At 45.5% G+C, this 127,704-nt stretch overlaps 2 protein-coding genes and 1 long non-coding RNA gene across 5 annotated transcripts; 2 read left to right on the top strand and 1 right to left on the bottom strand.

Annotated features, from left to right (window-relative positions):
• The first annotated feature begins 38,783 nt into the window (after window positions 1-38,783).
• Window positions 38,784-43,066, top strand: LOC143776880 (E3 ubiquitin/ISG15 ligase TRIM25-like). Its single transcript, XM_077266698.1, has one exon. It carries the CDS (start codon window positions 38,949-38,951, stop codon window positions 40,581-40,583), a length of 1,635 nt encoding a protein of 544 aa, XP_077122813.1. The 5' UTR covers window positions 38,784-38,948; the 3' UTR covers window positions 40,584-43,066.
• Window positions 43,067-47,023: 3,957 nt separating this feature from the next.
• LOC143776884 (uncharacterized) lies at window positions 47,024-91,849 on the bottom strand. Of its 3 annotated transcripts, none has more exons than XR_013215945.1 (3): window positions 91,809-91,849; window positions 66,719-66,848; window positions 47,024-47,595 (listed from the first exon to the last, which is right to left on the bottom strand). It is a non-coding gene; the product is annotated as an uncharacterized LOC143776884 (long non-coding RNA). The 3 variants fall into 3 exon arrangements; XR_013215943.1 differs by lacking the exons at window positions 66,719-66,848; window positions 91,809-91,849 and adding exons at window positions 47,751-47,880; window positions 48,215-48,784; XR_013215944.1 differs by lacking the exon at window positions 91,809-91,849 and having other exon boundaries at window positions 66,719-66,960.
• On the top strand, window positions 62,484-65,369 carry LOC143776882 (E3 ubiquitin/ISG15 ligase TRIM25-like). The gene has a single exon (XM_077266700.1). The coding sequence runs from the start codon at window positions 62,569-62,571 to the stop codon at window positions 64,180-64,182; it is 1,614 nt and encodes a 537-aa protein (XP_077122815.1). The 5' UTR covers window positions 62,484-62,568; the 3' UTR covers window positions 64,183-65,369.
• Window positions 91,850-127,704: the final 35,855 nt, after the last annotated feature.

A 127,704-nucleotide genomic window follows, 5' to 3' on the forward strand; every position in this document is an offset into this window, starting at 1 on the left:
AATCCCCACATGTAATCAAGCTGTCTAGTAGCCGCAAATCATCCAGCTGCGGCAAGGAAAACTAAATCTCCGAGTAGTCATAAATACTCGGAGATCACCCGAGCGTGCTCTGGAAAACCCGAGTATATTCGCTCATCACTATTTATCATCATTAGGCATTTAAGACAACATTGGATCATTCAGAGATCCACAATGAACTTCTGGAGTGAGTTTGTTGCTCTGAAAGTAATGGAGCCGAAGAATATTGCACGCCCCACTTTTCAGTTTTTGAATTTCCACAGGAATTTAAAATAACCAATAAATTTCGTTCAACATCACACTTGTGTTCCACTTGTTGTTGATTCTTCACCAAAAATTTTCATTTGGTATCTTTATGTTTGAAGCATGAAATGTGGGAAAAGGTTGAAAAGTTCCAGGGGGCCGAATACTTTCGCAAGGCACTGTATATCACTGCCAAACCACACTGACACATCACTCACCACGTGGGTTTGTTATTTCCAAATTCAAAGTGAAATCACCTGTTGGAATGATAATAACCCATGACACACGGAAAGATAAGGACAAGTTCATTAAAAACAATAGAGAGTGAATAAGACAAGTTGTATATACAATAATAATTTACACATTTCTAAACAAATGGACATAAATTCCTACACAGTTTCAGTTCGCAAATAAGGAAAAGTCCCTGAACAGACGACGAAATTTAAGAATATTGTAATTTGTCATCCTGAATAAGCATAGGGATGTATTTTTTGATGATCCATATCACAACCTAGTATTGTGTACAGGAATGATCCTTAAAGGGAACCTGTCACCCCCAAAATCGATGGTGAGGTAAGCTCACCGTCATCAGGGGCTTATCTACAGCATTCTGTAATGCTATAGATAACCCCGATGTATCCTAAAAGATGAGAAAAAGAGGTTAGATTATACTCAGCCACGGGCGGTCCCGCTGCGGTCCGGGTCCGATGGGTGTCTCAGGTCCGGCCGCCGCCTCCTATCTTCTTTCCATGACGTCCTCTTCTGGTCTTCACACCGTGGCTCTGGCGCAGGCATACCTGTTGAGGGCAGAGCAAAGTACTGCAGTGTGCAGGTGCCGGGAAAGGTCAGAGAGGCCCAGCGCCTGCGCATTGCAGTACTTTGCTCTGCCCTCAACAGAGCAGATAAAGTACCCCTGCGCCGGAGCCGCGGCGTGAAGACCAGAAGAGGTCTTAAGAAGATAGGAGGAGCCGGACCCGGATCTGAAACACCCATCGGACCCGGACCGCAGCGGGACCGCCCCTGGATGAGTATATTCTAACCTCTTTTTCTCCTCTTTCAGGTAACATCGGGGGCTTATCTACAGCATTACAGAATGCTGTAGATAAGCCCCTGATGATGGTGAGCTTACCTCACCATCGATTTTGGGGGTGACAGGTTCTCTTTAATAAAGTCTAAGGTGCTGCAAAAAAGTGTGCATCACAATAAAGGAAACAAAGTAGTAGTAAGGACTGGCGCATAGCAAAGTAGTAGTAAGGACTGGCGCATAGCAAATGTGGTGCCAATATTCAAAAAGGGCTCTAAAAGTGAACCTGGAAATTATAGGCCAGTAAGTCTAACCTCTACTGTTGGTAAAATATTTGAAGGGTTTCTGAAGGATGTTATTCTGGATTATCTCAATGAGAATAACTGTTTAACTCCATATCAGCATGGGTTTATGAGAAATCGCTCCTGTCAAACCAATCTAATCAGTTTTTATGAAGAGGTAAGCTATAGGCTGGACCACGGTGAGTCATTGGACGTGGTATATCTCGATTTTTCCAAAGCATTTGATACCGTGCCGCACAAGAGGTTGGTACACAAAATGAGAATGCTTGGTCTGGGGGAAAATGTGTGTAAATGGGTTAGTAACTGGCTTAGTGATAGAAAGCAGAGGGTGGTTATAAATGGTATAGTCTCTAACTGGGTCGCTGTGACCAGTGGGGTACCGCAGGGGTCGGTATTGGGACCTGTTCTCTTCAACATATTCATTAATGATCTGGTAGAAGGTTTACACAGTAAAATATTGATATTTGCAGATGATACAAAACTATGTAAAGCAGTTAATACAAGAGAAGATAGTATTCTGCTACAGATGGATCTGGATAAGTTGGAAACTTGGGCTGAAAGGTGGCAGATGAGGTTTAACAATGATAAATGTAAGGTTATACACATGGGAAGAAGGAATCATTATCACCATTACACACTGAATGGGAAACCACTGGGTAAATCTGACAGGGAGAAGGACTTGGGGATCCTAGTTAATGATAAACTTACCTGGAGCAGCCAGTGCCAGGCAGCAGCTGCCAAGGCAAACAGGATCATGGGGTGCATTAAAAGAGGTCTGGATACACATGATGAGAGCATTATACTGCCTCTGTACAAATCCCTAGTTAGACCGCACATGGAGTACTGTGTCCAGTTTTGGGCACCGGTGCTCAAGAAGGATATAATGGAACTAGAGAGAGTACAAAGGAGGGCAACAAAATTAATAAAGGGGATGGGAGAACTACAATACCCAGATAGATTAGCGAAATTAGGATTATTTAGTCTAGAAAAAAGACGACTGAGGGGCGATCAAATAACCATGTATAAGTATATAAGGGGACAATACAAATATCTCGCTGAGGATCTGTTTATACCAAGGAAGGTGACGGGCACAAGGGGGCATTCTTTGCGTCTGGAGGAGAGAAGGTTTTTCCACCAAAATAGAAGAGGATTCTTTACTGTTAGGGCAGTGAGAATCTGGAATTGCTTGCCTGAGGAGGTGGTGATGGCGAACTCAGTTGAGGGGTTCAAGAGAGGCCTGGATGTCTTCCTGGAGCAGAACAATATTGTATCATACAATTATTAGGTTCTGTAGAAGGACATAGATCTGGGGATTTATTATGATGGAATATAGGCTGAACTGGATGGACAAATGTCTTTTTTCGGCCTTACTAGCTATGTAACTATGTAACTATGTAATTGCATCATAAATATATAAAGTAATTTATATTTATCACAAAGGGAATGGCTGAAAAACAAATCCCCCTGAAGATGAGGAATTGGTATTTGCTGTTGTATTTCTATTGTTGTCCAAAAAATTAATTTAAAAAATGTATTACTTAACCTAATCTCCAAAATAATGATGTTAAAAAATAGACTCATGCCATAAAAACAAACTTTTATTTGGCTAAATTGATTAAAAAAAAAAAACGAAAAAAATATGGTTTTCAGAAATTTAAAAAAGTCTTCCTGCACAGAGATAAGCGAATCTTTTAAAATTTGACTTTGAATTTAACAAAAAATTCGATTTGGGGTCAATAAATTCACACAAATTTCCATACTTGAAAGCCTTTAATTGCTTATAAAACACACATGGAGAAAGAAGAGAGAAAGATAAGAGCTCACACTCTACAGGAGAGAGAGGACCCCACTGACCATAAGAGCTTACACTCTACAGGAGAGAGAGGACCCCACTTACCATAAGAGTTTACACTCTACAGGAGAGAGAGGACCCCACTGACCATAAGAGCTTACACTCTACAGGAGAGAGAGGACCCCGCTGATCATAAGAGTTTACACTGTACAGGAGAGAGAGGACCCCACTGACCATTAGAGCTTACACTCTACAGGAGAAAGAGGACCCCACTGACCATAAGAGCTTACACTCTACAGGAGAGAGAGGACCCCACTGACCATAAGAGCTTACACTCTACAGGAGAGAGAGGACCCCGCTGATCATAAGAGTTTACACTGTACAGGAGAGAGAGGACCCCACTGACCATAAGAGCTTACACTCTACAGGAGACAGAGGACTGTTATGGACCTGGTGGTTAGAAGCACCCGGAATGACCTGATGAGTAAACTAGAAATCGGGACAAGCTCTGGGGAAGTGGGAACTCTGCTGACCGCAAACCCTACTCCTATCATACACGCAAGAAATAGCCGTGGAGCGTACCTAACTCTCCCTAGACGCCTCTTCACAGCCTAAGAGCTAACTACCCCTAAAGATAGAAATAAAAGCCTTACCTTGCCTCAGAGAAATTCCCCAAAGGAAAAGGCAGCCCCCCACATATATTGACTGTGAGTTAAGAGGAAAGTCACAAACACAGGAATGAAACAGGTTTTAGAAAAGGAGGCCAGACTTCACTAAATAGTCAGAGGATAGAAAAGGGAACTATGCGGTCAGCACAAAAAACTACAAAAACCACGCAGAGTATGCAAGAAGACCCCCACACCGACTCACGGTGTGGAGGTGCAACTCTGCACCCCCAGAGCTTCCAGCTAGCAAGGGAATATCATGACAGCAAGCTGGACTAGAATTTAGCAGTACTAAGAAATATATTCAGGAAGCAGTAACAACAAACCAACCTCAGTGACCAGCAGTTCCGCTCAAAGCCACCAGAGGGAGTCCAAGAGCAGAATTAACCAAAGTACCATTCATGACCACAGGAGGGAGTCCGAGAACGGAATTCACAACAGTACCCCCCCTTGAGGAGGGGTCACCGAACCCTCACCAGGGCCCCCAGGCCAATCAGGACGAGCCAAATGAAAGGCACGAACTAAATCGTCAGCATGGACATCGGAGGCAACAACCCAGGAATTATCCTCCTGACCATAGCCCTTCCACTTAACCAGGTACTGAAGCTTCCGTCTCGAAATACGAGAATCCAAAATTTTTTCCACCACATACTCCAACTCCCCCTCAACCAACACCGGAGCAGGAGGATCAACGGAGGGAATCATAGGCGCCACGTACCTCCGCAACAACGACCTATGGAACACATTATGGATGGCAAAAGAAGCTGGAAGGACCAAACGAAATGACACAGGGTTGAGAATTTCAGAAATCTTATAAGGACCAATGAAACGAGGCTTAAACTTAGAAGAAGAAACCTTCATAGGAACATAACGAGAAGACAACCAAACCAAATCCCCAACACGAAGTCGGGGACCAACACAACGACGGCGGTTAGCGAAACGTTGAGCCTTCTCCTGGGACAATGTCAGATTGTCCACTACGTGAGTCCAAATTTGCTGCAACCTGTCCACCACAGAATCCACACCAGGACAGTCAGAAGGCTCAACCTGCCCTGAAGAAAAACGAGGATGAAAACCAGAATTGCAAAAAAAAGGCGAAACCAAAGTAGCCGAACTAGCCCGATTATTAAGGGCGAACTCAGCCAATGGCAAGAAGGTCACCCAATCATCCTGATCAGCAGAAACAAAGCATCTCAGATATTTTTCCAAAGTCTGGTTGGTTCGTTCGGTTTGGCCATTTGTCTGAGGATGGAAAGCCGAAGAAAAAGACAAATCAATGCCCATCTTAGCATAAATGGACCGCCAAAACCTAGAGACAAACTGGGAACCTCTGTCCGACACAATGTTCTCCGGAATGCCATGCAAACGAACCACATGCTGAAAAAATAATGGCACCAAATCAGAGGAGGAAGGTAATTTAGGCAAGGGTACCAAATGGACCATCTTAGAAAAGCGATCACAAACCACCCAGATGACAGACATCCTTTGAGAGACAGGAAGATCTGAAATAAAATCCATGGAAATATGCGTCCAAGGCCTTTTCGGGACCGGCAAGGGCAAAAGCAACCCACTGGCACGAGAACAGCAGGGCTTAGCCCGAGCACAAGTCCCACAGGACTGCACAAAAGAACGCACATCCCGTGACAAGGAAGGCCACCAAAAGGACCTAGCCACCAAATCTCTGGTACCAAAAATCCCAGGATGACCAGCCAACACCGAACAATGAACCTCAGAAATAACTCTGCTAGTCCATCTATCAGGGACAAACAGTTTCTCCGCTGGACAACGGTCAGGTCTATCAGCCTGAAACTCCTGCAGCACCCACCGCAAATCAGGGGAGATGGCAGACAGAATTACCCCCTCTTTGAGAATACCAACCGGCTCAGGGACACCCGGAGAATCAGGCACAAAACTCCTAGAAAAGGCATCTGCCTTCACATTCTTAGAACCTGGAAGGTATGAGACCACAAAATCGAAACGGGAGAAAAACAGCGACCATCTAGCCTGTCTAGGATTCAATCGCTTGGCAGACTCGAGATAAGTCAGATTCTTGTGATCCGTCAAGACCACCACGCGGTGCTTGGCTCCCTCAAGCCAATGTCGCCACTCCTCGAATGCCCACTTCATAGCCAGCAGCTCCCGATTGCCAACATCATAATTACACTCAGCAGGCGAAAACTTTCTAGAAAAGAAGGCACAAGGCTTCATCACAGAGCCATCAGAACTTCTTTGAGACAAAACAGCCCCTGCTCCAATCTCAGAAGCATCAACCTCGACCTGAAAAGGGAGCGAAACATCTGGCTGACGCAACACAGGTGCCGAAGAAAAATGACGTTTCAGCTCCTGAAAAGCCTCAACGGCCACAGAGGACCAATTCACCACATCAGCACCTTTCTTTGTCAAATCAGTCAAAGGTTTAACCACACTAGAAAAATTAGCGATGAAGCGACGGTAAAAATTAGCAAAGCCCAGGAATTTCTGAAGACTCTTCACAGATGTAGGTTGAGTCCAATCATAAATGGCCTGAACTTTAACAGGATCCATCTCGATAGTAGAAGGGGAAAAAATGAAGCCCAAAAAGGAAACCTTCTGAACTCCGAAGAGACATTTAGACCCCTTCACAAACAAGGAATTAGCACGAAGGGCCTGGAATACCATTCTGACCTGCTTCACATGAGACTCCCAATCAACCGAAAAGACCAAAATATCATCCAAATATACAATCATGAATCTATCCAGATACTTTCGGAAGATGTCATGCATAAAGGACTGAAACACAGATGGAGCATTAGAAAGCCCGAATGGCATCACCAGGTACTCAAAATGGCCCTCAGGCGTATTAAATGCTGTTTTCCATTCATCGCCCTGTTTAATACGCACAAGGTTATACGCCCCTTGAAGATCTATCTTGGTGAACCAACTAGCCCCCTTAATCCGAGCAAACAAATCAGACAGCAGAGGCAAAGGGTACTGAAATTTGACCGTGATTTTATTGAGAAGGCGGTAATCTATACAGGGTCTCAGAGAACCATCCTTCTTGGCCACAAAAAAGAACCCTGCTCCCAACGGTGATGAAGACGGGCGAATATGCCCTTTCTCCAAGGACTCCTTTATATAACTCCGCATAGCGGCGTGTTCTGGCACAGATAAATTGAAAAGTCGGCCCTTAGGAAACTTACTACCAGGAATCAAATTTATAGCACAATCACAATCCCTATGAGGGGGTAGGACACTGGATTTGGGCTCATCAAATACATCCTGGTAATCCGACAGAAACTCAGGGACTTCAGAAGGAGTGGAAGAAGAAATTGACACCAACGGAACATCGAGAAAAAAAACCATAAGAGGACAAAAAAACTCCACTATTCAAGACAAAAAAAAACAATGCACAGGCAGAGATGTTTACCTGTCTGAGGCCTCCAACTAATTACACTAACCAAAGTGCAGCAGACCCAAGTTAAGATGGTGGATGACAGATGCACAGGTGCAATAATACCGATACTGCAGCCAGCCTACAATCAGGATTTGGCCGCCTGGCACACCTGTGCAAAAATGATCTGTATGTGGCATGTTCACACAGAAATACAAAGCATATGGCTCTGGCCTATTATTAACGCCATATAGCGGGCCAGCCATTGCTATCATGCATCCTGTGTGAACAGAGGCCACAGTATACAGAGCCATCTAGGGTCCAGCTGCACCCTGAAAAAATGACGTGTCCAAAAACATAACAATGTATGTAAGGTATTAGTTGGTATTATGGCCACAATACTGTAAGCCGGCAACCCGCGTCAAGGGTCCTCACATATTGCCGGTCCTAACGCTAACAACAAGAATAAAAACCATAAGAGGACAAAAAAACTCCACTATTCAAGACAAAAAAACCAATGCACAGGCAGAGATGTTTACCTGTCTGAGGCCTCCAACTAATTACACTAACCAAAGTGCAGCAGACCCAAGTTAAGATGGTGGATGACAGATGCACAGGTGCAATAATACCGATACACCAACGGAACATCGCCATGTACCCCTTGACAACCCCAACTAGACACTGACATTGATTTCCAATCCAATACTGGATTATGAACCTGTAGCCATGGCAAACCCAACACGACCACATCATGCAAATTATGCAACACCAAAAAGCGAATATCCTCCTGATGTGCAGGAGCCATGCACATGGTCAACTGAGTCCAGTACTGAGGTTTATTCTTGGCCAAAGCCGTAGCATCAATTCCCCTTAGTGGAATAGGATACTGCAAAGGCTCCAAGAAAAAACCACAGCGCCTGGCAAACTCCAAGTCCATCAAATTCAGGGCAGCGCCCGAATCCACAAATGCCATAACCGAGTAGGACGACAAAGAGCAAATCAGAGTAACAGACAAAAGAAATTTAGACTGTACAGTACCAATGGTGACAGACCTAGCGAACCGCTTAGTGCGCTTAGGACAATCAGAGATAGCATGAGTGGGGTCACCACAGTAAAAACACAGCCCATTCTGACGTCTGTGTTCTTGCCGTTCAGTTCTGGTCAAAGTTCTATCACATTGCATAAGCTTAGGCCTCTGCTCAGAGGACACCGCCAAATGGTGCACAACCTTGCGCTCGCACAAACGCCGATCAATTTGAATGGCCAAGGACATTGATTCATTCAGACCAGCAGGCGTGGGGAACCACCATAACATCCTTAAGGGCTTCAGAAAGACCCTTTCTAAAAATTGCTGCAAGGGCACACTCATTCCATTGAGTAAGCACAGACCATTTTCTAAACTTCTGACAATATACCTCCGCTTCATCCTGACCCTGACACAAAGCCAGCAAGATTTTCTCTGCCTGATCCACTGAATTCGGTTCGTCATAAAGCAATCCAAGTGCCAGAAAAAACGCATGTACATTTAGCAATGCAGGATCTCCTGGCGCAAGGGAGAATGCCCAGTCTTGAGGGTCGCCCCGCAACAAAGAAATAATAATTTTTACTTGCTGAATGGGGTCACCAGAGGAGCGGGGTTTCAAAGCAAGAAACAGTCTACAATTATTTTTGAAATTCAGAAACTTAGATCTATCCCCAGAAAACAAGTCAGGAATTGGAATTCTAGGCTCTAACATTGGATTCTGAACTACATAATCTTGAATGCTTTGTACCCTTGCAGTGAGTTGATCCACACAAGAGGACAGACCTTGAATATCCATATCTACACCTGAGTCCTGAACCACCCAGAGGTTAAGGGGAAAAGAGAGACAAAACACACTGCAAAAGAAAAAAAAATGGGTTCAGAACTTCTCTTATCCCTCTTTTGAGATGCATTAACACTTTGTGGGCCAGCTGTACTGTTATGGACCTGGTGGTTAGGAGCACCCGGAATGACCTGATGAGTAAACTAGAAATCGGGACAAGCTCTAGGGAAGTGGGAACTCTGCTGACCACAAACCCTGCTCCTATCATACACACTAGAAATAGCCGTGGAGCGTACCTAACTCTCCCTAGACGCCTCTTCACAGCCTAAGAGCTAACTACCCCTAAAGATAGAAATAAAAGCCTTACCTTGCCTCAGAGAAATTCCCCAAAGGAAAAGGCAGCCCCCCACATATATTGACTGTGAGTTAAGAGGAAAGTCACAAACACAGGAATGAAACAGGTTTTAGCAAAGGAGGCCAGACTTCACTAAATAGTCAGAGGATAGAAAAGGGAACTATGCAGTCAGCACAAAAAACTACAAAAACCACGCATAGTATGCAAAAAGACCCCCACACCGACTCACGGTGTGGAGGTGCAACTCTGCACCCCCAGAGCTTCCAGCTAGCAAGGGAATATCATGACAGCAAGCTGGACTAGAATTTAGCAGTACTAAGAAATATATTCAGGAAGCAGTAACAACAAATTAATTAGCAAGGACTTAGCTTCTGCTGGAGTAGACAGGTCCTCAGAGAAGTCCAAGAGAGATCTGAATCAATACTGAGACATTGACAGCTGGCATGAAGTAACGATCTGAGTGGAGTTAAATAGGGAAGCCAGCATAGCAATAAACGAGGGCAGCTGAGAAAGCCAACCTCAGTGACCAGCAGTTCCACTCAAAGCCACCAGAGGGAGTCCAAGAGCAGAATTAACCAAAGTACCATTCATGACCACAGGAGGGAGTCCGAGAACGGAATTCACAACAGAGGACCCCACTGACCATAAGAGCTTACACTCTACAGGAGAGAGAGGACCCACTGATTATAAGAGCTTACACTCTACGGGAGACAGAGGACCCCGCTGACCATAAGAGCTTACACTCTACAGGAGAAAGAGGACCCCGCTGACCATAAGAGCTTACACTCTACAGGAGAGAGAGGACCCCACTGTCACGGGGATACAAGGAGGGCGAGAGCTAATAACCCGGGCCCCTGCAATTTCCCTCAGACTAGGGAAACCCTGTCTGACCCTCTACCTGAAGTTTACACTGAAGGTGTGCATGTTCAGGCCTCCACCCTCACCCTGACTCCTGATTCAGCCCTAGACTGAACACCCACCACCCAGTGAATGCAATAGACCAATACCCACAGTTATAACAAACAAGGATAAAGGAAAATATACACCACGCCGCAGTCAATCAGGAATACACTATAAAGGTGCAGGTCAAAATAAATACAAATATAGGAAGGAGTAAATAAGACAAAGGAAAATACACCACCAGCAATGATTCTCCAACAACCAGCTCTCCACTCCGGACCAACATAACTATGGATAAGACAGAAGCTATAATCGACGACGCCCAAAGATCAGGAGAACCATTTAAAGGAAATGGGCATGGCCCAGCTTCCAATCCGAGGATCAGATAAATTAACCCCGGAGCAGCCAGACGAAAACTTGCCAATGAGCAAACAGTGGTCAAACGCGGAATTACCGCTGTCTGTCAGACGACCTGGTCTGAACAGCGTCCGACATGACAGTACCCCGCCTTCTACGAGGGACCCCAGGGCCCTCACGGCTTATAGGACCCGGCTTGTCTGGATGGCGACGATGAAAACACCTGACCAGCCGATCCGCATGAATGTCCGAGGCTGGTACTCAGGACCTCTCCTCAGGCCCATAACCACGCCAGTGTACCAAATATTGTAAAGTGCGGCGCACCACACGAGAGTCAACCACCCTGGAGACTTCAAATTCTAGGTTACCATCCACCAAGACTGGAGGTAGCATAGGCGCCGCGTCCACAGAACCCACCACCTTCTTAAGAAGAGACCTGTGGAACACGTTGTGTATTTTATACACCGTAGGGAGCTCTAGTCGGTACGCTACTGGGTTAATGACGGCGGTGACCCTAAATGGACCAATAAACCGTGGACCCAATTTAAGGGATGGTATCTTGAGTCTTATGTTTTTTGTGGATAACCACACCCAGTCATCCATACTCAGGTCCGGACCTGGCACACGCCTACTGTCAGCCACACGTTTGTACCTAGCACCCACACTCAACAGGCGCTGTTTCACTCTCCTCCAGACTGATGACAATTGTGTTCCTACCTAGTCTTCCTCCGGAACGCAGGAAGAGCCTCTCTGACTCAACGTACAAAACTGAGGATGATGTAGCCCGTAAACACAAAAAAACGGAGACTCCCCAGACGACTCCTGGCAGTGATTATTGATGGCAAACTCAGCCAAAGGAAGAAAGGTAGACCACTCCTCCTGGTTATCAGACAAAGCAGCGCAAGTACTGCTCCAAATTTTGGTTCATACGCTCGGTCTGACCATTTGACTGGGGATGAAACGCAGACGAATGAGACAACTTGATCCCCAGCCGTGAGCAAAATGCTTTCCAAAATTTTGCTACAAACTGAGTACCCCTATCTGACACGATGTCAGACGGAACTCCATGAAGCCTGACCACCTCCTGCACAAACACCTGAGCAAGAGTCTTAGCGTTAGGTAAAGAAGGAAAAGACACAAAGTGCGACATTTTTGAAAACCGATCCACAATCACCAAAATGACCATGTTCCCAGCTGAGGGAGGCAAATCAGTGATGAAATCCATGGAGATTTCCATCCATGGCTTAATAGGTACCTCTAGAGGAAGTAGTGTGCCAACAGGACGGGAGCGGGGCGTCTTCGCCCTAGCGCACGTGGTGCAAGCTGACACATATGAGACCATGTCCGGTCGGATTTTGGGCCACCAAAACCGACGTGACACCAACTCCAAAGTACCTCTAACCCCTGGGTGGCCAGCCAGGACAGTATCTAAAGATTTGTTGATGGGAAGCTCAGATGGTACCTCCTCCTGAGCCTCGGCAATCTCAGCCTCAACCTCGGTAGTGAGGGCTGAAACCACAACACCCTTTTGGAGAATGGGTACTGGGTCTTCCCGAGGTTCTCCCCCCGGAAAACACCTGGACAGAGCATCCGCCTTAGTGTTTTTAGACCCTTGATCTGTAAGTGACAACAAAGTTGAACCGCGTGAAAAACAATGCCCAGCGAGCCTGCCTGGGAGACAGACGCTTGGCAGACTCCAAATACAGCAGATTCTTCGGTAATAACAGTGACCTGATGTACCGACCCCTCCAAGAAGTGTCGCCATTCCTCAAAGGCCAACTTAATAGCCAACAACTCCCTGTTGCCGATATCGTAGTTACGTTCAGCGGACAACAGTTTTTTGTAGAAATAGTCGCACAGACGCAAACCACTCAAGGATGAGCCTTGAGATAGTACCGCCCCCACACCAACCTCAGACGCATTGACTTCCACGACAAAGGGTTTAGATACGTCTGGCTGCACAAGAATGGGGGCTGAAACAAAACTGTTCTTGAGAAATTCAAATGTGCGAACAGCAGCCTCAGGCCAAACGGAGAAATTGGTACCCTTTTTAGTCATGTCAGTTAGCGGTTTAGCAATGATGGAAAAATCCTTGATAAATTTACTATAGTAGTTAGAAAACCCAAGGAACCGCTGAAGTGCTTTCAGGTTATCAGGATGTTCCCAATGCAGCACCGCTTGCACCTTAGCGGCGTCCATTTTAAAACCAGAAGCAGACACAATATAACCCAAGAACGGCAACTCTTGAGCAAAAAATACACTTTTCTCAAGTTTAGCATACAGCTTATTCTCTCTGAGAAGCTGTAACACCTGCCTGACATGATCTAAATGAGCATCACGGTCGCAAGAATATATGAGGATGTCATATAGGTACACGATAACGAATTTCCCCAAAACATGCGAGAACACATCATTGATGAAATGTTGGAACACTGCAGGTGCGTTAGTTAACCCAAAAGGCATCACCAAATTTTCAAAATGACCCTCAGGGGTATTAAAAGCCATCTTCCACTCATCACCTTGATGGACTCTTATGAGGTTGTACGCCCCCTGAGGTCAAGCTTGGTAAACCACTTAGCACCTGCCACCTGGTTGAACAAGTCAGGTATCAGTGGCATAGGGTATGGATCACGAACCGTAATCTGGTTCAACTCCCTGAAATCCAAACACGGGCGTAATCCGCCATCTTTCTTCTTCACGAAGAAGAACCCTGCTGCCACCGGCGAGGATGATGGCCTGATGTGCCCTTTGCTCAAACTTTCAGAAATGTACTCCTTGAGCGCTTGTCTCTCCGGACCGGAGATGTTGAACATCCTTGCTTTAGGCAACTTGGCCCCTGGTTTAAACCTGATAGAACAGTCATAGGAGCGGTGTGGCGGCAACTCTGAATAACCCTTCTCAGGGAACACATCCGCATAATCCTGAAGTGACTCAGGAACGCTTGAAGTCACAGCGGACACACATGTGGCCAGGCAATTCTCCTGACAGAAATCACTCCACTGGATTATGTCCTGAGTTTTCCAGTCAATCACCGGGTTGTGTGTAGACAACCATGGAAAACCCAGAACCAATTGTGCCGGAAGACTCTTGAGCACCTTACATGTGACCTGCTCGAAATGAAGAACCCCAATGTGGAGTTTAACCTCAGCCACGAACTCAGTAATCTCCCCCTGTGGAAGAGGAGCAGAATTGATGGTGACCACACGGATAGGATGAGGCAGTTTTTCAATCTTAAGACCAGCAGTGCGCACAAACTCCTCATCAATGAGATTTGTGGCGGAACCACTATCCACAAAAATAGTGACTGGTATCTCTCTGCCAGCGACAACAACTTTGGCAGGGAGCATGCACTGAGAAATCATCATGGAGGATATACATAAGCTCAGATTGGACTCCTCCACACCCTCTGAGCTCAGAAGTTTTCCGCCGTTGCGTTTTTCTTTAACAGCAGAGGACAGATATTAATAAAATGACCAGTTTTACCGCAGAAAAAACAGGCTCCCTGCTTCCTGAGTACAGGGGTATGATTCTTAACATGTGACACCCCTGCGATTTGCATAGATTCCGTGGGCTCACCTGCAGCAACCTCACGTGAACCTAAACCTTCACCCACAGGCGGCATCTCATGATTCCCTTTACGCAAACGGCGATCAATGCGGACAACAAGACTCATAGCGGAATCTAGTGAAGCAGGAGTCTCGTACATCAGGAGGGCTTTTTTAACCCTATTAGAAACTCCATGAATAAAGTGACTCCGCAATGCTGGCTCATTCCACTGAGTGTCAACCGCCCAGCGGCGAAATTCAGAGCAGTAATCCTCTGCAACACGCTCCCCCTGGCAAATAGTGCGTAACTTAGATTCTGCTAGAGCCATTCTGTCTGGATCGTCGTAAATGTGTCCTAGAGCAGAAAAGAAACTCTCCACTGAGTTAAGTACAGAAGAATCAGACGGCAACGAAAATGCCCATGCTTGGGGATCCCCGCTTAATAAAGACAACACCAGGCCCACACGTTGAGCCTCATTACCAGAGGAGATCGGGCGCATACGGAAATACAGTTTGCAAACTTCACGAAAAGAAACAAATTTACTGCGTTCCCCAGGAAATTTTTCAGGCAAAGGAAACTTGGGCTCATTAACTCCTGTCGCTCCAGCCTGTATATTAGATACTGCTAGTCCCTGTTGCTGCACTGCTTCCCTCAACTCAGTGACCTGTAGGGACAGCGCCTCCAACTGGCGGGTTATGGAAGTCATGGGATCCATGACAAAACACAGAGAAGAAAAAAAAAAGGAACCCCCTTTTTTTTTTTGTTTTGTTTGGCCGATTATAATGTCACGGGGATACAAGGAGGGCGAGAGCTAATAACCCGGGCCCCTGCAATTTCCCTCAGACTAGGGAAACCCTGTCTGACCCTCTACCTGAAGTTTACACTGAAGGTGTGCATGTTCAGGCCTCCACCCTCACCCTGACTCCTGATTCAGCCCTAGACTGAACACCACCACCCACCACCCAGTGAATGCAATAGACCAATACCCACAGTTATAACAAACAAGGATAAAAGAAAAATATACACCACGCCGCAGTCAATCAGGAATACACTATAAAGGTGCAGGGCAAAATAAATACAAATATAGGAAGGAGTAAATAAGACAAAGGAAAATACACCACCAGCAACGATTCTCCAACAACCAGCTCTCCACTCCGGACCGAGATAACTACGGATAAGACAGAAGCTATAATCGGCGACGCCCAAAGATCAGGAGAACCATTTAAAGGAAATGGGCATGGCCCAGCTTCCAATCCGAGGATCAGATAAATTAACCCCGGAGCAGCCAGACGAAAACTAGCCGACGCCAATGAGCAAACAGTGGTCAAACGCGGAATTATCGCTGTCTGTCAGACGACCTGGTCTGAACAGTGTCCGACATGACACCCACTGACTATAAGAGCTTACACTCTACAGGAGAGAGAGGACCCCACTGACCATAAGAGCTTACACTCTACAGGAGAGAGAGGACCCCACTGACCATAAGAGCTTACACTCTACAGGAGAGAGAGGACCCCACTGACCATAAGAGCTTACACTCTACAGGAGAGAAAGGACCCCACTGACCATAAGAGCTTACACTCTACAGGAGAGACAGGACCCCGCTGACCATAAGAGCTTACACTCTACAGGAGAGACAGGACCCCGCTGACCATAAGAGCTTACACTCTACAGGAGAGAGAGGACCCCGCTGACCATAAGAGCCTACACTCTACAGGAGAGAGGACCCCTCTGACCATAAGAGCTTACACTCTACAGGAGAGAGAGTGGACCCTGCTGACCATAAGAGCTAACACTCCACAGGAGAGAGAGAGGACCCCACTGACCATAAGAGCTTACATTCTACAGGAGAGGACCCCGCTGACCATAAGACCTTACACTCTACAGGAGAGAGAAGACCCCACTGATCATAAGAGCTTACACTGTACAGGAGAGAGAGGACCCCTCTGACCATAAGAGCTTACACTCTACAGGAGAGAGGACCCCACTGACCATAAGAGCTTACACTCTACAGGAGAGAGAAGACCCCGCTGACCATGAGATCTTACAATCTACAGGAGAGGAAAGACCCCGCTCACCATAAGAGCTTACACTCCACAAGAGAGAGATAGCGGACCCCTCTGACCATAAGAGCTTAAACTCTACAGTAGAGAGAGGACCCCACTGACCATAATAGCTTACACTCTACAGGAGACAGAGAGAGGATGCCTCTGACCATAAGAGCTTATCCTCTACAGGAGAGAGAGGACTTCACTGACCATAAGAACTTACATTCTACAGGAGAGAGAGGACCCAGCTGACCATAAGAGCTTATGAGTCGCCCGCCAGGGCAGTGGGGAAACTCGGTACCGGGTCTGGTCGCAATTAAAGGAGTGGTCACGGTGGCAGTGATCCAGTCCGTGGCCTTGGGCGCTCAAGTAAAAGGGGAAAGGTCTTTTAAGGGAGTTTGTAATAAAGTTTCTGTTCATGACGACACCTGTGGTTCTCGGTCAGTAGGGACTGATGCTGCTTAAAAGGGTCCTCTGGGGTGATGTTACTGCAGCATAGATGGTGACGCTTCCTACAGGTAAAACGGAGTCCCCAGGGCTCCTGGTGTGCTGGGCAAGGATGGTGTATGCTGGCAAATAAATGGAGGACACAGAGTTGTCACGTCTTTACCTGGTTTACTGATGGTAGCAGTCCAGGGTACCAGGAACAGGTGATGATATGGTCCGGCCAGCCTGGAGGCAAAGGTAGATCCCTCTGCCAGGTGAGGTCCGTAAGCCCTCCTACTCGCGCTCATATGCGAGGTTCCTGCTGCCTGTAGCTCACTGGCAAAGTCCTCTCTCTCCTGTCCTGGGACAGTTACCCGAATGGTGGGCAGTGTGAGCCTTTTTATAGGGTCTCTATCACGACCCGGGCTCCTAGTATACTGCTTCACCTCCAGGTGTGGGTGCAGGCAAATTACATAAAGTCCTATGCCCTTCAGTTCTGCTGTGACCTAGAGTGCAACACAACCTCGGGCTCCCGGTACTCGATTCCTACGCTTCGGCTCTGAGGATGCCCGGTCACAGTTCCCCTCTGAGCCTCTTTCCTTCTCCTGTGCTTCTTTCCTCTGATGCTCACTGACATTCAACCCTTCGGGTTATCATTCTTTCCTGGAGCTGCAGCACAGTCCTGGCTGCACGGCTCCGCTCTCTGCTCCCTTCCTCCCTCCTCACTGTCTGCTCCAGACTAAATTCACTCCTCCTCCAGACCAGAACACTTAAAGCCAGGGAAGCTCCCCTGAATCCAGGTTCAAATCTCCTCCTTTTGGCCTGGATTCAGAACGTGTTGAATGTAGGTGCTTACCTGATAAAGGGAATCCCCCTTGCCTCCAAGCATGATATCGCCCTCCCCGAAAGGAAGGGAACATCACTGTAAGAACCGGTTACCTGGGGTGTTACACTTACACTCTACAGGAGAGAGAAGACCCCACTGCCCATAACAGCTTACACTCTACAGGAGTGAGAAGACCCGAGTGACCATAAGAGCTTACACTCTACAGGAGAAAGAGGACCCCGCTGACCATAAGAGCTTACACTCTACAGGAGAGAGAGAGGACCCCTCTGACCATAGGAGCTTACACTCTACAGGAGAGAGAGGACCCCACTGACCATAAGAGCGTACACTCTACAGGAGAGAGAAGACCCCACTGACCATAAGAGCTTACAATCTACAGGAGAAAGAGGACCCCACTGACCATAAGAGCTTACACTCCACAGGAGAGAGAGAGGACCCCGCTGACCATAAGAGCTTACACTCTACAGGAGAGAGAGGACTCCAATGACCATAAGAGCTTACACTCTACAGGAGAGAGAGGACTCCTCTGACCGTAAGAGCTTACACTCTACAGGAGAGAGAGGACCCAGCTGATCTTAAGAGCTTACACTGTACAGGAGAGAGAGGATCCCGCTGACCATGAGATCTTACACTCTACCAGAGAGAGAGAGGACCATCTGACCATAAGAGCTTACACTCTATAGGAGAGAGAGGATCCCACTGACCATAAGAGCTTATGGAGCGCCCCCAGCAGGGCTAGGGGTACTCGGAGCCCGGCCCTTCGGTTCTCAAGGGGGATGTCATGGTGGCTGACCCGGTCCGTGGCCCTAGGCACGTCCGTTGAGAATGGGGAAAGGTCTTTAAAGGGATAATGTTCGTGACGCCACCTGTGGTTTTCGGTCAGTGTGACTGATGCTGTGCAGCGCCCCAGAGTCCTGGTCGTGCAGTATTGTCACTCTCCCACCAGGGGGAATGATGGTACGTCTGATTGTACTAAAGGAGTTCACCTGACCAGGTATCACAGTCACACACTACACTTCCCACTCCGGCCACCAGGGGAGCAAAGGGTTCTATCTATTAGGCCACTCCTCACACTCGGGTAAAACTGGGGGTCGGATAGGAAGTTAGGACAGAAAGCTGACTGGGGAGACCCAGGGAGGACTTGTCAGGGGTGGGATCCTGACAGCGGCCTAGCATGAGATAGAGCGTTACGGAGCTGCGCCTGCACTTCATTGCGGCAGCATCCTAAGAAAGGACAAGAAGCGAAGTATATTGTGGAGAAGTGAGAAACGAGATCACAGCACTAGGAGATAACATCAGGAGGAGTCCTGCCTTAAGATCGGCAACATCCTTCTGAGGCGCGTAGCCGGCAGCCGGAACGCCGAGGGAGTGATTGGCTCTACGCATTTCTCTGAACTACGGCAGGGCAGTTAATTCCAAGTTGGCTGTCCAACCTTTACACCTAATGAAGACAACGGAGGCAATTGTGGGAGAGGGGCGTCGCTAGGGTCCCTATAAAATAGCTCCAGGCCTACCCCGTCAGACGGGTGCGTCCTATCCATACCATCTGGGGGACGGAGAGAAACAGAAACATACACGACAGTTGTGAGGACTATCCCGTGGTAATCAGCAGGGAGGTACTACAACACACAGGCACTAGTAGGAAGGCTACTGATTTCCACCTGCAAAGGGAACTCTGGATGTGCCTTCGGACTGGCCGGATTCAGCCAGCCCTGTTAGCAGTGCTCTGGATTGTGGATGCTGAAGTCTACAGTAAAAGGTAAAGAGACTGCAACCCTGTGTCCTCGTTATTTACTGCGACCTACACCATTACCATCCACTCATCAAGGGAAGCCCTGGGGACATACTTCACCTGTGGGAAGGTATATCATCTAGCTGCCATTCCATCACCCCAGCGGACCCCTAGCAGCGTCGGTCACCCTGACCGAACACCACAGGTGGCGTCACGAACACTTGACAAACTTCCATCACCTTTTGATTGGGCGCCCCTTAGCAGGGCCACGGACCGGGTCGGGCCACCGTGTCATCCCCAGAACCGAGACAGAGGGACCTGGGACCGAGTGCCACACTGCCCTGCGCCTGGGGGCGCTCCAGCTGCTTTGGGGTCCCCTGGGGTGATGTTATGGCAGCCGGATGGTATACCTTCCCACAGGTGAAGTATGTCCCCAGGGCTTCCCAGAGTGTAGATGGTGGATGGTATGAGGCGCAGTTAAGAACGAGGACACAAGGGTGCAGTCTCTTTACCTTTTTACTGAAGGCTTCAGCATCCACAGTTCAGAGCACCAGATCACAGGGCAGGCAGAGTCCGGCCGGTCTGAAGGCAAATCCAGAGTCCCCCCATCCAGGTGGAAATCAGCAGCCCTCCTCCAGCGCCTGAGTGTTGTAGCACCTCTGATGGATAGGATAGGACAAACCCGTATGACTGATGGCCTGAGGCTTTTCACAGGGACACTATCATGCCCCGGCCCCCACAGTTGCCACCGTGCCTCCTGGGCATAAGGTCGGGCAACCAATATGGAACCAGCTGTCCTGCCGGTCTCTGGAGCCAGGCACGGAGACGATGACTGCCTCGGTGTTCCGGCCACCGGCTTCCGTGCCCCAGAAAGGAGGCAGCCTTTTACAGGGCAGAACTCCTTCTGATTTCCTCTCCCTCTGGCATGACCTCGCCTCTCACTCTCAGCAATGCAATTCCCTTCAATGTCTCCCTCTTTGGATGCCGCTGCACTGGTAAGCAGGCGCAGCTCCATGTCCCCCCCCCGTCCAGGCCTCTGACAGGATCCCACCCCTGTCAGGGACCCACTACCCGAGCGGAGCTCAGATAGCAGCTTACTGAGTGTAGCCCAGCCAGGGTCCGCCAGACTGGTGCTGCCTGGGTGAAACCCAGCTCGCTTCTCCCTACTTCCTGTCCAAGCCACCAGTTTTACCTAACTGGAGTGTGAAGTGTGTTGTGTGGTATGTGATACCTGGTAAAGAGATCTCCTTTATTGCCTTCAGATGTAACATCATTCCCCCTGGTGGAAGAACGACATTACTGCAACAACCAGGACCCTGGGGCACTGCTCTTACACTCTACAGGAGAGAGAGAGGACACCGCTGATCTTAACAGCTTACACTCTACAGGAGACAGAGAGGACCACCTGACCATGAGAGCTTACACTCTACAGGAGACAGAGGACCCCGCTAACCATAAGAGCTTACACTCTACAGGAGACAGAGAGGACCACCTGACCATAAGAGCTTATACTCTACAGGAGAGAGAGGACCCCTCTGACCATAAGACCTTACACTCTACAGGAGACAGAGAGGACCACCTGACCATAAGAGCTTACACTCTACAGGAGAGAGGATCCCACTGACCATAAGAGCTTTTTTTATGCATAATATTTTACCTATTTTGATGCATTTTTACCCATTTTTTGCATAAGTTTTTCATATTTCATTCCTGGGTGAAATCTGCAGCAAAAACACTGAACGAATGAACAAGCTGTTGCAATTTTGGAAGTTAAAAATAAGCAAGATGTGCGTGAGACTTCAGGAATCTCATTCACTTTGCTGGTGCAGCGCCCCAGAGTCCTGGTCGTTGCAGTAACGTCGCTCTGCCACTAAGGGGAGTGATGTTACGTCTGATTGCACTCAAGGAGTTTCTCTGACCAGGTAACACTCGCACTACACTTCACACTCCGGCCACCAGGGGGGGGTGGTTCTATCTAATAGGCCACTCCTCACACTCTGGTAAAACTGGGGGTTGGACAGGAAGACAGGGAGAAGTAACTGGGAAGAGCGAGCGAGAGGACCTGTCAGGGATGGGATCCTGGCAGACTCCTAAGAGCAGAACTAACCAGTGAACTACGGGAATACAGTAAAGAGGAATTAGGACCAGAAGGAGTCGTGCTGTTAGACTGAGGCAACATCCTTCTGAGGCGCAAACAGTCGGTGGCCGGAACGCCGAGCAAGTAAGAGACTTTAAGTACTACTGTAAACCACGGCCGGACAGCCAATTCTAGGTTGGCTGTCCCACACAAATCACCTAAGCAGACACCGGAGGCAGCTGTGGGAGAGGGGCGACTCTAGGGTCCCGGAAGAGCTCCAGGCCTACCCCGTCATACGGGTGCGTCCTACCATATCACCTGGGGGGACGGAGAGAACGAACATTTGAGACAAACAGAATCAGTTGTGAGGACTGTCCCAGGAGCTCAGCAGGGAAGGACTACAATACACAGCGCTAGAAGGTAGACACTGATTCCCACCTGTAAAGAGAACTCCTGATGTGCCTTTGGACCGGCCGGTCTCAGACAGCCCTGTTGACAGCGCTCTGGACTGAGGATTCTAAAACCTTCAGTAAAGAGGTAAAGAAACTGCAACCTGGTGTCCTTGTTATTACTACGACCTACGCGGCACCGCAACATCACCACCATTTACATCCATTATTTACTGTACGCCCCTCAGCAGGGTCACGGACCGGGCCTAGCCACCGTGACAACCCCAGAGCAGAGACTCAGAAGCCCAGTACCGGGTACCCCTCGGCGCTGCGGCAGTGGGGGCGCTACAATTTGGTGTCACGAACAGGATCTACTTAAGCCTGAAGAATCAGGTCATGTGTGCCTTGGAACTGTGATTTATTGTGCTTAGACTGTGTATTGCCATTTAACGCCAAAAATTCGCCATTGCCGCGCACGGAGGGAGGAGCCTTAGCTTCGTGGGCGGAACCGGCCAAAAGAAGCACGGAACGGAAAGTGCGGTAAGGCCCCAATCCCGGAAGAGGAACTCCGACCTCCAGCAGGTTAGTGGGAGGAAGGGACAGCCATGTCCGAGTCGGGAGGAGAGGAGAACCCGCTGTTCCCCTCAGCCAGTCGGACGCTGCCGCTAACACAAAAGCCATAATGCCCTTCTCTATGCCGTACCTGCCCGGAGCGGCCTGGCTCCCACGATACTCTGGGGAGTCGCATACATTCACTGACTTTAAGGAAGGGCTCTGCAGCCTGCTCGAGTTCTATCCCCTGACAGAGCCTCAGAAGGTCCAGATGATAACCGGCCAACTCTTTGGGGCGGCTCTGAGAGAAAGTCCTGGCCCGCCGAGGATAAGGGAACTGCACAGCAGATTTTTGCAAAGCTTAAAGCCACCTTTGATACTCGCACTGCTACAGAAATTAAACTGACTTTCTATGGATGCAAACAGAGACCGCAGGATAGCTTACGGGACTATGCCCTTAATCTCCAGGAGGCGATGCGGGCCATTAAGCAGAGTGACCCCGGCAGCATGCAGGATGAGGATAAACTCCTGAAAGAGCGGTTCATTGAGGGGCTCCTGTGCAGTCACCAGCGGGGCCAATTGCACTTCCTGGCCATGCAAAATCCAGACTTGACTTTTGCGCAATTCAAAGATAAAGCTATCCAGGCATTGCAGGAGCGACAGCCCAGCCGCGCAATACCACCCAGGCGCCCCGCTCTCACATACCACCAGGAGGTGGCATCGGATACCCCAGTTGCCGCGGAGGCCGACGCCCAGAGCTTCGAGGACGACTCCCCTGCAGGACTCCGTCTTCAGATGCAGGAGCTGACCAAGAGCGTTGCTGCCCTAGCCCGGACGGTGCAGTCCCTACAGGAGGCCCCCAAGGAAAAGATCCAGCTAGCCTCCAGACCAGAAGATGTCCCCTGGACGCGACCGAAGAGGGCCCCACCGACCAGAGGCCGGGACAGCGATCGCTTCCATCAGGATGGACGACCCATCTGCCGCCGCTGTCACCAGGTGGGCCACCTTGCAAGGTACTGTCCTTTAAACGAGCAACCCCTGGGGCAAAGGGCCAACCCCCAGGAGTAGGACGGTCAGGCCCGCAGCATTGGAGAACCAAATACATTGGAGGACGACCAGTTCTCCCTGTAGTGGTTGATGGAATCCCCTTGAACGCTTTGCTGGACACCGGTTCTCAGGTGACGACTATACCTTACGTGCTTTATAAACGGTATTGGGAGGACACCGATATTACTCGTGGCCCTGATGATGATTTCACCATAATAGCCAGTAATGGTCAGCCGTTACCACAAGTAGGGTATAAGGAGGTCACCATCAAAGTGGGGCGGGTGGAATTGAAAGCCCAAGGGATTGTGATTGTTGATATTGATCGTCGAGAATGTAATCCCATGATGACTCTTGGTACTAATGTTATAGAAAATTGTCTTGCAGAAGTTATTGTTTTGTTGCAACAGGTGGCAGAAACTGCTGGCCACAGTGAGCAACGTGCCCTGCAGAAGGAAATCAGAGCTCTGATGCAGAGACAGCAGGTAGAGCTGACTGGTGGTGAGATTGGTCGTGTCACTGTGAGTGATTCAAACCCCATCGCGATACCCCCCAGGAGTGAGATGTTAATATGGTGTCGGGCAGCCATAGGCCTCAGGGGTAAGGACTACCAGGCCTTGGTAGAACCCGTATATTCAGACAATAGGCCTACTGTTCTGACAGCCCGGGGGGTGGTCGACGTCCGCCAGGGGAGAGTGCCCGTACGTGTCCTCAATTGTGGGGAGGAAGAGGTTCATCTCACCAAATATGCCACACTCGCCAAACTGTACACTGTCAATAATAGTGTGATACGGACACCTGAACCCTTGGTCCCGTCAGACGTGGCGGAGGGCAATGGTTCTGCAGGGCACTCGAAAGATTGGTGTCGAGAATTGCATGTGGGCACTGACTCCACCCCATCCCATCAGAAACAGGGGGCCTACAGGGTGGTACACGAGTACGAGCAGGCATTCAGCAAACACCCCTTAGATTTTGGGCAGGTGAAAGGGATCCAACATCATATCCCCACGGGAGATCACCGACCCATAAAAGAGAGATATCGTCCTGTACCCCCAGCTCATTACCAGTGTGCCAAAGACATGTTGCGGGAAATGAAGGAGGCTGGGGTGGTGAGAGACAGCTGTAGTCCCTGGGCAGCTCCGTTGGTCCTTGTTAAAAAGAAAGATGGTACAATGAGGATGTGTGTTGATTACAGGCAGTTGAATCGCATTACACATAAGGACGCATACCCACTGCCCAGGATAGAGGAGTCTCTGGCTGCTTTAAAATCTGCTAACTACTTCTCTACCTTAGATCTCACCAGTGGGTACTGGCAGGTTCCTGTGGCGGAGGCGGACAAAGAGAAGACGGCCTTCACGACGCCAATAGGTCTCTGCGAATTCAATTACATGCCCTTCGTATTGTGCAATGCTCCCGGGACGTTCCAGAGGATGATGGAGTGCTGCCTGGGGCACATGAACTTTGAAACCGTGCTGCTGTATTTGGATGATGTCATTATCTTCTCTAAGACCTACGAAGACCATCTGAAGCACCTGGCCGAGGTGTTTGAAGCTCTGTCCAACTTTGGCTTAAAGGTGAAACCGTCCAAGTGTCATCTGCTGAAGCCTAAAGTGCAGTACCTGGGCCATGTGGTGAGCGCTGAAGGAGTGGCCCCAGACCCAGACAAGGTCACGGTGATCAAGGACTGGCCAAAGCCCAGTGACCTCCACGAAGTCCGGCAGTTCCTCGGGCTGGTAGGCTATTACCGGAGGTTCATTAAGGACTTCACCAAGAAGGCCGCGCCCTTGCAAAACCTGTTGGTGGGACAACCAAAGAAGACCAAGGGGAGGAACACCCCATTTGATTGGAATGAGGAGCTGGAGGGATCCTTTACTTGTTTAAAGTCGGCGCTGACGGGCGAAGAGGTACTGGCCTACCCCGAATACGACCAGCCGTTTGTGCTGTACACGGATGCCAGCAATGTGGGATTGGGAGCCGTGCTGTCCCAGGTCCAGAAAGGCAAAGAGAGGGTGATCGCTTACGCCAGCAGGAAACTCCGTCCCACGGAAAGAAACCCTGACAACTACAGTTCCTTTAAGTTGGAATTCCTTGCCATCGTCTGGGCAGTGACAGAGAGGTTTAAACACTACCTGGCCTCCGCGAAATTCACCGTCTTCACGGACAACAATCCGCTAATGCATCTGGATACTGGCAAACTTGGGGCCTTGGAACAGCGGTAGATGGCCCGGCTGTCCAACTATGATTTCACCATCAAGTACCGGGCAGGACACAAGAATGCTAATGCCGATGCCTTGTCCTGAATGCCCAATTTGCCAGAAACGGGAGAAGACCCGGAGGCACTTGAAGAGGTGGAGCTGCCTGCATTCCATCGCCCCAAAGCCACTCAGAACTCTCATCATGTGAAGAACAGGCACAAGAACCAACCGGATGCCACGCTGAATCCCCTGCCCCATCACGGATGGGCAGAAACCCAGGATGGTGACCCCGCGGTCCGTCGGGTGAAAGAGCTCTTGACGCAGGCAGGGTTGCACCCCGGCCCAGATGATCCACAGGAGACCCAACCGCTGTGGAAGGGGAGAAGCAAATTGTTTATCCATGATGGCAAGCTGTGCCGGAGGAGCATCGACCCACGTACTCATGAATTGGTGTGGCAGATAGTGGTGCCAAGGCGAGATGCGCCCATGGTTCTGGGAGCCTACCACGATGGAGCCGGATACTTCGGATGGAGGAAGCTAGAGAGGCTACTCCGAGGGAGGTTCTATTGGATTGGCATGAAGAGAGCCATTGATAAGTGGTGTCGGGAGTGTGGTCCATGTAGTCTACACAGGAAGGACCGTGGTAGTCAACGGGCTCCCCTGCGGCCTATCATCACCAAACGGCCGCTCGAACTGGTCGCACTGGATCATGTGAAACTGACACCTAGCCGGTCAGGCTATATCTACGCCCTTACCATCGTAGATCACTACTCCAGATTTTTGGTGGTCGTACCCGTTAAGGATCTAACGGCTAGGACTGCCGCCAAAGCCTTCCAGCAGTACTTTTGTCGGCCCCACGGCTACCCAGAGAAGGTACTGACCGATCAGGGACCAGCATTCGAAGCAGAAGTGTTCCAAGAGTTCTGCCAACTGTACGGGTGTAAGAAGATCAGAACCACCCCGTACCATCCTCAAACCAATGGGATGTGCGAAAAGATGAACCAAGTGGTGATCGACTTATTGAAGACCTTACCCGTAGAGGAACAGAACATGTGGCCGACCAAGTTGCCTGACTTGGTGGATATGTACAACCACATCCCAGTAAACTCCACCAACTGCACTCCAGCGTACCTGATGCGAGGAAGGTCTAGCCAGTTACATGTTGATCTGGACATGGGGGTCCTAGTCCCCGAAGATACCTCGTCGGATGCAGATTGGGATGCAGAAAGGCAGCGAAGGTACCGCCAAGTACAGGAGTGCGTGGAAAGAAGTCTCGCCCAGGCTAGGCAAAAACAAGAAAGGGACTACAACCAGCATGCTCCTGCGATTCCCCTGTCACCTGGTGAGCAAGTACTCAAGCGAAAGAGGAGGCTACACAAGCTCGATGACCAATGGGAAGCAGAACCGTATACCATCCTGCCATCCGATTTTGACAACATGAAGGTCTGTCTCATCAGCAAGGACGGAGGGGAGACCTCGACAGCGATATCCAGGGATCACCTTAAGGTCTGCCCCGATAAGTTGAGAGAGAGGGACGCGGCCCCAGAAATCTCCCCACCGGTGGAAAAGGAGAAGATGATCCACACCGTCCTTGGAGACTTTCCCCAGTCCTGGACTCAGATAAATCACGCCATCGTGGTACCTATTCTAACGTTCCAACAGCCGGACCCACCAGAAACAATGGTAGTACCAGATCATCCGGCCCCGCAACCTCAACAAGCCCTACCTGAAGATGCCATGCCATAGAAGCTCAGCATTCAGAGAGCTGCTACAGTTTTTAACCCCTTCACCCCCCAGTCTGTTTTCAATTCTGATCAGTGTGGTAATAACTCTGTAATGTATACAATACAATATAAAATACAAATTTTACTTTTCCCACAAAAATGTTAATTTGGCTCAAAGTTTTGCATATTCACAAGGGTTACAGGAGAAAATGGACCATAATATTTCTTATGCAATTGCTTCTGAGTTCGCCGATACCCCATATGTGGGGGAAAACTACTGTTTGGGCGTATGACAGGGCTTGAAAGGGAAGGAGCACCATTTGACTTGCGGAACGCAAAATTGGTTGGAATAGATTGGAGACACCATGAGTTTGAAGAGCCCCTGATGTGTCTATACAGTGGAAACCCCCACAAGTGACACCATTTTTAAACTATACCCCTCAGGGAACTTATCTAGATGTGTGTTGAGCACCTTGAAACCCCAGGTACTTCACAGAAGTTTATAACATTGAGCCGTGAAAATAAAAAAACTACTTTTTTTCCACAAAAAATGGTTTTTAGCTCCAAATTTTGCATTTTCATAAGGATAAATTGCACCCCACAAGTGACCAATTTTTAGAAACTACACTTTCAAGGAACATATCTAGATGTGTGGTGAGCACCTAGAATCCACAGGTGCTTCACAGAATGTTATAAAGTTAAGCCGTAAAAATTAAAAAATACATTTTTCCCACAAAAATTTTGATTTTGTCAAAAAAATGTATTTTCACATTGGTAACAGGAGAAAATGGATCATACAATTTCTTTTGCAATTTCTCCTGAGTAGACCGAGACCCCATATAAGGTGGAAAATTACTGTATGGACACACGGCAAGGCTCGGAAAGGGGAGGAGCACCAATTGAATTCTGGAGCTCAATTTTGGCTGGAATAGATTGTGAATGCCGTGTTACATTTGAAGAGACCCTGACATGCCAAAACAGCAGAAACCCCCACAAGTGACCCCAATTTGGAAACTACACCTCTCAAGGAATTCATCTAGCATTGTAATAAGCATTTTTAATCTACAAAATTGTATAACATTAGGCTGAGTAAAAGGAAAATTACCGTTTTTTCCACTGAAATACAGGTCCTTCTCAAAAAATTAGCATATAGTGTTAAATTTCATTATTTACCATAATGTAATGATTACAATTAAACTTTCATATATTATAGATTCATTATCCACCAACTGAAATTTGTCAGGTCTTTTATTGTTTTAATACTGATGATTTTGGCCTACAACTCCTGATAACCCAAAAAACCTGTCTCAATAAATTAGCATATTTCAACCGTCCAATCAAATAAAAGTGTTTTTTAATAACAAACAAAAAAACCATCAAATAATAATGTTCATTTATGCACTCAATACTTGGTCGGGAATCCTTTGGCAGAAATGACTGCTTCAATGCGGCGTGGCATGGAGGCAATCAGCCTGTGACACTGCTGAGATGTTATGGAGGCCCAGGATGCTTCAATAGCGGCCTTAAGCTCATCCAGAGTGTTGGGTCTTGCGTCTCTCAACTTTCTCTTCACAATATCCCACAGATTCTCTATGGGGTTCAGGTCAGGAGAGTTGGCAGGCCAATTGAGCACAGTAATACCATGGTCAGTAAACCATTTACCAGTGGTTTTGGCACTGTGAGCAGGTGCCAGGAAGCATGAAGTGCTCCAAAATCTCCTGATAGCTAGCTGCATTGACCCTGCCCTTGATGAAACACAGTGGACCAACACCAGCAGCTGACATGGCACCCCACACCATCACTGACTGGGTACTTGACACTGGACTTCAGGCATTTTGGCATTTCCTTCTCCCCAGTCTTCCTCCAGACTCTGGCACCTTGATTTCCGAATGACATGCAAAATTTGCTTTCATCAGAAAAAAGTACTTGGGACCACTTAGCAACAGTCCAGTGCTGCTTCTCTGTAGCCCAGGTCAGGCGCTTCTGCCGCTGTTTATGGTTCAAAAGTGGCTTTACCTGGGGAATGCGGCACCTGTAGCCCATTTCCTGCACACGCCTGTGCACGGTGGCTCTGGATGTTTCCACACCAGACTCAGTCCACTGCTTCCTCAGGTTCCCCAAGGTCTGGAATCGGTCCTTCTCCACAATCTTCCTCAGGGTCCGGTCACCTCTTCTCGTTGTACAGCGTTTTCTGCCACATTGTTTCCTTCCAACAGACTTACCATTGAGGTGCCTTGATACAGCACTCTGGGAACAGCCTATTTGTTGAGAAATTTCTTTCTGGGTCTTACCCTCTTGCTTGAGGGTGTCAATGATGGCCTTCTTGACATCTGTCAGGTCGCTAGTCTTACCCATGATGGGGGTTTTGAGTAATGAACCAGGCAGGAAGTTTTTAAAAGCCTCAGGTATCTTTTGCATGTGTTTAGAGTTAATTAGTTGATTCAGAAGATTAGGGTAATAGGTCGTTTAGAGAACCTTTTCTTGATATGCTAATTTATTGAGACAGGTTTTTTGGGTTATCAGGAGTTGTAGGCCAAAATCATCAGTATTAAAACAATAAAAGACCTGACAAATTTCAGTTGGTGGATAATGAATCTATAATATATGAAAGTTTAATTGTAATCATTACATTATGGTAAATAATGAAATTTAACACTATATGCTAATTTTTTGAGAAGGACCTGTATTATTTTGGCCCCAAGTTTTTAATTTTGAAAAGGGGTAATAGGAGAAAATGAATGGTACAATTTGTTACTCAAGTTCTTTTAAGTACACCGATACCCCATATGTGCTCGAAAGCTTTATTTGAGGCACAGTGCACAGCTCAGAAGGGAAGGAGCGCCATATTGGAGTACCTTCTGCTGCCCTGATTGGAGGGTACCATGTCACATTGGCAGAGCCCCTGAAATTCCAGTACAGCAGAACCCCTGTATATGTGACTGCATTTTACAAACTACAGCCCCAATGAATTAATCTAAGGGTGCGGTGATCATATTGACACCACATGCGCCTCACATAACTTTATACGATTGGGTGGTGAGGAAAGAATAATTACATTTTTACCACTAAAATTGTTGTTTTAGCCCCAAATTTTACAATTTCACAAGGAGACGTGGGTAACAATGGCACCAAAATTCATCACAAAAGTTCTGCTGAAAGTGGAAATACTCCATATGTGTCTGTACAGTACTGCTTAGCCACACGGCGAGACTCAGGAGGGACGGAGCTCTATTTGACTATTTGACAAATTATCGTAGAACAGTTTGCGGACTCCATATACAGAGCCCCTAAGTGCCAGAAAAGCAAAATCCCCCTCAAGTGAACTCATTTTGGAGAATTTTTCTACAGGTGTAGTGAGTGACGATCTTGACTCCATAGGTATTTTTCAGAAACAAACAGCAGTGGATGTTGCAAAATGAAAATGGCAAGCTGCCATTGCATAGATAAGTACATTGTAGTGACCAATACATTATGCCCAACTTGTGCTTCTGGAGACATGCACCCATAAATTAAGCAGGCTTTTGCTGCTACAGAAATGGCAAACATGTGGATGTTAAATGTGGTTTAGGCACACTGGGGTTCAGAAGGGAGAGGTACATTTGAATTTGGAAGAGCAGACTTCACTGGATTTCATTTGCGGGGCGAGGAGCCATAGCTCTTTTCCAGAACCTTTGTGTGGAAGCCCCTATATTTCCATTGACTCATGACGGACCTGATTGGGGACTTGTTTTTTTGTGGTTTGAGTTGAAGCATTTATTAGGAACATTTTACAAAACATTTCGGATTACATTTATCCTGTGCTCTACGCTGAGCACTTACATCTCTGTTCCCATCCAAACCTGCGAATGATGGGATTCAGATTAAACCCTGGACGTTTCCATACTATGGACTTCATCAGCCTCTGCTCAGCTGTGTCCTTTTCAGATGGACCGCTCTTTCATGCACGCTTAAAAAGACGGACACCACCGGATCAAAGGTCAGACGGCGTCCACAGCGTCTCCATCTGCCTTATAATAGGGATTCTTTGGCTGTGGATTCTGCCTGAATCACATATTTCACAGATTTACACGTAAACCCCAGTGTCAGAGCCCAGTGTAGACAGCAGGATAAATGTTAGCCGATCAGGGACAGATTAATAATAGCCATGGCCTTGGGTTTAGAATGCGTAGCTCCCCATCCCAATGTATCACGCGACATGTGACATAATCGCCTTTGATAAAACATGTGATAGGTCATGTGAGTAACGCACAGGTGCTTTGGTAGATATCCAAACATGGAAAATATCAGAGATAGCGGCATGCTACGCACACCGTGGAAATTTTTCCAGTATGTATAGCATTATACATAACATAGTGCAGCGCCCCATGGTCCTGGTCGTCGCAGTGGTATTGCTTTCCTCTCGGGGTAAGTGATGCTACGTTTGGAGGCAAAGAAGGATAACTGAATCGAGGTACCACAAACATGCAACACATTTCACACTCCAGATCACCAGGGGAAGCTCCTGACCCTATTTATTAGGTCACTCCCCATATATATATAACTGGTAGTCTGTAGGGAAAGTTAGAACGTTCCAGACCAGAATCTGAGGTGGACAGAGGGTCCAAGTAGCTGTGCATGCCCTCAGAGCTGCAGCTGCCAGAAAGAGACATTGAAAGGCAGAACTGTATTGCAGCGAGGGTGAAGGAAGTTGTAGCAAAGGAGAGGATACCAGAAGGGGACACCCCTACACAGCCTGCCTCAATCTGAGGCGCAGAAACTCGGTAGCCGGAACACCGAGGGAGTAAGGACCTTTATGCTTTGCTTCAGAGACCGGCACCCAGGAGGCACGGTGACACCTACAGATCCGGGTTATCTAAGAGATCCTATAAACAAGCTCAAGCCACCAGTCATACGGGTATTGTCCTATCCTATCTGGGGGACAGAGAAAGACAGAACATCTACAACAGTTGTGAGGACCTTATGAGAAGCATAACAGTAAGGGACTACAACACCACGGCGCTAGAGGAAGGCTTTTATTTCCACCTGGACAAGGGGACACTGGACTTGCCTCCAAACCAGCCGGACTCTGCCTGCCTTGTGATCTGGTGCTCTGGACTGTGGATGCTGAAGTCTTCAGTAAAGGTAAAGAGACTGCAACCTTGTGTCCTCGTTCTTCTCTGCACCTCTCATCATTCACCATCTACACACCGGAAAGCCCTGGGGACATACTTCACCTGTGGGAAGGTATACCATCTGGCTGCCATAACATCACCCCAGCAGACCCCTTAAAGCAGCGTCGGTCATCCTGACCGAATATCACAGGTGGCGTCACAAACATAAACTCTATATCCCTTTAAAGACCTTTTCCCCCTTTTACACAGACGTCCCAGGGCCACGGACCGGGTCAGCCACCGTGACATCCCCCTGTGAACCGCAGGCCCCGGTCCCGAGTACCCCACGGCCCCATGGGGGCGATCAACTCTGCAAAATAGTTTCATTTTTCATTTATTTTTTGTTTATTTTATTATTTTTTAAAAATATTTTTCCAATTTTTTTTTTTACTTAGTCCCTCTATGGGACTTTAACTTTCATTAGTCTGATCCCTGGTATAATACATTGCAATGCATTATACCTGTCAGTGCTGCATTGCCCAAAGCCTTTTACACCATGCTCTAAGCATGGTCTAAGAGGCTTGCGGTAGCTGGGTGAACAGGATGTGGTCAGGACGACCCCTCATTGCCATGGCAATGATAGGGTCCTTGCGATAACTTTGCAGGGGCGCCAGTCTGAAGGGACAAGGAACACCCCTCCCTATTTCAGCCTCCTAAATGCTGCGATTGATATCGATCACAGCATTTAGAGGGTTAAATGGCCCGGAGATTGTGCGGACCCTGCACCTGGCAATGACAGTGGAAGGTCAGCTACGTGTTTATGTCATAGTTTTTCAATTAATTTATGTCATTTTAAGTGAACCCTTTCCCCACCATGACGTATATTTATGTCAAATGTCGTGAAGGGGCTAATAAAAAAAAAATACAGGACCCAATAAAGGAAATGATAAATTGCTGTAATTAGGGTCTTTGCCCGTACATCATGATTCTCTCAGGAGGGGTAGAAAAAATCTGGTGCCAGATTGAGATTCCCTTCAAGAAGTTAAGTGAATGGATGTAACTTCACATTGCTAAGTATTGAGTAATAGACACTTTCAGTTTCATTTCTTGCTTCTGCGACGCCCCCGCACCGCCGCAGGGCCGAGGGGTACCCGGAGCCGGGCCTCTAGTTCTCAGTCTCGGGGTTGTCACGGTGGCTAGACCCGGTCCGTGGCCCCGTCCGTCAGTGGGGGACGTCCGGTGTAATAGGTGGTAGTAATGGTAGCGATGGAGCGGTGCGGTTGTGGGGTGTAAGTCGCGGTAAATAACGAGGACACCAGGTTGCAGTCTCTTTACCTCTTTACTGGAGATCTCTGAGTCCTCAGTCCAGAACACGGTTCACCAGGCTACGCAAGTCCGGCCGGTCCAATGGCACCTCCAGAGTTCTCCTCTCAGGTGGAAATCTGTGCCTTCCTTCTAGCGCTATGTGTTGTAGTCCTTCCCTGCTGTGCTCACGGAAAGTAACCCCACAACGGTTGTGTCTGTTTCTTAAGTTCCCTCACAACTCGATTTGATGTTCCTCTGTAATCCACCCCTTCCCTGTATTCAGGTTGGAATGGCACCCGTTTGTCAGGTAGGCCTGGAGTTCTTCCGGGACCCTAGAGTCGCCCCTCTCCCGCAATTGCCCCCCAAGACTTCATAGGTGATATGTGGTAGACAGCCCGCCTGAGACCGACTGTCCTGCCGCTGTTTGGAGTATGGCTTGAAGCTGTATTCTAATCCACTCCCTCGGCGTTCCGGCCACCGGTATTGCGCCTCAGCAGGGTGCTGCCTCTTTCAACAAAACCCCTGCTGGTATTCTCCTTCTGCTTGATCTCGTTTCTCACTCAGCACAATCTATCTCGCTTCTAGTCCTTTCTTGAGTCCCGCCGCTTCCAGGAGCCTGCGCGGACCCGTTACGTTCTTTCAATGCCAAGCCTCTGCCAGGATCCCACCCCTGGCAGAGACCCTACAGTCTCTCCCTTCACAACACCCCCTGCCACAGGGTGTTGCTCCGTTCAATCCCGTCAGCGTTCTCTTCTAACTTCCTGCCTGACCCCCAGTTTACCCACTATGGTGGGGAGTGGCCTAATGAATAGCACCCTTAGCTCCCCCCGGAGGCCCAGCTGTGAAACATATTGGTGTCTGTGATACCTGATTGGAGGAACTCCTTCGGTGCCATCGAACGTACCATGGCTCCCCTTAGCGGCGAAGCCACAGCACTGCAACGACCAGGACTCTGGGGCGCTGCACTCCCCCCTGGTTAAACACAGTACTCCGGGACTGGGAAGAAAAACAACAATACAGATTAGCAAAAAGACATACAATTTTGTTGAGTGCAAAACGATAAGTATACTTGAACAGGCTTCCCTTTATGGGAGGTGAGGACACTTTTAACGTTACAAACATGGTCAACATTATAAATTACAGGCTATGCATAACTCCTGTTACCCAACCGGGTATTCTACTTAGTGCAAATTCTGGAACAATAAATTAACATTGCCTTTAAGAAACATACACTCTTAGTTTACCAAAGGCCTTCCTATAATCACATTACAGGGTAAGGTAACTTCACATTCTCCTACTTTGAACCTGCAGGACCGCCTGTCCCTATGGCACCAGACCTACTGCCTCTCCTTTCTTTTACAGGACCGCCCCGTTCAGCCAGGGCCTACTGCCTTTCGCTACTATACATAGTATAGACATAACATTCCTTTCGTTTAAAGAACTCTGAGCCAGCTCTACTCGGCTCCTTTAAGGACTCACTCTCTAACCCCTACGGGTTCGCCTTCTGTCCTTAGTAACAAAGTAACTTTCTATGGGGACGCAGGGTTGACCTTCTATCCTCACCTTCATCATTACTTCCTTACTTTCAGCTATGCAGATCTCTATCTCTACCCCTACGGGCTCTCTGCATCTTTTCTTTCTGCAAAACATTATTTTCAGATTTCACAATTCAAACAATTTAAACACATATAACTTTTCATGTAAAACAGTTACATTTCTTTTCAAAGCATCATTATCACATTACTGTTCTGCAACAGTATCTTTCTCAAGTTCAATTTCACACATCCCCTTTAAGAGGGGACCAAGTCTTTCTGAGGTAGCTCGTCTTCTCAGCCTACCAGCCCACGCAAAGGTTCCGGTATGGTATCTTCGCAAAGTGTCTTTAACTAGAACCGGTAGGAAAGGTATCTTCACAAAGTGTCTTTGGCTCAAACCAATAGGGCAAATATCTTCGCAAAGTGTCTTTGGCTAAAACCAGTAGGGAGCACCTTTAAGAAGGTGCAACTATTTACAAGGAAGTTCGAATCATGCACAGTCCATGATTTCTGCAGTTCTTTAAACTTGTGCAAAAATTTTAGGAAAACTCAGAACAAACACAGGGATCCCGGGTCAACAAAGGGATCCATTAACCCTGGACGGGTTTTAGCAGCAAACAGGAACAGTTAAAGGAAAACTATTTACATTTTTCAGGTTTCCGAGGTTTACTCTTTTTCAGGCGGCTCGGGCTCCTGCCCCCCAGCCACCGTGGTGCCAGCGTCCGCGGTTCGAACATGAAGATGAACTCGACTGGCCAACTCGGTGGCCGCAACCAGGCGCACCGTTGCAATGGTGACAAGATCGGGTGCTCCTGGGACCAGGTCCGAGGCGGTAAGGGTCGCGGCTCCAGACATACACCGCCGAACATTCCGTGCATACCACCCGAGCGGGTTCTGGTGGCGGCTGTAGGTCACTGAATCCCCCTTTTGCAATGGTTCTCCACTTCGGCCACAGCAGGGAGCCCTCACGTTACAGTGCGCAACAAAAACGTCAGTATCCAATCCTGGCTCGTGTATGAGGCCCCAACCTCTTCTTGCATGGTAGGCCAACACAGTGCCCCGCCTTGTCACGTCTCTGTCATCCCATGCCGGAGGGAATTGTTGTATTCTCGATGGACCCATCGGCTCGGCCTCTTTCCGGCCTTTCCACTGTAGAATCATGCACTGTCTATATTGTTCCCACGTAAGCACCGCAAGAGTGGTCCCGTTCTCCTGGGATCCATCTGTCCCAACCCAGGGGCTGTCCCACCGAAGAACTACTCCATCTAGACTCACATCCACGGGCTCTCCCACTCTAGTCGACAGCGGTGGCACCATCCTCCCCAGGTCACCAGGGGATAACACCATTAACCCTGCCGAGAAGGGTCGCCCTTTACTGAGATGGAGGTGGGTCGTGGAAGCGGACTCGTGAGGGGGAACAGGGGCGTCTTCCGTACCTACGCCTGATGTGGTTCCACCGATGTCGATCCGGTCCGCTGACAAGAACGCTGGAGTCGGCTGCTGCTCGGACCGCGGCTCTTCCGATGCGGCCCCCGAACGCTGCTCCGCTCGCTGTGGTTCCTCCTCCTCTAACTCCGAGGTCGGGATTGGTGGACGTAGCTCCGCTGTCAGGTCCGCAGGCTCCTGGTCCGTCTCTGGTGAAGGAGAGCAGGCCGGGATCGCTCCTTCCTTGCTCAGGCACTCGCTGCTCATCATCGCTGCCTGATAGTCGGTGGCAGTGCATGCACCTGACTCCGCCATTTCTCCGAGGTCGGGCTTCTCCGTCCCCAGCCCCTCGCTGTTGCATATCAAGGGGTGTTTCTCTTCCGTTTTGGGGCAGGTCATTCCTCTGCAACCAGAAGTGCAGGGGGCGGTAGCCATTTCTCGCGCCACGCTGGGAGTCTCCGCCCATAACACGCCCTCCTTCCCCTTGGGTGTAGCAATGGCGGCGCCTTTTGGCGGGAACTTTTGGCGGCTAATGGCGCAGCACAGTCTTACAATAAAGTACAGTCCAAGCACAACAAATCACAGTCTCTAGGCACACATGACCTGATTCTTCAGGCTTAAGTAGATCCTGTTCGTGACGCCAAGTCTGCGACGCCCCCGCACCGCCGCAGGGCCGAGGGGTACCCGGAGCCGGGCCTCTAGTTCTCAGTCTCAGGGTTGTCACGGTGGCTAGACCCGGTCCGTGGCCCTGTCCGTCAGTGGGGGACGTCCGGTGTAATAGGTGGTAGTAATGGTAGCGATGGAGCGGTGCGGTTGTGGGGTGTAAGTCGCGGTAAATAACGAGGACACCAGGTTGCAGTCTCTTTACCTCTTTACTGGAGATCTCTGAGTCCTCAGTCCAGAACACGGTTCACCAGGCTACGCAAGTCCGGCCGGTCCAATGGCACCTCCAGAGTTCTCCTCTCAGGTGGAAATCTGTGCCTTCCTTCTAGCGCTATGTGTTGTAGTCCTTCCCTGCTGTGCTCACGGAAAGTAACCCCACAACGGTTGTGTCTGTTTCTTAAGTTCCCTCACAACTCGATTTGATGTTCCTCTGTAATCCACCCCTTCCCTGTATTCAGGTTGGAATGGCACCCGTTTGTCAGGTAGGCCTGGAGTTCTTCCGGGACCCTAGAGTCGCCCCTCTCCCGCAATTGCCCCCCAAGACTTCATAGGTGATATGTGGTAGACAGCCCGCCTGAGACCGACTGTCCTGCCGCTGTTTGGAGTATGGCTTGAAGCTGTATTCTAATCCACTCCCTCGGCGTTCCGGCCACCGGTATTGCGCCTCAGCAGGGTGCTGCCTCTTTCAACAAAACCCCTGCTGGTATTCTCCTTCTGCTTGATCTCGTTTCTCACTCAGCACAATCTATCTCGCTTCTAGTCCTTTCTTGAGTCCCGCCGCTTCCAGGAGCCTGCGCGGACCCGTTACGTTCTTTCAATGCCAAGCCTCTGCCAGGATCCCACCCCTGGCAGAGACCCTACAGTCTCTCCCTTCACAACACCCCCTGCCACAGGGTGTTGCTCCGTTCAATCCCGTCAGCGTTCTCTTCTAACTTCCTGCCTGACCCCCAGTTTACCCACTATGGTGGGGAGTGGCCTAATGAATAGCACCCTTAGCTCCCCCCGGAGGCCCAGCTGTGAAACATATTGGTGTCTGTGATACCTGATTGGAGGAACTCCTTCGGTGCCATCGAACGTACCATGGCTCCCCTTAGCGGCGAAGCCACAGCACTGCAACGACCAGGACTCTGGGGCGCTGCACTTCTGCCATGGCGTCTGCTGATCTGAGAGACGAGCTGCTCTGCTCCATCTGTTTATCTATTTTTAAAGATCCTGTAATGCTGAGATGTGGACACAACTTCTGCCGGGTCTGTATTGATCGTGTGCTGGATACACAGGACTAGTGTTTTAAGGGATTAAAACAGTTTTAATGAAAAATGCAGGATCCAATAAACGAAGTGATAAATTGCTGGAATCAGAGTCTTTGCTGCTACAGCATGTCATGATACTCTCACAATGGAGTAGCATAAGCAGGTGCCAGGTTCCCTTTAATGAGTTAAGTGAATGGGTGTAACTACAACGTTGCTAAGTATTGAGTAATAGACACTTTCAGTTTAATTTCTTCCTTCTTCTGTCAGCCATGGCGTCTGTTATTCTGAGAGAGGAGCTGCTCTGCTCCATCTGTTTATCTGTATTTAAGGACCCTGTAATGCTGAGATGTGGACACAACTTCTGCCGGGTCTGTATTGGTCGTGTGCTGGATACACAGGACGGGTCTGGAGTTTATTCCTGTCCTGACTGCAGAGAAGAGTTTCAGGTGCGTCCGGCAATGACGAGGAACATAAATCTCCATAATGTCGCAGAACGTTTCCTGATTACTCAGCAAGAACAAGAGGAGATCACCGGGATCTGCTGCACTTACTGTGTGGACTCTCCGGTACCTGCTGTTAGATCCTGTCTACTCTGTGAGGCTTCTCTGTGTGATATACATCTGAGTTCTCACAGCAAATCACCAGAACACGTCTTATCTGATCCCAGCACTTCTCTGGAGAAAAGGAAATGTTCTGTCCATAAGAAGATCCTGGAATATTACTGCACCGAGGACGAGGCTTGTATCTGTGTGTCCTGCAGTTTGATTGGGAAACATAATGGACATAAAATGGAGTCACTGGATGAGGCCTCTGGGAAGAAAAAGAAAAAATGGAGAAATGTTCTGCAGGAACTGATCACAAAGAGAGAAGAGACTGAGGAAAGAGTTCAGAGTCTGGAGGAGCAGAGGAGAAAAGCTCAGGAAAAAGCAGCTGGAGAAGCCGAGAGAGTCACTGCCCTGTGCACAGACATCAGGAGACGGGTGGACGACCTGGAGAATAAGGTCCTGAGTGAGATCTCCAGGCAGGAAAAGGAAGAGTCACTGTCACTGTCTGCTCGGATCCATCAGCTGGAAATAAAGAAGGACGAGCTGTCCAGGAAGATGAGACACATTGAGGAGCTGTGTAACATGACGGATCCACTGACTGTCTTACAGGAACCAGACACCGGTGACTTGTGTGATCCTGAGGAGGAGGGAGGTGATGGGGACACAGGGGGACATGATGAACAGCTCCATGATGGAGATGACCTGGATGTGGCTGTGATCTCACACACATTACACACATTATGTGACGTAATATCAGGTATAAGGAGCGGGATCTATGTGGAGGGTCCTGCAGACATATTACTGGATGTAAACACAGCTCATAATAATCTCCTTATATCAGACGACCTGAAAACTGCAACCTGGACAGAAGAGAAGCAGAAACGTCCAGAAACAGCAGAGAGATTCCTGGGTTATAGTCAGGTGATGAGCACGAGGGGATTTACCTCAGGACGACATTACTGGGATCTGGAGATCAGTAGATCAGGGGGTTGGATGGTGGGGATGTGTTATCCCAGTATAGACAGGAGGGGAGAGCAGTCACTGATTGGAGATAATAACAAGTCCTGGAGTTTGGGGAGATATTATAATAATCAGTATTCAGTGAGACATGACAGTAAAGTGATCCTGTTACCTGATAAGATCTCCACTTATAGAGTCAGGATATGTCTGGATTATGAGGCCGGGCAGTTGTCCTTTTATGAGCTGTGTGACCCCATCAGACACTTACACACCTTCACTGCCGCCTTCTCCGAGCCCCTCCATGCTGTATTATGTGTATTTTGGGTAAAGATTGATGGGTGCTACATAGAAAGCTCATTGAAGATAAGAACTTACAAGAAATATAACATGAGAAAGTGAAGTTTCTATAGTAAACATTTTTACCATTTTCTATGCATTGTCTAAATAAATACAAAAAATTGAGTTTACGCTTTGGCCGCGGAGCCTCAGTGAGACTGACTTACAGTTCTGTAGAAATCCCTTTTCAGCAGTCATTAAACCATCACAGACAGGATTACAATAAAGGTAACAGATGATACAGGATTCATGGTTGACAATAGGTGATGGACACAGCTGTAGACCTCTCTGCACAATGTCCCCTGCACAGGTCACAGAGCACGATCACATTGCTCCTATAAAAGTGAATACGTCACCTCCAGACCACAATTTCCTGTATTCAATGTGCATTAATATCTCGATTTAATTAGCTATAAATTATAGGCTAAAATTATACATTCACTTTAAGTAATAACACCCACGGTGGTCAACTGACTTTCTCTTAGAAAAGGGTTGTCTTCTTGGGCCGAAGAGTGTACATGAGTATTTCCTATTATAATAACACTGATTTCTGCTGATTGATTTAATTTTGATGGTTTATCGATGATATTGTTTCTGCTTTATTAAAAAAAAGTCTAAAAATAAGAAAAATTGCTATATAATTCACAATATAACTATATACACATTAAGGCTACTGGTGGAGTTTCACATCAAATTAACCCCTTCATGACCCAGCCTATTTTGACCTTAATGACCTGGCCATTTTTTGCAATTCTGACCAGTGTCCCTTTATGAGGTAATAACTCAGGAACGCTTCAACGGATCCTAGCGATTCTGAGATTGTTTTTTCGTGACATATTGGGCTTCATGTTAGTGGTAAATTTAGGTCGATAATTTCTGCGTTTATTTGTGAAAAAAATAGAAATTTGGTGAAAATTTTGAAAATTTCTCAATTTTCAAATTTTGAATTTTTATTCTGTTAAATCAGAGAGTTATGTGACACAAAATAGTTAATAAATAACATTTCCCCCATGTCTACTTTACATCAGCACAATTTTGGAAACAAAGTTTTTTTTTGCTAGGAAGTTATAAAGGTTAAAATTTGACCAGTGATTTCTCATTTTTACAACAAAATTTACAAAATCATTTTTTTTAGGGACCACCTCACATTTGAAGTCAGTTTGAGGGGTCTATATGGCGAAAATACCCAAAAGTGACACCATTCTAAAAACTGCACCCCTCAAGGTGCTCAAAACCACATTCAAGAAGTTTGTTAACCCTTCAGGTGTTTCACAGCAGCAGAAGCAACATGGAAGGAAAATATGAACATTTAACTTTTTAGTCACAAAAATGATCTTTTAGCAACAATTTTGTTATTTTCCCAAGGGTAAAAGGAGAAACTGGACCATGTACGTTGTTGTCCAATTTTTCCTGAGTACGCTGATACCTTATATGTGGGGGTAAACCACTGATTGGGCGCACGGCAGGGCTCGGAAGGGAAGGAGCGCCATTTGACTTTTTGAATGAAAATTTGGCTTCAATCTTCAGCGGATAGCATGTCACGTTTGGAGAGCCCCCGTGTGCCTAAACATTGGAGCTCCCCCACAAGTGACCCCAATTTGGAAACTAGACACCCCAATGAACTTATCTAGATGCATAGTGAGCACTTTAAACCCCCAGGTGCTTCACAAATTGATCCGTAAAAATGAAAATGTACTTTTTTTTCACAAAAAAATTCTTTTAGCCTCAATTTCTTCATTTTCACATGGGCAACAGGATAAAATGGACCCTAAAATTTGTTGGGAAATTTCTCCTGAGTACACCGATACCTCATATGTGGGGGTAAACCACTGTTTGGGCATATGGTAAGGCTCGGAAGGGAAGGAGCGCCATTTGACTTTTTGAATGAAAAATGATCTCCATCGTTAGCGGACACCATGTCGCGTTTGGAGAGCCCCTGTGTGCCTAAACATTGGAGCTCCCACACAAGTGACCCCATTTTGGAAACTAGACCCCCCAAGGAACTTATCTAGATGCATAGTGAGCACTTTAAACCACCAGGTGCTTCACAGAAGTTTATAACGCAGAGCCGTGAAAGTAAAAAATAATTTTTCTTTCCTCAAAAATGATTTTTTAGCCCAGACTTTTTTATTTTCCCAAGGGTAACAGGGGAAATTGGACCCCAATAGTTATTGTCCAGTTTCTCCTGAGTACGCTGATACCACATATGTGGGGGTAAACCACTGTTTGGGCACACGGCAGGGTTCGGAAGGGAAGGCACGCCATTTGGCTTTTTGAATGGAAAATTAGCTCCAATCATTAGCGGACACCATGTTGTGTTTGGAGAGCCCCTGTGTGCCTAAACATTGGAGCTCCCCCACAAGTGACCCCCTTTTGGAAACTAGACCTCCCAAGGAACTAATCTAGATGTGTGGTGAGCACTTTGAACCCCAAAGTGCTTCACAGAAGTTTATAACGCAGAGCCATGAAAATAAAAAATAATTTTTCTTTTCTCAAAAATGATTTTTTAGCCCTGAATTTTTTATTTTCCCAAGGGTAACAGGAGAAATTTGACCCCAAAAGTTATTGTACAGTTTCTCCTGAGTACGCTAATACCCCATATGTGGGGGTAAACCACTGTTTGGGCACATGTCGGGGCTCGGAAGTGAAGTAGTGACGTTTTGAAATGCAGACTTTGATGGAATGCTCTGCGGGCGTCACGTTGCGTTTGCAGAGCCCCTGATGTCCCTAAACAGTAACCCCCCCCACAAGTGACCCCATTTTGGAAACTAGACCCCCAAAGGAACTTATCTAGATGTGTGTTGAGCACTTTGAACCCCCAAGTGCTTCACAGAAGTTTACAACGCAGAGCTGTGAAAATAAAAAAATCATTTTTCTTTCCTCAAAAATGATGTTTTAGCAAGCAATTATTTATTTTCACAAGGCTAAAAGGAGAAATTGGACCCCAATAGTTGTTGCCCAGTTTGTCTCGAGTATGCTGGTATCCCATATGTGGGGGTAAACCACTATTTGGGCACACGCCGGGGCTCGGAAGGGAAGTAGTGACGTTTTGAAATGCAGACTTTGATGGAATGGTCTGCGGGCATCACGTTGCATTTGCAGAGACCCTGATGTGTCTAAACAGTAGAAACCCCCCACAAGTGACCCCATTTTGGAAACTAGACCCCCAAAGGAACTTATCTAGATATGTGGTGAGCACTTTGAACCCCCAAGTGCTTCACAGAAGTTTACAACGCAGAGCCGTGAAAATAAAAAATAATTTTTATTTCCTCAAAAATGATGTTTTAGCAAGCAATTTTTTATATTCACAAGGGTAACAGATGAAATTGGACCCCAATAGTTGTTGCCCAATTTGTCCCGAGTATGCTGGTACTCCGTACGTGGGGGTAAACCACTGTTTGGTTGCACGTTGGGGCTCGGAAGGGAGGGTGCACCATTTGACTTTTGGAACGCAAGATTGGCTGGAATCAATGGTGGCGCCATGTTGCGTTTGGAGACCCCTGATGTGCCTACACAGTGGAAACCTCTCAATTCTAACTCCAACACTAACCCCAACACACCCCTAACCCTAATCCCAACTCTAGCCATAACCCTAACCCCAACACACCCTTAACCACAACCCTAACCCAACACACCCCTAACCCTAATCCCAACCCTAATTTCAACCCTAACCACAACCCTAACCCCAACACACCCATAACCCTAACCACAAGCCTAATCTTAAACCCATTTCCAACCCTAGCCCTAATTCCATCCCTAACCCTAAGGCTATGTGCCCACGTTGTGGATTCGTGTGAGATTTTTCCGCACCATTTTTGAAAAATCCGCAGGTAAAAGGCACTGCGTTTTACCTGCGGATTTACCACAGATTTCCAGTGGTTTTTGTGTGGATTTCACCTGCGGATTCCTATTGATGAACAGGTGTAAAACGCTGCGGAATCCGCACAAAGAATTGATATGCTGCGTAAAATACAACGCAGCGTTTCTGCGTGGTATTTTCCGCACCATGGGCACAGCGGATTTGGTTTTCCAAAGATTTACATGGAACTGTAAACCTGTTGGAAAACTGCTACGAATCCGCAGCAGCCAATCAGCTACGGATCCGCAGCCAAATCCACACCGTGTGCACATAGCCTAATTCTAAGGCTATGTGCACACACTGCGGAAAACGCTGCGGATCCGCAGCATTTCCGCAGCTGCGGGTCCGCAGCAGTTTCCCTTGAGATTATAGTTCAATGTAAACCTATGGGAAACAAAAAACGCTGTGCACATGCTGCAGAAAAAACTGTGCGGAAACGCAGCGGTTTACATTCCGCAGCATGTCACATCTTTCTGCGGATTCCGCAGCGGTTTTACAACTGCTCCAATAAAAAACCGCAGTTGTAAAACCGCAGTGAAATCCGCAGAAAAACCACGTTGAGTCCGCAATAAGTCTGCAGCGGTTTTACGCTGCGAATTTATCAAATGCGCTGTGGAAAAATCCACAGAGGACCAGAATACCCTAACCCTAAGGAAAAATCCACAGAGGACCAGAAAACCCTAACCCTAACCCTGGTTCTGAACATAGTGGGGGAAAAAAAAAAATATATATATTTTCTTTATTTTATTGTTGTCCCTAGCTATAAGGGTGATAAAGGGGGGGGTCATTTACATTTTTTTTTATTTTGATCACTGTGATAGGTTTTCACAGTGATCAAAATGTACATTGAACGAATCTGCCGGCCGGCAGATTCGGCGGGCGTACTGTGCATGCGCCCGCCATTTTGGAAGATGGCGGCGCCCAAGGGAGGAGACGGACCGACACCGGGAGGCTTGGTAAGTGTGAGGGGGTAAAGGGGGGAGCACGGGGGGTGGATCGGAGCACAGGGGAGGTGGATCGGAGCAAGGAAGGAGCGGGCAGGAGGACGGGGGAGCGGACAGGAGGATGGAGGGGACCGGGCCACATAACGGACGACTGGGGAGGCGATCGGTGGCGGTGGGGGGGGGCAGATCAGGTTTTCCAGCCATGGCCGATGATATTGCAGCATCGGCCATGGCTGGATTGCAATATTTCACCATTTTCATAGGTGAAATATTGCAAATTGCTCTGATTGGCTGTTGCACTTTCAACAGCCAATCAGAGTGATCGTAGCCACGTGGGGGCAAAGCCACCCCCCCTGGGCTAAAGTACCACTCCCCCTGTCCCTGCAGATCGGGCGAAATAGGAGTTAACCCTTTCACCCGATCTGCAGGGACGCGATCATTCTGTGACACAGCATATGCGTCACAGGTCGGATTGGCACCGACTTTCATGACGCATACGCTGTGTCACAGGTCGGGAAGGGGTTAATATATTGGGTTTTTTTGCATTTTTTTGTACATTTCCCACTTGAATATTTGATTTTGGAAAAGCTGGTTGACCACTTGAGTGCTTTTAGAAATATGGTGTAGTTCTCCTGATGTACCTCATGTACAGGGCATTGCTTTAGCTTAGATATCCATGGTTATGACAACTAGCAACTAACTATCACTATATGAGTGGTAGTAACTGTGGATACCTAAGCTACTGCAATGCCCTGCACGTGGGGTAAGCGACATAGGTTATCAGGTGAACTATACTATATTTCAAATGGGAAGTATTTGCTAATATTGTTATTATTGCATCTACTACGTACAGGGATAGGGTCTTGGAGATGGGAATACCCCTTTAGGGCATATGCTGCTTTATACCTTGATGTTAAATTATACCTTTGTCAAATGTTTGCATACAATCATGCTAATAAAGGTGATAAAAAGCTGAATAGTGTGGAGTTAGTGGTATAATGAGTGACATCCTAATGAGAGCTGATACATGTATGATTGCTGGGACCACCCAAAAAATACTAGTATGGATGTCTAATGAGAAGGTGTAATGCGTGGACACTACTAAAAAGCCTACAGGACTCGTGAAAACAGCGGGACTGTGTTATAGTCTTCGTGGTGCCCCCGGAAGTAATGACGAAGATCGTTTAAGTTGATCCTAATCTTTAAAGGAGTTGTCCATAATGCGAAAATCTAGAAACTGCTATTACCACTCAACCCGTTACTTCAATTCTGGAAAACCCGACTGGACAAGAAAGGAGTCATTTTTTTCAAGACAAGCAGAACCTTTTCTTCAAATCTTAGACAATCCCTTTAAAGAGGACCTGTCACTTGCCATAAAAGTGTTCTTTTTTTTCACCTGGTGTGAATGCCTCTGTTCTCCTGAATCCGGCTATGTTTTTCTTTTCTTCCTGCGCCTCTCCGTTCCTGAGATATGACCCTCTCTTACCTAAATATAAATCTATGGTATTTTTTTTTTTAGCCAAATTGGCGCAATATTCAAGAATTCAAAAATGTAAAATCACACCCACTTGGATAAAAATCTATGCAAGGAAGAAGAGGCAATATCTCAGGAACGGAGAGGCACAAGAACAAAAGAAAAACATTGCCGGATTCAGGAGAACAGCGGCATTTACACTAGGTTAAAATGACATCTTTATGAAAAATAACAGGTCCTAATAAAGCTTCCCATGTTATCACACTAAGGACACTCTGTGCTCATGGTGTGAATGGCTTTCCGTAGCATTTTGTGTATTTATTATTCTGCTAGCGCCAACATATTCCGCAGCGCTTTACAGACATCATCATCACTCATAATCATCATGTCTTTGAACTGTGGGAGGAAACCAGAGAACCCATGGGAAACCCACAGAAACACGGGGAGAACATACAAACTCCTTGCAGATGTTGTCCTTGGTCGAATTTGAACCCAGGATCCCAGTGTTACAAGGCTTCAGTGCTAACCACTGAGCCACTTTGTTCCTCTTTAACAAAACACAAGCAGATGTTGTCAAAGAACCATGGCTGATCGAAGCGCCTGCAGATTCTGCTCCTTGAGACGTTGCTGTAAATCCTTGTCCCTCTGGGATTCCCGCTCAGTCAGCTGGTAGAATTTCTCCAGTCTCTTGAAGGTTCTGCTCTTGGATCCTTCTTGCCTTTGTTGGTGTCTTCTCCGGTCCTGGAGAGCAGCTTCATGTTGTTTTCGTCGTGTAATCATCTGGCTGTGGAGCAGCTCCTATGAGATTGGGAAAACAGATCACAGAATTGCTTACAATGAAATTACAAGAATTACGAATAATGCAGAAGAAATGACAAATTCTTAGTAACATATTAGATAGGCAATTATCTAATGACAAATAATTCCGCACTCGTAATATATACCGTACTCACATTATACTTCTCATCTTTCTCCTGCTGTTTATGGATCATCTCCAGATCTAGATTCTCTCTCTGCTGCCGAAGGTTCCTCCAGAACTGGACTTTCTGATCCTCCCTCTTCCACTCCACAATGTACCATCATCTAAGAAAAAGATAGACTAGAGTCATCATTTCTGATTTATTGAAGTCACTGTTCTTTTTTTGTCTTGTCGTATTCGCTGACGTTTTTTATGACCCAAAGTCTTCAAAATGCACAAAGAAAAGAATCCAGCGTGATGGCAGGAAAGTGGATACAAAGTCCAGTAGTTATTGAAGAATCAAATGAATAAAATGATGGTGATATGTGGCTCTGGCCTGTGTGAATACAACCGACGCGTTTCAGCTCAGAAGAGTCTTATTCATAGTTGTGGATCAGTGTGTATTGGCCTTACTTATGTATATATATCACTGCCAGGCCACACTGACACATCACTCACCACGTGGGTTTGTTAATTCCAAATTCAAAGTGAAATTACCTGTTGGAATGATAACCCATGACACACGGAAAGATAAAGACAAGTTCATTAAAAACAATAGTGAGTGAATAAGACAAGTTGTATATACAATAATAATTTACAAACTGCTAAACAAATGGACATAAATTCCTTCACAGTTTCAAGTCGCAAATATGCAAAAGTCCCTGAACAGATGACGAAATGTAAGAATATTGTAATTTGTCATCCTGATTAACCATAGGGGTGTATTTTTTGATGATCCGTATCACAACCTAGTATTGTGTACACAATCAGGATGACAAATTACATGATATCCTGGAAAATATGGATATTAGATATGTTGCCAGGAAAGTCACACAGAAATAGTCAGAGGTTGCAATACTACAGAGAAAATGCAGGAGATCCTGCTTAATATTAGACCACAGTAGAGCAGAGGAAAGTTAATATAGATGTAGGTAATTAAAATGAATGATCCTTAATAAAGGTGTAAGGTGCTGCAAAAAAGTGTGCATCACAATAAAGGAAACAAAGTAGTAGTAAGAACTTACATGTGCTGAGCAGAGTATGATGTGGGATCTCCCTCCACCCCAACGCACGTTTCTTGAGTTAACTTCTTCAGGAAGATGGAAAGATAGTGGCAAAGGGCCCTTAGGGTCTATTTATACAGGGTAATAATTGGGAATGTGCATGCCAATCGATGCTCGTTTCATGATTATTAAACAGGTCAGCAGTCATCAGACTAATGAGCAAAATAAGGAGAAAATGGTGTGCACTCTGGTCTAGAGTATGAGGTGCAGGTGGAACGGACTGTGATAGCCCCAAAAGTAATAGTAGAGAATCACTGCACACTCTCTTTGATAGTTTGCAAGAGTGTTTACAAAATTTATTCCAAAGATAATTTCAAAAAATTGCAAGCCACAAGCAGTGAAATAGTATAATCTAATTCAAAACCCAACATTTCGACCCTCCTGGGTCTTAGTCATGAGGTTACTTGGTTTCTGGTGCAAGAGTAGAGGGTGAAGAATATAAAGAGGGACCCTTGGTGTCTAGAATCTAGAAGCTGCTCGTGGCGTTGTGGCTGAGGCTGTTAAGTGGCGCTCCCGCACCCTGCAAGGTGTGTGGCTGCTTGCTGCTGATACCATGATGTTCTATGCACACAGAACCATCGTTCTATGCATATAGTAGTGTGGTTGGCTGCTGGCATTAAACACGATCCACAAACAACTGAGTATTGGCTTGCATGTTGCAGATTGGAGGGCATTTAATGGCCGTTGTCAGCATATCTACATGGCCCCTTAAAAGGGAAGTCTGCTGCTAAGAATCTAGACTCGGGGCTACTTGCACTACTGAAGACATTGGTGCCCCTAGCCTTTCTGGTGCCTGAGGTGAACAGTGAAGTATTACCTCATTACCAGTTTAGAGGAGATGGAATCTAGCTTCGGCCTAGGGTTACTCACAACCCAACACTGATTTACTGTCAAATGTTCTGAGGCCTAATTTTCATTACAATGTTTGGAGAAGGTAGAAGACCTCATAATAAGAGACAGATTGGCATCAAATAGGAGACTCTGCATTATGCAGCATGGCTGACTGCTCTACGGTCTTCTACTGGGGATCTTTACAGAGAACTGTTCGCCAACTAGTGACCTTGGACTGTACTTCACTGGTGTGCAATTTAATTGTTAGGTACAGACTATGCAACTGCAGCCAATAATGGTTGAGTTTCCACTCAAAATAGTGGTGTAGCATTATGACTACAACCATGTCCTCACCAACTAATAGTTGGCCAGCCTCTGAGAAATAACACATTGGCCGTTAACTGACCAACTACCATAACAACAAGACCAACTTATCAACTGTCCCCAGAGAGACTGTGCCATCCAAATTCTGTTGTGAAGATCACTTCACATCAATCTTTTTTTTCATACACATATCTTTGTCTAATTTTTTCCCCCTGCCCAAACCCATATTTTCTTTTTTCCCACCTTATGTTGTCTTTTGTCTCTAGGAAAAATTGCCTGCTAAAATGTAGGCCCTCACCCTCTGTCCACAGCACCATCTTAAGGCCCCGTCTCACATAGCGAGATCGCTAGCGAGATCGCTGCTGAGTCACAAGTTTTGTGACGCAACAGCGACCTCCATAGCGATCTCGCTATGTGTGACACGTACCAGCGATCAGGCCCCTGCTGCGAGATCGCTGGTCGTGTCGGAATGGCCTGGACCTTTTTTTGGTCGTTGAGGCCCCGCTGACATTGCTGAATCGGTGTGTGTGACACCGATCCAGCGATGTCTTCACTGGTAACCAGGGTAAACATCGGGTTACTAAGCGCAGGGCCGCGCTTAGTAACCCGATGTTTACCCTGGTTACCAGCGTAAATGTAAAAAAAAACAAACAGTACATACTCGCCTTTCGGTGTCCAGGTCCCTTGCCGTCTGCTTCCTGCTCTCACCGAGTCCCGGCCGTACAGTGAGAAGTGAGAGCACAGCAGTGACGTCACCGCTGCGCTCTGCTCTCAGTGTACGGCGGCTCAGTCAGAGCAGGAAGCAGACGGCAAGGGACCTGGACACCGAAAGGCGAGTATGTAGTGTTTGTTTTTTTTGGTAACCAGGGTAAACATCGGGTTACTAAGCGCGGCCCTGCGCTTAGTAACCCGATGTTTACCCTGGTTACCCGGGTGCTGCAGGGGGACTTCGGCATCGTTGAAGACAGTTTCAACGATGCCGAAGTCGTTCCCCTGATCGTTGGTCGCTGGGGAGAGCGGTCTGTGTGACAGCTCCCCAGCGACCACACAGCGACTTACCAACGATCACGGCCAGGTCATATCGCTGGTCGTGATCGTTGGTAAATCGCTTAGTGAGACGGGGCCTTTACTCTCTCCTAATCCATCTCAAACCTTCCAGGTCTCCACTCCATGTTCACTCCTAAACACACTCGGTCGCACTGGTTCCTCGCTCCAAGATCCTGGTCTTCATTGCTCTTTATATTGGACAGACTGGCTGAGCCGGTCGGCTAAATCAGCACCATGAAACAAAAGAGACAGAATAATCCTTTTTTCTTGCTGAACATGTGACGCATGATTATATCAACAAAGCTGGATGTAGAGAAGACAAAAATATTCTGACCCCCGGAACATTTCAAGAATTGTGAGCCATTGATATGAAGATTATTTGTATCTATCAGCTTAGAAGCTGTAACAGAGAAACCGAATGCAATAGACGACCTAGAAGGAGATATTTGTAGTTGGCTCTTCTATCGGTGTAAGGTTACTTGGATGCCAATGTTTAGGGTGTGACAGTGTAAAGAATTTTTTCAACAGTTCCTGTTAACGGCTTATTCATCTGTTGGTGGCTGTTGAGGGTCTACTCTTAGATAGTTTCAGTTTAGAGATGATCTTTGTATTTTTATACTTTGGTGTTTCCAGCACACACTACTTGCATGAGAGGTGGTGGTTATCATCTTAATTTTTTATTTTCATTCACTTCCATGCTTTGTGTTACAAAAGTTGACTGCTGTAAGTGGGACATTCCTGTCAATCTCCATAGTATTATGGCTCAGTAATGAAGAGAACAAAGGAGATGTGCCCAAAGCATCACTAGTAGGATCCAGCTGTATTTGACAGCCAATATCCCAGTGTCATGACTGGGATCATAAATAACTCTGACCCAAGATATTTAACCCTTTTGATAATAGCGATATGCATATTGTAAAGGATAACACCTGAGACTTCACACAGATCCAACTGCGGCCACCATCTTGCCAGGGAGATGCACCTCCGCTCCTCCAATCGTCAGGACAATTACGCAATTGACTGATAAGTGATGGATGAGTCCACAGCTGTTTCCACTACTAGGCCCATTATTGGGGAACCCACAGTGAGTCTATAGTATATATACCTCTGATTCCAATGCAATGAATATATATGTAGATACAGTATATATGTACGCCGGGTACAGTTACTGCCAACTCCACAATAACAAAAGAACTACCAGCTGCCACCACCAATTGTTTATAAAGGCTAACTGACCATCCATTACAGGTAGTGTATGGCTTCAGGGGTGCGGTTTACAGAGCAAAAGGATCAGGAAACAATTACATTTTATATATTTAATCCGGAAAGATAGGCAGTGTTTAAAAAAAATATACAAAGATGTTACAAAATGGGACAAAATGATACAATACATACAATTACATAAAAGAAAAGAGATAATTAAAGAGAATTACTAAGCCTGATGTTTCACAAATGGCAACGAGTATAGCGGAAGGTGGTACTCCTTAGGAAATCGGACAAAATCCACAGCAAGCTGTACTTTCCAGGACTGACAAAATACAAAACCGCAATTTCTGCTTTATATTAGGTCAAGGTTACGCCTTTGGTGAGCTCATATGGGGCTGGTCATAGGATTTAAAAACAAATAACAGGCAAGAGCAGCACTCAAAATTATTCCTTTATTGAAGTCCTAAAAATATGCGGTCAGGGAAAGGGAGCAGTTGTAATTTGTCAGGCGACGGCGGTTTCGTGTATGAAGACACTTCCATGGATCTGAATGCTGTGTCACACGAGTCTATTGTCTCTCTGTCTTTCTCTATATATCCTGACCTTGAAGACTACTCCAGACTTTAGCAGAAAGTCGGCGTTCAGCTCCCAAGTCCCAACAGTGACTGTCCGGTGCGAATGCTGAAAATTTCTGTTGTTCACTTACTGTATATCTATTAATGATCCATCTGACTTCTCAGTCTGAATTTTTTAGATGTCCATGTGGAAATCTCAGCAGGAATGATCCATGACAAGATCTTTAGGAAGGCTACAGCGACAACCTCTCTTTTGCATTACAATAGCGCTCATCCTCACTATGTAGAAAAGTCACTCCCTTATAGCCAATTTTTGTGCTTATGTAAAATTAATAGTAAGGAAGGAGATTTTAAGATCAAGACAACAGAATTAATAGATTCCACAGGAGAGGATATCTGAACCGCTTGTTGAATGAAGTCCTCATTAAGGCGTCTCAGTACAGTCAAACAGATATTTTAGATAAAAGAACCGAGGAAAAACCTTCATCAGGATTTTACAGCTGAAACGCCTATGCAATGTTTTTTTATTTACTTATCATATATAATATGGTCCATTTACATGCGGACATGCTTATTTCAGCCTGAGTGCTGGATAATAAATATAGCAAAGCAAATACCGTAGCCGGATAATTTGTCTATACCTGGATTTCCTGTTGGGATCCTCCCGTGTACGGAAGCGCCTCCAGATCTCCTTTTTTCTGCATCACTTTCCCAGTTATAATTAATCATAATGGTGGTGGTGAGCAGACTGCAATGTATGTCCTACTAAGGACTGGTTAAGGGATCTGGGAATGTTTAGCTTGCAAAGAAGAAGGCTAAAAGGGGACTTAATAGCTGTCTACAAATATCTGAAGGGATGTCACAGTGTAGAGGGATCATCATTCTCATTTGCACATGGAAAGACTAGAAGCAATGGAATGAAACTGATTAGATATTAGAAAAAACGTTTTGACGGTGAGGGTGTTCAATGAGTGGAACAGGCTGCCACGAGAGTTGGTGAGTTCTCCTTCAATGGAAGATTTCAAACAGAGGCTGGACAGACATCTGTCTGGGATGGTTTAGTGAATCCTGCATTGAGCAGGGGGTTGGATACGATCACTCTGGAGGTCCCTTCCAACTCTAACATTCTATGATTCTATGATTCTAATCCCATAGGTTCATTGTGAAGTCCTACTTCAATGGAGGTGGAAGTATCAGTTCTTTCTCACTTCCCCAGTTATAATCAATCCCATATGTTCAATATGAGGGTGATACTTCATACAACAGACTTTTTTGGTGATGTCAGCTTCAAGACGCCTCCTGTATGGAGAAAATAGTTGACTATAGCTAAACTCAGCTGTGTTTCTCCATCTTCCAAAATGACTATTGAGACCTTATATAAAAGGTGTTAGTCACCTGTTCTATTCTCCCAGCATTTTCTAAGCATGCAGGAGGTTAGACCAGGAGATCATTACATGTAACAAACTGAGAAACCTGCTCTAAGCTATGGTAGAGGAGTGTGACTGCCTTCTTATGATTGGTCAGCATTGTAGAGGGAGAAGAAGTACACGCCCCCAATGAATACTAACTGATAACACTCACTTGGACTTACAAATAATTAGCTCATTAGGTGGCAGATACTTTGGTTGCTAATAGCTCAGCCACAGAGAGGCAAGATTAAAAAAGCAACACAAAACAACATTTTGTTCTGCTCTGCATCCACCATTACATTGTGTGTTCAGTTCAACATGAAACATTTTGTGGAAGGTTCTCTTAAAACAGAAAGAAATAAGGCTGAAAAATTGGACCTGGAAATAATCATTTAGTTAATATAAGTAATCTGTGTTCAAAAATTTACCAATGATATCAACAAGTCGTCATACAAATAATACTTTATAAGGCTCCATCAATTGAAAAATAAAAATCTTATGTTACTAGTAATGTAGTGATGTGATAAATCATAGAAACTCTTTATAATGGGAACATTGCTGTAATTGTAACAAATTGCATCATAAATATATAAAGTCATTTATATTTATCACAAAGGGAATGGATGAAAAAGAAATCCCCCTGAAGATGAGGAATTGGTATTGCTGTTGTATTTCTATTGTTGTCCAAAACTTAATTTAAAAAATGTATTCCCTACCTTAATTTCCAAAATAATGATGTTAACAGATAGACTCATGCCATAAAAAACAAGCCTTCATTTGGCTAAATTTATAGAAAAAATAAACGAAAAAAATATGGTTTTCGGAAATGAAAAAAAATCTTGCTGCACAGAGATGAGCAAATCTTTAAAAATATTTTGCCTAAATTTCCCAAAAAATTCAATTTGGGGTCAATAAATTTACACAAATTTTAATACTTGAAAGCTTTTAATTGCTTATAAAATACACATGGAGAGAGAAGAGAGAAAAATAAGACCTTACACTCTACAGAAGAGAGAGGACCCCACTGACCATAAGAGCTTACACTCTACAGGAGAGAGAGGACCTCGCTGACCATAAGAGCTTACACTCTACAGGAGAGAGAGGACCCCACTGACCATAAGAGCTTACACTCTACAGGAGAGAGAGGACCCCACTGACCATAAGAGCCTACACTTTACAGGAGAGAGAGAGGACCCCACTGACCATAAGAGCTTACACTCTACAGGAGAGAGAGGACCCCACTGACCATAAGAGCTTACACTCTACAGGAGAGAGAGGACCCCACTGACCATAAGAGCTTATACTCTACAGGAGAGAGAGAGGACCCACTGACCATAAGAGCTTACACTCTACAGGAGAGAGAGGACCCCACTGACCATAAGAGCTTACACTCTACAGAAGAGAGAGAGCACCTCGCTGACCATAAGAGCTTACACTCTACAGAAGAGAGAGGACCCCACTGACCATAAGAGCTTACACTCTACAGGAGAGAGAGGACCTCGCTGACCATAAGAGCTTACACTCTACAGGAGAGAGAGGACCCCACTGACCATAAGAGCTTACACTCTACAGGAGAGAGAGGACCCCACTGACCATAAGAGCCTACACTTTACAGGAGAGAGAGAGGACCCCACTGACCATAAGAGCTTACACTCTACAGGAGAGAGAGGACCCCACTGACCATAAGAGCTTACACTCTACAGGAGAGAGAGGACCCAACTGACCATAAGAGCTTACACTCTACAGGAGAGAGAGAGGACCCACTGACCATAAGAGCTTACACTCTACAGGAGAGAGAGGACCCCACTGACCATAAGAGCTTACACTCTACAGAAGAGAGAGAGCACCTCGCTGACCATAAGAGCTTACACTCTACAGGAGAGAGAGGACCCCACTGACCATAAGAGCTTACACTCTACAGGAGAGAGAGGACCTTGCTGTCCATAAGAGCTTACACTCTACAGGAGAGAGAGGGCCCCACTGACCATAAGAGCTTACACTCTACAGGAGAGAGAGGACCCCGCTGAACATAAGAGCTTACACTCTACAGAAGAGAGAGGACCCCGCTGACCATAAGAGCTTACACTCTACAGAAGAGAGAGGACCCAACTGACCATTAGAGCTTACACTCTACAGATGAGAGAGGACCCCACTGACCATAAGAGCTTACACTCTACAGGAGAGAGAGGACCCCACAGACCATAAGAGCTTACACTCTACAGGAGAGAGAGGATCCCACTGACCATAAGAGCTTACACTCTACAGATGAGAGAGGACCCCACTGACCATAAGAGCTTACACTCTACAGGAGAGAGAGGACCCCACAGACCGTAAGAGCTTACACTCTACAGGAGAGAGAGGACCCCACAGACCGTAAGAGCTTACACTCTACAGATGAGAGAGGACCCCGCTGACCATAAGAGCTTACACTCTACAGGAGAGAGAAGACCCCACTGACCATAAGAGCTTACACTCTACAGGAGAGAGAGGATCCCACTGACCATAAGAGCTTACACTCTACAGGAGAGAGAGAGGACCTCGCTGTCCATAAGAGCTTACACTCTACAGGAGAGAGGACCTCGCTGACCATAAGAGCTTACACTCTACAGGAGAGAGAAGACCCCACTGACCATAAGAGCTTACACTCTACAGGAGAGAGAGGATCCCACTGACCATAAGAGCTTACACTCTACAGGAGAGAGAGAGGACCTCGCTGTCCATAAGAGCTTACACTCTACAGGAGAGAGGACCTCGCTGACCATAAGAGCTTACACTCTACAGGAGAGAGAAGACCCCACTGACCATAAGAGCTTACACTCTACAGGAGAGAGAGGATCCCACTGACCATAAGAGCTTACACTCTACAGGAGAGAGAGAGGACCTCGCTGACCATAAGAACTTACACTCTACAGGAGAGAGAGGATCCCACTGACCATAAGAGCTTACACTCTACAGGAGAGAGAGGACCCCGCTGACCATAAGAGCTTACACTCTACAGGAGAGAGAGGGCCCCACTGACCATAAGAGCTTACACTCTACAGGAGAGAGAGAGGACCTCGCTGTCCATAAGAGCTTACACTCTACAGGAGAGAGGACCTCGCTGTCCATAAGAGCTTACACTCTACAGGAGATCTAGGATATGTGCACACGTTCAGTATTTGCAGCATAAGATTCTGCCACAAATTTGCTCCAAGTACTGATGTGTTGGCTGGAAAAGTGCAGCATAAAAAAACATGGTTTTTTTATGCATAGTTTTTTACCTATTTTGATGCATTTTTGATCCGTTTTTTCGTATGAGTTTTTCATATGTTTTCTCATTCCTGGGTAAAATCTGCATCAAAAACACTGAACGAATTAACATGCTACAGATTTAAATCTGCTGCAAATTTGCAAGGAAAAAATAAGCAAGGTGTGCGTGAGACTTCAGGAATCTCATTCACTTTGCTGGCACTAGATAATCCTTCAGCTTGTGTGACAAATCTGAGCAGAAAAAAAAACGCAATAAAACAGCAATGTGTGTACGGAGACTTACCAGTGACTCTAGGGATGGAAACAACTTTGCCGTACAAACTGTGTCCCACTGGGAACCGGTAAACTCTAATGACCGAGGTTCTGACCACCACTGTGCAAAGTATGATAATCCAGAAGATGTAACACCTGCAGGGCATTATGGGATGGCCCGCACGGCAACGCAAAGTGACCTTTTCCTGCATTCTGATGCTTCGCTAGTGTAAGAAATGGTGCTGGTCATTTTTTTTTCGAACAGCAAATAGAATCTCAAAATGTTTGAATTCACGTGAAACCATGAAGTGTAGACAGAAAGCTGCCAATCAGTGGTGTGGGCGGGGTTATAAAAAGCTCAGCATTCAGAGAGCTGCTACAGTTTTTAACCCCTTCACCCCCCAGCCTACTTTAAATTCTGACCAGTGTCACTTTACGTGGTAATAACTCTGGAACTTTTCAACAGATCCCATTGATTCTGAGAATATTTTCTTGCGAAACATTGTACTTCATGTTAGTGGTAAATTTAGGCCGATGTTTTTTCCCTTTATGTGTGAAAATTTTGGCAAAAATTTCACAATTTTCAAACTTAATTTTTATGCCCTTAAACCAAAGAGTTATGTCCCACAAAAATAGTTAATAAATAGCATTTACCACTTATCTACTTTACATCTTCATCAGTTTTGAAACAATATTATTTTATTAGGAAGTTAGAAGGGTTAAAAGTTGATTAGCAATATCTCAATTTTCCAACAAAATTTTTTAAAAGAGCAATTTTTTTAGGGACCACATCACATTTAAAGTCACTTTGAGAGGCCTATATGACAAAAATACCCAAAAGTGACACCATTTTAAAAACTGCACATCTCAAAGAGGTCAAAACCACATCCAAGAAGTTTATTAACCCTTCAGGGGTTAATAAACAAAAATGTTAATTTGGCTGAAAGTTTTGCATTTTCACAAGGGTAACAGGAGAAAATGGACCATAATATTTATTATGCAATTGCTTCTGAGTTCGCCGATAAACCATATGTGGGGGAAAACTACTGTTTGGGCGTATGGCAGGGCTCGGAAGGGAAGGAGCACCATTTGACTTTCAGAACGCAAAATTAGTTGGAATAGATTGGAGACACCATGAGTTTGAAGAGACCCTGATGTGTCTAAACAGTGGAAACCCACACAAGTGACACCATTTTGGAAACTAGACCCCTCAGGGAACTTATCTAGATGTGTATTGAGAACCTTGAAACCCCAGGTACTTCACAGAAGTTTATAACGTTGAGCCGTGAAAATAAAAAAATTACTTTTTTTCCACAAAAATGGTTTTTAGCTCCAAATTTTGCATTTTCATAAGGATAAATTGAACCCCGCAAGTGACTAAATTTTGGAAACTACACTTTCAAGGAACTTATCTAGATGTGTGGTGAGCACCTTGAACCCACAGGTGCTTCACAGAATGTTATAAAGTTAAGCCGTAAAAATTAAAAAATACATTTTTCCCACAAAAAATTTGATTTTGTCCATAAAAATGTGTTTTCACATTGGTAACAGGAAAAAATGGATCATACAATTTCTTTTGCAATTTCTCCTGAGTAGACCGAGACCCCATATATGGTGGAAAACTACTGTATGGACACACGGCAAGGCTCGGAAAGGGAGGGAGCACCAATTGAATTCTGGAGCTCAATTTTGGCTGGAATAGATTGTGAATGCCGTGTTACATTTGAAGAGACCCTGACATGCCAAAACAGCAGAAACCCCCACAAGTGACCCCAATTTAGAAACTGCAACTTTCATAGAATTCATCTAGCGTTGTAATAAGCATTTTTAATCTACAAAATTGTATAACATTAGGCTGAGTAAATGGAAAATTACCATTTTTTCCACTGAAATATTATTTTGGCCCCAAGTTTTTAATTTTTAAAAGGGGTAATAGGAGAAAATGAATGGTACAATTTGTTACCCAATTTCTGTTGAGTACACCGATACCCCATATGTGTTCGAAAGCTATATTTGAGGCACAGTGCACAGCTCAGAAGGGAAGGAGCGCCAAATTGGAGTACCTTCTGCTGCACTGGTTTGAGGGTACCATGTCACATTGGCAGAGACCCTGAGATTCCAGTACAGCAGAACCCCTGTATATGTTATGACATTTTACAATCTACGCCCCCAATGAATTAATCTATGGGTGCGGTGATCATATTGACACCACATGCGCCTCACATAACTTTATACGATTGGGTGGTGAGGAAAGAATAATTACATTTTTACCACTAAAATTGTTGTTTTAGCACCAAATTTTACAATTTCACAAGGAGACATGGATAAAAATGGCACCAAAATTTGTCACAAGTGTTCTGCTGAAAGTGGAAATACTCCATGTGTCTGTACAGTACTGCTTAGCCACACAGCGAGATTCAGGAGGGACGGAGCCCTATTTGAATGTTTGACAAATTATCGTAGAACAGATTGCGGACTCCATATACAGAGCCCCTAAGTGCCAGAAGAGCAGAATCCCCCCTTAAGTGACCTCATTTTGGAGAATTTTCCTACAGGTGTAGTGAGTGACGATTTTGACTCCATTGGTGTTTTCCAGAAGCAAGCAGCAGGGGATGTTTCCAAGTGAAAATTGCAAGCTGCTGTTGTATTGACTGGTACGTTATAGTGACTAATTCATTATGCCCAACTCGTGCTTCTGGAGACATGCACCCATAAATTAAGCAGGCTTTCGTTGCTACAGACATGGCAAAAATGTGGTTTAGGCACACTGGGGTTCAGAAGGGAGAGGTACATTTGAATTTGGTAGAGCAGACTTCACTGGATTTCATTTGCGGGGCGAGGAGCCATAGCTCTTTTCCAGAACCTTTGTGTGGAAGCTCCTATATTTCCATTGACACATGATGGAACCGATTGGGGACTTGCTTTTTTGTGGATTGAGTTAAAGCTTTTATTGGGAACATTTTACATAATATTTTGGATCACATTTATCCTGTGCTCTACGCTGAGCACTTACATCTCGGTTCCCATCTAAACGTCCGAATTATGGGATTCAGATTAAACCCTGGACGATTCCATACTCTGAAATTCATCAGCCTCTGTTCCGCTGTGTCCTTCTTTCATGTACGCTTAAAAGATGGACACCGCCGGATTAAGGGTCAGACGGCATCTATAGTGTCTCCTTCTGCCTTATTATAGGAATCATCAGCCATGGATTCCGCCTGAATCACATATTTCAGAGATTTACACGTAAACCCCAGTGTCAGAGCTCAGTGTAGACAGCAGGATAAATGTTAGCCAATCAGGGGCAGATTAAGAATAGCCATGGCCTCGGATTTAGAATGTGTAGCTCCCCACCCCGATGTATCACGCGACATGTGACATAATCCATTTTGATAAAACCTGTGATAGGTCATGTAAGTAACACACAGGTGCTTTGGTACATATCTGTACATGGAAAACGTCAGCGATAGCGGCACGCTATGCGCACCGTGCACATTTTTCCCTTATATGCAGCACTATACATAACATAGCACTTTACAAAATAGTTTTATTTTTTTATATTTTTATTATTTTTTTTTACTTAGTCCCTCTATGGGACTTTAACTTTCATTAGTCTGATCCCTGTTTTAATGCAATAGAATGCATTATACCTGTCAGTGCTGCATTGCCACAAGCTTCTTACACAATGCTCTAAGCTGGGTGAACAGGATGTGGTCAGGACGACCCCTCATTGCCATGGCAGCTATAGGGTCCTTGCGATAACTTTACAGGGGTGCCAATCTGATGGAACAAGGAGCACCCCTCCCTCTCCCAGCGTCGTAAATGTTGTGATTGATATCGATCACAGCATTTAGAGGCTTTAAATGGTTGTGAGGGCCTCTCACCTGGCCATGATGGTGGAAGGTCAGCTATGAGATTATGTCATAGTTTTGTAATCAATTTATGTAATTTTGCGTGAACCCTTTCCCCACCATGACGTATATTTATGTCAAATGTCGTGAAGGGGCTAATAAAAAAAAATACAGGACCCAATAAAGGAAGTGATAAATTGCTGTAATTAGGGTCTTTGCCCCTACATCATGATTCTCTCAGGAGGGGTATAAAAAATCTGGTGCCAGATTCTTCGAGAAGTTAAAGGGAACCTGTCACTCCCAAAATGGCTGGTGAGGTAAGCTCACTGGCATCAGGGGCTTATCTACAGCATTCTGTAATGCTGTAGATAAGCCACCGATGTTACCTGAAAGAGGAGAAAAAGAGGTTAGATTATACTCATCCAGGGGCGGTCCCGCTGCGGTCTGGTCAGATGGGTGTCTCCGGTCTCCTCCGGCGCCTCCCATCTTCATTCCATGACGTCCTCTTCGGGTCTTTACGCCGCGTCTCCGGCGCAGGCATACTTTGTCTGCCCTGTTGAGGGCAGAGCAAAGTACTGCAGTGCGCAGCTGCCGGAAAGGTCAGAGAGGCCCGGCGCCTGCGTACTGCAGTACTTTGCTCTGCCCTCAACAGGGCAGACAAAGTACGCCTGCGTCGGAGTCGCGGCGTAAAGACCCGAAGAGAACATCATGGAATGAAGATGGGAGGCGCCGGAGCGGACTGGAGACACCCATCCGACCTGACCGCAGCAGGACCGCCCCTGGGTGAGTATAATGTAACGTCTTTTTCTCCTCTTTCAGGTAACATCGGCGGCTTATCTACAGCATTACAGAATGCTGTAGATAAGCCCCTGATGCCAGTGAGCTTACCTCACCAGCCATTTTGGGGGTGACAGGTTCCCTTTAAGTGAATGGATGTAACTTCAACATTGCTAAGTATTGAGTAACAGACACTTTCAGTTTCATTTCTTCCTTCTTCCGTCAGCCATGGCGTCTGCTGATCTGAGAGACGAGCTGCTCTGCTCCATCTGTTTATCTACATTTAAGAACCCTGTAACACTGAGATGTGGACACAACTTCTGCCGGGTCTGTATTGGTCGTGTGCTGGATACACAGGACGAGTCTGGAGTTTATTCCTGTCCTGACTGCAGAGAAGAGTTTCAGGAGCGGCCGGCACTGATGAGGAACATAAATCTCCATAATGTCGCAGAACGTTTCCTGATTACTCAGCAAGAACGAGAGGAGATCACCGGGATCTGCTGCACTTACTGTGTGGACTCTCCTGTACCTGCTGTTAGATCCTGTCTACACTGTGAGGCTTCTCTGTGTGATAAACACCTGAGATCTCACAACAAATCACCAGAACACGTCTTATCTGATCCCAGCACTTCTCTGGAGAAAAGGAAATGTTCTGTCCATAAGGAACTTTTAAAGTATTATTGTACTAGGGATGCCATCTGTATCTGTGTGTCCTGCAGTTTGATTGGGAAACATAATGGACATAAAATGGAGTCACTGGATGAGGCCTCTGGGAAGAAAAAGAAAAAATGGAGAAATGTTCTCCAGAAACTGATCATAAAGAGAGAGAAGACTGAGGAAAGAGTCCGGAGTCTGGAGAAGCGCAGGAGAAAAGCTCAAGGAAAAGCAGCTGGAGAAGCCGAGAGAGTCACTGCCCTGTGTACAGACATCAGGAGACGGGTGGACGACCTGGAGAAGAAGGTCCTGAGTGAGATCTCCAGGCAGGAAAAGGAAGAGTCACTGTCACTGTCTGCTCTGATCCATCAGCTGGAAATAAAGAAGGACGAGCTGTCCAGGAAGATGAGACACATTGAGGAGCTGTGTAACATGACGGATCCACTGACTGTCTTACAGGAACCAGACACCGGTGACTTGTGTGATCCTGAGGAGGAGGGAGGTGATGAGGACACAGGAGGACATGATAAACAGCCCCATGATGGAGATGACCTGGATGTGGCTGAGATCTCACACACATTACACACATTATGTGACGTAATATCAGGTATAAGGAGCGGGATCTATGTGGAGGGTCCTGCAGACATATTACTGGATGTAACCACCGCTGCTAATAATCTCCTTATATCAGACGACCTGAAATCTGCGACCTGGACAGAAGAGAATCAGAATCGTCCAGAAACAGTAGAGAGGTTCCAGGGTTATCAGGTGATGAGCAGGAGAGGATTTACCTCAGGACGACATTACTGGGATGTGGAGGGCAGTAGATCAGGGTATTGGAGGGTGGGGATGTGTTATCCCAGTATAGACGGGAGGAGGCTGCAGTCATACATTGGAGATAATAACAAGTCCTGGAGTTTGAGGAGATATAATAATGAGTATTCCGTAAGACATGACAGTAAAGTGATCCTGTTACCTGACAAGATCTCCAGTGATAGAGTCAGGATATGTCTGGATTATGAGGCCGGGCAGTTGTCCTTTTATGAGCTGTGTGACCCCATCAGACACTTACACACCTTCACTGCCACCTTCTCCGAGCCCCTTCATGCTGCATTATGTGTATTTGGGGTACACATTGGTGGGTGCTACATAGATAGCTCATTGAAGATAAGAACTTACAAGAAATAAAACATGTGAAAGTTAAGTTTTATAGTAAGCATTTTTACGATTTTCTATGCATTGTCTAAATACAAAAAAAAGTTTATGCTTTGGCCGCTGAGCCTCAGTGAGACTGACTTACTGTTCTGTAGAAATCCCTTTTCAGCAGTCATTAAACCATCACAGACAGGATTACAATAAAGGTAACAGATCATACAGGATTCATGGTTGACAATAGGTGATGGACACAGCTGTTGACCTCTCTGCACAATGACCCCTGCACAGGTCACAGAGCACGATCACATTGCTCCTATAAAAGTCAATACGTCACCTCCAGACCACAATTTCCTGTATCCAATGTGCATTAACATCTCGATTTAATTAGCTATAAATTATAGGCTAAAATTATACATTTACTTTAAGTAATAACACCCACGGTGATCAACTGATTGCTACATTGACTTTCTTTTAGAAAAGGGTTGTCTTAGGCCGAAGAGTGCACATGAGTATTTGCCACTATAATAACACTGATTTCTGTTGATTGATTTAATTTTGATGGTTTATCGATGATATTGTTTCTGCTTTATTAAAAAAAGTTTAAAAATAAGAAAAAACGCTACATAATTCACAATATAAATATATATACATTGATGCTACTGGTGGAGTTTCACATCAAATTAATATATTGGCGTTTTTTGCTTTTTTTTGTACATTTGCCACTTGAATATTGATTTTGAAAAAGCTGGTTGACCAATCGACTGCTTTTAAAAAGATTTTGTGGTTCTCCTGATAAGCTATGTCCCTTACCTCATATACAGGGCATTGCTTTAGCTTAGGTATCCATGGTTATGACAACTAGCAACTATCTGTCACTATATGAGTGGTAGTAACTGTGGATACCTAAGCTACTGCAATGCCCTGCACGTGGTGTAAGCGACATAGGTTATCAGGTGAACTATACTATATTTCAAATGGGAAGTATTTGCTAATATTGTTATTATTACACCTACTGCATATTGGGATAGGGTCTTGAAGATGGGAATACCCCTTTAGGGCATATGCCAGAATATATCTTGATGTTAGATTATCCCTTTGTCAAATTTTTGCATACAATCATGCTAATAAAGGTGATAAAAAGCTGAATAGTGTGGAGTTAGTGGTATAATGTGTGACATCCTAATGACAACTGATACATGTATGATTGCTGGGACCACCCAAAACAATACTAGTATGGATGTCTAATGAGGAGGTGTAATGCGTGGACACTACTAAAAAGCCTACAGGACTCGTGAAAACAGTGGGACTGTGTTATAGTCTTCGTGGTGCCCCCGGAGGTAATGAGGAAGATTGTTTGATCCTAATCTTTAAAGGAGTTGTCCATAATGCTAAAATCTAGAAACTGCTATTACCACTCAACCCCTGTTACTTCAATTCTGCAAAACCTGAGTGGACGAGAAAGGAGTCATTTTTTTTTCAAGAAAAGCAGAATCCTTTCTTTAAATTTTAGACAATCCCTGTAAAGAGGAGCTCTCACTTGCCATAAACGTGCCGATCTTTTTCACTTGGTGTGAATGCCGTTGTTCTCCTTAATCCGGCAATGTTTTTCTTTTCTTCCTGCGCCTCTCCGTTCATGAGATATGACCCTCTCTTACTTAAATATAAATCTAATTTTTTTTAGCCAAATAGGCGCAATATTCAAGAATTCAAAAATTTTAAACCACACCCACTTGTATAAAAATATATGCAGGGAAGAAGAGGTCATATCTCAGGAACGGAGAGGCGCAAGAACAAAAGAAAAACATTGTCAGACTCAGAAGAACTGCGGCAAAATTACACCTTTATGGAAAAGAACAGGTCTTATTATTAAGGCTTGCCATGTTATCGCACTAAGGACACTCTCTGCTCATGGTGTGAATGGCTGTCAGGAGAATTTTATGTATTATTTATTATGCCAGTGCCATCATATTCTGCAGCGCTTTGCAGACATCATCATCACTCATAATCATCATGTCTTTTGAGTGTGGGAGGAAACCAGAGAACCCATAGGAAACCCACAGAAACACGGGGAGAATGTACAAACTGCTTGTAGATGATGTCCTTGGTGGGATTTGAACCCAGGACCCCAGTGTTACAAGGGTTCAGTGTTAACCCCTGAGCCACTTTGTTCCTCTTTAAGAAAACACAAGCAGATGTTGTCAAAGAACCATGGCTGATCGAAGCACCTGCAGATTCTGCTCCTTGAGACGTTGCTCTAAATCCTTGTCCCTCTGGAACACCCACTCAGTCAGCTGGTAGAATTGCTCCAGTCTCTTGGAGACTCTGCTCTAGGATCCTTCTTGCCTTTGTTGGTGTCTTCTCCGGTCCTGGATAGCAGCCTCTTGTCGTGTAATCATCTGGCTGTGGAGCAGCTCCTATGAGATTGGGAAAACAGATCACAGAATTGCTTAAAATGAAATTACATGAATTACGAATAATGCAGAAGAAATTACAAATTCTTAGTAACATATTAGATAGGCAATTATCTAATCACAAATAATTCCGCACTTGTAATATATACCGTACTCACCTTATACTTCTCATCTTTCTCCTGCTGTTTATGGATCATCTCCAGATCTAGATTCTCTCTCTGCTGCCGAAGGTCCCTCCAGAACTGATCTTTCTGATCCTCCCTCTTCCACTCCACAATGTACCATCATCTAAGAAAAATATAGACTAGAGTCATCATTTCTGATTTATTGAAGTCACTATTCTTTTTTTGCCTTGTCGTATTCGCTGACGTTTTTTATGACCCAAAGTATTCAAAATGCACAAAGAAAAGAATCCAGTGTGATGGCAGGAAAGTGAATAAAAAGTCCAGTATTTATTGAAGAATGAAATGAATAAAATGATGGTGATATCCGGCTCTGCTCTGCGTGAATACACCGACGCGTTTCAGCTCAGAAGAGTCTTATTCATGGTTGTGGATCAGTGTGCATTGGCGTTACTTATATATATATATATATATATATATATATATATATATATATAAACACATATATACTAGCTGAAGAGCCCGGCGTTGCCTGGGCATAGTAAATATCTGTGGTTAGTTATAGCACCTCACTTCTCTTATTTTCCCATCACGCCTCTTATTTTCCCCCTCACATCTCTCATTTTCTCCCTTACACCTCTCATTTTCCCCCTCACTCCTCTCATTCCCCCCTAACACTTGTCATTTTGACCTCACATCTGTCATTTTCCGATCACTCCACTATTTTCCCTCACTCCTCAATTTGCACTCACACCTTTTCATTTTCACCTCACACCCCTCGTTTTCACCTCACACCTCTCATTTTCCCCTCAGTATATATATATTTGTCATCTCCCTTATATATAGTATACACCTGTATGTCATCTCCTGTATATAGTATACTAGATTGTGGCCCGATTCTAACGCATCGGGTATTCTAGAATATGCATGTCCCCGTAGTATATAGACAATGATGATTCCAGAATTCGCGGCAGACTGTGCCCGTCGCTGATTGGTCGAGGCAACCTTTATGACATAATCGTCGCCATGGCAACCATTATGACATCTACGTCGATACTGTGCCCTTCGCTGATTGGTCGAGGCCTGGCGGCCTCGACCAATCAGAGACGTGGGATTTCCATTATGACATCATCGTCGCCATGCTGTGCCCGTCGCTGATTGGTCGAGGCCTGGCTGTCTCGACCAATCAGAGACGCGGGATTTCCAGGACAGACAGACAGACAGACAGACAGACAGACAGACAGACAGACGGAAAAACCCTTAGACAATTATATATATAGATATACCTGTATGTCATCTCCCCTGTATATAGTATATACCTGCTGTATGTCATCTCCTCCTGTATATTGTATATACCTATGTGTCATCTCCTCCTGTATATAGTATATACCTGTATGTCATCTCTTCTGTATATACTATATACCTGTATGTCATCTCCTCCTATATATAGTATATATCTGTATGTCATCTCCTGTATATAGTATATACCTGTATGTCATCTCCCCTGTATATAATATGTACCTGTATGTCATCTCCTCCTGTATATAGTATATACCTGTGTGTCATCTCCTCTGTATATAGTATATACGGTACCTGTGTATCATCTCCCCTGTATATAGTATATACTTGTGTGTCATCTCCCCTGTATATAGGATACACCTGTGTCATCTCCCCTGTATATAGGATATACCTGTGTAATCTCCCCTGTATATAGTATATATGTGTGTCATCTCCCCTGTATATAGTATATACCTGTGTGCCATCTCCTCCTGTATATAGTATATACCTGTGTAATCTCCTCCTGTATATAGTATATACCTGTGTGTCATCTCCTCCTGTATATAGTATATACCTGTGTAATCTCCTCCTGTATATAGTATATACCTGTGTGTCATTTCCCCTGTATATAGTATGTACCTGTATGTCATCTCCCCTGTATATAGTATATACCAGTGTGTCATCTCCTCCTGTATATAGTATATACTGTTATGGAAATATTAGGGTTGGATAAATATATCCCTGTGTGTGCTGTGGCCGCTCCCAATTAGACTGAGTATTTTGAGCGCTCATCAAGAATGGACTGTACACAACTGTGACAGAACAACATTCCATCAATACTGATACTTTATTGTACATACATAGTTTTATATTTTCACATAGAAAGGAGTGGTTAGGGGTTGTCAGGGGTGGTTAGTTAATTACCATATTGTCTAGCTCCTCTGTCATTGGTTATCTAAACATATATGGAATATTGTGATTAATGCTCATATGACTGCTGATCAAGCAACTAAACTCGAGTTCTCTGTCTAGGACAAAGTGGAGACACCTGACACTGTTGGTCTGCCGTTTCAGCAAGATTCAGCTAGATTCTAGGCATTATCTCAGACATCTGACCCGATTTCCTGTTTTTAAGATGGAAAAACACCATATGATCTGTCTGGGTTATATCAGGCTTATATCAGTTCAGTTTGTGTCAGCCATTTTAAACCATTGATTATAATATATATATTAGCTGTGAGCATATAAGTATATATTTGATTATAGAGGAGTATACATGCAAGTGAGATCTACATGATATATATATTTCTATCACAAGCCCCCCTTAGATATCACTTGCCCTAATCCTAGCCTCCTGTCCCAAAGCGCTGCAACTCTTTTGTGCTGTTGGCGAACTGACACAAGCCTAACGCCTGTGCCCCACTCCATACAGACTTTTCGCAAATGGGCGGTCAGGAGATCTGTCCCTAACGGGGGTTCGTTGCAATCAGTCTCTTAGTCAATAGCAGGTGTAGTGAGCGATGTGCAGTCTTTATCAGGTAGGTCATCTGTTCGGTCAGGCAGGGCATCCACGACATCATTCTGGCTTGGGTGTCATCTTCTGGTAGGGGAGCTTTCTTGCCATGCGATGAGTGGATCCAAGCGAGTCTTCCCTCCAGTTTCACAGAGTTTGGTGTCATCAGCAGCACTTGAGCAGGACCATCAAATCTGGGATCGAGTGGTGTTCTCCTTACAAGCTTTTTCACCAACACCCAGTCTCCTGGCTTCTAGGAGTGCATACCGGACACTGAATCTGGATCTGGCAATGAAGAAAAAAACTCGAGAATGGATGTTAGCAAGTTTCTTGGTGAGTTCAATTACATAAGCAGACAAAGTATCATATTGCATAATCAGCTGCTAAGGGAAAGGATACCCCTAACCTGGGACTAGACACAAACAAAATTTCATATGGTGACAGCTTTTCTGGGCCTCTGGGAGTGTGCCTGAACACTGAGTAGTGTGATTGGGAGTGTGTAGGCCTAAGTCTGACCCTACTGCTGACTAGATCTCTCATGTGAGGTTTGCTGTGAATGCAGGTCCCTGGTCACTCTCTATCACTTCTGGGACCCCATAGCTGCATATCTCGTCTCTGAGAGTAGCTTCTTTGCAGTAGTCTTTGCTGACTGGTTCCTCACTGGGAAAGCTTCTGGCCATCCTAAGAACACGTCCGCGACCACAAGGGCATATTCGAATCCTCCACTTGGCGGCGTCTGGATGTGGTCTATCTGGATCCTCTGGAAGGGGGTACAGTGGTCTGGCAAGTTGATGTGTGGGAACTTTCTTCATTCTTCCAGGGTTGCATTTGCCACAGGTTAGACAGCTGTTTATGAATTTGGCTGTTAGGGTGGAGATTTCTGGAGCGAACCAGTAAGCACCAATCGGATCATTCATCTGTGTCTTTAATCTGTGTGTGGGCCCATGTGCCCACTGGACCACCATAGGGTACATGCTTCGGGGTAAACAGGGTTTGTAGTCCATTTAGTATACCCTTCCTTCTTCATGTGTTGCTCACTTCTGCATCCAGCATTCCTTCTTGTCCTTTGGGGCTTGCTCTTGCAGCTTTTTTGAGCAGATCACAGGATGTCATCTTGTCAGGTTTCCTGTCTTCAGCCGTCCTGTAGTAGCCGTCCGGCTCTACGACCTCTTCCACTTGTCCATATTGTCTTCCCTTGACTGTTTCTTTGGCTGCCATATCCGCCATGTTGTTGCCTCGTGCCCCTACTGTGTTCAGTTTTCCATGTGCTTTGACTTTTAGCATTGTCACCACTTTTGGAAGTTGAAGTGTGTTCAGCAGGTCCTTAATGGCTCCATTGATGCTTCACGGTTGTTCCGCTTGCTGTGAGGAAGTCCCTTGCAGCCCAGATGGGTCCGAAGTCGTGTGCTATGCCATGCAAGTACCTTGAATCGGTATACATTTTCTCAGTCTTGTCTTCTGCCATCTGGTAGGCCTTCATCAGCGCTATCAGTTCTGCTTCCTGGGCTGACAGACTGGGCGGCAGACTTCTGGACCACAGGATCTCTTGATTGCTGGTCGCTGCACCTCCCGTGTGGAATCTTCCTTCATCATCTGCAAATCTGGAGCCATCCACATAGAGGATCAACTCTGGGTTGGTCAGTGGCTCTTCTGCCATCTTGGGTAGTCCTGCTGTTTCCTGTTGCATGATGCTGAAGCAATCATGGTCATCCGTCCGGAGCAAATTCAGATCCCTGCAGAAGGTATCATGCAGATTTTGATCAGACTTTTTATCTGAGGATCCGTATCTGTATCCCCCCTTGGGAGTGGGAGTAGAGTGGGCGAATTGAGGACTGTGCATTTGGAGATGGTGACATTGTTGGGCAGGAGTAGAGAGCACTGGAGGCGAAGATGCCTGGCGGTGGAGAGATGTTTTAGCTGGGTTTGGTTGAGGATTGCTGAGATGTCATGCAGAGCCAGGATTTCCAATGGTTTTTCCACTGATGTCAGTAGGGTTGAGCGAAACGGGTCGATCATTTTCAAAAGTCGCCGACTTTTGGCTAAGTCGGCGTCTCATGAAACCCGATCCGACCCCTGTGCTTGTCGGCCATGCGGTACGCGACTTTCGCGCCAAAGTCGCGTTTCAATGACGCGAAAAGCGCCATTTCTCAGCCAATGAAGGTGAACGCAGAGTGTGGGCAGCGTGATGACATAGATCCTGGTCCCCACCATCTTAGAGAAGGGCATTGCAGTGATTGGCTTGCTGTCTGCGGCGTCACAGGGGCTATAAAGGGGCGTTCCCGCCGACCGCCATCTTACTGCTGCTGATCTGAGCTTAGGGACAGGTTGCTGCCGCTTCGTCAGAAGCAGGGAGAGCGTTAGGCAGGGTCCACTAACCACCAAACCGCTTGTGCTGCAGCGATTTCCACTGTCCAACACCACCTTCGGTGTGCAGGGACTGTGGAAGCTATTTTTTTTTTTTTTTCCTCAGCGCTGTAGCTCATTGGGCTGCCCTAGAAGGCTCTGTGATAGCTGTATTGCTGTGTGTACGCCACTGTGGAAACCAACTGCTTTTTTCAAAGCACATATCCTCTTGTTCCTTCCTTTCTGCACAGCTATCTTTTTTGTTTGTCCACACTTTTTATTTAATTTGTGCATCAGTCCACTCCTATTGCTGCCTGCCATACCTGGCTTACATTACTGCAGGGAGATAGTAATTGTAGGACAGTTTTTTTTTTTTTTTTGTTTTTTTTTTGTGGGAGATTAAGATTGGCATTTCTGCTACAGTGCCATCCCTGTGTGTGCCATCTCTCACTGAGTGGGCCATAGAAAGCCTATTTATTTTTTCCGTGATTTGTGTTCTAAAATCTACCTCAACACAAAAACACTACATCAATCAGTGGGAGAAAAATATTGGCCTCAGTCAGGGCTTGTGTGCCACTGCTGTGTGTGCTATCTCTCATTCAGTGGGCTATAGCAAGCCTATTTTTTTTTTTTTTTTTTTTTTTTAATATTATTTGGTTTCTAAAGTCTCCCTGAAAAAAAAACAAAACCTAAAAAAACAGTGGGAGAGTAATATTGCCCTTTCAGCTTGTGTGCCAGTCTTGACTCCTGGGTGTGCCACCTCTCTCCCTCTCATTCAGTGGGCCATAGAAAGCCTATTTATTTTTTTTTTTAAATATTATTGGGTTTCTAAAGTCTCCCTGAAAAAACAAAAAATACATAAAAAAACAGTGGGAGAGTAATATTGCCCTTTCAGCTTGTGTGCCAGTCTTGACTCCTGGGTGTGCCACCTCTCTCCCTTTCATTCAGTGGGCCATAGAAAGCCTATTTATTTTTTTTTTTTAATATTATTTGGTTTCTAATTCTCCCTGAAAAAAAAAAAAAAAACCTAAAAAAACAGTGGGAGAATAATATTGCCCTTTCAGCTTGTGTGCCAGTCTTGACTCCTGGGTGTGCCACCTCTCTCCCTCTCATTCAGTGGGCCATAGAAAGCCTATTTATTTTTTTTTTTAAATATTATTGGGTTTCTAAAGTCTCCCTGAAAAAACAAAAAATACATAAAAAAACAGTGGGAGAGTAATATTGCCCTTTCAGCTTGTGTGCCAGTCTTGACTCCTGGGTGTGCCACCTCTCTCCCTTTCATTCAGTGGGCCATAGAAAGCCTATTTATTTTTTCCGTGATTTGTGTTCTAAATTCTACCTCAACACAAAAACACTACATCAATCAGTGGGAGAAAAATATTGGCCTCAGTCAGGGCTTGTGTGCCACTGCTGTGTGTGCTATCTCTCATTCAGTGGGCTATAGCAAGCCTATTTTTTTTTTTTTTTTTTTTTTTTTTTAATATTATTTGGTTTCTAAAGTCTCCCTGAAAAAAAAAAAAAACCTAAAAAAACAGTGGGAGAGTAATATTGCCCTTTCAGCTTGTGTGCCAGTCTTGACTCCTGGGTGTGCCACCTCTCTCCCTCTCATTCAGTGGGCCATAGAAAGCCTATTTTTTTTTTTTTTTTAATATTATTTGGTTTCTAATTCTCCCTGAAAAAAAAAAAAAACCTAAAAAAACAGTGGGAGAGTAATATTGCCCTTTCAGCTTGTGTGCCAGTCTTGACTCCTGGGTGTGCCACCTCTCTCCCTCTCATTCAGTGGGCCATAGAAAGCCTATTTTTTTTTTTTTTTAATATTATTTGGTTTCTAATTCTCCCTGAAAAAAAAAAAAAAACCTAAAAAAACAGTGGGAGAGTAATATTGCCCTTTCAGCTTGTGTGCCAGTCTTGACTCCTGGGTGTGCCACCTCTCTCCCTTTCATTCAGTGGGCCATAGAAAGCCTATTTATTTTTTTTTTTTAATATTATTTGGTTTCTAATTCTCCCTGAAAAAAAAAAAAAAAAACTAAAAAAACAGTGGGAGAATAATATTGCCCTTTCAGCTTGTGTGCCAGTCTTGACTCCTGGGTGTGCCACCTCTCTCCCTCTCATTCAGTGGGCCATAGAAAGCCTATTTATTTTTTTTTTTTTAATATTATTTGGTTTCTAATTCTCCCTGAAAAAAAAAAAAAAAACCTAAAAAAACAGTGGGAGAATAATATTGCCCTTTCAGCTTGTGTGCCAGTCTTGACTCCTGGGTGTGCCACCTCTCTCCCTCTCATTCAGTGGGCCATAGAAAGCCTATTTATTTTTTTTTTTAAATATTATTGGGTTTCTAAAGTCTCCCTGAAAAAACAAAAAATACATAAAAAAACAGTGGGAGAGTAATATTGCCCTTTCAGCTTGTGTGCCAGTCTTGACTCCTGGGTGTGCCACCTCTCTCCCTTTCATTCAGTGGGCCATAGAAAGCCTATTTATTTTTTGGTTTTTTTAATATTATTTGGTTTCTAAAGTCTCCCTGAAAAAAACAAAAAAAACATAAAAAACAGTGGGAGAGTAATATTGCCCTTTCAGCTTGTGCGCCAGTCTTGACTCCTGGTTGTGCCACCTCTCTCTCTCTAATTGTGGGCCATAGAAAGCCTTTTTTTTTTTTTTTTTTTTAATATTATTTGGTTTCTAAAGTCTCCCTGAGAAAAAAAAATAAATAAATTAGGTGGGAGATTAATATTGACATTAGTGCTTGAGTGACAGTCCTGCGTGTGTGTCATCTCTGTGATTTTGTGCCACAGAAAACAGAGTGTGTAACATTGTGCCTGATTTTCCTTGTGGTCTCACCAACCTGTTAAGGGATATTGAAATCATACTGAAGTTATAGCTCACCGTGTAAGTTGTTTGACAGCAACAAATAAAGTTACTTTGGTTAAGATTTTAAAACAATGAGGAAGTCTGGTGCAAGAGGTCGTCGTGGGCGTTCATTGTCAGCTGGTAATGATGGTAGTGGTAGTGGAGCATCAGGTGGTCGTGGGGATAAAAATATTCCACCTAAGTCTGGAGCTGTGGAGCCAGTTTCGTCGTCAGGCTACACAAGGCCTCGAACGCTCTCTTTTCTGGGAGTAGGAAAACCGCTTTTAAAGGCGGAGCAGCAACAGCAAGTTTTGGCTTACATTGCAGACTCAGCCTCTAGCTCTTTTGCCTCCTCTTCCGAAACTGGTAAATGTAAAAGCAGCGCGTCGCTTGTGGATGTTCACGGTCAGGGACAAGTCGCTTCCTTGTCCTCCTCAGCAAAAACTACAACAAGAGAGAAGGATGCAGCAGGCGACACAACGGGTCACTCCATGGAGCTCTTTACACATACCGTCCCTGGCTTAGAAAGTGAAACATTTAACAGGCCATGCCCATTACAAGTATATTCTGACATGGAGTGCACTGATGCACAGCCACAGCCAGAGTACTATGCTGCTCCTTTGACTCAGACCACCACATTGCCCTCTCAGGGTACAGATCCACAATCAGACCCTGATGAGACTATGTTGCCCCGCCACGAACGCTATACCACCGACCGACACAGTGACACAGACGAAGTTGCACACGAGCTCGAAGAGGAGGTAATAGATGACCCAGTTATTGACCCCGATTGGCAGCCATTGGGGGAACAGGGTGCAGGCGGCAGTAGTTCAGAAGCGGAGGTGGAGGAGGGGCCGCAGCAGGCATCAACATCGCAACAGGTTCCATCTGCCGGGCCCGTATCTGGACCAAAACGCGTGTCAAAGCCAAAACCTGTTGGAGCACAGCGTTGCCATCCGGTTAAAGCTCAGTCTGCAATCCCTGAAAAGGGATCAGAGTCTAGGAAGAGTGCAGTCTGGCATTTTTTTAAACAACATCCAACTGATCAGCGCAAAGTCATCTGTCAAAAATGTTCAACTAGCTTAAGCAGAGGTCAGAATCTGAAAAGTCTAAATACTAGTTGCATGCATAGACACTTAACCACCATGCATTTTCAAGCCTGGACTAACTACCAAACGTCCCTCAAGGTTGTAGCACCCTCGGCCAATGAAGCTAGTCAGCAACGCAACATCCCTTCCGTCACTGTAAGGCCACCATTTTCCGCACCACCGGCAGTATCTGTGCAGGTTTCTTTGCCAGCCAAAAGCAGTCAGGGTCAGGGAATCACCAGTTTTGTAGGAGGAAATATTGCATCTAGGGCACCGGCGGAAACAATACCGTCTCCAACCGTCTCTCAGTCTGCCATGTACACCGGCACACCCGAAAGTTCCACGATCTACAGCTCTCCAGTCCAGCTCACCCTACATGAGACTCTGGTTAGAAAAAGGAAGTACTTATCCTCGCATCCGCGTACACAGGGTTTTAACGCCCACATAGCTAGACTAATCTCGTTAGAGATGATGCCCTACCGGTTAGTTGAAAGCGAAGCTTTCAAAGCCCTGATGGAGTACGCTGAACCACGATACGAGCTACCCAGTCGACACTTTTTTTCCAGAAAAGCCATCCCAGCCCTGCACCAGCATGTTAAACAGCGCATCGTCCATGCACTCAGGCAATCTGTGAGTACAAAGGTGCACCTGACTACAGATGCATGGACCAGTAGGCATGGCCAGGGACGTTATGTGTCCATCACGGCACACTGGGTGAATGTGGTGGATGCAGGGTCCACAGGCGACATCAATTTAGGGACAGTTGTGCCTAGCCCACGGTCTAGGAAACAGTTGGCTGTAGGCGTTCGCACCCCCTCCTCCTCCTCCTCGTCCTCCTGCAGAAGCTACAGCTCTTCCACAGAACGCAGTCGGCCAACCACTCCATCGGCAGATGACACTGTTGCACACCAGTTGTCCCATTATGGGCCAGCTACTGCCAAGCGTCAGCAGGCTGTATTGGCTATGAAGTGTTTGGGCGACAACAGACACACCGCGGAAGTTCTGTCCGAGTTCTTGCAACAAGAAACGCAGTCGTGGCTGGGCACAGTAGATCTTGAGGCAGGCAAGGTAGTGAGTGATAACGGAAGGAATTTCATGGCTGCCATCTCCCTTTCCCAACTGAAACACATTCCTTGCCTGGCTCACACCTTAAACCTGGTGGTGCAGTGCTTATTGAAAACTTATCCTGGGTTCTCCGACCTGCTCCTCAAAGTGCGTGCACTTTGCTCACATATCCGACGTTCGCCTGTACACGCCAGCCGTATGCAGACCTATCAGCGGTCTTTGAACCTTCCCCAGCATCGCCTAATCATAGACGTTGCAACAAGGTGGAACTCAACACTGCACATGCTTCAGAGACTGTGCGAACAGAGGCGTGCTGTTATTTATTTGTGGGAGGATACACGGGCAGGCAGTAGGATGGCAGACATGGAGTTGTCAGGTGTGCAGTGGTCGAAGATACAAGACATGTGTCAAGTCCTTCAGTGTTTTGAGGAATGCACACGGCTGGTTAGTGCAGACAACGCCGTAATAAGCATGAGCATCCCCCTAATGCGTCTGCTGATGCAAAGTTTGACGCACATAAAGGAGCAGGCGTCTGCACCAGAGGAAGAGGGAAGCCTTGATGACAGTCAGCCATTGTCTGGTCAGGGCAGTGTACAGGACGAGGTAGCGGGCGAAGAGGAGGTGGAGGATGAGGAGGATGATGGGGATGAGTATATTTTTAATGCGGAAACTTTCACGGGGGCACAGGAAATTGGTTGCGTGTCACGGCCGGGTTCTGGTTTTTTGAGGGACACAAGTGACGTAGATTTGCCTGCAACTGCCCCTCAACCAATCACAACCGGAGATTTGACAAGTGGAACTTTGGCCCACATGGCGGATTATGCCTTACGTATCCTACAAAGGGACACACGCATTACGAAAATGATGAACGATGATGATTACTGGTTGGCCTGCCTCCTTGATCCACGCTATAAAGGCAAATTGCAAAATATTATGCCACATGAGAACTTGGAACTAATATTAGCAACCAAACAATCAACTCTTGTTGACCGTTTGCTTCAGGCATTCCCAGCACACAGCGCACGTGATCGTTCTCACACGAGCTCCAGGGGGCAGCAGACTAGGAGTGTTAGGGGTGCACACATCAGAAGTGGCGTTGGACAGAGGGGTTTTCTGACCAGGTTGTGGAGTGATTTTGCTATGACCGCAGACAGGACAGGTACTGCTGCATCAATTGAAAGTGACAGGAGACAACATTTGTCCAGTATGGTTACTAACTATTTTTCATCCCTTATCGATGTTCTCCCTCAACCGTCATTCCCATTTGATTACTGGGCCTCCAAATTAGACACCTGGCCAGAATTGGCAGAATATGCATTGCAGGAGCTTGCTTGCCCGGCAGCAAGTGTCCTATCAGAAAGAGTATTCAGTGCTGCAGGTTCAATATTAACCGAAAAAAGGACTCGTCTGGCTACCCAAAATGTTGACGATCTAACATTCATTAAAATGAACCACAACTGGATTTCGAAATCTTTTGCCCCACCTTGCCCGGCCGACACCTAGCTTTCCTATGAAAAGCTCTTGCCTGTGAATTACTTTTCTAATGTCTAATTTGCTGCAGCTGATTGTACAGCATACGACATGTTTACACCTCCCTAAATGGCAAAACTCCCCACACGGGGCCGTGGTATCGCGACTTGGCGCAAGCACCCGTGAGACTGCTGTTTGTCTGAAGAGGTGGGTGTGCTCGCTTTTGGTTGACGGCATTGCTACTGGGTCCCTCATAGTACAATGTAGTGTCTCTGGCGGTGGTGGTGCGCACCCAACGTCAGACACACCGTTGTAACATGAGGGGCCCTGGGGCGGTCCCGCCGGCCTCAAGAGAGTTCCCCCCTACCCCAGCTCAAAATGTGCTCTACCACGTGCAAAATTATGTCGCACAGCTCCACCAATCTTTAGTCTATTCGCTGACATCATTCAATGTCTGGCACTGACAATACAAATTTGTAGACATCTATGATGCAACTTAAAGTAGTCTGTGTCTGTGTCCTATATTGGCACCATTAAATAGTTACTGCCAAATTACTATGTCAGAAACTCAGTAGATGAGCCCACCCCTGTACCTAAGTATGCCACCTTTTTTTTTTGTTTTGGTTGTTTTGCGAGACATTAACATCTATTTATATTTTGGGAGTACTGGGACAGACACTCCTTGCACTACTCCTCCACTCACCACCAAGCTGCCTGTGTATCCATGTAACCGCTGTAAAACTGCCATGAGCCTATTGTTTGTTATTTTAGGCCTTTGATAGCCTGTCTGCGGTCCCTACTTTAAATACTCCTCCACTGACCACCAAGCTGCCTGCCCGTGTATCCATGTAACCGCTGTGAAACTGCCATGAGCCTATTGTTTGTTATGTTAGGCCTTTGATAGCCTGTCTGCGGTCCCTACTTTAAATACTCCTCCACTGACCAGACCACTGCTGCCCGTGTACCCCTGGAACCAATTATAAAGTGCCTACAGCCAGCCCATTTTCTTATGTTAGGCCTTTGAAGCCTGTCTGCGGTCCCTACTTTAAATACTCCTCCACTGACCAGACCACTGCTGCCCGTGTACCCCTGGAACCAATTATAAAGTGCCTACAGCCAGCCCATTTTCTTATGTTAGGCCTTTGAAGCCTGTCTGCGGTCCCTACTTTAAATACTCCTCCACTCACCACCACCAAGCTGCCTGCCCGTGTATCCATGTAACCGCTGTGAAACTGCCATGAGCCTATTGTTTGTTATGTTAGGCCTTTGATAGCCTGTCTGCGGTCCCTACTTTAAATACTCCTCCACTGACCAGACCACTGCTGCCCGTGTACCCCTGGAACCAATTATAAAGTGCCTACAGCCAGCCCATTTTCTTATGTTAGGCCTTTGAAGCCTGTCTGCGGTCCCTACTTTAAATACTCCTCCACTCACCACCACCAAGCTGCCTGCCCGTGTATCCATGTAACCGCTGTGAAACTGCCATGAGCCTATTGTTTGTTATTTTAGGCCTTTGATAGCCTGTCTGCGGTCCCTACTTTAAATACTCCTCCACTGACCACCAAGCTGCCTGCCCGTGTATCCATGTAACCGCTGTGAAACTGCCATGAGCCTATTGTTTGTTATGTTAGGCCTTTGATAGCCTGTCTGCGGTCCCTACTTTAAATACTCCTCCACTCACCACCACCAAGCTGCCTGCCCGTGTATCCATGTAACCGCTGTAAAACTGCCATGAGCCTATTGTTTGTTATTTTAGGCCTTTGATAGCCTGTCTGCGGCCCCTACTTGCAATACTCCTCCACTGACCACAATGCTGCCTGGAGTGCCTGCCTGTGTATCCATGTAACCGATGTAAAACTGCCATGACTGCCTACTGTTTGTTATTTTAGGCCTTTGATAGCCTGTCTGCAGCCCCTACTTGCAATACTCCTCCACTGACCACACCAATGCTGCCCGTGTACCCCTGGAACCTATTTAAAAGTTCATAGAGCCTAGTTATATATTTTATTTACTATTAATAAGGCCATGATGGACTACGCTGTACCACGCTACAAGCTAACCAGTCGACACTTCTTTTGCGAGAAAAGCCATCCCAACCCTCCACCAGCATGTAGAAGACCGCATTGTCCATGCACTCTGGCAATCTGTGAGTACAAAGGTGCACCTGACAACAGACGCATGGACCTGTAGGCATGGCCACGGAAGATTACGTGTCCATTACGGCGCAATGGGTTAATGTGGTGGATGCATGGTCCACAGGGGACAGCCTACTAAGTCTGTCTGCAGTCCCTAATTCAAATTGTCCTCCACTGTCTAAATCGGAACTTCCACCTTCTGGCTTTCGGCCTATAGTATCAGAAATTAAACTGCATTTGGCCTTCAACTTTGGTTAGGGCCTACTAACGGCTTCTGCCCCTCCCTGGTGTTGCCCTCAACTAAATAAAGCTGAGCTTCAACCTTCTGCTCCAAATTACCATTTTGAAAAATGCAATAGGCTTTTCAGGCCTACTAAAGGAGTCTGTCTGTGTGCCCCTGCCTGGTGTTGTCCTCAACTAAATAAAGCTGAGCTTCAACCTTCCGGCTCTCATTAAGTGGTTTTAAAAAAAAAATGGTGGTTAGGGCCTACTAACGGCTTCTGCCCCTCCCTGGTGTTGCCCTCAACTAAATAAAGCTGAGCTTCAACCTTCTGCTCCAAATTACCATTTTGAAAAATGCAATAGGCTTTTCAGGCCTACTAAAGGTGTCTGTCTGTGTGCCCCTCCCTGGTGTTGTCCTCAACTAAATAAAGCTGAGCTTCAACCTTCCGGCTCTCATTAAGTGGTTTTAAAAAAAAAAAATGGTGGTTAGGGCCTACTAACGGCTTCTGCCCCTCCCTGGTGTTGCCCTCAACTAAATAAAGCTGAGCTTCAACCTTCTGCTCCAAATTACCATTTTGAAAAATGCAATAGGCTTTTCAGGCCTACAAAAGGTGTCTGTCTGTGTGCCCCTCCCTGGTGTTGTCCTCAACTAAATAAAGCTGAGCTTCAACCTTCCGGCTCTCATTATGTGGTTTTAAAAAAAAAAATGGTGGTTAGGGCCTACTAACGGCTTCTGCCCCTCCCTGGTGTTGTCCTCAACTAAATAAAGCTGAGCTTCAACCTTCCGGCTCTCATTATGTGGTTTTAAAAAAAAAAATGGTGGTTAGGGCCTACTAACGGCTTCTGCCCCTCCCTGGTGTTGTCCTCAACTAAATAAAGCTGAGCTTCAACCTTCCGGCTCTCATTATGTGGTTTTAAAAAAAAAAATGGTGGTTAGGGCCTACTAACGGCTTCTGCCCCTCCCTGGTGTTGTCCTCAACTAAATAAAGCTGAGCTTCAACCTTCCGGCTCTCATTATGTGGTTTTAAAAAAAAAAATGGTGGTTAGGGCCTACTAACGGCTTCTGCCCCTCCCTGGTGTTGCCCTCAACTAAATAAAGCTGAGCTTCAACCTTCCGGCTCTCATTAAGTGGTTTTAAAAAAAAAATGGTGGTTAGGGCCTACTAACGGCTTCTGCCCCTCCCTGGTGTTGCCCTCAACTAAATAAAGCTGAGCTTCAACCTTCTGCTCCAAATTACCATTTTAAAAAATGCAATAGGCTTTTCCGGCCTACTAAAGGTGTCTGCCCCTCCCTGGTGTTGTCCTCAACTGAACAAAGCTGAGCTTCCACATTCTGGCTTTCGCCCTATACTATCAGATATTAAACTGCATTTGGCCTACTAGTGTGGTTAGGCCCTTGAAACAGTGTCTGCTGCTCTTGGGTTTGCTACTCCACTGAACAAAGCAATGCCGCCTGTTTAGTCCTGTTACCAATTTTGAACTGCATGTAGCCTACTTTATTCTTTGGCCCTATATCTGTTTCCTCCTCATCCTGCCCATTGCCCAGCCACTGCTAAATGAGTCTGCTGGTACATTGACCTAGACCACTACATTCCCCTTGTACTCTACACAGCCAGAATCTGTCCCTGCTGAAAGTAAGGTTCCCCTTCCCGCATGTTATACCACCTTACACAGGGACAAAGAGGAAGGTGCAGATGAAAGTGCAGGTTCCTTCATCAGGTGGGGGGGCATACTCGTTGGCGACGTCACTGGCACAGGGCCCCTCAGAGTACGCAAAAGTGTCGCTGCTGGTGGGAGGCGCCCCCGCCATGCAAACACACCGCCGTACTTTGAGGGGCCCTGTGCCAGTGGCAATGCGAACGAGTGGGCCCCCCCCCTGCTTGCTCAGGATCACAGCACTTGCAACTTTTAAATACTTACCTTTCCCTGCAACACCGCCGTGACGTAGTCCGCATTTCCTGGGCCCACGAAAAACTTGAGCCAGCCCTACTCCCCCCACAACTTTCCCCCAATTCCCTATGCCCAACTATTATTATACAGTTAATTAAGATTGGCAAGCTTCAGAAACAAGAATGGATGTTTTTGGCATTAAAATGGGCACTGTAGGTGTTTTCCTGGCCTCCACTCACTGCCGACTATGCTTCCCCATTGACTTGCATTGGGTTTCGTGTTTCGGTCGATCCCCGACTTTTAGCGATAATCGGCCGACTGCACTCGACTCGACTCTGGACAAAATCGGGTTTCCCAAAACCCTACTCGATCTTAAAAAAATGAAAGTCGCTCAACCCTAGATGTCAGTAGTCCTGTCCAGGAGGGCGTGTGCTGCAACTGCTGCCTTCATGCGGGAGGAAGAGGCTTCCCTTGCAACTGGATCCAGGCAAGCTGAAAAGTAGTCCGAAAGTCTCTGCTTTCCCCCCTGAAGCTGTGTCAGGACTCCAGTAGCAAGGCCTTCTTTTCTCATCAAGTAGAGACGGAATGGCTTCTCGTAGTCAGATGGGCCTAGTGCTGGTGCTGAGACTACTGTGCCTTTTAACTTATTGAACGAGCTGAAGACTGCATCAGTCAGGAGGAACGGGGCCAAGGAAGACCTGTAGGACCATCTTCTCCACTGTGGTCTTCCGGTCATCTGTCAGGTGTTTCGCCTGGCGAGCAATACAGTGTCTCTGGAATGTAACTTGCTTCAGACACCACTGGACTTCGTTCTTTGAGATCTTGCAGTGCTGCTCCGCCAGGTAGAGTAGGAGATACAAGGAATGGGCTTTACACATGTCAAAGTCAATTGCACAAAGGAGTAGATTGTCCATGTATTGTAGCAGGGTTACTTCTGCTTGTTCTGTGACTCAGTTGGTGAGAACTGTGGACATTGCTTTGGTGAACTGTGAAGGGCTGTTCTGGGCCCACTGTGGCATCACTGTCCATGTGTGGTGTCCCCCCTGGTGCATTAAGGCAAACAGGAACTGGTCTTCCGGATGAGGGGGAACACTGAAGAAAACATTAGCCAGGTTGTTCACTGTGAACACTTTTGCTGTGGCAGGCACATTTGAGAGCAGAGTGTGCGGATTCGGCATAATTGCAGTTTCAAACACTGTGGCGTCATTCACAGCTCTCAGGTTATATACCATTCTGAACTTGGCTGGCGCTCCTTTTACAGTCTTTTTCTTGACGGGGAAAAGCGGGGTATTGCAAGGCGATTTGCGAGGAACAATGATTCCTATTTCCAGGTAGACCTTCAGTTGGTCAGAGGCAGCTTGACTCTAGGCCTGGCCTGGGCCTTACGAGGGTACGGGGTACATGGCTTGAGTGACACCCGTACTGGGGCAACTTGAGGTTTTTCTCACGTGCTGGGGTCCCTTAGACCATAGACTTTCTGGTACTACATCCAGTACCTCCTTGGGTAGGCCTCATCGATTGTTTAATGTTCTTGTAGCGCTGCCAGCATGACTCTTCTCGGGTCAGGGATGAAGAAAATGTCACTGTCCCATCTTCCTGGAACACTGTGGTTGCCTTCAGCTTCTGCAGTAGGTTCGCTCCCAGCAGGTTGAGTGGCAGGTCCTTTACACCACAAACTGGGACAGGATAGAGTGTCCTGGCTGAGTGCACACGCTCAGTGGCTTTGTAAGCTGAGAATGTCTGACTTGACCACCAATGCCCATGCGAGACACAGAGGATTCTGATAGGCAGGTGGGATCAGCGAGTTCCACAGGTGTCATCACACTTCTGGCTGCACCACTTTGGATCTGACAACGCCATCCATTTTAAGGGTAATTTGAGGTACTGGTCTTGCAGATGAAGTTTTACATGTCAGGAGCGTAGTGTCTTGCAGACCTGGCTTGCTTGCCTCTGTCCTATGGACGGGGTACTTCACTGCTTTCTGCACTTCCTCCTTGACCTGTTTCTCTGGACCAACTCTTGGATTGCATGGGTCCAGTCTCTTCGGGGGCGTGAGTGCTTTGCACTGGTTCTGGAAATGGCCAAACTTGCCACAGATGTAACACTTGACACTTTTTCTGTCTTTGTAGGGTGGTTGCGCTTTCAGGTCAGTGGTCACCATGAGAGGGGCTGTCTTCTGCACCCCTGGTTGGGACTCAATCCCTTTGGCTACTGTGGACAACGGCATGATGGGTACTGTAGCGGCAGCGGGGTCCGGCCTGCTGATTGAAGCTGCGGTGGTAAGACGGGGCCTGCAGGTGCATTCGTGGCGAGGCCCGGGGTGCCATGAGACCGGCGGCTGCATCCAACCCAAGGTCTTGGGGCGTTACAGGGGCTGTGGCTGCATCTGCCATCACTTCTTCCTCCTGCTCCGACATAGCTTCTCCCCTTTGCTAACCTTATTGAGGTCGGTGTCTCCTCTCTGGAGTCTGCAGCGGTTCTTCTGGTGGTGTGTTGGTCGGCACTTTGCAGCGTCTTCACCTCTGGCTCCCCTTCTGGTGTTCTCAGCAGCACGGCACCCTTTTCCTTCTTTGTGCTCTTTTGTGGTGCTAAAATGGTGCAATTTTGGTGACAATCGGCAATAAACAGTCTCCTAGGCGCACATAAAACATTTTTTCTGGGTCAGTCCACTGCTATTGACCTGTTCCTAGGCCTAGCCACTATCAGTGGTTTCCTGATTGGCTGTCTCAGTCCATGCCCAAAGGCCTGTGTATCTGGTCATGAATGGTGAAGCCCAAGTCTTGGAATACTTGCATTACTCTGCAATGAAACTTCTTTACAGACTGTCTTATCTTGGCTCATGTCATGGCTTGTCTTGCCAATCTGCCTTTGGCCCACTCTCTGAGCTGTTCAATTAGCTGTGGCCCTGACTCCCAAGCGTGTACATCTAATTCTGCTGGAAGTTTGAATTGTTCCTTCATGATTGGCCAGAGTGCATCACCTGCTTCTATTTTCATTCATGGCCCAGAGATCATTCCAGCTGGCTGCATATGTTTACTGCTTCTGCTACATTCTTCGGTAAAATGGCATGGGATGCATCCCTGGGTCTGGACTATTGTCACCTGACTTGAAGTGCAGTGCACATAGTGTAATGGTGGTGCCTCTATCTGCCCCTGCATTCTTGGTGCCTGTGGGCTTCTTTTCTAGTACTGGACAGCATGTATGATGTTCCCTCTTCATCTTCATCAGAAGAATAGTTGTGACAGCTTGTACTGGGGTCATACACTGACTGATTTTGGACTTAGAAGTTGCTTTTTTATGTGAGGATGTCTCCCCCCTTGCTGAAGCTATGATGGATTAGGATTATAGTTTCATGTTGGTGTGAATGTGGATGTAGGCAGCTCTGACCGGTGCTGAAGCTGTACATTATCAATACATGGTGATATCAAAGTTCATGTAAAACCTTAAGGGTTACAATATTGTTGACTGTGAAATGAGGTAACGGAGGATCTGTCAGTGAGCTCGTTCTGATATCACTCCTCCCCCCTCTGCACCCAGGGCTGAGCTGCCTGCTGCCTGATGTGTCTGGGGCTGCCCACTGTAGGGGGGGCTTTCACCTTCTCTCCCCGATATCACAACTGGCAATGGCTGGACTGTGCTAGGGACATGGAAAGGGAACCTTGTGCTGTAAGCATCATATTGTTTGAATTGGGCGTTGGCCCAGCCGGCAACACGGAGGAAAAAAAAAAAAAAGAGGAAGAAGAAGGAGGAGGGGTTGAGGAGTGAGACAAAGGAATAGTAGGAGGGGAGAGAGAATGTGGAGAGAGAGAGAAGAAAGGTGTGGTGGGGGAGTGGATAAGGAGGGAGGAGAAGATGGGAGGAGAGGAGAAGAGAGGAGTGGAGAAAGAGGGGAAGAGAGAGAAGAGAAAAAATGTGGAGGAAGAGGAAAGGAGAGAGAGAGAGAGAGAGAGAGAGAGTGCGGAGAGAAAAGACTCAGAGGAAAAAGAGGATAGATTAGAACAACAAGAATAATAGAGAGGAGCAATTATGCCTTCTCCCTGTAGGGAGAGACGGGGCGCACCACATACTGTGCAAAAATAACTACCTATACCATGGATTCTGCTAAAAGCAGACTGCGCAGATTCTCCTGTCTCATACCCACAAAAATCACTTCCTGATTTGCTCATATAACTTTCTGTTCCACCTAAACGATGTAAGCTCTGCTGCCACTTCATACCATGTATTAGTATTCAGCAATCTAACATCAGCTACTGTAACTTCCCTAATTATCCTTTCTACGTCATGCCACTCCGCAGCTTGAAGTCTGCCATTCTAATGAATTTCACGTACTTTATACCTTCCAGAATCTTCACATACTTAACACCTTCGTGTCCTGCCTCTATCTAGGGGCTGTTTTCTCATCAGGAAGTAAAAAGACTTTCCTGTTGCTCGGCCACTTTATTCCCCATAGCAAAAGCAAAAAAATGAAAATGAAAAACACACAAAAATGAGAAAAGAAAACAGTACTAAAAAAAACTTCTAAAAATGAGTATATAAAACACTAAGTAAAACTCAAAACGATAAAAAAAACCTTCAAAAACTTAGTTCACAACCAAAAACTCAAAACTTTGATACAAGAGTAAAAAAAAAAACTTTTTTCAAAAATAAATAAATAAATAAAAAATAAAAAGGTAAAGAGATTGAAGATTGAGGAAAACTTAATTAAAAAACTTTAAAATGCCGCAAAAAGAAAAAGACCCTTTAAGAGAGTAAAAAAAATTAAAAATGAAAACGGCTTTTCTCTTTTTTTTTTTTTTTTTTCCTTTAGAATCTCTTTAGGTCACATCAAAAAATTATAGATACAATTTAAATTTCACTTCTTCACAAAAAAAACTACACATACCCAGCACTGCAGCTGAAAACAGTCCGGAAAAAAAAATGTGACAGTTTGATTTACAATGCATATCTCTCTGCTAAACAGCACGGAGAAAGAGGAAGTTCGGACAAGAGAACTATTTCTGCTTCTTAAAGCGGCAATAGTACATGACACAAACAGACAGATAGACAATCCGAGAGATGCCCTTTTAAATTCTGTGACACATGCAGGTTGAGCTGGGAACAGACTACTGCCAATCGCACTGGACGCACCTGCGCCCGGGTTCTACCACCCCGGTCCGGACGTCCTGACTGGATCGCCGGCACTACGGGAATCTGCAGTAGCCCCTCTAAGTTATCACTACCCGTGCCTGGATCATGGGACCACCTGCCCCGGAACTCTGCGTGTTCCTCCTATGCACGGGAATCCTGCAATAACTTATCGAGCGATTTGAACTCCTGCGGTCTGTTTCTCAGCAACCACAAACAAAAGTCACTTTTTCCTTCCTCTCTCGGATTTTACACAAACACATACACGGTCCACAGCAGACACCTCCCAGGGTGGATTCGTGGCTACGGATTTTTTACACTACCTGGGAATTTGTGACCACATCTTACCGGCAAGAAGCATAGACAAGGACTGGGCACAGGGGACTTTCAGGTAAGATGATAACATTTTCTTACCTTACTTATGGAGCTGCGCAGTCTCCTGCCCCTGTGCCAAAGCCACGGCCATAACTTCGGTTCCGGTCAGTAGTGGGTCCACGTGTGCGTTTCATCCGAGCCGTTGGGCGCCATTCTGTTATGGAAATATTAGGGTTGGATAAATATATCCCTGTGTGTGCTGTGGCCGCTCCCAATTAGACTGAGTATTTTGAGCGCTCATCAAGAATGGACTGTACACAACTGTGACAGAACAACATTCCATCAATACTGATACTTTATTGTACATACATAGTTTTATATTTTCACATAGAAAGGAGTGGTTAGGGGTTGTCAGGGGTGGTTAGTTAATTACCATATTGTCTAGCTCCTCTGTCATTGGTTATCTAAACATATATGGAATATTGTGATCAATGCTCATATGACTGCTGATCAAGCAACTAAACTCGAGTTCTCTGTCTAGGACAAAGTGGAGACACCTGACACTGTTGGTCTGCCGTTTCAGCAAGATTCAGCTAGATTCTAGGCATTATCTCAGACATCTGACCCGATTTCCTGTTTTTAAGATGGAAAAACACCATATGATCTGTCTGGGTTATATCAGGCTTATATCAGTTCAGTTTGTGTCAGCCATTTTAAACCATTGATTATAATATATATATTAGCTGTGAGCATATAAGTATATATTTGATTATAGAGGAGTATACATGCAAGTGAGATCTACATGATATATATATTTCTATCACAATACCTGTGTGTCATCTCCTCTTGTATATAGTATATACCTGTGTGTCATCTCCTCTTGTATATAGTATATACCAGTGTGTCATCTCCTCCTGTATATAGTATATACCTGTGTGTCATCTCCTCCTGTATATAGTATATACCTGTGTGCCATCTCCTCTTGTATATAGTATATACCTGTGTGTCATCTGCTCCTGTATTATATACCAGTGTGTCATCTCCTCCTGTATATAGTGTATACCTGTGTGTCATCTCCTCCTGTATATGGTATATACCTGTGTGTCATCTCTCCTGTATATAGTATATATCTGTGTGTCATCTCCCCTGTATATAGTATATATCTGTGTGTCATCTCCTCCTGTATTAGACCTCGTTCACACGTTATTTGCTCAGTATTTTTACCTCAGTATTTGTAAGCTAAATTGGCAGCCTGATAAATCCCCAGCCAACAGTAAGCCCACCCCCTGGCAGTATATATTAGCTCACACATACACATAATAGACAGGTCATGTGACTGACAGCTGCCGTGTTTCCTATATGGTACATTTGTTGCTCTTGTAGTTTGTCTGCTAATTAATCAGATTTTTATTTTTGAAGGATAATACCAGACTTGTGTGTGTTTTAGGGCGAGTTTCATGTGTCAAGTTGTGTGTGTTGAGTTGCGTGTGGCGACATGCATGTAGCGACTTTTGTGAGATGAGTTTTGTGTGGCGACATGCGTGTAGCAACTTTTTGTGTGTCGAGTTGCATGTGACAGGTTAGTGTAGCAAGTTGTGTGCAGCAAGTTTTGCGCATGGCGAGTTTTGCTCGTGGCGAGTTTTATGTGTGGTGCGTTTTGAGTATGTGCAAGTTTTGTGTGAGTCAACTTTTGCATGTGTTGCAACTTTTGGGCATGTGGCAATTTTTCCGCGTGTGCAAGTTTTGCATGTGGCGAGTTTTCCATGAGGTGAGTTTTGCACGTGTGGCGAGTTTTGCGTGAGCCTAGTTTTGCATGTGGTGAGTTTTGCGCGGCGACTTTTGTGTTTTGACTTTATGTGGCGAGGTTGGTGTATGTGTGGTGAAGTGTGTGCTGAGGGTGGTATATGTGTTCAAGCATGTGGTAGTGTGTGGTGCATTTTGTGTGTGTGTTCATATCCCCGTGTGTGGTGAGTATCCCATGTCGGAGCCCCACCTTAGCAGCTGTACGGTATATACTCTTTGGCGCCATCGCTCTCACTCTTTAAGTCCCCCTTGTTCACATCTGGCAGCTGTCAATTCGCCTCCAACACTTTTCCTTTCACTTTTTCCCCATTATGTAGATAGGGGCAAAATTGTTTGGTGAATTGGAACGCGCGGGGTTAAAATTTCGCCTCACAACATAGCCTATGACGCTCTCGGGGTCCAGACGTGTGACTGTGCAAAATTTTGTGGCTGTAGGTGTGACGGTGCAGATGCCAATCCCGGACATACACACACATACTGTACATACATACACACACACATTCAGCTTTATATATTAGATATACACTCACTGGCCACTTTATTAGGTACACCTGTCCAACTTCTTGTTAACACTTAATTTCTAATCAGCCAATCACATGGCGGCAACTCAGTGCATTTAGGCATGTAGACATGGTCAAGACAATCTCCTGCAGTTCAAACCGAGCATCAGTATGGGGAAGAAAGGTGATTTGAGTGCCTTTGAACGTGGCATGCTGGTTGGTGCCAGAAGGGCTGGTCTGAGTATTTCAGAAACTGCTGATCTACTGGGATTTTCACGCACAACCATCTCTAGGGTTTACAGAGAATGGTCCGAAAAAGAAAAAAAATCCAGTGAGCGGCAGTTCTGTGGGCGGAAATGCCTTGTTGATGCCAGAGGTCAGAGGAGAATGGGCAGACTGGTTCGAGCTGATAGAAAGGCAACAGTGACTCAAATCGCCACCCGTTACAACCAAGGTAGGCCTAAGAGCATCTCTGAACGCACAGTGCATCGAACTTTGAGGCAGATGGGCTACAGCAGCAGAAGACCACACCGGGTACCACTCCTTTCAGCTAAGAACAGGAAACTGAGGCTACAATTTGTACAAGCTCATCGAAATTGGACAGTAGAAGATTGGAAAAACGTTGCTTGGTCTGATGAGTCTCGATTTCTGCTGCGACATTCGGATGGTAGGGTCAGAATTTGGCGTAAACAACATGAAAGCATGGATCCATCCTGCCTTGTATGGAGCATCTTTGGGATGTGCAGCCGACAAATCTGCGGCAACTGTGTGATGCCATCATGTCAATATGGACCAAAATCTCTGAGGAATGCTTCCAGCACCTTGTTGAATCTATGCCACGAAGAATTGAGGCAGTTCTGAAGGCAAAAGGGGTCCAACCCGTTACTAGCATGGTGTACCTAATAAAGTGGCCGGTGAGTGTATATATCACTGCCAAACCGCACTGACACATCACTCACCACGTGGGTTTGTTAATTCTAAATTCAAAGTGAAATCACCTGTTGGAATGATAACCCATGACACACGGAAAGATAAAGAGTCAAGACACATTCATTAATAACAATAGTGAGTGAATAAGACAAATTGTATATACAATAATAATTTACAAATTTCTAAACAAATGGACATAAATTTCTACACAGTTTCAAGACGCAAATATGCAAAAGTCCCTGAACAGATGACGAAATATAAGAATATTGTAATTTGCCATCCTGATTAAGCAGAGGGGTGTATTTTTTAATGATCCGTATCACAACCTAGTATTGTGTACACAATCAGGATGTCAAATTACGATTACAAGTACATGATGTCCTGGAGAATATGAATATTAGATCTGTTGCCAGGAAAGTCACACAGAAATAGTCAGAGGTTGCAATACCACAGAAAAAATGCAGGAGATCCTGCTTAATATTAGACCACAGTACAGCAAAGGAAAGTTAATATAGATGTAGGTAATTAATATGAATGATCCTTCATAAAGTTTAAGGTGCTGCAAAAAAGTGTGCATTACAATAAAGGAAACAAAGTAAGAGCTTACATGTGCTGAGCAGGGTATGATGTGGGATCTCCCGCCACCCCAATGCACGTTTCTTGAGCTGACTTCTTCAGGAAGATGGAAAGATAGTGGCAAAGTGTCCTTAGGGTCTTTTTATATAGGTTGATAATTGCGAACATGTGTGCTAATCGATGCTCGTTTCATGATTATTAAACAGGTCGGCAGTTGTAACGGGGTCTACCATGCTGGAGTACCGCTTTCAGTACCATTCCGTGTTTCAGGAGGTCCACTCTGCTGTGGCTGGAGTCTGAATGAAAGGACGCTGGCTGGAATTGCTTGGTTACATGGGGGCATATAAAAGATCACTGCTTCTCCACGTATTTCCAGTGTGTACCCACTTTACTCACAGGACACAGAATATATATCACGCAGATACAGAGGGCAGGCCAATTGAAAAGCGGCAGGCCAGACATACATTACAATAGCCGCAGGTGGCAGGAGCCTGCCAATATTTACTGTGGGAATTACAAAGGTGGGGGATGTCAGAAAGGGGATATCTTGTCCCCTCTGCCCAGGGGCGCAGCCTGTGGGCTGATGCATTAGGGACATGCACCTCACATGGAACCTATTATACATACATATAACTGCACCACATATTCTGGGGGCTGGGGGGTTCCGTAACACGGCTCCCCTTTTCAGCGACGCGATCGGCATACACAGTCTGATCCTTAACGGATCGGTTTGGGGATGATCGAAGTTTATGGGGTTGGTACAAGTTCCGTTTGTTGACTTAGTCCATCGGCGTTACCGTTTTGTTTGGCGGGTCTGTAGTGGATGGTGAAGTCCAGAGGTTGTAGGGCTAAACTCCACCGCAGTAATCTGGCATTGTCTCCAGAGACCCGATTAAGCCAGACTAGGGGATTATGGTCCGTTACGAGGGAAAACAGTCGTCCATACAAATATGGTTGCCACTTTTTGAGTGCCCATACTACCGCCAGGCACTCCTTCTTGATGGCCGCATAGCTTAGTTCACGGGGCAGTAGTTTCCGAATCAGGTAAGCTACCAGGTGTTCTTGGCCGTCCGGCCCGACTTGGCTCAGTACTGCCCCCAATCCAAACATAGAAGCGTCTGTGTGAACAAGGAAACGTTTAGTTGGATCGGGTGCGGCCAATACAGGGGTATTGGTGAGGGCATCCTTTAGCTGGCGGAAGGCTTCCTCACACTCTGGGGTCCAGGTTACCTGGCGGGGTTGGTTCTTACGGGTCAGATCAGTGAAGGGCTTGGCTACGCTGCTGTAATTGGGAACAAATTTCCTGTAATACCCCGCTGTCCCTAAAAACGCCATGACCTGGGTTTTAGTGCGTGGGGTGGGCCATTTGACTATGGCCTCAATCTTGGCTGGTTCTGGTCACTGGTTCCCACTTCCCACCCAATGCCCTAAATACTGAACCTCTGCTTTGCCCACGTGACACTTGTTTGGGTTCAGGGTGATTCCGGCCTTGTGGATCCTGTCCAATACTGTCTCTAGGTGATTTAGATGCTCTTCCCATGTCGCGCTGTAGATGGCGATGTCATCCAGGTAGGCACAAGCATAGTCCTGGAGACCATCCAGAAGCCGGTCAGCCAGCCTCTGGAAGGTCGCCGGGGCATTCTTCATCCCGAATGGCATAACTCGAAACTGGAATAAGCTGAACGGGGTGACAAATGCCGACTTGGGAATAGCGTCAGGACTAAGGGGAATCTGCCAGTAGCCTTTGCATGGATCGATGGTGGTCAAATACTTTGCCCCCGCCAGCCGGTCTAACAACTCATCCACACGTGGCATGGGATATGCATCCGTCACCGTTTTCTCATTGAGCTTATGATAGTCTACACAAAACCGTGTAGTCCCATCCTTCTTGGGCACTAACACTACGGGGGATGCCCAGGGACTATCTGACTCTTCATTGACTCCTAAATGCAATATCTCTTGTATCTCTTGTCGCATCCCTTCTCGTACAGACTCAGGGACGCAGAAAGGGGGTTGTCGCAGGGGGGTCTGATCCTGGGTCTCAACCTTGTGTTGTGCCAGGTGAGTGTACCCTGGTCTCCCCGAAAACATCCTCTGTCGCTGCCTCAACAACGCCTCTGCCTGCTGTCTCTCCCGGGGACCTAGGTCTTCACCCAAGTGTACCTGATCCCATGTTTTAGACAGACATTTCCCCTAAGACATCAGGCAAGGGAAGTCCAGCTAAATCCTCTGCTTCACGTACACAGATGGCCACTACCTCTTCAGGGCGATCCCGGTAGGGCTTCAGCATATTCACGTGGAACATGCGGATAACCCTGGGGTCGTCACAATCGGTGACATTATAGGTGGTGTCAGCTATTTACCCCATTACCTGGTAGGGCCCCTGCTATGCAGCTTGGAACTTGTTCTGCCTAGTGGGCTCTAACATTAGGACCTTCTGTCCTATTTCCAAGGTGCGCTCTCTGGCCCTCCGATCGTACCATATGCACTGGCGCTGCTGGGCCACCTGCATGTTCCCACGTACAGCCTGGGTCAGCTCCTGTAGGCGGTCCCGGAATTCCAGCACATAGGGTAAAATAGGTACCCCTTCTATGATGCCCACCCCTTCCCAGTGTTCTAGCACTAAGTCTAGGGGTCCCCTTACCCGCCTTCTGTATACCAGTTTGAACGGGGAGAACCCCGTGGATTCTTGGGGCACCTCCCGATAGGCAAACAGGAGGTGTGGCAAGAATTTCTCCCAGTCCCTGTAGGTACTGGTAAAAGTCCCAATGAGTTGTTTTAACGTCCCATTAACGCATTCACACAACCCATTGGTTTGCGGGTGGTACGGGGAGCTTCTAATGGACTTTACGCCGCACAGCTTCCAAAGTTGGTTGGTCGCCTCTGCTGTAAACTGGTTACCCTGGTCTGAGATAATCTCCCGGGGAAATCCAACCCGTGAGAAAACCTGGAGCAGGGCAGCCGCCACCGTCTCTGCCAGTATGTTAGGTAACACAACCGCCTCTGGATACCGTGTGGCATAATCTACAACTGTCAATATATACCTTTTCCCTGATGGACTGGGTTTGGCTACCGGGCCAAGATCACTTCTTTGATCCGCTCATAGTCCATACAGTCCTCATCAGGTACCGTGCGATAGGCGTCCGCTGCCCGGCCTGTCAGCTTGCTGGCCAGAATCCGAACCCGTTCCTCCGGCATCACTTGATGAAGGGCACACTGCCGCTCAAAGTCCTGCAGAAAGCCATCAATGTCTTCCTCCAACTGTCGGAAGGCATTATACTGGATCTTTTTGTGGTTTACTGTTGAAGGTACCTGGGCGGAGGCCAGAGTTCCCCCTGCTCGCTGACTCTTCTCTCTCCGCTCTGCCATCTCCATCTTGGCCAACTCCACTTTGGTCCGCTCGGCCATCTTTTCCTTCAGATCAGTACGCACATCAGCCATCACCTCTCGTATGATCTCTACTGCAGGGTTGGGGCCATAGAATGCCAGTCTGTTCTTTACCTCTCTCTGGAATTCAGTCTCCTCCACGTTCACATTGGGGGGTGCTGCACTGTCGTGTTCCATGATGTCTGCTATCAAATCCGCTTTTTTTTGTTGATGGCGATTAACCCTCGGGCTTCCACAAGATCTTTTAATGTAGTGCTCTTTAACTTCTGGTAGTTGTTTTCCACTCATTCCTTTCCTCTTGTAGACGGGGTATCACATCCCGCTGTCTGTCACCAGTGTAACGGGGTCTACCGTGCTGGAGTACCTCTTTCAGTACCACCCCATGTTTCAGGAGGTCCACTCTGATTTGGCTGGAGTCTGAATGAAAGGACGCTGGCTGGAATTGCTTGGTTACATGGGCGCATATAAAAGATCACTGCTTCTCCACGTATTTCCAGTGTGTACCCACTTTACTCATAGGACACAGAATATATATCACACAGATACAGAGGGCAGGCCAATTGAAAAGCGGCAGGCCAGACATACATTACAATAGCCGCAGGTGGCCGGAGCCTGCCAATATTTACTGTGGGAATTACAAAGGTGGGGGAGGTCAGAAGGGGGATATCTTGTCCCCTCTGCCCAGGGGTGCAGCCTGTGGGCTGATGCATTAGGGACATGCATCTCACATGGAACCTATTATACATACATATAACTGCACCACATATTCTGGGGGCTGGGGGGTTCCGTAACAGCAGTCATCTGACTAATGAGCAAAACACTCGTTCGTCAGGTGAGATGACTTTTCAGCAAGCTTACAAATTATCATGCTCGGCAGCATATCGTACTGAGTAGTGTTGAGCATTCCGATACCGCAAGTATCGGGTATCGGCCGATACTTGCGGGTATCGGAATTCCGATACCGAGATCCGATACTTTTGTGGTATCGGGTATCGGTATCGAAACAACATTAATGTGTAAAAGAAAGAATTAAAATAAAAAATATTGCTATACTCACCTCTCCGACGCAGCCTGGACCTCACCGAGGGAACCGGCAGCATTCTTTGCTTAAAATGCGCGCGTTTACTTCCTTCCGTGACGTCACGGCTTGTGATTGGTCGCGTGCCGCCCATGTGGCCGCGACGCGACCAATCACAGCAAGCCGTGACGTAATTTCAGGTCCTGAATGCAGAATTCTGCATTCAGGACCTGAAATTACGTCACGGCTTGCTGTGATTGGTCGCGTCGCGGTCACATGGGCGGCACGCAACCAATTACAAGCCGGGACGTAATTTTAAAATGCGCACGTTTCCTGCCTCCCGTGACGTCACGGCTTGTGATTGGTCGCGTCGCCCATGTGACCGCGACGCGACCAATCACAAGCCGGAACGTAATTTTAAAATCCTGAATGCCTAGAATTAGGCATTCAGGACCTGAAAATTACGTCACGGCTTGCTGTGATTGGTCGCGTCGCGGCCACATGGGCGGCACGCGACCAATCACAAGCCGTGATGTCACGGAAGGAAGTAAACGCGCGCATTTTAAGCAAAGAACGCTGCCGGTTCCCTCCGTGAGGTCCAGGCTGCGTCGGAGAGGTGAGTATAGCAATATTGTATATTTTAATTCTTTCTTTTACACATTAATATGGATCCCAGGGCCTGAAAGAGAGTTTCCTCTCCTTCAGACCCTGGGAACCATCAGGGATACCGTCCGATACTTGAGTCCCATTGACTTGTATTGGTATCGGGTATCGGTATCGGATTAGATCCGATACTTTGCCGATATCGGCCGATACTTTCCGATACCGATACTTTCAAGTATCGGACGGTATCGCTCAACACTAGTACTGAGTCAAGAGGAAATGTGCTGCTGATAACATGATGTTCTATGCAGACAGAACCATCGTTCTATGCATATAGTAGTGTGGTTGACATTAAACATGATCAACAAACAACTGTGTATTGGCTTGCATTTTGCAGATTGGAGGGCATTTAATGGCCATTGTAGGACCGTCTACATGGCTCCTTAAAAGGGAAGTCTGCTGCTAAGAATCTAGACTTTGGGCTACTTGCACTACTGAAAATATTGGTGCCCCTAGACTTTCTGATGCCTGAGGTGAACAGTGAAGTGTTACCTCATTACCAGTTTAGAGGAGATGGAATCTCGTTTCAGCCTAGGATTACTCACAGCCCAACCCTGATTTAATGTTAAATGTTCTGAGGCCTAATTTCCATTACAATCTTTGTAGAAGGTAGAAGACCTCATAATAAGGGACAGATTGGCACCAAATAGGGGTCTCGGCATTATGCAGCATGGCTGGCTGATCTACCGTATTCTACTGGGGGCTTACAGAGATCTGTTCGCCAACTAGTGACCTTGGACTGTACTTCACTGGTGTGCAATGTAATTGTTAGGTGCTGACTATGCAACTGCAGCCAAAAATGGTACTCAAAATAGTGGTGCAGCATTATAACTATAGCCATTTCCTCACCAACTATTAGTTGGCCAGCCTCTGAGATATACCACATTGACCGTTAACTGACCAGTTACCATAACAACAAGACCAACTTATCAACTGTCCCCAGACAGACTGTGCCATCCAAATTCTGTTCTGAAGATCACTTTACATCAATCTTTTTTTTCATACACATCTTTGCCTAATTTTTAAACCTGGCCCAAACACGTTTTATTTTTTTCCACCTCATGCTGTCTTTTTGCGCAGAACCACATTTAAGAAGTTTATTAACCCTTCAGGTGATTCACAGGAATTAAAGCAATGTGGAACATGTCCCACAAAAATGTTAATTTAGCTCCAAATTTTGCAATTTCACAAGTAAGGGTCAAAGAAGAAAATGGACCATAAAATTTGTTATGCAGTTGCTCCTGAGTACGCTGATCCCCCATACTGCTGCGGATTCATAGCAGTTTTCCATCAGGTTTACAGTACCATGTAAACCTATGGAAAACCAAATCCGCTGTGCCCATGGTGCGGAAAATACCACGCGGAAACGCTGTGTTGTATTTTACGCAGCATGTCAATTCTTTGTGCAGATTCCGTTTTATACCTGTTCCTCAATAGGAATCCGCAGATGAAATTCGCACAAAAAACACTGGAAATCCGCGGTAAATCCGTAAGTAAAACGCAGTGCCTTTTACCTGCGGATTTTTCAAAAATGGTGCAGAAAAATCTCACACGAATCCGCAATGTGGGCACATAGCCTTAGGGTTAGGGTTGGAATTAGAGTTAGGGTTGGAATTAGGGCTAGGGTTGGAAATAGGGTTAAGATTAGGCTTGTGGTTAGGGTTAGGGGTGTGTTGGGGCTAGGATTGTGGTTAGGGTTGGGATTAGGGTTAGGATTAGGTTTAGGGATGGGATTAGGGTTAGGGGTGTGTTGGGGTTAGGGTTGTGGTTAGGGGTGTGTTGGGGTTAGGGTTATGATTAGGGTTAAATCTAGAGTTGGGATTAGGGTTAGGGGTGTGTTGGGTTAGTGTTGGAGTTAGAATTGAGGGGTTTCCACTGTTTAGGCACATCAGGGGTCTCCAAACGCAACATGGCGCCACCATTGATTCCAGCCAATCTTGCGTTCAAAAAGTCAAATGGTGCTTCCTCCCTTCCGAGCCCCGACGTGCGCCCAAACAGTGGTTTACCCCCATGTATTGGGTACCAACATACTCAAGACAAACTGGGCAACAATTATTGGGGTCCAATTTCTCCTGTTACCCTTGCGAAAATAAAAAATTGCTTGCTAAAACATAATTTTTGAGGAATGAAAAATTATTTTTTATTTTCACGGCTCTGCGCTATAAACTTCTGTGAAGCACTTGGGGGTTCAAAGTGCTCACCACACATCTAGATAAGTTCCTTCGGGGGTTTAGTTTCCAAAATGGGGTCACTTGGGGGGGGTTTCTACTGTTTAGGCACATCAGGGGCTCTGCAAACGCAACGTGACGCCCGCAGACCACTCCATCAAAGTCTGCATTTCAAAACGTCACTACTTCCCTTCCGAGCCCTGACGTGTGCCCAAACAGTGGTTTACCCCCACATATGGGGTATCAGTGTACTCAGGACAAACTGGGCAACAACTGTTGGGGTCCAATTTTTCCTGTTACCCTTGTGAAAATAAAAAATTGCTTCCTAAAACATCATTTTTGAGGAAAGAAAAATGATTTTTTATTTTCACGGCTCTGCGTTGTAAACTTCTGTGAAGTACTTGGGGGTTCAAAGTGCTCACCACATATCTAGGTAAGTTCCTTGGGGGGTCTAGTTTTCAAAATGGGGTCACTTGTGGGGGGTTTCTACTGTTTAGGCACATCAGGGGCTCTGCAAACGTAACATGATGCCCGCAGACCATTCCATCAAAGTCTGCATTCCAAAACGTCACTACTAGGGTTGAGCGAAATGGATCGTTCATTTTCATAAGTCGCCGACTTTTGGCAAAGTCGGCATCTCATGAAACCCGACCCGATCCCTGTGTGGGGTCGGCCACGCGGTACGCGAACTTGGCGCGAAAGTCGCGTTTCGTATGACGTGTTTAGCGCCATTTTTGCAGCCAATGAAGGAGCGGTAGATTGATGACATAGGTGTTAGGGGGCGTACACAACTAACGGCATTTTTTGCGCGTGCATTACAGCGATGTGCAAAGTGTAAAATGAGCGTTCTGGGAGCGATGTGCAAAATCAGCGTTCTGGCGTTCAGGGGAGAGAGAGAGAGAAAAAAAATAATACAAAAAAAATAATAATTTCTTCATTGGGTTTCTTGTTTCGACCGATCCCCGAATTTGAACGGTGGTCGGCCGATTTCACTCGACTCGACTTTTAAGACAGTCGGGTTTCACAAAACCCGACTCGACCCTAAAAAACTAAAGGTCACTCAACCCTAGTCACTACTTCCCTTCCGAGCCTCGACGTGTGCCCAAACAGTGGTTCCCCCCCACATATGGGGTATCAGCATACTCAGGACAAACTGGACAACAACTTTTCGGGTCCAATTTCTCCTGTTACTCTTGTGAAAATAAAAAATTACGGGCTAAAAAATAATTTTTGAGGAAAGAAAAATGATTTTTTATTTTCATGGCTCTGCGTTATAAACTTCTGTGAAGCACTTGGAGGTTTAAAGTGGTCACCACACATCTAGATTAGTTCCATGTGAGGTTTAGTTTCCAAAATGGGGTCACATGTGGGGTAGCTCCAATGTTTAGGCACACAGGGGCTCTCCAAATGCGACATGGTGTCCGCTAACGATTGGAGCTAATTTTTCATTCAAAAAGTCAAATGGCGCTCCTTCCCTTCCGAGCCCTGCCGTGTGCCCAAACAGTGGTTTACCCCTACATGTGAGGTATCGATGTACTCAAGAGTAATTGACCAACAAATTTTAGGATCCATTTTATCCTGTTGCCCATGTGAAAATGAAAAAATTGAGCCTAAAAGAATTTTTATGTGAAAAAAAAGTATTTTTTCATTTTTACGGATCAATTTGTGAAGCACCTGGGGGTTCAAAGTGCTCACTATGCATCCAGATAAGTTCCTTGGGGGGTCTAGTTTCCAAAATGGGGTCACTTATGGGGGTGCTCCAATGTTTAGGCACACAGGGGCTCTCCAAACGCGACATGGTGTCCGCTAAAGATTGGAACCAATTTTTCATTGAAATAGTCAAATTGGGCTCCTTCCCTTCCGAGCCCTGTTGTGCGCCCAAACAGTAGTTCCCCCCCACATATGGGGTATCGGCATACTCAGGACAAATTGTACAATAACTTTTGGGGTCCAGTTTCTCTTTTTATCCTTGGGGAAATAAAAACATTGTTGCTAAAATATCATTTTTGTGACTAAAAAGTTAAATGTTCATTTTTTCCTTCCATGTTGCTTCTGCTGCTGTGAAGCACCTGAAGGGTTAATAAACTTCTTGAATGTGGTTCTGCGCAAAAAGACAGCATGAGGTGGGAAAAAATAAAACATGTGTTTGGGCCAGGTTTAAGTTTGAGCACCTTGAGGGGTGCAGTTTTTGGAATGGTGTCACTTTTGGGTATTTTCAGCCATATAGACCCCTCAAACTGACTTCAAATGTGAGATGGTCCCTAAAAAATGGTTTTGTAAATTTCGTTGTAAAAATGGGAAATCGCTGGTCAAATTTTAACCCTTAGAACTTCCTAGCAAAAAAAATGTTTATTTCCAAAATTGTGCTGATGTAAAGTAGACATGTGGATAATGTTATTTATTAACTATTTTGTGTCACATAACTCTCTAGTTTACTAGAATAAAAATTAAAAATTTGAAAATTGCGATTTTTCAAAATTTTAGCCAAATTTCCATTTTTTTCACAAATAAACGTAAAAATTATCGACCTAAATTTACCACTAACATGAAGCTAATATGTCACGAAAAAACAATGTCAGAACCGCAAGGATCCGTTGAAGCGTTCCTGAGTTATTACCTCATGAAGGGATACTGGTCAGAATTGCAAAAAACGGCCAGGTCATTAACTCCTTCCCGACATTTGACGTACTATCCCGTCGAGGTGGGGTGGGCCCGTATGACCACCGACGGGATAGTACGTCATAGCGATCGGCCGCGCTCACGGGGGGAGCGCGGCCGGGTGTCGGCTGCATATCGCAGCTGACATCCGGCACTATGTGCCAGGAGCGGTCACGGACCGCCCCCGGCACATTAACCCCCGGCACACCGCGATCAAACATGATCGCAGTGTACCGGCGGTATATGGAAGCATCGCGCAGGGAGGGGGCTCCCTGCAGGCTTCCCTGAGACCACCGGAGCATCGCGATGTGATCGCGTTGCTCCGAGGGTCTCCTACCTCCTTCCTCGCTGCAGGTCCCGGATCCAAGATGGCCGCGGCATCCGGGTCCTGCAGGGAGAAAGGTGGCTTACCGAGTGCCTGCTCAGAGCAGGCCCTGGTAATCCAGCACCGATGTGAGACCGGTGATCTGACAGAGTGCTGTGCACACTGTCAGATCATCGATCTGTGATGTCCCCCCCGGGACAAAGTAAAAAAGTAAAAAAAACATTTTCCACATGTGTAAAAAAAAATAAAAAAAAATCCTAAATAAATAATAATAAAAAAAAAAATATTATTCCCATAAATACATTTCTTTATCTAAATAAAAAAAACAAAACAATAAAAGTACACATAATTAGTATCGCCGCGTCCGTAACGACCCAACCTATAAAACTGCCCCACTAGTTAATCCCTTCAGTAAACACCGTAAGAAAAGAAAAAACAAAACGAGGCAAAAAACAACGCTTCATTACCATACCGCCGAACAAAAAGTGGAATAACACGCGATCAAAAAGACAGATATAAATAACCATGGTACCGCTGAAAACGTCATCTTCTCCCACAAAAAACGAGCCGCCATACAGCATCATCAGCAAAAAAATAAAAAAGTTATAGTCCTGAGAATATAGCGATACCAAAATAATTATTTTTTCTATAAAATAGTTTTTATCGTATAAAAGCGCCAAAACATAAAAAAATGATATAAATGAGGTATCGCTGTAATCGTACTGACCCGAACAATAAAACTGCTTTATCAATTTTACCAAACGCAGAACGGTATAAACGCCTCTCCCAAAAGAAATTCATGAATAGCTGGTTTTTGGTCATTCTGCCTCACAAAAATCGGAATAAAAAGTGATCAAAAATGGTCACGTGTCCGAAAATGTTACCAATAAAAACGTCAACTCGTCCCGCAAAAAACAAGACCTCACATGACTCTGTGGACCAAAATGTGGAAAAATTATAGGTCTCAAAATGTGGAGACGCAAAAACTTTTTTGCTATAAAAAGCGTCTTTTAGTGTGTGACAGCTGCCAATCATAAAAATCCGATATAAAAAACACTATAAAAGTAAATCAAACCCCCCTTCATCACCCCCTTAGTTAGGCTAGGTTCACATTGCGTTAGGGCAATCCGTTTAGCGCTAGCGGATTGCGCTAACGCAATGTTTATTTAGGGGCCGCAATAACGTCCCCGCTCTCGCAGATCCCTGATCTGCGAGAGCGGGGAATGGACCTCGCGCGCCACAGAAGAACGGCACATCGCTAGCGCGAGCCGAAAAAGGCATGCGCTAGCGATGCGCTACAGGGAAACTTCACATTGCTGTCAATGGGTACGCTAACGGACCCGTTGCACGGCGTTAATTGCGACATTTTCGCCGTGCAACGCTGTCCGTTAGCGTGCACACATTAACGCAATGTGAACCTAGCCTTAGGGAAAAATAATAAAATTAAAAAAATGTATTTATTTCCATTTTCCCATTAGGGCTAGGGTTAGGGTTAGGGCTAGGGTTAGGGCTAGGGTTTGGGCTAAAGTTAGGGTTAGGGTTAGGGTTGGAGGTAAAGTTAGGGTTAGGGTTTGGATTACATTTACGGTTGGGATTAGGGTTGGGATTAGAATTATGGGTGTGTCAGGGTTAGGGGTGTGGTTAGGGTTACCGTTGGGATTAGGGTTAGGGGTGTGTTTGGGTTAGGGTTTCAGGTAGAATTGGGGAGTTTCCACTGTTTAGGCACATCAGGGGCTCTCCAAACGCGACATGGCGTCCAATCTCAATTCCAGCCAATTCTGCGTTGAAAAAGTAAAACAGTGTTCCTTCCCTTCCGAGCTCTCCCGTGCGTCCAAAAAGGGGTTTACCCCAACATATGGGTTATCAGCGTACTCGGGACAAATTGAACAACAACTTCTGGGGTCCAAGTTCTCTTGTTATCCTTGGGAAAATAAAAATTTGGGGGGGCTAAAAATCATTTTTGTGGGAAAAAAAATATGTTTTATTTTCACGGCTCTGCGTTGTAAACTGTAGTGAAACACTTGGGGGTTCAAAGTTCTCACAACACATCTATATAAGTTCCTTGGGAGGTCTAGTTTCCAATATGGGGTCACTTGTGGGGAGTTTGTACTGTTTGGGTACATCAGGGGCTCTGCAAATGCAACGTGACGCCTGCAGACCAATCCATTTAAGTCTGCATTCCAAATGGCGCTCCTTCCCTTCCGAGCTCTGTCATGCGCCCAAACAGTGGTTCCCCCCACATATGGGGTATCAGCGTACTCAGGACAAATTGGACAACAACTTTTGGGGTCTATTTTATCCTGTTACCCTTGTGAAAATACAAAACTGGGGGCTAAAAAATCATTTTTGTGAAAAAAAAAAGGAATTTTTATTTTCACGGCTTTGCGTTATAAACTGTAGTGAAACACTTGGGGGTTCAAAGTTCTCACAACACATCTAGATAAGTTCCTTGGGAGGTCTAGTTTCCAATATGGGGTCACTTGTGGGGGTTTTGTACTGTTTGGGTACATCAGGGGCTCTGCAAATGCAACGTGACGCCTGCAGACCAATCCATTTAAGTCTGCATTCCAAATGGTGCTCCTTCCCTTCCGAGCTCTGTCATGCGCCCAAACAGTGGTTCCCCCCATATATGGGGTATCAGCATACTCAGGACAAATTGGACAACAACTTTTGGGGTCCAGTTTATTCTGTTACCCTTGTAAAAATACAAAGCTGGGGGCTAAAAATTCATTTTTGTGAAAAAAAAAAAGAATTTTTATTTTCACGGCTCTGCGTTATAATCTGTAGTGAAACACTTGGGGGTTCAAAGCTCTCAAAACACATCTAGATAAGTTCCTTAGGGGGTCTAATTTCCAAAATGGTGTCACTTGTGGGGGGTTTCAATGTTTAGGCACATCAGGGGCTCTCCAAACGCAACATGGCGTCCCATCTCAATTCCAGTCAATTTTGCATTAAAAAGTCAAATGGCGCTCCTTCCCTTCCAAGCTCTGCCATGTGCCCAAACAGTGGTTTACCCCCACATATAGGGTATCAGTGTACTCAGGACAAATTGTACAACAACTTTGGGGGTCCATTTTCTCCTGTTACCCTTGGTAAAATAAAACAAATTGGAGCTGAAATAAATTTTGTGTGAAAAAAAGTTAAATGTTCATTTTTATTTAAACATTCCAAAAATTCCTGTGAAACACCTGAAGGGTTAATAAACTTCTTGAATGTGGTTTTGAGCACCTTGAGGGGTGCAGTTTTTAGAATGGTGTCACACTTGGGTATTTTCTATCATATAGACCCCTCAAAATGACTTCAAATGAGATGTGGTCCCTAAAAAAAAATGGTGTTGTAAAAATGAGAAATTTCTGGTCAACTTTTAACCCTTATAACTCCCTAACAAAAAAAAATTTTGTTTCCAAAATTGTGCTGATGTAAATTAGACATGTGGGAAATGTTACTTATTAAGTATTTTGCATGACATATGTCTGTGATTTAAGGGCATAACAATTCAAAGTTGGAAAATTGCGAAATTTTCAAACTTTTCGCCAAATTTCCGTTTTTTTTCACAAATAAACGCAAGTTATATCGAATAAATTTTACCACTGTCATGAAGTACAATATGTCATGAGAAAACAGTCAGAATCGCCAAGATCCGTTGAACCGTTCCAGAGTTATAACCTCATAAAGGGACAGTGGTCAGAATTGTAAAAATTGGCCCGGTCATTAATGTGCAAACCACCCTTGGGGGTGAAGGGGTTAAGGTCAAAATAGGCTGGGTCATGAAGGGGTTAAAAAAAAAATTTCCCACAAAAATGATGATTTTATCCAAGAAATTTTATTTTCACAATAGTAACAGGAGAAAATGGAATCATACAATTTATTTTGCAATTTCTCCTGAGTACGCCGAAACCCTATACAGTTCAGTCCATATATATTTGGACAGAGACAACATTTTTTTAATTTTGGTTATAGACATTGCCACAGTGAAGTTTACACAAAACAATTCAGATGCAGTTGACTTTCAGCTTTCTTTTGAGGGTATCCACATTAAAATTGGATGAAGAGTTTAGGAGTTTCAGCTCCTTAACATGTGCCACATGGTGCTTGCATTTGGAAGGTTTTGCTGTGAAGTAAACATGCGGTAAAGGAGCTCTCCATGCAGGTGAAACAAGCCATCCTTAAGCTGCGAAAACAGAAAAAACCCATCTGAGAAATTGCTACAATATTAGGAGTGGCAAAATCTACAGTTTGGTACATCCTGAGAAAGAAAGAAAGCACTGGTGAACTCATCAATGCAAAAAGACCTGGGCGTCCACGGAAGACAACAGTGGTGGATGATCGCAGAATAATCTCCATGGTGAAGAGAAACCCCTTCACAACAGCCAACCAAGTGACCAACACTCTCCAGGAGGTCGGCGTATCAATATCCAAATCTACCATAAAGAGAAGAATGCATGAAAGTAAATACAGAGGGTTCGCTGCACGGTGCAAGCCACTCATAAGCATCAAGAATAAAAAGGCTAAAAAACATCTAAAAAAGCCAGCACAGTTCTGGAAGAACATTCTTTGGACAGATGAAACCAAGATCAACCTCTACCAGAATGATGGAAAGAGAAAAGTATGGCGAAGGCGTGGTACAGGTCACGATCCAAAGCATACCACATCATCTGTAAACCACGGCGGAGGCAGTGTGATGGCTTGGGCATGCATGGCTGCCAGTGGCACTGGGTCACTAGTGTTTATTGATGATGTGACACAGGACAGAAGCAGCCGAATGAATTCTGAGGTATTCAGAGCCGCCATACTGTGTGCTCAGATCCAGCCAAATGCAGCCAAACTGATTGGTCATCGTTTCATACTACAGATGGACAATGACCCAAAACATAAAGCCAAAGCAACCCAGGAGTTTATTAAAGCAAAGAAGTGGAATATTCTTGAATGGCCAAGTCAGTCACCTGATCTCAGCCCAACTGAGCAGCATTTCACTTGTTAAAGACTAAACTTAAGACAGAAAGGCCCACAAACAAACAACAACTGAAAACCACCGCAGTGAAGGCCTGGCTGAGCATCAAAAAGGAGGAAACACAGCGTCTGGTGATGTCCATGAGTTCAAGACTTCAGGCAGTCATTGCCAACAAAGGGTCTTCAACCAAGTACTAAAAATGAACATTTTATTTACAATTATTTAATCTGTCCAATTACTTTTGGTCCCTTTAAAAACAGGGTGGCACATGTTAAGGAGCTGAAACTCCTAAACCCTTCATCCAATTTTAATGTGGATACCCTCAAATGAAAGCTGAAAGTCTGAACTTCAACTGCGTCTGAATTGTTTTGTTTAAAATTCATTGTGGTAATGTCTATAACCAAAGTTAGAAAAATGTTGTCTCTGTCCAAATATATATGGACTTAACTGTATATGGGGGAAAATTGCTGTATGGACACACAGCGGGGCTCGGAAAGGGAAGGAGCACCAATTGAATTCTGGAGCCTAGTTTTGGCTGGAATAGATTGTGAATGCTGTGTTACATTTGAAGAGACCCTGACATGCCCAAACAGCAGAAACTTCCACAAGTGACCCCAATTTGGAAACTACACCTCTCAATGAATTCATCTAGGGTTGTAATAAGCATTTTTAATCTACAAAATTGTATAACATTAGGCTGAGTAAATGGAAAATTAAACTCAATATAAAATACCAGTAGCGCTTCAGTAACTTAGGATCCTGCAGCAGATAATGGTACAGTACCACCCGTCTGTAACAATGTAACTCAATGTGGTTTTAAAAAAGAAAAAAACCTGCGCTGGAATCTAAATTCTAACCCCTTAATGAGGACTAAAACTGCTGTCAAAAAAGGTGACTGCTGAGACCAATAATATGAAATAAATAATAATTAGGGCGACAACTGGGTGTTGCACTTGTATGGTAGCCAGGTGGTGTTCAGTACTTGTGGTGAACTGAAAAAGCTAGAGATAATGCAACCGCCGTTTTAAAATGTTAAAAAGAGAATCTGTAAATACGATGAGTCTCTTGAGACTGCAATAGTAAAATGTACCTTGTGGAGATGCCGTGTGCAGTGTAGTTTTCCGTCGTTCCGTCCACTTGTATTGCCTAGGAGAGGTGAAATCCGGTGGGTGTCGCTTGTTACCTTCAGAGGTGAGAGCTACAGGCACTGCCCCGGCTGGCGGCAGAAAATCCTGTGCTGGCTCTCACCGTGAGATGTGTCAGCGCTGCTGGGCTGAGCCGCTAGGTAATCTGCTTAGCAGGACCTTACGTGACGTCACGGTCACGTGATAAATCACGTGACTAGGCTAAGGAAGGCGCAATGGACCAAATCCTACGCGTTTCGGAGACAAACGTGCTCCTTCATCAGGGATGGTCCATACTCGGTAGTGTATACCTATATAGCCCGCAGCAGTCACATGACAATATTAAGCACTGAAGGCAAATAGTTCAATTTCACTATTCAAACCTCTAGGGACTAAAGTATCAAGTTCAAAAATCATTTTAGTTTCCTCCCTAGACATTTGTTTGATGAAATCACCTCCCCTCCAACATTTCTGTACCACTTTTAGGCCCGTAATGATGGTGCCACGAATTGACCCTTCATGATGAATCAGGAAATGCTTGGAAAGCGGGTGACCTTCAAATTTATTGTTGATATTCCTGATATGTTCGTTAATCCTAATTTGAAGGGCCCGCTTAGTTCTTCCTATATAAATTTTATCGCAGGGGCATCGAATTGAATAGATAACCCCTTTCGTATCACAAGATATCAAATCCTCAATTTTCCGTTCAATGGTCCCCTTTAAAAGTGAAAGTTGTTTTTTAGTTTTTAATAACTTGCATGGTTTGCATTTTAAACAGGGATAGAAGCCTGGATGTTTCTGCCAAAAAGGGTATTTTATTGAAGAGAAAAAGGGGCGCGGAACTGTAGGGGCTATTTTATTCCCCAAATTACGGGCCTTCTTATAAATAAATAGTGGACGTTCGGGGAGTTTTTCGCCAATAACCTTATCCTCTTTCAGAATGTTCCAGTGTCTATTTACTATTTTTTTTAAAAAGGTGAGTATTGGCATTGTATCTGGTGATAATGGGAACTGTTTCCAATGATAACTGTTTGTTAGTTTTTTCTTTGGTTTGGAGGAGACGTGATCTGGGTAACATTTCAACTTGATTTTTAGCCAAAGACAGAGAACTATAAGAGTATCCCTTGCGGACAAATTTGTTGGTAAGAACTTCCGCTTCCTGGGTGAAATCCTGTGCTCGGGAACAATTCCTATGTGCCTGAATCAACTGGCTTTTGGGGACGTTAAGTAGCCAGTTGGGAAGGTGGCAACTATTTAGAGCAATATAGTTGTTTCCGTCCGTAGGTTTGTGAAATGTTCTAGTCTGGATTCTGCCTTCGTCAATAAAAATATTGAGGTCTAAAAAATTAATTGATATGTTGCTGGTGGTTCTCGTGAATTTTAAAAAATATGAGTTTTTATTTAAATTATTAATAAAATCGGACAACGAGTCGGGACCACCAGACCAAATAAAAACAATGTCATCTATAAATCCATGCCAGAGTACCAGGTTCGCACCCCAGGGGGCGCCATTGTAAATGGCCTCATGCTCCCATTTGCCAACATAAAGATTGGCATAACTTGGTGCGAACCTGGTACCCATAGCAGTACCCCATTGCTGGGAGTAGTAGTGCGCCCCGTGTTTAAAATAGTTATGAGTCAAAATAAAACGCATACAGTCTAAAATAAACGTAATTTGACTTTTTGGAAGTATTCCCTGTTTTTCCAAGAAGAATTCTGCCGCTTCACATCCTTTTTCGTGCTGTATGACAGTGTATAGTGAAGTGATGTCCAATGTACCCATAATATAATGTTGTTTCCATTCAACTTCTTCCAGGATTCTAAGGATGTGTGTACTGTCTTTTAGGTGTGATGGAAGTTCAGGGACCAATTTTTGTAGATGACAGTCTACATATTTAGACATATTAGCTGTTAGACAGCCCACACCTGATATAATAGGTCTTCCAGGGGGGTTGACCAGATTTTTGTGAATTTTGGGGAGGTAATAGAAGTACGCTGTCTTTGGATGATTTATATTAATAAAATCCAACTCCCGTTTGGTGAGAATTCCTTGGTCAAACCCTTTCTTGATCAGATCCTTCATTTCTTTAATACATGTATCTGATGGGTCTTTTGGTAGGAGGCTATAAGTATGTTGATCTCCCAATAGACGTAAGCATCCCTTGGTATAGTCTTCAGAATTGAGGATGACTATACCTCCCCCTTTATCAGCTGGTCTAATTGTTATAGCTTTATTAGCTTGAATTTGTTTGATAGCTTTCTGTTCTTCATATGTCAAATTATTCTTGAATTTGGAACACATCTTATCAGAAATTTTTCGGATGTCCCGTATAACATTATTTTGAAAAGCTTCAAACGCCTCTGAATACTCCTGAACTGGATTGAAATTTGATTTAGTCCTCAGTGTGGTATGTATGAAAGGATCGGTATGAAGGGAAGGACTAGTTGTTGTAGCGGTTATGTCTTTGTTCTTTAAAAAATGTTTTTTAACAGCTAATTGTTTCATAAATAGTTTGATGCCAATGAAGGCCTGAAACTTGTCAAATTTAGTGCTGGGTGCATACTTTAGTCCTTTATTTAATAGAGAAATTTCCTTTTTGTCTAATATATGTCTACTTAAATTAAATATTTTTTGCTGGTTATCCCCCATATCTAATTCTTTTTGATTGTTTTGTTTCCTCTTTTTTTGGGCAAATTTCCCGCCCCTACAGCCCCTTTTTCTAGTCTTTTTGAAACCACTTGAAAAAAAGGGTGATGTCTATGTTTGTTCTTTTGTAGAGATTGTTTGTTGGGATGAGTGTGCCCAATGGATTTGGATGTTCTCTTTGCGGGTTTTTTTAAAGATTTTTTGGAACCTTGTGTAGTAGAAGAATTAGTAACACTTGTTTGATGTACAGTATCTAACCCACTGGTGGATGGAAGGTCTTCTCCATTGTCCAAAACTTGGAATCTATTTTGAAACGCATGTGTTGATATAGGTGTGTATACAGAGATATCATGAGTGGAAGGCCAAGATTCCGCCGAAATAGTACTTGTTTCTGGTATATTAGAAGTAATTTGATGTTCAATGTCTTCAACATCATCAGTAGGGTGTACGGAAAATTGATCATCCACTATAGAGCTCATTGATGTTTCATCCAATGTTATAAATTGATTAACCGTGGTATGATTTTGGTGTTCCTCTCTATGCGTCAGATTTTTATTTGAGATAAGGATACTGTAATCCTGGGGGGGGGTGATCCAGGTGGAAGCTGCGTAGTCCAATTAGGAACCATGTCTCTACCAAATTTGGACTGTTTTTTATCCAGGATCTCTCTTTCCTTTGCCAGAATTCTCATCCTGATACTCTTAGATAATTTGATGATATCAGGGTGTTGTTCGAATGGTCGTATCTCGTCGAATAATTTAGAGATATTCCTTTTTAGTCCTGTTAAGTGTTGTTTTCTTTTTTCAATTATAAAGGAGACTGTCCTAACTGAGAATTCTTTGAACATAGCCTCCCATTCTTTAACTGTTTCTGGGTCTCCAATATCACCAGAGATTGGTTTATGTACTATTAGACCCCTGGGTGTACAGTTGAATGACAAATATCTTTCCAAAGTAGCAATTTCGCAGAGGTCTCGCATTTCCTTAATAAGATGTTGTTCAAGACTTTTTAAAGTTTCTATCGCTTCTGTGGCATCCTCATTATTTGGTTTTAGAGGTCTCTATATGGGTACAATTAAAGAACTTCTGTATAGTATGGATTCTTCTATTTCTGTCAGAGGAAAGGTCCCTCATATTGGGGGGTAATATGATGCTGCTTGCTGGTAGGGTGGTATTAATTTAAACTTAAACTCAATATAAAATACCAGTAGCGCTTCAGTAACTTAGGATCCGGCAGAAGATAATGGTCTGTAACAATGTAACTCAATGTGGTTTTAAAAAAGAAAAAAACCTGCGCTGGAATCTAAATTCTAACCCCTTAATGAGGACTAAAACTGCTGTCAAAAAAGGTGACTGCTGAGACCAATAATATGAAATAAATAATAATTAGGGCGACAACTGGGTGTTGCACTTGTATGGTAGCCAGGTGGTGTTCAGTACTTGTGGTGAACTGAAAAAGCTAGAGATAATGCAACCGCCGTTTTAAAATGTTAAAAAGAGAATCTGTAAATACGATGAGTCTCTTGAGACTGCAATAGTAAAATGTACCTTGTGGAGATGCCGTGTGCAGTGTAGTTTTCCGTCGTTCCGTCCACTTGTATTGCCCAGGAGAGGTGAAATCCGGTGGGTGTCGCTTGTTACCTTCAGAGGTGAGAGCTACAGGCACTGCCCCGGCCGGCGGCAGAAAATCCTGTGCTGGCTCTCACCGTGAGGTGTGTCAGCGCTGCTGGGCTGAGCCGCTAGGTAATCTGCTTAGTGCACAGCTCAGAAGGGAAGGAGCGCCACATTGGAGTACCTTCTGCTACACTGGTTTGAGGATACTGTGTCACATTGGCAGAGCCCCTGAGATTCCAGTACAGCAGAACCCCTGTATATGTGACTGCATTTTACAAACTACACCCCCAATTAATTAATCTAAGGGTGTGGTGATAATATTGACACCACATGCGCCTCACATAACTTTATACCATTGGGTGGTGAAGAAAGAATAATTACATTTTTACCACTAAAATGTTGTTTTAGCCACACATTATAAATATTTTATAACGGTTAAACAGAAAAAATGGACTTCTCAGTTTGTTGTGCGATTTCTTCTGATTGTGCCAATACCCTACATGTAATCGAGAAACAATTTTCGGGCAGAGTGCAAAGCTCAGAAGGGAAGAAGCACCATATTATAATGCTGATTTTACTGTTATGGTTTGCGGGTGCCGGGACCCACTGGGAGACCCCTGGAGTAGTAGCACAGCAGAACCCTCGGTAAGTGACCCCTTTTCACAAAGTACACCTCTCAATGAATCCATCTAGGGGTGCAGTGATCATATTGACACTACAGGTGGGTCACAGAATTTTATACCATTGGGCAGTGAAGAAAAAATAATTACATTTTTACCATAACAATGTTGTTTTTTCCCCAAATTTTACAATTTCACAAGAGACATGGATAAAAATGGCACCAAAATTTGTCACAAATGTTCTGCTGAAAGTGGAAATACTCCATATGTGTCTGTACAGTACTGCTTAGCCACAAGGCGAGACTCGGGAGGGACGGAGCTCTATTTGACTATTTGACAAATTATCTTAGAACAGTTTGCGGATTCCATATACACCATGTTCCAAATTATTATGCAAATTGTATTTTTCTCGGCTTTTTCTAAATGGTCGGTGCAAATGATAGTGAGTCTAATAAAAGTCATCAGACGTTAGAGTATACATCAAATTTTATTGAAGAAACCTCCCAATGATAACAGTATAATCTCCAAAATGAATAAAACCTCACAATGCACTGTTCCAAATTATTAGGCACAGCAGAATTTCTAAACATTTGATATGTTTTAGAAAAAATTAAAATGCTCATTTGTGGAATTTGCAGCATTAGGAGGTCACATTCATTGAACAAAAAAGCTATTTAACTCAAAAACATCCTAACAGGCCAAGTTACATGTTAACATAGGACCCTTCTTTGATGTCACCTTCACAATTCTTGCATCCATTGAACTTGTGAGTTTTCAGAGAGTTTCTGCTTGTATTTCTTTTCATGAAGTCAGAATAGCCTCCCAGAGCTGCTGTTTTGATGTGAACGGCCTCCCACCCTCATAGATCTTTTGCTTGATGATCCTCCAAAGGTTCTCTATAGGGTTGAGGTCAGGAGAAGATGGTGGCCACACCATGAGTTTATCTACTTTTATGCCCATAGCAGCCAATGACTCAGAGGGATTCTTTGCAGCATGAAATGGTCCTGAAGGCACGTTTCTGCTTTTTATACCATGGAAGAAAGTTGTCAGTCAGAAACTCTATATACTTTGCAGAGGTCATTTTCACACCTTCAGGAACCTTAAAGGGCCCTATCAGCTATTTCCTCATGATTACGGCCTGTCATGTCCCACGACTTGGGAAATCATTCAATGTTTGCATTGCTTGTGTTCTATCCTTCTTTCTAGACAGAAGTTTGCTTTTCCCTGTATTTTGTCCCAACTCTCTCACTGTAGTCCTGTGATGTATGTTTGTTCACGCCCTTATTCTCCATTTTGTCATCATCCCCATATCTGTATGCATCCTACTACATGTCCTCTGTTGAATATTCCTTTTTACCTGCTACTTTCATCATAATACAAGAATTTCGGTTAAAGCAATCCTCTTTTCCTGGAGTCTTCTTACATGAGATCGTGGCTGAGTTAAGCTATCTGATAAATCGGTATGAACGTGAGTACAGGTCAATACGGAAGTGCCCAAAAGAATAGGTCTATCCAGGCACCACTGCGTTCTACATACCCATGTGTCAGAATAGTAAAAAGGAATATCCTGCCTTCAGAGACAGTAACTCAAGGTCTGTGCTGAACCTCAGTGGAAAAGGACATTTCCCAGATACACAGTAACCCAGTTCCCAGCCAGGCCCCAGCGTGCATAGAAGCACACACTGCAGATAAACAGTGAGAAGTATAACCCTCATCATCCACTCTTCCTGCCTGCAAGCAAATCATGTCTGAAGCGAGGTATACAATGTCCCTACCAGACTTACAAACACAGGAAAGAGACCCAGATCCCCATCCACCAGCTAGTGAAAGGGGAAAACGTACAGTCAAACCTACATGGAAAGTCATGGAGAATTTAGAGACTGAAAAATGTGTTGTATATAGTGATGTGTCTTCACTATGGGAGAAAGTGCTGAGTCACATAGACACTGTATCAAGGCCTGCTTCTCATGAGTTACCACTAGAGGGAGTCCTAGAACAATTATGCACAGCATACCAAATGTATATGGAGAAGACTGACCAATACATTACTCTCCTGAAAAAACTGAATCTGCCAGAGACTTTAAACGAATTGCAAAGTTTCCAGCAACTTAATTCTGAAAGGGACTGCACCGTACGTGACATTAAAACCAAGATAGAGGCTAAAATTGCACGGACACCAGATGCATCATCTCGCTCATCCAAATCGTCTAAGCACTCAAAACGCTCATCTAGGTCAAGTTCATCAAAATATTCCACTCTCAGCCAGCAGCTTATAAGGGCACGTGCTAAGGCAGAAACGTCTAAGATACAAGCAGCCTTTGCGCAAAGGAGAGCAGATATGGACGCAGCCACAGCACAAAAGAGAGCAGAAATGGATGCAGCACAAAGGAGAGCAGACATGGATGCGGATGCAGCACGCAAGGAAGCTCTGGAGAAGGAATGTGAGCACGCAACAGCCATGGCGGAGTTAAGGATCCTGGAGCGAGCTATCAGTGGGAGTCAAAGAGACAGCATCAGTTTGTGTGAAGTGGAGGCAGAGGACCCTATTGAACGCACAAGAGACTACGTGCTAAGCCAAAATGGCGAACCGCAGATCATCACTAACACTCCTGATGGCGTTCATGCTTCTCCAGGGCACCAGGATGCCGATCCACTTACAGAACCCTACACTCAAGGTCAGTACAATGCTCCCAAACTTGAACTTCCTTCGTATTCCGGTATGCGCCAAGACCCTGCATCTCATCAAACTCCACAGGCTATTATCTACACGCAACCCAATATACCGGCAGGTCATTATACTCTCGACAACCGCATAGTGCCAGCTCCGCATGTAGCAGAGACTATACCCACCAAACCGGTTGCTGGACTAAATGCATATGCCACTCCATACTTACCCACGTTTCAAGGCCAAGACGTCTCCACTCCTATGTACAACACCGCTCAGCCCACATTCGTGCATCCTAAGTCAGAAAGAACAGACATGTCCGACTTCGCAAGGTACATGATTCGCCGCGAACTTACTAAAACCGGTCTCACAAGGTTTGACGACCAACCTGAAAATTACAGAGGTTGGAAAAATGCCTTTAGAACCGTAACTAGTGACCTCGGCATCACTGCTGCCGAAGAGCTGGACCTGCTAATCAGATGGCTAGGACCACAATCCACAGAGCGTGTCAAGAGACTCAGGTCTGTACATATCAGTAATCCAATGGCTGGTCTCATGGCTGCATGGGAAAGACTAGAGAAAAACTTTGGCAGTCCAGAAGCCATAGAGGATGCACTGTTCAAGCGTCTACAGAGTTTTCCAAAGATATCAAGCAAGGACAGTTCAAAGTTCCTAGAGCTCAGTGACTTGCTGTTAGAGCTCCAGCTGGCCAAGGCAGACACCCACCTACCTGGCCTCAGCTACCTGGACACTGCTCGTGGAGTAAATCCCATTATCTCCAAGCTACCGTACAACGTGCAAGAAAGGTGGACTACACTAGGGTCAAAATACAAGAAAGACCATCAAGTGTCGTTTCCTCCGTTCTCCTACTTCTGTGAGTTTATAAAAGATGTGGCAGAGCGCAAGAACGACCCAAGCTTTTCCTATGAAGAATACAGTGGCCCAGCTTCACCTCCTTCTAAATACGTGAGCGCACGCTCGAATGATAGAAACCGCAGGGGTCCAGTGTCAGTGAAGAAGACGGATATTCTTCCCTTACCAACATCACCTCCAGACAAGAGTAACAAAGGTGAAAAGATAGAGAACCCAAATCGTGAGTGTCCCATCCACAAGAAGCCACATCCCTTAAAAAAGTGCATCGGCTTCAGGAAGAAACCGCTCCTAGAACGCAAGGAGCTTCTAAAGAAGTTCGGGGTATGCTACAGATGTTGTGCTTCTACTGAACACCTTGCTAAAGACTGTAAAACTACAATTAAGTGCATGGAGTGTGACAGTGAGGACCACGTACAAGCACTCCACCCATTCCGTCCTGACTCTACACTTACTCCTTCCCCCACCACGAGCCATGGCGGGGAGGACGCAGCTCAAACTGCAAGCCATACCACAATATCTTCTTCATGCACAGAAGTCTGCGGAGAAGACCTCTGGGACAAGTCCTGTGCGAAGATTTGCCTGGTGAACGTATATCCCAACGGTCACCCAGAGAAAGCCGTGAAGGTGTACGTCCTTCTGGATGATCAGAGCAACCGATCACTTGCAAGGTCAGAACTCTTTGATATGTTTAACTTAAAGGGAAATGCCTACCCTTACACCTTAGGTACCTGCAGTGGTGTTACAGAGGTTTATGGGAGAAGGGCCAGTGGTCTTACAGCGACATCTCTCGAGAACACCGTCGAGATACCGTTACCTACACTGGTCGAGTGCAACCAGATTCCATCCAATCGAGAAGAGATCCCAACGCCAGAGGCTGCTCTTCATCACCAACATCTCAAGGGGATAGCAAACAAGATACCAGCCCTCAACAACAGTGCAGATATCCTGATTCTGCTAGGCAGAGACATCCTCCGGCTGCACAAGGTGCGTCAGCAAATTAATGGACCACACGATGCACCATTTGCCCAACGCTTAGATCTAGGCTGGGTAATCATAGGCAATGTTTGCATACACAAGATGAAGAAACCTAACAACATCTCCTCTTACAAGACACACATCTTGTCAAATGGTCACAGCACCCATTTCCAACCATGCCCACATCACTACTTGGTGAAAGAGAAAGTGAGCAACACCAAGTGGCAACAGGAATCCTTCAACAACATGAACACGCACCAGCCCTGGGATGAAAACCTCGGGTCATCAGTGTTCGACTCCACAAGTAATGAAAACAAGTTGGCACCCACAAGGGAAGATAAAGAATTTATAAACGTTATGGATAAAGAATTTGTTCAAGACGACTCCAACAGTTGGGTAGCTCCTTTACCCTTTCGTTTCCCAAGAGTGAGGTTGCCGAACAACCTGCAGCAAGCAACTGCAAGGTTCTCATCCTTAAAGCGTACCCTAAAGAGGAAACCAGAGATGAAGAAGCATTTCATTGACTTTATGCAGAACATCTTTGACAGAGATCATGCTGAACCTGCGCCACCACTGAGGGAGGGAGAAGAATGTTGGTATCTTCCATCCTTTGGTGTCTATCACCCTCGCAAGCCTAATCAGATCAGAGTCGTGTTTGACTCCAGTGCTCAGTTTGAAGGTCTCTCTCTCAATAACTTGCTCCTAACTGGGCCCAACCTGAACAACAGCCTCCTTGGAGTATTGATTCCCTTCAGACAAGAACCCGTTGCCATAATGGCACACATTCAGCAGATGTTTCATTGCTTCATCGTGAAAGAAGACAACAGAAACTATCTTAGGTTCCTATGGCACAAAGACAACAATGTCAACAATCAGGTCATAGACTACCGGATGAAGGTCCATGTCTTCGGCAACAGTCCCTCACCTGCTGTGGCGATCTATGGACTGAGACGGACAGCCCAGGAAGGTGAGAGAGAGTACGGATCCGATGCTCGACAATTTGTAGAGAAGAACTTCAACGTGGACGATGGGCTCAAGTCCTTGCCCACAAGCGAAGATGCAATTGACCTACTCTCCAGGACACAGGAAATGCTATCCACATCAAACCTCAGACTCCACAAGATTATCTCTAACAGTCAAGAGGTAATGAACGCGTTTCCATCTGAGGACCACGCCACAAACCTAAAGGACCTCAACTTGGGTTCTGATGTTTCTCCAGCAACACTTCTCACACAGAAGATTGGAGCTGCTACAGTTCCGCCTGGGAACTTCGATAACAAGGACATTTACAGACGTCAGTGGAGGCAAGTACAACACCTGGCTAACGTGTTTTGGCATCGATGGAAGACCAAATATTTACACTTGCTTCAAAATCGTCACAAATGGCAGACGCCCAGTCCCAATCTCCAAGAAGGAGACCTTGTTCTCTTAAAGGACAAAGAGGCTCATCGTAATGACTGGCCAATGGGACTTATCACCAAGGTCCTACCCGGTGAGGACGGAAAAACTCGTAAGGTAGAAGTTAAGGTGACTAAAGGGGGCTCTACCCGAACCTTCTTCCGCCCGGTCACTGAACTCGTGCTGCTTCTACGAAAGGAGGACATCACATGAACTGAACATGCTCCTGGACGTTGCTCACGGCGGGGAGCATTCCTCTTCATTCTCCAGTTTATTGAACTGTTACATTCCCATTGGATTCTGGGTTGGTGGAAGAGTTGGCATGTTTGCGGCTTCCCCAATCTGAAGATGGGTTTAATATATTTGGACTTATCTTTCGGTTTGATCTACGGGTCGACAACAACGAGTTTGGACTTTAAAATCTTTGATGTTTATTATTGCATGCATGTTTTCTTCCTCTTGGTTTTTCAGGTTCGAATGGCTTCGAAGAATTTCGGACATCGTGAAATCCAAGGATTTCAGACGGGGAGTGTCATGTCCCACGACTTGGGAAATCATTCAATGTTTGCATTGCTTGTGTTCTATCCTTCTTTCTAGACAGAAGTTTGCTTTTCCCTGTATTTTGTCCCAACTCTCTCACTGTAGTCCTGTGATGTATGTTTGTTCACGCCCTTATTCTCCATTTTGTCATCATCCCCATATCTGTATGCATCCTATTACATGTCCTCTGTTGAATATTCCTTTTTACCTGCTACTTTCATCATAATACAAGAATTTCGGTTAAAGCAATCCTCTTTTCCTGGAGTCTTCTTACATGAGATCGTGGCTGAGTTAAGCTATCTGATAAATCGGTATGAACGTGAGTACAGGTCAATACGGAAGTGCCCAAAAGAATAGGTCTATCCAGGCACCACTGCGTTCTACATACCCATGAGTCAGAATACGGCCCAAAACATGACTCCTCCACCTCCTTGCTGACGTCACAGCCTTGTTGGGACATGGTGGTCATCCACCAACCATCCACTACTCCATCCATCTGGACCGTCAAGGGTTGCTCGACACTCATCAGTAAACAAGTCTGTTTGGAAATTAGTCTTCATGTATGTCTGGGCCCACTGCAACCATTTCTGCTTGTGATCACTGTTTAGGGGTTCCCGAATAGTAGGTTTATGCACCACAGCAAGCCTTTGAAGGATCCTACACCTTGAGGTTTGAGGGACTCCAGAGGCACCAGCAGCTTCAAATAACTTTTTGCTGCTTTGTAATGGTATTTTGGCAGCTGCTCTCTTAATCCAATGAATTTGTCTGGCAGAATCCTTCCTCATTATGCCTTTATCTGCATGAACTCTGTCTGTGCTCTGTTTCAGTCACAAATCTCTTTACAGTATGATGATCACTCTTAAGTTTTCGTGAAATATCTAATGTTTTCACACCTTGTCCAAGGCATTGCACTATTTAACGCTTTTCAGCAGCAGAGAAATCCTTTTTCTTTTCCATATTGCTGAAACCTGTGACCTGCTTAATAATGTGGAACATCATTTTTAAGTAGTTTTTCTTTCATTAAAATCACCTGGAAAGCTAATTATCACATGTGTTTAAGATTGATTTCAGTGATCCATTGAGCCCTGAGACACAATACCATCCTGTTGTGAATAGCACTTTTGTGAGTTCTGCCCTTGGGTTCCCTCTGATGGTGGCAAGTGGAACTGCTTCTCCTTGGATTCAGCCTTAGCAGCTGCGTTCACTTATCGCCTCTGCTCACTCTACTATTTAATCTGGCTTTGGACTTCAGTGCATGCCAGCTGTCAATGTCTCAGGGTTAGATCCAGTTTTCTCCTTGGATATTTCTCATGGCCTGTCCATTTCAGCAAAAGATAAGTTCTTGCTAGTTATGGTTTCGTCCATTTGCTTTGGACTTAATTGTTAAACTTATGTTATGTTTCTTTTGTCCAGCTTGTCATTATGATTCATTCAGGCTAGCTGGAAGCTCTGGGAAGCAGATTTGCCCCTCCATACCGTGAGTCGGTGTGGAGTCCATTTTTGCATTATCTGCGTGGATTTTTAGTTTTTAATACTGACCGCACAGTATCTTTCCTATTTCTGTCTATCTAGACTAGAATTGGCCTCCTTTGCTAAAGTCTGTATTTCATCTCTGTGTATGTAATTTCCATCTCTACTAACAGTCAATATATGTGGGGGGCTATCTTTCCTTTGGGGAAATTTCTCTGAGGCAAGATAGTTTTTCTGTTTCATCTTTAGGGGTAGTTAGTTCTTAGGCTGTGAAGAGGCGTCTAGGGAGAGACAGGAACGCTCCACGGCTATTTCTAGTGTTGGCGTTAGGATTAGGGTTGCGGTCAGTATAGTTACCACCTATTTAGAGCTAGTCCCATGTTTTTGACTTAACCACCAGGTCATATCTGTGTTGCTCCTAACCACCAGGTCATATCTGTGTAGCTCCTAATCACCAGGTCATATCTGTGTTGCTCCTAACCATCAGGTCATATCTATGTTGCTCTTTAACCACCAGGTCATAACAGTACAGCTGGCCCATAATGTGTTAAATGCATCTCAAAAGAGGGAAAAGAAAGTTCTGAGTCATTTTTTTTTTCTTTGCAGTTTGTTTGTCTTTTTTTTCCCCTTAATCTCTGGGTGGTTCAGGATTCTGGTGCTGACATGGAGGTTCAGGGCCTGTCCCTGCGAGTGGATCAGCTCGCTGCAAGGGTACAGAGTATTCAAGATTATGTTGTCCAAACTCCTGTTTTGGAGCCTAGAATTCCTATTCCTGATTTGTTTTCCGGAGATAAATCTAAATTTTTGAACTTCAAAAATAATTGCAGGTTGTTTTTTGCTCTGAGACCCCGTTCCTCTGGTGACCCTATTCAGCAGGTGAAGAGTGTCATTTCTCTGCTACGTGGCGACCCGCAGGACTGGGCATTCTCCCTTGAGTCAGGTAATCCTGCATTACTTAATGTAGACGCATTTTTTCAGGCCCTCGGATTGCTGTATGACGAACCTAATTCTGTAGACCAGGCAGAAAAGACCTTGCTGGCTCTGTGCCAGGGTCAGGAAGCAGCAGAAGTCTATTGCCAGAAATTTAGAAAGTGGTCTGTGCTCACAAACTGGAATGAGGATGCTCTGGCAGCAATTTTTAGAAAGGGTCTTTCTGAAGCCCTTAAAGATGTTATGGCGGGGTTTCCCACGCCTGCTGGTTTGAACGAGTCAATGTCTTTGGCCATTCAGATTGATCGACGCTTGCGCGAGCGCAAGGTGGTGCACCATATGGCAGTGTCCTCTGGGCCGAGTCCTGAACCTATGCAATGTGATAGGATTTTGACTAGAGCAGAACAGCAGAAATTCAGACGTCAGAATGCGCTGTGTTTTTACTGTGGTGACTCTACTCATACTATCTCTGACTGTCCTAAGCGTACTGAGAGGTTCGCTAGGTCTGTTACCATTAGTACTGTACAGCCTAAATTTCTCCTGTCTTTACTCTGATTTGCTCATTGTCGTCCTTTTCTGTTATGGCATTTGTGGATTCAGGAGCTGCCCTGAACTTAATGGACTTAGAATTTGCCAAACGCTGTGGTTTTTCCTTGGAGCCTTTGCAGAGCCCTATTCCCTTGAGGTGGATTGATGCTACACCATTGGCCAAGAATAAACCTCAGTACTGGACACAGTTGACCATGAACATGGCTCCAGCACATCAGGAAAATATTCGCTTTTTGGTGTTGCATAATTTGCATGATGTTGTTGTACTGGGTTTTCCATGGTTACAGGTACACAATCCAGTGCTGGATTGGAAATCTATGTCGGTGACTAGTTGGGGTTGTCAAGGAATACATAGCGATGTTCCTTTAATGTCGATTTCCTCTTCCCCTTCTTCTGAAGTTCCTGAGTTTTTGTCGGATTTCCAGGATATATTTGATGAGCCCAAGTCCAGTTCCCTTCCTCCTCATAGGGACTGTGATTGTGCTATTAATTTGATTCCTGGCTGTAAGTTCCCTAAGGGCCGACTTTTCAATCTGTCTGTGCCAGAGCATGCCGCTATGCGGAGTTATGTAAAGGAGTCTTTGGAGAAGGGGCATATTCGCCCGTCTTCGTCGCCGTTGGGAGCGGGGTTCTTTTTTGTTGCCAAGAAGGATGGCTCCCTGAGACCTTGTATAGATTATCGCCTTCTCAATAAGATCACGGTCAAATTTCAGTACCCTTTACCGTTGCTATCTGATTTGTTTGCTCGGATTAAGGGGGCTAGTTGGTTTACTAAAATTGACCTTCGAGGGGCGTATAATCTTGTGCGCATTAAACAGGGTGATGAATGGAAGACAGCATTTAATACACCCGAAGGCCATTTCGAATACCTTGTGATGCCATTCGGACTCTCTAATGCTCCATCCGTGTTTCAGTCCTTTATGCATGATATCTTCCGGAATTATCTAGATAAATTCATGATTGTATATTTGGATGATATTTTGGTTTTTTCCGATGACTGGGAGTCTCATGTAAAACAGGTCAGGATGGTGTTTCAGATCCTTTGTGATAATGCTTTATTTGTTAAGGGGTCTAAGTGCCTCTTTGGAGTTCAGAAGGTTTCTTTTTTGGGTTTCATTTTTTCTCCCTCGTCTATTGAAATGGACCCTGTTAAGGTTCAGGCCATTCATAATTGGACTCAACCCACGTCTGTGAAGAGCCTTCAGAAATTTTTGGGCTTTGCTAATTTTTATCGCCGCTTCATTGCTAATTTTTCCAGTGTGGCTAAGCCTTTGACCGATTTGACGAAGAAAGGCGCTGATGTGATGAATTGGTCCTCTGCTGCTGTTGAGGCCTTTCAGGAGCTTAAACGTCGTTTTACTTCTGCCCCTGTGTTGCGTCAGCCAGATGTTTCTCTCCCTTTTCAGGTTGAGGTTGACGCTTCTGAGATTGGGGCAGGGGCTGTTTTGTCTCAGAGAGCTTCTGATGGCTCTGCGATGAAACCATGTGCTTTCTTCTCTAGAAAGTTTTCGCCTGCTGAGCGTAATTATGATGTTGGCAATCGGGAATTGTTGGCTATGAAGTGGGCATTTGAGGAGTGGCGACATTGGCTTGAGGGAGCCAAGCATCGCGTTGTGGTCTTGACCGATCATAAGAATTTGATTTACCTCGAGTCTGCCAAGCGGTTGAATCCTAGACAGGCTCGATGGTCTCTGTTTTTCTCCCGTTTTGATTTTGTGGTCTCGTATCTTCCGGGATCTAAGAATGTGAAGGCTGATGCCCTTTCAAGGAGTTTTTTGCCTGATTCTCCGGGAGTCCTTGAGCCGGCTGGTATTCTCAAGGAGGGGGTGATTCTCTCTGCCATCTCCCCTGATTTGCGGCGGGTGCTTCAGAAGATTCAGGCGGATAGACCTGACCGCTGTCCAGTGGGGAAACTGTTTGTTCCAGATAGATGGACTAGAAAGGTAATTTCTGAGGTTCATTGCTCAGTGTTGGCTGGGCATCCTGGGATTTTTGGTACCAGAGATTTGGTTGCTAGGTCCTTCTGGTGGCCTTCCTTGTCGCGGGATGTGCGTTTTGTGCAGTCCTGTGGGACTTGTGCTCGGGCCAAGCCTTGCTGTTCCTGTGCCAGTGGCTTGCTTTTGCCCTTGCCCATCCCTGAGAGGCCCTGGACGCATATTTCCATGGATTTTATTTCTGATCTTCCTGTGTCTCAGAAGATGTCTGTCATCTGGGTGGTGTGTGACCGGTTTTCTAATATGGTCCATTTGGTACCTTTGCCTAAATTGCCTTCCTCCTCTGGTTTGGTTCCATTATTTTTTCAGCATGTGGTTCGTTTGCATGGCATTCCGGAGAATATTGTGTCTGACAGAGGTTCCCAGTTTGTTTCTAGATTTTGGCGATCCTTTTGTGCTAGAATGGGCATTGATTTGTCGTTCTCTTCAGCATTTCACCCTCAGACAAATGGCCAAACGGAGCGAACCAATCAGACCTTGGAAACCTATTTGAGATGCTTTGTGTCTGCTGATCAGGATGATTGGGTGACCTTCTTGCCATTGGCCGAGTTTGCCCTTAATAATCGGGCTAGTTCTGCTACCTTGGTTTCGCCTTTCTTTTGTAACTTTGGTTTTCATCCTCGTTTTTCTTCAGGGCAGGTTGAGCCTTCTGACTGTCCTGGTGTGGATTCTGTGGTGGACAGGTTGCAGCAGATTTGGACTCATGTGGTGGACAATTTGACGTTGTCTCAGGAAAAGGCTCAACGTTTTGCTAACCGGCGTCGGTGTGTTGGTCCCCGGCTTCGTGTTGGGGACTTAGTCTGGTTATCTTCTCGTCATATTCCTATGAAGGTTTCTTCTCCTAAGTTCAAGCCTCGTTTTATTGGTCCTTATAGGATTTCTGAAGTTATCAATCCGGTATCTTTTCGTTTGGCCCTTCCAGCTTCTTTTTCCATTCATAATGTGTTCCATAGATCCTTGTTGCGGAAATATGTGGCGCCTATAGTTCCCTCCGTTGATCCTCCTGCTCTGGTGTTGGTTGAGGGGGAGTTGGAATATGTGGTGGAGAAGATTTTGGATTCTCGTTTTTCGAGGCGTACCATCCTGTTGTGAATAGCACTTTTGTGAGTTCTGCCCTTGGGTTCCCTCTGATGGTGGCAAGTGGAACTGCTTCTCCTTGGATTCAGCCTTAGCAGCTGCGTTCACTTATTGCCTCTGCTCACTCTACTATTTAATCTGGCTCTGGACTTCAGTGCATGCCAGCTGTCAATGTCTCAGGGTTAGATCCGGTTTTCTCCTTGGATATTTCTCATGGCCTGTCCATTTCAGCAAAACATAAGTTCTTGCTAGTTATGGTTTCGTCCATTTGCTTTGGACTTAATTGTTGAACTTATGTTATGTTTCTTTTGTCCAGCTTGTCATTATGATTCATTCAGGCTAGCTGGAAGCTCTGGGAAGCAGATTTGCCCCTCCATACCGTGAGTCAGTGTGGAGTCCATTTTTGCATTATCTGCGTGGATTTTTAGTTTTTAATACTGACCGCACAGTATCTTTCCTATTTCTGTCTATCTAGACTAGAATTGGCCTCCTTTGCTAAAGTCTGTATTTCATCTCTGTGTATGTAATTTCCATCTCTACTAACAGTCAATATATGTGGGGGGCTATCTTTCCTTTGGGGAAATTTCTCTGAGGCAAGATAGTTTTTCTGTTTCATCTTTAGGGGTAGTTAGTTCTTAGGCTGTGAAGAGGCGTCTAGGGAGAGACAGGAACGCTCCACGGCTATTTCTAGTGTTGGCGTTAGGATTAGGGTTGCGGTCAGTATAGTTACCACCTACTCAGAGCTAGTCCCATGTTTTTGACTTAACCACCAGGTCATATCTGTGTTGCTCCTAACCACCAGGTCATATCTGTGTAGCTCCTAATCACCAGGTCATATCTGTGTTGCTCCTAACCATCAGGTCATATCTATGTTGCTCCTTAACCACCAGGTCATAATACCATCCATGAGTATATTTGAAAAACAAAACAATTAAATCTTTATGACACTTAAATCCAATTTGCATAATAATTTGGAACAAGGTGTACAGAGCCCCTAAGTGCCAGACAAGAAGAATCCCCCCTCAAGTAACCTCATTTTGGAGAATTTTTCTACAGGTGTAGTGAGTGATGATTTTGCCTCCATAGGTGTTTGCCAGAAACAAGCAGCAGGGGATGTTTCCAAGTGAAAATTGCAAGCTGTCTTTGTATATACTAGTACGTTGTAGTGACCAATACATTATGCCCAACTCGTGCTTCTGGAGACATGCACCCATAAATTAAGCAGGCTTTCGTTGCTACAAAAACGCCAAACATGTGGATGCTAAATGTGGTTTAGGCACACAGGGGTTCAAAAGGGAGAGGTAAATTTGAATTTGGGAGAGCAGACGTCACTGGATTTAATTTGTGGGGCGAGGAGCCATAGCTCTTTTCCAGAACCTTTGTTCTACCAGTAATGTGGAAGCCACTATATTTGCATTGACGGACACGATTGGGGACTTGCTTTTTGTGGATTGAGTTGAAGCTTTTATTAGGAACATTTTACATTACATTTTGGATCACATTTATCCTGTGCTCTACGCTGAGCACTTATATCTCGGTTCCCATATAAACCTCCAAATGATGGGATTCAGATTAAACCCCAGATACTCTGGACTTCATCAGCCTCTGTTCAGCTGTGTTCTTCTTTTCAGATGGACCGCTCTTTAATGCACTCTTAAAAAGACGGACACCGCCAGATCACGGGTCAGACGGCATCCACAGCATCTCCTTATTATAGGGAATCTTCCGCTGGGGATTCCATCTGAATCACATATTTCAGAGATTTACACGTAAACCCTCAGAGCTCAGTTTAGACAGTAGGATAAATGTTGGCCAATCAGGGGCAGATTAAGAATAGCCATGGCCTCGGGTTTAGAATGCGTAGCTCCCCACCCCGATGTATTACACGACATGTAACATAATCCCTTTTGATAAACAAGTGATCGGTCATGTAACACGCAGGTGGTTTGGTACATATCCAAACATGGAAAACATCAGAGATAGCGGTACAGCACTATACATAACATAGTGCTAAACAAAATAGTGGTTTGATTTTTTTTTTGTTTATTTTATTTTATTTTTTTTACTTAGTTACTCTATGGCACTTTAACTTTCCTTAGTCTGATCTCTGGTATATTGCATTGCAATGAAAGGGTTAATAAAAAATACAGTACCCAATAAGTGAAGTGATAAATTGCTGTAATTAGGGTCTTTGCCCCTGTAACACCCCAGGGCCCTGGTTGCTACAGTGGCATTGCTTTCCTCATGGGGAGAGTGATGTCATACTTGGCAGCAGGGAAGAT

This window comes from Ranitomeya variabilis, chromosome 5 (genome assembly GCF_051348905.1).
Source record: "Ranitomeya variabilis isolate aRanVar5 chromosome 5, aRanVar5.hap1, whole genome shotgun sequence".
In the NCBI taxonomy this organism is placed as follows: Eukaryota; Metazoa; Chordata; class Amphibia; order Anura; family Dendrobatidae; genus Ranitomeya; species Ranitomeya variabilis.

What these genes read in the sequence shown, in the direction of transcription:
- LOC143776880 (XM_077266698.1), top strand. Translation starts at nt 38,949, where the DNA reads ATGGCGTCTGTTATTCTGAGAGAGGAGCTGCTCTGCTCCATCTGTTTA.
- LOC143776882 (XM_077266700.1), top strand. Translation starts at nt 62,569, where the DNA reads ATGGCGTCTGCTGATCTGAGAGACGAGCTGCTCTGCTCCATCTGTTTA.